The 143,028-nt window shown below is 45.6% G+C and overlaps 3 protein-coding genes and 2 long non-coding RNA genes across 16 annotated transcripts in view; 1 reads left to right on the forward strand and 4 right to left on the reverse strand.

Annotated features, from left to right (window-relative positions):
• Positions 1-295: 295 nt before the first annotated feature.
• On the reverse strand, positions 296-79,362 carry LOC122708866 (CAAX prenyl protease 2). 10 transcript variants are annotated; one of them, XM_043925593.1, is made up of 21 exons: positions 79,219-79,289; positions 68,859-68,912; positions 42,770-42,879; positions 33,902-33,985; positions 31,814-31,869; positions 30,831-30,902; positions 29,110-29,305; positions 26,252-26,402; positions 24,056-24,205; positions 19,441-19,562; positions 17,664-17,774; positions 15,816-15,914; positions 7,483-7,561; positions 3,742-3,923; positions 2,914-3,016; positions 2,736-2,815; positions 2,405-2,483; positions 1,754-1,921; positions 1,554-1,625; positions 1,237-1,299; positions 296-955 (listed from the first exon to the last, which is right to left on the reverse strand). In XM_043925593.1, exons 3-21 carry the CDS (start codon positions 42,875-42,877, stop codon positions 720-722), a joined length of 2,211 nt encoding a protein of 736 aa, XP_043781528.1. In that variant the 5' UTR covers positions 42,878-42,879; positions 68,859-68,912; positions 79,219-79,289; the 3' UTR covers positions 296-719. The 10 variants fall into 10 exon arrangements, with proteins under 10 accessions (XP_043781528.1, XP_043781557.1, XP_043781548.1 ...); XM_043925622.1 differs by lacking the exon at positions 42,770-42,879 and having other exon boundaries at positions 79,219-79,362; XM_043925613.1 differs by lacking the exon at positions 79,219-79,289 and having other exon boundaries at positions 7,483-7,558.
• Positions 37,073-38,261, reverse strand: LOC122708916 (non-histone chromosomal protein HMG-14). The gene has a single exon (XM_043925743.1). The coding sequence runs from the start codon at positions 38,146-38,148 to the stop codon at positions 37,843-37,845; it is 306 nt and encodes a 101-aa protein (XP_043781678.1). The 5' UTR covers positions 38,149-38,261; the 3' UTR covers positions 37,073-37,842.
• A 16,412-nt stretch (positions 79,363-95,774) lies between the features above and the next one.
• SPTBN2 (spectrin beta, non-erythrocytic 2) lies at positions 95,775-135,773 on the forward strand. Of its 3 annotated transcripts, none has more exons than XM_043925765.1 (37): positions 95,775-96,011; positions 103,198-103,376; positions 108,500-108,651; positions 109,087-109,260; positions 110,062-110,153; positions 110,297-110,377; positions 110,690-110,805; positions 112,601-112,713; positions 112,835-113,022; positions 114,415-114,532; positions 115,127-115,285; positions 115,587-115,889; positions 117,042-117,195; positions 117,416-118,286; positions 119,664-119,801; positions 120,369-121,125; positions 121,718-121,920; positions 122,477-122,567; positions 122,810-122,956; positions 125,224-125,487; positions 126,896-127,120; positions 127,419-127,508; positions 128,030-128,290; positions 128,370-128,500; positions 128,755-128,959; positions 129,516-129,890; positions 130,781-131,025; positions 131,121-131,259; positions 131,707-131,791; positions 132,004-132,200; positions 132,534-132,676; positions 132,766-132,841; positions 132,924-132,974; positions 133,185-133,405; positions 133,893-134,066; positions 134,558-134,600; positions 134,925-135,773. In XM_043925765.1, exons 2-37 carry the CDS (start codon positions 103,220-103,222, stop codon positions 135,156-135,158), a joined length of 7,173 nt encoding a protein of 2,390 aa, XP_043781700.1. In that variant the 5' UTR covers positions 95,775-96,011; positions 103,198-103,219; the 3' UTR covers positions 135,159-135,773. The 3 variants fall into 3 exon arrangements, with proteins under 3 accessions (XP_043781700.1, XP_043781708.1, XP_043781716.1); XM_043925773.1 differs by lacking the exon at positions 95,775-96,011 and adding an exon at positions 96,580-96,677; XM_043925781.1 differs by lacking the exons at positions 95,775-96,011; positions 103,198-103,376 and adding an exon at positions 105,597-106,191.
• Positions 129,942-133,283, reverse strand: LOC122708940. The gene is made up of 5 exons (XR_006345359.1): positions 133,153-133,283; positions 132,348-132,533; positions 131,567-132,160; positions 130,755-131,139; positions 129,942-130,378 (listed from the first exon to the last, which is right to left on the reverse strand). It is a non-coding gene; the product is annotated as an uncharacterized LOC122708940 (long non-coding RNA).
• A 126-nt stretch (positions 135,774-135,899) lies between the features above and the next one.
• The window catches only part of LOC122708943, a 7,577-nt gene continuing 448 nt past the window's right edge, over positions 135,900-143,028 (reverse strand). Inside the window, exons 2-3 of the long non-coding RNA XR_006345360.1 lie at positions 137,497-137,640; positions 135,900-137,028 (exon numbers count right to left, since the gene is read on the reverse strand). This is a non-coding gene — a long non-coding RNA (uncharacterized LOC122708943). The remainder of the gene's footprint in view (positions 137,029-137,496; positions 137,641-143,028) is intronic.

The following is a 143,028-nucleotide window of genomic DNA, read 5'->3' on the forward strand; positions in this document are numbered from 1 at the left end:
GCTCCATCGCTGGGGGCAGGGCACGGGCCCTACTCTGACCCGAGTAGAAGACAAGGGCCCAGGTGAGTGAGCCTGCACCTGACACCTAGTCCCACCTGGGTGAGGACCTGGGGCCCGGCTCAGGAAGGAACTGCAGACTCAGGGCAGCCAGAGGCCCCCATCCTGCCCAGTGCTTCAGGGACCTGCGCACGGGTGGACCTGCCTACAGGTTAGTGTTCAAGGCAGCCAGGACAGGTTGGGGGCAGGAGGCATATTCCCAAAACCCCAGACTAATCCCCAAAGGTCCAAGGCCATGTTACCCAAGTTAAATCTCTTTAATATCCCAATACAAAGTCCTGATGCAAAAAAGACAATGAGAAAACCCTGGGAAGTTGGGGGGTTTCTGTAAATTCCACCCCCCCGAGCAGCTTTTCAGAGGCAGGGGGGACAGAGCAGCTCAGGGAAGCAGCAGTCCCAGGTGAGGCAGGAGTGCTCGGCTCCGGGGCCCGGCCCCGCGTCCCCTCACTCCCGGCTGCTCCTCGACCCTTTCAGGAGCGGCCACATCCTGGGATGTCTGCTCCTTTCTCTTGGTCCCTGGGATTCAACTAGCTCTGGCTTCAATCCCCTACAAAAATTCCTGAGTTCTCGGGGCCTCCGCCAGCTCCTCCCCTGTAGTACCCCTTGACGGGGAGGGGCTGGGAAGCCCATGAGAGTTCATAGGAGTGTGTACGGAGCATGGGTCAGGAGCACAGGGGAGCCTCTGAGTCCCCAGCCCGCTCCAAAAGCACACAGAGGGGAAGGCTGCCGTAGAGCTTAGGGTCCGTGAGGGGCTGGAGCAGAAGCAGGAAGAGTCCCACACCTAGGGCATAGCCTGCCAGCAGGGGCCGCCTCTGCGGATGCTCCAGGGCTGCACACACGGCAGGAAAGCCCATGTAATTGCAGAAGGAGTGGCAGAGAACCGGCCCGATCAGGTGTCCTGGGGAGGGGAGACAGAGAAGCTCATGGAGCAGGCCTGCCAGGGCTAAGACCCTCATCCCCCGAAACAGGAGATCAATGGCCACCCATCCACCCTCACACACAGCCTCTGCTTCCTTCCACCTCTCAAACCGCACCAGGCAGAGGACCCTGGCTCAGCCTGTCTCAAGGACTGCGGGAGAAGAAACTTGTTGCTCCTAGAACAAACACAGATTCCCATTTCCCCACCCACTCCTGTGGGCCCCTGAGCCCCAGGGGACCCGTGAAAGACTGAGGACCAACCTGTGCGGATGAAGAGGAAAGCAGTGTAGGCACCGAAGACAGCTGTGTAGGAGAACTGGAACGCTGGAGACGGGGAGGCCTCGAGTGACCACACCTGCATGCCCTTCCTGCCCCAGCACTGCACACCCATCAGCCAGAGACACCCCCTTCCCCTGGCTGCCCCAGCACCTAGGCTATTCTTTACACCCCAAGCCCGTGGTCAGCAGCCCCTCCGATACTAGAGCCCTCACTTCCCAACTCTTCCTCCAGAGTGACTATCAAGGACACCCTCACGCACCCAACCCAGGACTGCCCCAGGCCAGCTCTTTAGGACTCACCTGCAGACAGAAAGATGCTCCCCACACTGCTCTGGCGGAAACGAAGCTGCTCAAAAATGTGGTGAAAATGGGCTGAGAGGAAGATGAGAACCAGGTCACAGTCCTCCCAGCCTGCGGGATAGGCCCTCCCCTGGCCCCCATTTCCCATTCTTGGTTCCCTGCTAGGAACATCTCAACAGGACCAGGCAGGACAAACTCACCAACTCCAAAGAAGAGTGGGCAGGTGAACACAGCAGGGCCCAGGCCCGTGCACGGTGCTAACATGGGCAGCATGCAGGCCCGGAACACCAGCTCCTCTGTCAGGGGGGCGATCACTTGGTTTCGCAGCCAACGCATGTCTGTGAGGCAGCGGGCCCAGGAGCGAGGGGCTAGGGAGGGGATTCAAGACAAGCCATGAGAGATTAGCTGTTGAACAAAGTGACCCAGAGGCCTCAAGGGCCCCTCTCCCACAACCTCCCCTGGCCATAAATACTTGGGAGAACAGGTTAAGAGTCAAGCTTTATCAGACCTTGTATAAAACAATATCTCAAGGGGACCAAAAGGGAAAATAGCTGAGGCAAAGTATCCTGACAGTAAATTCTGGAAACATCAAAATTTGCCCAGGACCAGCTCTCTTTTAGGAAACCGAGGTCAAGGGAAGCAACAGACAAGCTTTCTTATCCACCCCAAGTACTGCTAGGGGTACCTACAGACTTCACTGGACACTAAGAACTAACTCCTAGAGGCCACCCGATATGTGTTCCCATTTTGCTGCTGAAAAACAGAACATCTCAGGTCCCACCATAGCACACTGATCCCTTCTCCTCATTATCCTGGACGGCCTACTTTTTCCCTTGACCCTAAAGACTCACCTAAGACAACCTTCAGGCCATCTGCCAGGTCACAGGGGCAATCCATGGAAAGCTGCATCAGTGGGCCCAAGAAAAGGATCTGAGGACAGAAAAACAAGAGCGATCAAAGGAAAGGCTCATAATCCACTGCCCTTGCACAGCCCCAGGAGATTTCAAGCTTCCTGTTTTCTGCCAGGATTTCCCACCTATGCATACCCGAGGGCCTTGGGCCATCTCACAATTCTTGTCTCTCATCAGTCAACAGCTAGGCACAATCAGGATTAGGAAAAAAAAAGGAGGGTCTCACTAACAAGGAAGAGCAGAGAAGGCAAGATACAGCAGGGGCACTCACCATGGTCAGCAGCAGGGGCAGCAGTGCTGCTGGGAAAATGCCCTCCAGCCTGAATCCCATCAGTGTGAGCAGGGATGTGCCTGGCTGAGCCACAGGAAAGGGGGCATCAGTCTCGCTCCCTCACCTAGAGAGTCCTGAGATCACTCGCCCGCCGCCCTCTGCCCCGCCTCCTTCGCACCTGGATGCCCGTAAGTTCCCTCCAGAGTAGCACGCAGAGGGGCGAGAGACTTGACACCACCAGGACACTGGTGAAGCGCCGCTTTATCACTGCAGGATGGTCCCTAAGGAGGAGGCAGTAAGTTCAGGGGGCCCACGGCCACCCCTGAGGGCGCCCACGGCCACCTCTGAGGGCTCGGCCCCGCCCTCTGTTCGCCAAGTCCCGCCCACAGCCCCGCCCCGCGGAGGCGCGGGTTCCGGCCGCGCGCGCAGCCCCCGCACCTGGGCAGCTCGCTCTTCCAGACGTAGAGGCTGCCCACGTAGGAGCAGGCGAGGCTGAGACAAGAGAACACAGACACCCAGCAGCACAGCCCGGGGCCTGGGCCGCCCAGAGCCGCCGACTCGGGCTGCCGCTCTGGCCGCGACACCGACAGCAGGCGAAGCCCATCCCCGCCCAGCGCCGCCATCGCGCCTGGACCCGCGGCGCGCCCCAGTGACGCGATCCCGCTGCCGCCCGGCCCGCGCCTGCCGGAAGCGTGGCTGACGTCATCCGACGGCGCGGTCTCCGGCCCCGCCCTCGACTCCGCCCCGACACTGAAGCAGAAGCTGCGCGCGCGTAGCAGGTTTATTGAAAAACAGAGAACCCGCGACCCCGGTGGCGGCTGGGTGGGCGTGGAAGCGCGGGGAAGGGGGCCAGGTTCAGGGCCCAGGCCCAGAACTCAGCCACTCGGACAGATTGGAAATTTCCTGCAGCCATAGCGTGTCCTGCGGGAGGAAAGGGGACCCGGGATGAGGACCCCTCGGCCGTGGCCGGGTCCCTGCCCTCCTGACGCGGCCTTGGCTTGCTTACCTCCAGGCCGCTCCCGGGGCCCGTCCTGCTTCTGCTAGAGGTCAGCAGTGCGGCGGTGGGCTCCGCGCGGCGCGAGGCGGCCTCTGACGGGCTCAGGGCCCCAGCAGAGCGGAAGGCCCGCGTCTCCTCCACGCCTTGGCTGCCTCTCTTGAGCCTCTTGTTTTCTGTTTGCTCGCCGGTCCCTACGAGAAAACAGGTCCGCTCATCTTACTCCCCTGTCCTGTGCTGGAAAGACCCTTGGGGAAAACCTGGGAGAAAGGGAAGAGTTAAGAGTCAAGACTCTCTTAGCCCTCCCACCTCAGAGCTCTTTGAGCTGGTCCTGTCCGCATTAAAACCCGGCAGCACTGGGTCTACAGGATCAGGCTGAGGCTGCACATTGGCTTCGGGGTCTCCCTGTCCCCACAGAGCTGGGCCTGGGAAGACATCTGGGATTGAACCAAGCCCTTATTTGGGGCTCGCGTCAAGTCGGTCTCTTGACACTCCTCCTGGAGTCTGCACCATCCAGCTCCTCCCTACCTGCCGTAAAGCCTGGCCTCACCTCTCTCCCTCTTTGTTGCTCAGGCTTCAGTAGGCAGTGCAAACTTTAAGTTTGGATCTATAGCTTCTTCCTGAGCAGGTCCTGGGAATGCATATCAACAAGCTGTTCCCTAGGTGTAGCTCACAGGTACTAGGAAGGGTGCAGTAGTGTGTACAAAGTCCAGGGGGTAAAACAGAAAGAAGCTGTTAAGGATCTCTGTAAGTGAAGAATGGTTTTCTTGAGGAGATGTCTGAGCTGGGTTTTGAAGGATGAAGAGAAATACGCTGGACTGACAAGGTAGAGGAAGGGAGTTCCAGGCTGAAAGAGTTAGGCAGACACATAAAGGCATTAAGTGGTATCCTACATAAAATGCAAGATGGGGATTCAAGGAGATGAATCTGAATGGGTTAGTGGGAATCAGGGCAGGCTAAGAAATGGATTTTTACCTATAGGAAACCGGCAGGCAGTGAAGACTTTTAAACATGAGGTAGACTGTTAATTTTGTATTTCAGAATGATCATTCGTCAAACATGTGGCTTAGAGTCAAGTTAAAGGAGGGAAGACCTCAAGAGCCCAGAAGTGAAGGCAGTGAAGATGGAGGGGTCAGGAGTATTCATAAGGCCGAATCGACAGGCCTTGGTGGTAGACTGAATGTGAAACATTAGAATGAGGGACATCTCACATGAATCTCGGGATTCTGATGTGAAAAACTGGATATGTCGACTGTGGTGCTATTAATCCCGACACAGACTAAAGAAAGAAGAGCTGATCTTGGGTGTGTGTGCAGAGGGCAAGGTACCAGGAGAGAGGAAGTTGACCATATGGGCCCACCATATGGAGCAACCTAGTGAGCAGACAGGTCTCCATCTAAGGCTCCGGAGAGACCTGGACTCATCATACCAACTGAGGAGTCTCATTCTCAGAGGCAGGGGTCAGTGCCTGGGATGGAAGAGAGCAGCTAGGGAGGGGGTGTGGTGTGAGCACTGTTTGGGGGTGGCCAGAGGAAGCTAGTCGGAGAGAGAAGGTAAGAGATGAGGAGAACCTGGTGCATCACGGTCTCACAGTGCCAAGTGCTGCAAATAGTCCAGGTATGATACAGATAAATGCACAATCAATCTGATAATTAGGAGGCCTTCCCAAACAAGAGATGTGCAGTTCAGAGGCACAGGAAAAGCAGTGCCCTGGATTAGAGAGGGGATGAAAGAAAGAGATGGGAACAGAGTGCAGCTTGCTTCTTGGAGAATCCTGACTGAGGTGTGACGGAGATAAGGGGAAGAAGTCCAAGATCATGGGGGATTGTCCTTCTGAAGATGGACCTCCTGACGGAAAGAACTCAGAAAAGGAGTTGAAGGTGCAGAAGGAATAACTGATGGCACCGAGAAAACAGAAGGAGTAATGCCCCCTGGAGGGATGGGTCCCTTGCTGATAAGGGTCTGGCAGTGGGCAGAGTACAAGTTGGGTGAGTTTATGGGGAAAAAAAGAGATTAGTAAGTGAAATAGGAGGCTAAATCAGGAGGTTGGGTAGAGGGTGGGTAGATTTTTTAAAGAATGGAGTAGCCACTGAGGAGAAAGTCAGGAAGACTGGGGAGAACTGACAGACTGAAGGCTCTTCGGGGAATGGACCTGTAGCATCACACACTTGATTTTCTCCAGCACAGCTGCCAGTGTGGGACACGGGACTGACAGCAACCAGAGCGCGGCTTTGCAAGGCACAGCAGCTCAAACACTCTTCTGGGAGGTCCACCCGATCATAGACACTCAGTAGAGAAAGCATGGGCTTTAAGGGCAGCGGGCTGAAATTCAGATCTTCCTCTTGCTACGTACACCAGTGTTCCCCACCCCAAAGCGTCACTGTGAAAGACTGGTCACTAAAAGCTTAGCATCTCCCTGGGTTAACAGAAGGTGCTGAATTAAATGTTAATTTCTTTCTTCTAAAGAAAGTGAAAGGGTCACTCAGTCGTGTCCCAATCTGCAACCCCATGGACTGTAGCCGGCCAGCTTCCTCTGTCCATGGGATTCTCCAGGCAAGAGTACTGCAGTGAGTTGCCATTTCCTCCTCCAGGGGATCTTCCTGACCCAGGGATCGAACCCAGGTCTCCCAAATTGCAGGCAGATTCTTTACCATCTGAGCCACCAGGGAAGGCCTTTTTCTTCTAAGGAAAGTACTTACTCTTTTATCTTTTCACTGCACAAATACTGAATTGTGTGTGGTGAATACTGAATTGTGTTTGCTGAATACTGAATTGTGTTTGCTGATACACTTCCATTCTTTTAAATCTCCAAATCTAAATTTATACAAGCCTTCACTGCAGGGTTCTTTTCAGGAGGAACAGCCCCCACAACATTTAAAATATAATTCAATAGAATGACTCAGAAACACATCTTAGACCTTAGTATAGACACCATGCAGCACGTAGCTGTTAGCCCAGAAAGAGTTTCACCAACAAAGCATGATGCTGAAATCAGTCCCCCAGTTCCCTCAAGCCTAGGCACTGTATTGTCTGACAGTACATCCCCACTGGTCTGGCTCTGTTAGCCAGACCAGGCTGCCTGGGTTCGAGTTCTGGCTCTGTCATTTACGAGCTGTGCGAACTCAGGTAGGTTTACTGACATCTCTGGGCCTGTTTCCTCATCTGTAAAACAAGGATAATGATAGTACCATAGTATCGTTTTGAGAATTAAGAGCATTACTATATATAATACTTTCGGAATTCAGACTAGTGCCTGGCTCCTGCACCATACAGGTTCAGGCACCAGTGGCTATGATTCTTTTCACACACACCTGCTGCTGCTGGCCCTGAAGGCGGTTTAAGTGTTGGAGGGAGGGGGTAAAGACAGTAGAATCACTGCTACATCACACACACTCTCACCTCCCCCATAACGTTCATGGAGGTGGAGGGGGTGTCTGCACCCAGGAGCAGATTCCATAGCCCCACACAGAGTAGTGACCTAAGCCAGGGAGAGCCACAGTATCAACACGAATGACTGAGAAAAGATACAGAAGAACTGACTGAATTGAGGGCCTCACCCCATCGTGTGCAGCTATCTGTAACTATACAAACAGAAATTTCTAGCTGCTGCCCCAGAATACCCTACTTATGGTGGGAGCCAGCCAGATCCTGGAAGGACATCGCTGTGGTATAAGGCGCAGTCTGAAATTCTGAAGTCAGGTTTTTTACTTCCCAGCTTTGATCCAGGGCTCACCTGAAAAGCTGAAATCCTACCTGCAAGGAGCTCCAGGCTGCTGTTCTCATGTGCCTCCTCTGTGTTCTGCTCTGCTTCATTTTTCTCTGGAAGCAACTGCTTAAAAAATTAGAAGTCCTAAGTGAGTTCCGCAGAAGCATGAACAAGCCCCAGTGAGATCACGTGCCTGGTGGCTTTGTGGACCCCATGGGGCTTTCCTCCCTCACCTGGAACCCTCTCTTCCTCCTGGGTCATGTGAACCCCCTCCCCAGCTCCCACCATCAAGGCTTCCTTCTTCCTTTGGAGCCTTTGCAGCTGACTCCAGGCATTTCCTTCCTCTCTGAGGTCCAGTCACTCATCTACTATCTGCTCTACTCCTTGGGCTCTGAAATAGGCACTGCATGCCCCTTTTCATCACTTTATGTGTTTATGTCCATTTTCTACATCTTAAATTCCTTGAAAAGTAAGGAAGTGGCAATCCACTCCAGTATTCTTGCCTGGAGAATCCCATGGACGGACGAGCCTGGTAGGCTACAGTCCATGGGGTCTCAAAGAGTTGGACACGACTAAGCGACTTCACTTTCATCATGTCTGTAGCTCTTTTAAAGCTAGCATAGTAAAAAAAAAAAAAAAAAAAAGCTAGCATAGTGCCTTGCACAGGGTAAGTGCTAAAAGAATGACTGAGGTCAAACGTGGGAAGCCACAGGGCACATTTATAGTCTTGTATAGCCTTTCAGAGCCCTGCTATTTGGTTCAATTTGGACAGAGAAACAAAGGTCAGAACCCAATCCTCTGAGCTACTTGTTTTTCAATACAAGTATATAAAAACAGGTATCCTCTGCATCAAAATTAAAAACTTTTGTGCTTCAAGGGACACTTAAAGGGAAGTGAAAAGTCAAAGCACAAGAATGGGAGAAGATAATTTGAAGATCCTATCTGATAAGGGACTTGTATTCAGAATAAAGAACTGTAAAATAACAACCTAATTAAAAAATGGGTTTGACAAAGTTTGAATAGACATTTCTCCAAAGAGAGGTAAATGGCCAATAAGCACATGAAAAGATGCTCAACATTATTGTTCTTTAGGGATATGCAGATCAAAGCCACTATGAGGTACCACTTCATGCCCAGTGTGATGGTAGTAGTAGTAGTAGTAATAATAATTATTGATAAGGATGTGGAAAAATTGGAACCATTATACAGTGCTGGTGGGAAAGTAAAATAATGCAGCCAGTTTGGAAAACAGTTTTGAGTTATCATGAAAAAGTGAAAAAAGTGTTAGTTGCTCAGTCGTGTCTTGACTCTTTGCAACTGCATGAACTGTAGCCCTCCAGGCTCCTTGGTCCATGGAATTCTCCAGGCAAGAATACTGGAGTGGGTAGCCATTTCCTTCTCCAGGGGATCTTTCTGACCAGGTATCAAACCCACGTCTCCTGCACTGCAGGCAGATTCTTTATTGTCGAGCCACCAGGTTATATCATATGACCCAGCAATTCTCCTAGCTATCCGCTAAACAGTTATAAACATATGTCTACTACACACAAAAAATGTTTATGGCAGCATTATTCATAATAGCCAAAAAGTGGAAATAACATGTCCATCAACTGATGAGTGGATTTTAAAATGTGGTATGGACTATTACTAAAATGAGTAATGGACTATTACTCAACTGTAAAAAGGAATAAGTACTGTACCTGTTATAACATGGATGATGAGCCTTGAAAACATTACACTAAGTGAAAAAAGCCAGACACAAAAATCCACTCATTGTACCATTCCATTTATATGAAATACCCAGTATAGGCAAATCCATTGAGAGAAATGTAAATTAGTGGTTGCCAGGGGACAAGAGATAGGAGAACTGAGACTGACTACAAATTAGGTATAGTTTGTTTTTTTTTTTTTTTTGGTATGATGGAGATGTTCTGGAATTTAGTGGTGATGGTTGGAAAACACAGTGCATATACTTAAAACCACTGAACCACTGAATTTGTATAAATGGCAAATTTTATAGTATGTGAATTATAACTCAATAAAAATGCGTTCCATCATATATTGTTTTCTAAAGCAAGTTTTAGTTTTTAAGTAATATATACTCCAAGGAACATAGAAGAGTTGAAGATGGCCTTAAAGGTGTGAAAAAAGAAATAGTATTGGGAAAATTTCCAAACATTTTTTTCCTTCTTTGAAAGAAAGCTTATTCTACTTCACTCCAGCCTAGAAAATCTCATGTAATAGACAAATCTTTATCTTATCTTGAAACTAGTCACACCAAAGAAATATCTAAATTCAGATATAAATCTCAGAGTTCCAGGGGAATGTTGCACACATCCCCATTCATCATCAGTTCCCCAGGTGAGACAGCCCTTTCCACAGGATAGACCTCCTTGAATTTAACACTCTATCAGACATTATTCTAATCTACCACCAGGAAATACCTTTCCTTAGAAAGTTCTTCCTGCTACTGCTCCTACTTATTCTGGATTCAAGTTTTTAGTCCCCACACTCAAATGTGACAGTTAGCCCAAGATTACTGTTTTGTCTCATGGCCTACTGTCCTCTGTTCCAACACCAAGGCTTAAAATCTCCACTCCTGGAGTGACCTTTCCACAAATATCTTCTGTAAAACTCTAAATATTCTTTCATTTCTTCCATTTATCCATAAACTATACAATAGCCATAGATGGTTTTATTCTATATTACTCAAGAGGTCAGCTATTCTACTCCACCTGCTTAGAAGTGGAAACTGAGGGACTGGTTCTGAGGTAAGAGACTTGGACCTAGCATCGTTGTTCTTGTAGTTTTAGCTATAGCCACTAGGTGCCACTCGTGTGCCAGTGACAAGCTGTCACTAAAGGGCCATTATCAGAAGGAGCTGGTAATGATCTTGAGGAAAGAAGTATGGATTCTACTTGATGCCTTTGGTCACTGTTCATCTCCCAGGGCCTGTGATCCAGTTCTACATGGTAAAAATGTTACTAGGCTTCAGATCTAGGAGCCCTCATTATAAATCCTAGACTTGCCATTTACTGACTGTGTGATTCTGGGCAAATTAGAAAAGTTGTCTAACCAGTTTCTTCATCTATAAAATGGGAAAACTACATACAACCTACCTCATAGGATTTTTGTGGAGACTAAAGTCGAAATCTTGGCACAGATTAGGGATTCAATAAATGTTCCCTCCTTCCAAGACCGATGACTACTGTGTAAGACTAGCCATCTGCCAAGTTTATTGGGCTATGAAGGGCCCTGAGGCTATGAGCCATCACTATAGCAACACAAAGGGGCAAAGGAGGTCAGATCATCTCCTCTTCAGGTCTCACGGGGTTATCCGAGAGGCCTGAGCAAAAGGACTTCCCAGGCTGGAACACTTTCAGATCCTGCCCATTTCCCAGGTCCCCTGATAATGCCACACGCCTTACCCTAACCTGTGCCTAGAAACCTGAGGCTGTGGATGGATGTAGTGAATTGAGTAGTGGCTCCCCCAAAGATATGTTCAAGTCTTGACCACCAGTACTTGTGAATGTGACCTTATTTGGAAAAAGGGTCTTTGACATAATTAAGGATCTCAAGATAAGATCATTGTGGATTAACAGAGGGCCCCGAGTCCAATGACAGGTGTCCTTATCAGAGAAAGGCAGAGGGACATTTCAAAGACAAAGAGGAACAGCCGTATGGAGTTATGTGACCACAAGTCAAGGAACAGCTGGGGCCACCAGGGCTGGAAGGGGTAAGGAAGGATTCTCCCCTAGAGCCAATGGAGGAAGTATGGTCCTGCCAACACCTTGTTTCAGACTTCTGGACTCCAGAACTGAGAGATAATAAATTCCTTTTGTTTTTAAGTTACCAAATTTATGGTAATTTGTTACAGTATCCATGGGAAACTGATACAGTGGGTAATAGCCCTTATTTGCTCAAGTTGTGGGCAGCAGTTTCCCAAGTTGTAGGGAAATCAGAAAGAGTATTTGCAGTGAGCCGGCTGATGCTTTCCTAGGAAGGTGCTTCCTAGCTGGGATGTACAGCCAAGAAAACACAGTGTGGTGAAGGCAGCACTTATAGGGGCTTCCCTGTTACAAAGCAGAGGAAGACGGGCAAATCCATGAGATGCTGTGGTCTCTGGGTGCCCAGGTGTCTAAACCTCCCCATCCGATCAAGCAAACAGAAGTAGGAGAGGGAGAGAAGCAGAAGAGGTGTTACTCTCTCAGAAACAGTGTCTGTAATTTTTTTTACAGCAACTTCACTGAGATATAAGTTGCATACAAGTAATAAATCGCATCTTTATAAAATACAATTGGATAAGTTCTGGCATATGTATTAATACATGTGAAACATCACTATATCAAGATAATGAGCATATACATCACCCTGAAAAGTTTCTTCTGCCCTTCATAACTCCTCACTCCCTCCAACTCCTATACCTCCCATCTTTAAACAATCACTGGTCTGTAACTATACAGTAACTAGCATTTTATAGAATTGTATATAAATTCAGTCAAGCACTATGTACTCTTGTATTTTCAGGTTTTTTCATTCAGCATGGCTGTTTAGAGATTCATCCAACCTACTGTGTATCAAACGTTCATTCCTTTTATTGCTGAGTAGTATTCCTTTGAATGGATATGCCACAGTTTATTCGTTTACCTGTTAACACTGGGTTGTTCCCAGTTTGGGGCTATTACAGATATGGTAGATGTGCCATAAACACTGGTGCAGGCATCTCTGTGTGGACATATGCTTTCATTTCTCTGGGGTAAACACGTAGAAGTAGAATGGCTAGGTTGTGTGGTAAATGTATATATACCTTTTTAAGAAACTGCCAAACTGTTCTTCAAAGTGGCGGTATCATTTTTCATTCCTACAATGAGGGTGTAACAGTTCCAGTTCCTGCACATCCTTGCCAGCACCTGGTATGGTTAGTCGTCTTATTCTAAGTACATGTGAAATGTTACTTGACTGTGGTTTTGATTTGCACTTCCCTAATGACTAATAATGTTGAGCATATTTTTGTATGTTTATTTGCTATTGTATATCTTCTTTTGTAAAATGTGTGTTCAAATATTTTGCCAATTAAACAAACTGGGTTGTTTATTTTCTTACTATTGAGCTTTGAGAGTTTTAAAATAATCTCAATATGATGGTAAGATTTTTAACTAAAAATTCAACTTCTTTAATAGTATAAAGCCACTCAAGCTATTTCTTGAGTGAACTTTGGTAATTTATGTCTTTCAAGGAAATTTCCATTTAATCTAAATTGTCAAATTTAGTGCAGTATCCATAATATTCCCTGATAATTCTTCTAATACTTGATGCCACCTCTCTAATTTCTGATATTAGTGGCAATTTGTGTCTTCTCTCTTATTAATCATCTTTCTCAGTGAATCACCTTTATGTTTCATTGATTTTTTTGTCTATTGTTTTTCTATTTCACTGACTTCCACTCTAATCTTTATTATTTCATACTTCTCTTTATGTTTAATTTGCTCTTCTTATTCTAGTTGAAGTTGGAAGCTTCACTGTATGTCATTGTGTCCTTATTTCATACTTGTTTTTAAGGACACTTTTGTTGGGTAAAGAATCCTAGGTTGACAGGTTATTTTTTTCAGTATTATAACTCCATTTTCTTCTAGCTTATACAGTTTATGATAAGAAACTTGCTGTAGCCCTTATCTTTGTAACAAAAGAAGGGTTTTGGTGTTTTGTTCTTGTTGGGGTTTTTCTGGTGTCTGTTTTTAAGATTTTCTTTTTACCACTGGTTTTAACCAATTTAATTATGATGTACCTTGGTGTAGTTTTCCTTGTTTCTTGGGCTTGGTTTAAGATTCTTGGATCTGTATAATTTATACATTTCATTGAATTTGGAAACATTTCCACCATTATTTCTTCAAATATATTTTCTGCCTCTGCTGCTTCTTCAGATTCTCTAATTATACATGGTTAGGCTATGTAAAGTTATCCTGTAACTCACAGATGCTTAATGCTCAATTATTATTATCTTAACCTCTGTGTTCAGTTTCAGGTTCTACTGCTGTATGTGTTTCCTTAAGTAATGTGCCATTGATGCTAGTGGTGTGGTCAGTATAATTTTCACCTTGGAGACATCAGCTTTCACTTTAGAATTTGTTTGGGGCCTTTTTATACCATTCATATCTCTAACTAATATGTTCAACCTTTTCTCTAGCTTCTTGAACATATGGAATACAATTATAAGAATAACTGGTTTTTTTTTTACTAATGTTATCTTGCATGTCAGTTCTGGATCCATTTTGACTGACTGATCAATCAACTGAGTTTTCTCTTCATTGTGGGCTGTATTTTCCAGTTTCATAGCATGCTTTTTTTTAATTAGGTTGAAGGTGGTATGAATATTATCTTGGTGGGTGCTAGATGTTTTTGTATTCTTATATTCTTTCTTTAAAAATATATTTCTTTGGCTGCATGGGGTCTTAGTTGCAGCATGTGGGATCTTCCTGTGGTACATGGACTCTCTCAGTAGTTGTGACGCATGGGCTCCAGGGCACACGGGCCTCAGCAGTTGTGGCATTTGTGCTCTCTAGTTGTGGCACACAGGCTCTGGAGCACACATGGGCTTGGTAGCTGCAGCAGGGAGGGTTATTTGCTCCGTGGCATGAGGGTTCCGAGTTCCCTGACCAGGGATTGAACCCATGTCCCCTGCATTGCAAGGCAGATTCTTAACCACTGGACCATCAGGGAAGTCCCCCTTATAAATATTTTTTAACTTTTCTCTGAAATGCCATTGAATTAGTTAGAAACCACTTGATCCTTTTAGGTCGTGCTTCTGCTTTTGAGCTTTGTTAGGCAGAACCAAGGAGTGTTTACTGTAGATGTAACTTCTCTCCATTTCTGAGGCAAGACTATTCTCAGCGTTTTACCTCTGTGTGCTCTGTGCTAAGTCACTTCAGTCGTGTCCGAGTCTTTGCGACCCATGGACTGTGGCCCGCCAGGCTCCTCTGTCCATGGGATTTCCCAGGCAAGAACACTGGAGTGGGTTGCCACGCCCTTCTCCAGGGGACTTTCCCAATCCAGCAGTCTCCTGTGAGAGAACCCACATCTTCTGCATCTCCTGCACTGCAGGCAGTTTCTTTACCACTGAGCCACCAGGGAAGCCCAGGATCTTACCTGGTGCTCCATAAATTATAAGACTTTCCTCCCTGGTTGATGGGAATAGGCACTATTCCTAGCCCTGTGTAAGCTCTGCTTATTGTTCCCTCTAGTCCTGAGTGGTTCTTTACCTGGACAGTTTTTCACATGAGTGAACTGATCAGTACTCAACTGAATATTAAAGAGAGGAGCCTCAGTGAGCTCTCTCTTCTCTGCTACTCTGCCCTGAACACTTGAGCTGCCTTGGCATCCCTGGATTCCCAGCTTCATCTTCTCAACTCAGGGAGACCACTGGGCTCTGCCTGGATTCCTTCTCCCTGTTCCATGGCCTCTGTACTTTCTCTAGGTGGTGTGTGAGGGCAATCATAAAGTTCAATTCATTTGCTTTCCATCTCTCAAGAATGACTATCCCATCTATTTTCTGAGGTCCAGTGTCTTCAGAACCATTGTTTCACATGTTGTATTTTTTTGTTACTGTCCAGATTTTTGGTTGTTTCAGGCAAGGGGGTAGATCTGGTCCCTGTTGCTCTATCTTGGCCAAATGCCACAGCATAATAATTTCCTCCTTAATCTCTTTTATTTACTCATCTTATACTTCAATTCCAAAAAAGTCAATACTGCTGAGTATTGCCAAGAAAGTCAGAAAGGTAGGCTTCAGCTTGAACACTACTACTACTTACACCTAGAATCAAGAAACATATAAAATATCCCAGCTATGATTTCTCTTCAACTCATTAGAGAAGCCTGTAACTATTTGACCCCCATGAGGGCAGAGATGCCAACTAATATAATTCTATATCTCTGGTATCCAAAAAGGTGAACAGATAAAAGTATGCTTTTCATTTGGCAAAACTAAACATAAGAATTCCATCATATCATCATCATCATAAAAGTAGCTATGTGCTAGTAGCTCACATAATTCTCTTATTCAGACCTTACAACAATCATTTTGGGTATACATCATTTCTATTTTACTGCTACAGAAACTGAGAGTTGGAATAAACAGCTTCTATAATAATACCATGCAACTAGGTAGTGGCAGAAATGGAATTCAAATGACATTGCTAATCATGCTCTTAACCTCTATGTAATACTATGTTCTATAAAATTTTTCTAAACCACAGACTTCTTTGCTGAAAGGCTACCCTCAGATTGTGCAGTCTAAAGCAGTATATCTAACCCCTGTGTATTCAGGTTTCTCATATACCAATATGGGAGATTTTCATCAAAGTACTGATTATTACTTTACACTTACCTGCTTCACCTCATGTGAGCAGTGGTAAAGAAATCGGTGCTGGGTGACCTCATGAAATGATTTATGCAGTTTGGTCCCAAATTCCTGTGTGTCAGCTGCCTAAAAAGGGCCAGAGATAGAACATGTTGAGTTCCAGTACTGGCAACCAAAGGGTGAGTACCCACAGGAAGTTTATATGGGGAGAGGACAAGACAAAGAAAGGCAAACCAATGACACCCTTCATGTTGTGTTAGAAGTTTCCTTAGTTCCTATGCACACGGGGTAAGCAGAAAGAAGGTCTGGGATACTTGACATGAGATAGGCAGTTGTGGCTCCTATATTTCTTCCAATTTCTGTTACCTAAGTGAGAACGATCACACAAGGTCTTTGTTCTCCTATCTCTATAGGAGATTATATATCCCAGAGAGCTATCTGTTTGTGAAGAAGTTATATAAACTGCTTTCCTCTAAAACAAGTTCCAAGAGAGCAGAGGTATCTACTGAACAACTAAGGCTGATATAGGAAATTTTTCCCCAGATAAATCTTTCAGGGAGGAAAGGAACAGTAATATAGTTTGCATCTATAAGGAATGTGTAACAGCCTCAATTTTAGTATAGAATTGTAGGATATTAGAGTTAAAGGGGACCTGAGTAGTCACCTAATACAACACACTAATGCTACAGATGAAAAAACTGAAATTCAAACAGGAAAGGTGACCTACCTAAGATCTCACAGCCAGTTAGTATGAAAGTTAGGGTTAACTTTAGGATTGCTAGTATAGTGTTCTTCTCAATACCCTGTGCTACCCACATGACCCAGAAAGTTGAAGCTGTGAGAAGATGCACTAGATTATAAAGGTGTTATACACTTTGACCCATTAACCCCATTTATAGAAATTTTTTCTAGGAAATGATTCAAAAGAAGCAAGATATCACATATAGGTATTAACTGAACTATTTATTGGCAGAAAGAATGTAAACAAATATCTGTCAGTAGGGAAATGGTTTTTTAAATTATATTAAACCAACACAGTGGAATATTGGTTAACCAGTATTTTAAGACTGTTGAAACAAGGGAAAAGGTCAAATTATATATTAATATAGAATACTTTGGCTATAATTATGTAATATATATGAGATAAATATGCAAAAATTAAGTGATAGTTTATTAATTATTTAAAATTTTGTGTATATTACACTATTTTCTCAAGAAAAAAGGTACAAATGAAGCAACTGACATGGAATGAATGTGTTACCCCACTGATAATACCAGTTGGTCAACACATTGGAAGGGAAGAAAGAAACCAACATTTATTAAATAATCTACCATGTGTTACACACATTCACATTTAGCCCTCAACTTCATAATAGCCCTGTGACATACTACTATTTTTTCTAATTTGTAGATGAACCACAGAAAAGCTCAGTACAGGCCTAAGTCCACATAGCTAGTAAGTAAACAAGTCAAGATTTGAACTCAGGCCTCTGATTCCAAACCTTGTTACACTATTCCAAACTGCCAAACATATGTCACGTTTATGGTGGCTCAGTTATTTCCAATGTATTCTGTCACTATGATGTAATAGAACACTCTTCAGTAAGAAATTGGGACTCATGACCTAATCCTAGCTCTGCTTATAACTATCTGTATGACCTAAAAGAAACAGAAATCTTAAATAACTTGTTTTCTCATTTATAAAATAGTACATACATCACTCTCTATTCAATGAACACATCATAAAACACTTACGTAGAATCATAGTAGGATCAAATTAAATGATGTTTCTAAGAGTACTGCACGTATTCCTAAGAGAGGCAGCAGAATGTCATTAAAACCCCACACCTTTAAGCATTTCCAATCCTTACCAACCTGAAGCGTCTGGAGGCAGGTGTTCCGGAAGCTGCTGTTTGTGCTTCCAGTCATAATACTCATGATGGAACTCACAGCCACTGACAGTGAGGCCTGTAGTCTCTGACGAGCCTAGGGAACAAAACAAGGGAGGGGGAGACCACAGTTTATAATAATCCTGAACTGCTGGTTCAGAGTCCCTAAAGGGACCAAATATTTGAGTCAGAGCAGGATTTCAACAATGGCTCCCTTTCCACCAACAATACTTACTGAGATCGTGACACATAAAGGACACTTAAGGAATTTAAATACATTAAAAATGTTATCTCCTTTCACAGAGGTGACTTATTGACACAGATACATTCAGAAAAGACAAGCAGTAAGACACTGGGCAATAAAGCAGATATACTTACCATTAAAAAACAAAAAGCTTCAAGCTTTACTCTTAGTGTGGTTGTTTTTTGCTTGAAAAGGAGGCCATATTAAGTAATAAATGTGTTACCAAAAGTATACAAGATGGAGGAATTCAGAAAGCCAGATATGAAGGCAAAGTGATGCTATAAAGGATTAGCAAATGGAGGGAGAATTTAAGATTTACTGAAACAGTAGCTCTAGAAGCATGTGTGAGAAGCGGAAATCTATAAGAGAGAGGTGCACTGATGTAAGCTTTTATGTATAGAATAGATAAATAACGAGGTCCCACTGTATAACCCAGAGAACTCTATTCAATATCCTTTGATAAACCATAATGGAATAGAATTGTTCTTTAAAAAAGGATGTATATGTACATATAACTGAATCATTCTCCTGAACAGCAGTAATTAATACAACCTTATAAATTAACTATGCTTCAATTAAAACATTTCAGGCTAAGTGCATGCATGTGCTATCAATTTATCTAGAACTTATAGTTAGAATGATAAGGCACTTTGGTATGTGAAAGAGAGAAGACATTAATGGCACTCTAAATTAATATACAATGATAGTTCAATGTGTAGAACTACCTAGAATATTCTAGGGCTTCCCTGGTGGTTCAGACAGTAAAGAATCTGCCTTCAATGCAGGAGACTTGGGTTCAATCCCTGGGTTGGGAAGATCTCCTGGAGAAGGAAATGGCAACCCACTCCAGTATTCTTGCCTGGAGAATTCCATGGACAGAGGAGCCTGGCAGGCTACAGTCCTTGGGGTCACAGAGAGTTGGACACGACTGAGTGACTTTCACTTCACTGTGGTTAGAATAATAAAGCCCTTCAGTGTGTGAAAGAGAGAAGACATTAGTGGCACTGTAAGTTAATATACAAGGACAGTTCAATGTGTGAAGCTACCTAGAAAGGTACAGAGTCCTGGGTTCTGTGTGTACTGTTCTTTTATAAATGTTTTCCTGTCTCCGGTATATGGGAGTGGTGAAAACCAACTGACAGGCAGGCAGAACCAAGCCCATTCTGCTTGGGAAAAAATACAATGACCGTCAGTCACATGTTCCAAAAAGAAAATAAAATTTGCTCTCAAAAAAAAAAAAAAGGCTTATTATCAGTCATTCTCCCCGTCTATTATTTTGCCCCTCTTTACTCAAACTCACCTACAAGGAGGTAAGACTAAGCAAGTGGTTACAGTGACCCGTCTAGGCTAAAGCCTGAGTTCCGAGGCTAGAGGCAGTTTATAAGATCAGCCCAGGTGATGAAAGAGAAGAGGAAGAAAGATGCATTAAGGGAGGAAGGGATCTCAGCCCCCATCTGTCAGATACTCTATCTTTCCCTGAGAGACAGAAGGAGAAAGGGAGCTGTGAATTTCTTATTACCTTGACAGCCTGGTGATGCTGCTCCAAGGCCCGGTCCACAGCGGCCTGGATGCAATCTTGCACCACGCTGTGGCTCTCCCTGAGGATGGCACTGAGATGAGTTGAGAGAAAAGTGTGGACTCCTAAAGAGAGGGAGAATGTTGGTAACCTTGAGTGAGAATGACCACTTCAAGACTGCCGTTGATGTGCTCTGAATCAGGGCTGAGGATGGGAAAGAGGCCTCTTAACAGAAGAGGCCGCTTCCACCCATCCACAAATAATTGCTTTTTTAGACAAAAAAAAACCCCACAACTTACAAACCTACCCAATTTCCACTCACAAAGGACAGAAAGCTCACTAAAAGTGCAGAATATTATGTTTGAAGAATCAAATAAAGGATCCTCTTTAATTCACATCGGAAACAGAAATATACACCACATACTCTAAACAGTGATACCAGTGACTCCGAAAGGAAAGGAAAAGCCTCCTGGAGAGTATGTCTATTTAGTGTCACTGTTTGGTGAGCGCCACTGTTACTGTCAGGGTATCGATCCTTTTAGATGTGTTGTGGTATAGAAAAAGTTAAAACTCACAAAGATGACTCTGAGCACTTCCAGGATAGTCTTTTCACTGATTTGTATTTATCTGTTTTGAGCCCCACTGGGTCATCACTGATGCACTGGTTTTTCTCTAGCTGTGGTGAGTGGGGGCCACTCTTCACTGCGGTGCACCAGCTCTAGGCACAGGCCTCAGCAGTTGCAGCACATGGGCTCAGCAGCTGTGGCTCCCAGGCTCTAGGGCACAGGCTCGGTAGTCGTGGTACATGGGCTCAGCCGCTCCACAGCAAGTGGGATCTTCCCCAACCAGGGATCAAACCTGTGTCCCCTGCATTGGCAGGCAGATTTTTAACCACTGGACCACCAGGGAAGTTCTGGTATAGTCTTTTTAAATGGGGAATTATCTCTGATAAAGTAACCACAGGCACCACTGCTCAGCATCCTTCAGAAAAGCTAACACGTGAGACTGATGGGCAAAATACGTCATTAAACAATACGTTAGCATTGATGATCCGGATACAACCAATAGAGGAAGACAAATTTACTTTTCAGGGTACCTGGAGAAAATGCTTCTTAATCTTTCTTTTTCGGTGCTTTTCTACTCTCTGGATGGTCTGTTCAAAGGTAAGGCTGGCATGCTTTTCTCAGGGCTGTATTTAAAATGGAAGTCAGAAGGAACATTTTCTACCACAAGGCACCACTATGCTTTCCTGGAGGGAAAGTAATATGTGCTCTGCTCAAAAGGGGTCTGGAACTGGAGTCAAGAGAACATAGATTCCAGGGTCGATTCTACTACCAACTAATAGTGACCATGTCACTTCAAACGTTTCTCATTTTATTGCAGAAAGTGGCTTTTACCACTTGCTATCATGGGTATTTTGTGCAGATAAACTGGGATAATATATAGGAAGTGTTTTGCGATGTACATTGCAATACTCAGAAAATATCACTATTGCTATGATATCATTTGGATTACTATTTTCTATAGTTTGGTCCTAAGAATAGCCTTAAGAAATCAGTCAGACCTCCTTTGAAAGCAGTCATTTAATTGAAAGCTATAGTTTCATTCCTAAAACTGCTTATACCACCAGATGCCTGTAACACTGTGGCAAAATAATGAGTTAATCATAGAAAAGTTACCATGACAAGGTAGGCAGAAGGCCAATTCAGTGATTTTTTTAAGACACATGGAAACAGACTGTAGTTCTGCACAATCTGTTTCCTAAAAGGAGCTCTGGGGAAAGCTTTCAAGGATATGAGAAAGAAGAGGGGGAAAAGAAAATAAAATCACTACATAATCTATAAAATTACTACATGTGTCTATATCTACCTACCCTTACAGTGCATCTTCTTCAAAAGCTAGTCCTAAACTCTCAGATGTCTAAGGAAATTTTATTTATTTTTTAAAATTTATTTATTTTTTGCTGCACCTCATGGCATGCAGAACTTCCATGACCAGGGATTGAACCCCAACCCACTGTAGTGGAAGCACAGAATCTGAACCACTGGACCACCAGGGACGCCCCAGAAATCTTAAGATAATAACTGCTCTGTTTACTGATTCAGTGATGAATTTCAATTTAATCTAATACTTAGTACAGCTGCCTGAGATGCTGCAGGCCTTCAGAGTCAAGCTAAACAGAGGTGTGCAAACTAGTACAGTTCTAGAAGAATGATAGGTAACCCTGGTTTCTGAGGAAGTATGTTTAATAGGATTCAGAATGGGGAACCAGACTTTATGTCATCCTAGGGAAGACTGAACATAGCAGATCTAAAAAAAAAAAGCCTAAAAATAGTAGATCTTACATCTTAAGAGGGTCTTTAGACTTGGAAGGGCTTTGATAGCATCTTGTCCAACAATCTCATGTTAAATATATGAAAAGGAAGGATCAGATAATTCCTGTGACTTGCTTCCCAAAAGTCATTAAGGAATTTGATAGCAGAACTAAAAATTTACCCCAGATCTCTTGACTGTACCCTGAAGTCCTTTCCACCATACTAAGCTGCTTCTTTTAAGAGCCTCTGTCCAGGCGAGCAGAGGCAGGAAACAAACAGCCCTAGGCATTTTCACCTTTGACCTCCTAGTTGGAAGCCTCACAGATTGTCTCTCTTCTACGTTCCCATTCCAGCATCTTAATGAATGGAACAGTGGGGCACCAGGGGACACCAGCTCTTTAAAGAGCTGCAAGCCAGAATCCAGGAAAGCAGTGCTTCTCTCCTAAAGAACAGATACATGGTGGGGAAAAGTAGGAGAGGCATGGAAGGCTGGCAGCAGTAAGAATCCCACAGGTTCAACAAATAACTGGCACCAGTCAATGTCAGCTCTTTTGATCTGGGGTTATAAGCTCTCATTTCTCTTATGACTCAATGGGAACAGGGCCACACCAAACAGCACTGGAATGCCTAGAGAGTAAAGTCTCAAGAAAAAACTTTGGCCCACAAAGGAAGAATAACACAGAAACATGTCAGGAGCCCCAAAAGGGAGACTTATGAACATTTCCCCAGACATTTAGAAGCTCCACTTCTTGCTACTTCCTTCAGTTTCAGAGGGCACTGAGAAACACTTAAATTTATGTCTCAGACTTTATTGGATTAAACTGCATAAGCCACTCTTATTTGTTCAGTCACTAAGTCATGTCCGACTCTTTGCAATCCCATGGACTACAGCACGCCAGGTTTCTCTGTCCTTCACTATCTCCCAGAGTTTGCTCAAATTCATGTCCACTGAGTTAGTGATGCCATCCAATCACCTCACCCTCTGTCGTCCCCTTCGCCTCCTGCCCTCAATCTTTCCCAGCATCAGGGTCTTTTCCAATGAGCTGGCTCTTCACACCAGGTGGCCAAAGTACTGGAGCTTCAGCTTCAGCATCAGCCCTTCCAATGAGTATTCAGGGTTGATTTCCTTTAGGATTGACTGGTTTGATCTCCTTGCAGCCCAAGGGACTCTCAAGAGTCTTCTTCAGCACCATAATTCAAAAGCATCAACTCTTATATTCAGTGGTTTTCAAATTGTACCATGTTTAGGAATCACCTGAGAAGTTTGTTAAAAATGCATATTCCTGAGCCATACAGATATTTACATTAGCAAAACTGAGTAAATCCTTGCCCAGGAAGCTGCACATTTTCAAATACTCCAGGTGATTCTGATGCACATGTTTCATGGAGCACAAAACAGGTTGTAAGTCACAGCTTTAACAGAGGAAACTTCTGATAGCAGGTTATTACCTATCTGTTAGATAAATGCCAAAGGCATCTGTATGCCTGAACAAGGACTCTTTGTCCTGTTCCAGAAGCTGATGTGGCAATCCCACAAAGCCATTCATACCAATGCACTCCCACACCTCCTTGTGTTGAACTTGAGATGTTGCGTTAAGGCCAAGTAAGACTGATAGCTTTTCTTGATTGCACTTGGAAAAGCAGGAGGATGGTGAATAGTACTCCAACCTAAGAAGCTTTAAAAACATACTGATACCTGAGGCCCACTTCAGTCCAAGGAAATCCAAATCTCTAGGGGTGAGGTGTGGGCATTTTTTAGAAGCTCCTCAAGTCATATATTGTGCAGCTGAGGTTGAGAACTACCCATCTAAGGTAATATACCCTGTAGGGACCAACAGGAAGTGATTTCTGGTGTACCAAATCTGGGATTGTCATCATCTAAGTGATGCTTCAAGATATAGATCTTTCTCACATAGCATATAGTTTAACTTACTTAAGCAAGGGTTTTCACTGAAATGTGTTATTCTACAGGAGCACATCTATTCAGATTTATGCATCATGTAAAGTTTCCTTTCTTTTAAAAATATTTTTTTTTATTTATTTGACTGCACCAGGTCTTAGTTGCAGCACATGGAATCTCTGATCTTTGTTGTGGGATCTTTAGTCGTAGCATGTGAACTCTTAATTGCCACATGTGGGATCTAGTTCCCCAACCAGGGACTGAAACTCGGTGATTTCATTGGAGAGTTTAGGAGCATGGAGTCTTAGCCACTGGACCACCATGGAAGTCCCCAAGTCTCTTTTCTTTATTCTCTTAACATTTAAGCACATCCAAGCTGGCAGCCCCATTCTTCTATACCTACCCCAGAGTTCCATTTTCTGGACTGGAAATCCTCTGTGGAAATCCACAAAGAGAAAAAGCAGCAGAGTTTGTCCCTGAGGATCCATATTCTGAGACTGTTCTTCTCCCTCACCAGATTCCACCTGATAACTCACATCTGGAAGCACCGAACCTAGAGGATGAGATATTACAGAATAAGATAAGTAAAGCCCTCAAAAAGCTAAGTGAATAAACAACCTATGCTTCAAACAAAGAGGGACCTGAGATAGATCTAAATTTGAACACTCCCTTCTCCTCCTGAATCTTTCTCTACCCACATGATGGAAGCAAATAATAGTGACTCACAGGAAGAACATCAGAATAACAACTGGGTATGTAAAATGCAAACCAAACAGCATTCCTTAGAATTTACTGAGAAGCATTATACAATAAATTCATTCATTCCTCAAGTTACTTTCTAAGGTAGGTATCAGCAGTAAGAGACTAGTAAGATGTGGGTATCACTAGTAGAAGAGTAACGATCATGATAAGAGCTAACTTGTATTGAATGCTGACTACATGCCATGTACCACATGAAATTCTTTGCGTGGACTATCTCAACATTTAGATTTCACCACACTATGGTATGGGACCTAGTCTTAGGCTCTTTTACGGACAAGAAAAGAGGCACAGATAGGTTAAATACATTGCCCAACATGAGACAGTAGGTGATGGAACTGTTTTAGACTAACCCCAAAATCTGTGCTCTTAACCACAATGCTATCTGATATTTGTATTCCCATGTAATCTGATCCCTACAGTCACTTTCTAGCACCTTAATCTTTTAAAGTACAATCCATGTGGTCCAGTTCAGTTTAAACAAGAACATTAATAGACAATAATACATGTCATTCATTCATTGCCTCACTTTCAGAGGAACATGAATCACCATTCAAGTTACTAAGACCCCCTAACAAGGGTCAAAGCCAGGAAAATAAAATGGAATTTGGACTCAGGTACCAAGACAGCAGAGAAAACACTTCACCCCCACTGATGGCCTTACGTAAGTGCTGCCAGAGGTCTGAGTGGCTAGTCACAGAGGCCATCATTGACATTTCTTGGCCAGTTAAACATAATGTCTTCCTCAATGCCTGGGCACCTAACCTTCACCTCCACTGTTAGCTCAGTGTCTGTGGCCTTTCTTAATATAAAAAACAAGAGCCAGCCCACAGCTGTGGTCACAGCCTTATTAAGACCAAACATTCTTTCCTAACAAAACCACTTACCTATAGGAGTCCCAAGGATACCTCCTTTCATCTCACCCTCTGGAAAAACTACCAACTCAAGAAAAAAAAGGCTCACCATGAGGCCTTCTTCCTAGATGAAGATTCTTTCTCTCAGAGATACATCCCTATACCAGGAGGCTTCAATCTTCTCAAACCAGTTACAACTCTAGAATACCTCCTCCCTGGCTACCTCCTCCCTACTGGTGAACTTCCTCAGGATCCAGTTAAATAGACTACCTTTTAAATATCAAACGATTCTGGCTAACAACAGTCAAGTTCAAGACTATAAAGCTCCTAGACATCAGCTTATGGTTGCATATTCCTATTTCTCAGTTTCATTTGTTGGCCCAACTATTAAGCATCCAATTTTCAGCATGATTCACCCAAAGCCAATGTGGTTAGGCTCTATATGAATAGCACAGTCAGTTTACCAGGTTTATTACTATATGGTTGATACTTCTGCCTTGCTTTTATGTAGTATTATATTTTTTCTAAGTAATTTTATATGGATTTTCTCATTTCATTGGGAAATGTTTCTCTTCTACAATAGGTCAAAGATGTGACTGCAACTTTAACAACCTTTTTAAAATTCCAGAGTTGATAGATTAAGGTACAACAGAAACCTTCTGAACAAATCCTTAGAAAGTAAAGGTCCAATGACTACTTCCAGGAGACCAGGAATAGAGGAGGCAGTAGAAATGAGAAGGGAACCAGCATTAATACATAATACCAAAACAGTTAGGCTCTGGTGGGGCCTTGCCTGTTGACACCTGTATGACTCACTTCACGTGGACTCTCAGACTTAGCCAGACTCCTACCTGTACCCTCAACCTAAGCCATCAGATCACTAGGTCCTGTTCTTATATATATTTGCTATTTATATTTTCTTGCATTTCTCTAATATTTTACAGAGTTCTTTATTCCTATGTAAACAGAGAGAGACAGAGATTTACCTCTGTCTAAACTGAGATCCAAACTGGGCACCATACACAAGCGGCACTTCTTCCCGTCAATGAAATAAGAGGTGTCTTTGAAGACAGCAGTAGTTGGCTGCTCTGAATTTGGAAACATTAGAGGCAGACCTGAAGGTCCATACAGAAATATGTATAGTGGCTAAAGAAAACTCCAAAACGTTAGTTTTTGTGATTATGTATTCATTTGCATAAAACAAATACAACATTGACCTGGTTCACACTCTCAGAAATAAACTAGCATGCCAGGCAGTTACATATTAAGCCCTTTCCACATTAAGGACAGGTGTGAGTCACCAGAGATTGAACCGCTAGAATCTTCAGAAATCTACTCCACGTTTAACGAGTGTGAGCTACCAGGATAGTATTGGGACAATTTGTTCATTTACTGATCCTACTCATTAAATCATAGGTTTCAATGGTATTAATAACACAGGCTAAACACTATACTGCACTAAATTCTGTGGATACAAACATGAATATACAGATTTAATACCTACCTTCAAGTTAGATTTACAATATGGGAGATACACATAAAAACCAATAAACTGTAATACTATGTGATGCATGCTAAATTAAAAACATATACCAAAGAATATTTTCCAGTGAGTATGAGTATGTTCAGATTGAGAAGGAAATGCTTCACCTTCTCCAACCTACTCTTTAACCAGGACTAAGAAAGACAGGCCCCTAGAGTGGTTTCCTCCCCTTGACCTTCCAGTCCCACCCACACCCTCCCTATAAGCCAGGTTATATATAAGCCAGTGTTTCTCGACCTCGGCACACTGACACTCTGGGCCAGATACCTCTTTACGGTGGGGCTGTCCCGTGCACCACAGGATGCTAAAGCAGCACCCCTGGCTTCTACCCACTCCCACTAGATGCCAGTATCACCTCTGCCTCCAGTCGTAAGGATCAAAACGTCTCCAGACATTGCCAGATGTCCTCTGAGGGCAAAAGTACCCAGTTAAGAACCACTGCATAAGCTTTTTTTTGTCCCCCTGAACCAAAGCTAATAAGCCCAGAATAGATATTTTCCTTCATCTTTCTGTTTTCATCCTCTTTTTAATAAGGTAAACAGGAGGCAGTAAGTGTGACGATTAAAATCCAGTGGGCACAGGGACATTACTGAAAGTCACAACAGAGCAAAGGGAGGCAGTGTCTATAAGTGAAGTCTCCATCACAAACTCAAGAAGGCGTTAACGCATGAACTGAGGCCAACACATTTGCTGTTTAGAGCCAGGGAGCTTTGAGGTGCTGCAAACTCAGAATAAGAGTCGTGTATCTGAAGAGTCAGGACATGTGAATGTCTTTTAATTAATTGGGTTGTTTAAACTATTTACATTTAATATGAATTTTGTTATGGTTGCATTTAAATCTATCATCTCGTTACATATTTTCTGTTTGTTCCCTGTATTTTATTTCCTTTTTCTTCTTTCCTATTTTTGGATGCTATTTTGGATTGGGTATTTTTAATAATTCCATCTTATCCCCCTTTTTGACTTACTAGTTATAACTCTCGTGGTATTAACTTAGGGATTGCTTTAGGTTTTATAGTATACAAATATACCTTATCCAGTCTGCCTTCAAGGAAAAGGAAATAAAATACAAGGAACAAACAGAAAACAGATAAGGAGGAGATGGATTTAAACTCAACCATAACAGTATTCATATTCACTTAAAGTTCACACACATATTGTGTGAGAATCCTTCAAACAATATACTAGTTTACTCCTGTGTCATATTCTAGCCATAGCATATAGTATACCATACTCACTCACCTATGGAAAAAACACTGAGGCTCTAAAACCTATGTCTCTAAAAATCTGACCACTTCCAAATTCCAGTCCAAAATTTCTATATGGCTATTTTTAAAACATGTTCTGCGGGCAACATAAATGCAACATATGTAAAGCTAAACTAATCTTCTTTACTCCTCAGATCTGCTATTTATAATTTTCATCTTGTTGCCAGTATCATTATTCTGTCAGCCATCCATGGAAATCTTTTCCAACAGCTTTACTGAGATTTAATTTACGTATCATACAAATCACCCATTTAAAGTGTACAATTAAATTGGTTTCAGTATATTCAAAAAGTTGTGCAAGCATCACCACCATCAGTTTTAGGATATTTTTTATCACCCCCAAAAGAATCCTTCCCCACCTATTTTATGGCTCCATGTATGTATATGTCCATATATCTATATATCAACCCTGTATCTTCTGCATATAGGGCTGTTGACAACAACTTCCGGTACTTCTTGCCCCTAATCTCTCCCTCACCCAACAGTGAACTGGTTACCTGGTTTTGTTGATTCCTCCCAGTGATCTCTCTCCTTTCCACGCTCACCACACCTTTAATTCATGTACTTAGTGTCTCTCACCCAGCTCACTTACTTTTGTACTTAGTGATTACTGACTTTTCTCTCCCACCCACCCTGTACAAGGCTGCTGGCGATTCCTAAAACACTCAATGGTTTCCCATTATGCACACAATAAAATTCACATTACTTAGTGTGGCACTCAAGATCCAAAATATTCAACTCCAAACTACTTTTCCAGCCTCACTGCTCCTACTTGCATCAATCACTCCTGCTCCAGTCACACTGGACCATATGAAAACCAGGTGGCACATGGGTCATATTTTATAGTTTTCAGTTTCTTGAACAAATTTGCAAGCTTAGCTTTCATATTGGATTTTGTTTTTATAACAAATCATACCAGCTTCTACATACAGAGTTTATATGCTAGTGGCTTTCTTAGGATTGAAATATAAAAATCCATTTTCAAAGACAAGGAATTTGAAAATTTTGATGGACTCTGTCATCAAAAGGATATGGAAACGGAAGAGATCCTATTCAGCTGGTTGGAAAAGACCTTCAGGCAAGGACACAGGGCCACGGCTGGAGTCAGTGTCAGCTCTCCCAACAAGCCCATTCCCACCACATCGTCAGGGAGGGACAGCATTACTGGGTGTCCCAGCACAGGATGGATTCTGCTGCAGGGTAATTCAGTTGCGTCAAATTTTGGTGTACTGTCCAAAAAAAAGCAGGTAAGACAAATTTAGCCTTTTTCCCTCTTAAGAAATTATTTTAAAGGGAATTCAAGATTCTTTTTATAACCTCTAGCATATGCATAACCATATAATCCACCACATAAATTTTGCTGGAATAAGTAAGCTGTGTCCCACTCAGTGAATCAGAGGCAATGGAAAAAGTAGACAAATTGGCATTTCAGGAATTGTAGCACGGCTCCTGCTTTTGCTGCCACTAATGGCAGTTTTATATTCTCAAAAGTCTATTTCCTCTACTAAAACTACTCTGTGGTTCTGAGCAGAAGTTTCCAAGATCATTCAGAGATCAGCATGGTGGAGGTGGGGTAGGGGTCAGCAGTCCCTGAATCACAAATGGCCTAAAACTGGCCTTGTGATTCTTAGATGTCTGCTTTTACATATGCTGCACTTTCCCCTGAAGAAGTCTGAGGTTACTATTTGGTAGGAGTGATGAGAAAAAACTGGAACATCTTCCACTCCTAGAAAGAATCTTGTGAAAAAATCTGGTATTTGCTTACTTTCTGAGAGCTCTTTTGTAAACAGAAAAGAAATATTAATAAACCTTCCCCCCTTTCTCTAAACTAATCAGGTCACCCGGGGAAATATATCCACAAACACTGGCTTAGAGGCTTAAACTCTTTCAGTAAATCTATGATAGCAAGCTGTCTACCTGCAGGGATTGTATGATGCTAGAAGATTACTAAAGAAAGATATGGAATGAGGGTTTTATTTCCTGCAAATATTAAAGAATAAACATATTCTAGTTGGAGAGGTAATTTTGAGCAAGAGTAAGAAAACAGATTGAGAAACCACAGGCAGCCTCTTCAAGCCTTAAGATCCTATGGCTACCAGTATTGATTCAGGACATATAAGTAGAGGCAGAAACTACTGAAGAAAGAATAAATTAGTTGGACTTAAACCTAAGTCAGGCTTTGTCTTGCTATAATTCATGTTCACTTTGGATTCTGCAGTAATTGGATAGCACAGGAAGACAAAGCACAGGGCTCTATTCCATTTATTTTCCACCTCCTCCATGGATTTTTTTTTTTTTTTTTGTAGTCTGAAAAAGGTGGAGGTGGGAAGAAAGATGATTTCTAAGCCTATGTAAAATGCTAATACACAAACAATAATATACAAAGAATTTCTTTGTGTCATAGTATCTCTCTACCTAAGAGTGCAAGTAACCTTTTAAAGTCATTTCTCTCTTCTCATGCCTAAATGGAATTGGAATTAGCAGAGTTTGTTTTGATTCATTCACAGAAGAAACTAAGGCATGGAGAGAAGAAGGAACATGCATGCCCTCAGGTAAACACGAATACATTCAAGGAGCCAGGAATAATAATAGCTTTCAATACAGATAGGTTAAATTTTTTTACTCTCACTTTTCTTACAGAGAATCTGACACTTGGCACTAAGAATTGACAACTGAAACCATTTTCAATTTCTGCCCATATTCATACTCATAATAAGAGTAAAACATGGAATGGGACAAGGCTTTCCCCTTCACCTCAGGTAATGCTGACAGTTTACGAGAAGAGCAATTCCATTCGACAGGTTCAAAGTAGGTTCATTCTCTGCCCTGCAAAGTAAAGAAAAGCTAAGCCATATCTTAAAGACTCTAAGACCAATTTCTGCCTGATACAAATTTTGGCCCATTAGTACGAACTCCAGAGATGACTGGAATTTGGTAACCAATTAACCAAGGGGAAGGGGCTTCTGTGATAGCTCAGTTGGTAAAGAATCTGCCTGCAATGCAGGAGACCCCGGTTCGATTCCTGGGTCAGGAAGATCCCCTGGAGAAGGGATAGGCTACCCACTCCAGGATTCCTGGGCTTCCCTTATGGCTCAACTGGTAAAGAATCCACCCGCAATGCAAGAGACCTGGGTTCAATCCCTGGGTTGGGAAGATTCCCCTGGAGAAGGGAAAGGCTGCCCATCTCAGTATTCTGGCCTAGAGAATTCCATGGACTGCATAGTCCATGGGGTTGCAAAGAGCTGGACACTACTGAGCGACTTTCACTTCACTAACCAAGGGAATGGCGCAGTGGTAAAGAATCTGCCTGCCAAGGCAGGAGGCTCAAGAGATACAGGTTTGATCCCTGGGTCAGGAAGATCCCCTGGAATAGGAAATGGCAACCCACTCCAGTATTCTCGCCTGGGAAATTCCATGTACAAAGAAGTCTGGCTGGCTACAGTCCATGAGGTCACAAAGAGTTGGACACAACTGAGTGACTGAGCACACACAACCAAGAGAAAAATGGTTATTTTTAAGTTTACTCATTCCAGTGAAAGGGAAAGGCATGAAAGGTTTAATCTACTTACTCATTAAAAAGCTAATCTAGAATAAGAAAATGTGGGGGTCTTGGAAAATAAGTTTTAAAGTGACTTGGAGTCAAGAAATCAAACTGTGAACCCACTGGAAATAGGACAATAATGACAGAAAAAATGTACAACCATTGCATAAACTTAAGTCAGGGATTAAGGACTTACCCAAAGATCTCCATGGAGAGGATTCCATTCACCTTTACACTGAAATTAAATCTAATCTGCAAAATAAATGGGGTGTGATATTTAACATGTACCAGAACAAGGATTAAAAGCTCCCATACTCAATTCCTAAAGAAGATATTCTTCATATCACCTTTGTCCCCCACTGCAATTTCCCTAAACATAATTAATACCTGTCTGTGTTCAAATTCTGAATCTTAAATACACTGAGTTCTACCTTAGAGTTCTAATTAGTCACAGATTATGTACATCATGCAAAATGCTGGGCTGCATGAAGCACAAGCTGGAATCAAGATTGCTGGGAGAAGTATCAGTAACCTCAGATATGCAGATGACACCACCCTTATGGCAGAAAGCGAAGAAGAACTAAAGAGCCTCTTGATGAAAGTGAAAGAGGAGAGTGAAAAAGTTGGCTTAAAACTTAACATTCAGAAAACTAAGATCATGGCATCTGGCCCCATTACTTTATGGCAAAGAGATGGGGAAACAACGGGAACAGTGAGAAATTTTATTTTTGGGGGCTCCAAAATCACTGCAGATGGTGACTGTAGCCATGAAATTAAAAGACACTTGCTCCTTGGAAGAAAAGCTATGACCAACCTAGACAGCATATTAAAAAACAGAGACATTACTTTGCCAACAAAGGTCCGTCTAGTCAAAGCTATGGTTTTTCCAGTTGTCATGTATGGATGTGAGAGTTGGACTATAAAAAAAGCTGAGAGCCGAAGAATTGATGCTTTTGAACTGTGGTGTTGGAGAAGACTCTGGAGAGTCCCTTGGACTGCAAGGAGATCCAACCAGTCCATCCTAAAGGAAATCAGTTCTGAATATTCACTGGAGGGACTGATGCTGAAGCTGAAACTCCAAACTTTGGCCACCTGATGCAAAGAGCTGCCTCATTTGAAAAGACCCTGATGCTGGGAAAGACTGAAAGCGGGAGGAGAAGGGGACGATAGAGGATGAGATGGTTGGATGGCATCACTGACTCGATGGACATGAGTTTGAGTAAGCTCCAGGAGTTGGTGATGGACAGGGAAGCCTGGCATGCTGCAGTCCATGGGGTCGCAAAGAGTCGAACATTATTGAACAATAGAACTCAACTGATGAGGAAATATTACCCTTTGTCCTCTGCTGTTCTCCTAATGGATCTCTTCTCGCTTTCTTAAAGAACTATCCATTTCTCTCTCTACTGCTTCCACTGTTTTCATATATGGAAATTCCAAGCTTTTTTCTTTGTTTTTTCTTCTCCTATCCCCATTGGACTCTTATGTTCTCCCTCCAGTTTACTTCACTGTTGTAATTATTTTCTACTTTCAACCTATATTTTTTTCTTTCTACATAATATCATGGGTAATAAGGGACTCGAGAGCCCAGACTGTCTCCTTTCACATCGTGGCTCTGCAAGTTATTTAACTTCCGCACCACAGTTTCCTTGGCTGTAAAATGAGGATGATGATGACAAAATCTACTTCACAAGGGGTACTGGGAGAGCTGAATGAGCAAATATGTGGTGAACACTTGGAATAGAGATTGGCTAACAATAAATACTGAGTGCTTAAGACAGAAAAAGTAGGAAACCTGCAAGAAAAACAGGGGAAGTTATACAGCATACTTAATTGCTGTGACTTTATGAACATTTCTAACTACAGGTAATAATAAAAATTTTAGCTCTCCTGAGTTTAAAGTCAGAATTTCCTTATTTACTCTTATAGTCACTTTAGAAAAGAAGGAGATAATCAGCAGTTTATTATCCAGGTTTAAAAGAAAAAAGAAGCACAGAGGAGGGAAACGAGGTATTCAAAGTGATACAATAAAACAGTAAGGTAGTGAAAATATGAATCTAAAACAAAGTTCTCTCTATATCCACAGGCTCTCAACGATGTCACATGGCCAATACCAAGCCTGCCTTAGAAATACAGGAACCAAACCAATTCAATATTAAAACTTTTAATCACTGTCATAAAAAGAAAGAGAACCAATCAGATCCTCCCATGACCTACAGAGTAGAGGTCTTTTAAAAACACATGACTTAAACAAGAGAATCATTATTGTGCAAAATGAACAGCTTACCTTGGGGAGCACAGAGATGATTTTGCGTAAAAAATTCTTTATAACCAGACTATCTGTCATCAAAGTCCTGGGGTTTACATCAGCCTATAACAAAAACATCCACCACATAAGCACAAACTCAAGAGCACAAATGAATTAAATTATGGTATTTCTTCTTATAAAAATAACTACACCTCAGAAAGCTTTTCAGACATCCAGGGGGAAAAAAGTAATTTAGACTGGAGCTGAGAAGAGTAACCCTAGCTTAACTCTACTATCCTAGTGAGGGTTACTCTGCATTAAGAACTTCAGTGGGGCTTTCCTGGAGGCTCAGTGGTGAAGAATCTGCCTGCCAATGCAGAAGACACGGGTTCCATCCCTGATCCGGGAATATCCCACATGCCATGGAACAAATAAGCCTGTGCACAACTACTGAGCCTGTGCTCTAGAGCCCAGGCACCCCCACTACTGAAGCTCATGTGCTTTAGAGCCTGTGCTCCTCACCAACAGAAGTCACTGCAATTAGCCCACGCGCCACAACTAGAGAGCAGCCCCTGCTTGCCGCTACTAGAGAAAAGCCCATGTCAGCAATGAAGACTCAGCACAGCCAAAAATAAATAAATAAAATTTAAAAAGCCAAAGAATCTCAATGGAGTCAAAGGAGCAGACATTAAAAAGAACCTAATTTTAAACCTTAATCTGTTCATCCAAACATTTATTTTTAAGGAAAAGCTGTAAAGCAGAAACTCAAAAGTCAGAAGGTTTGTGCTCAGAAAGTGAATGAAAGTGGGATTGAACCCAGGTCTCCCATGCATAAAAGATGGATTCTTTACCAGCTGAGCCACAAGGGAAGCCCTCCATAATTTAAAAAAAAAAAAAAAAAAAAGTTCAAAGAGGTTAAACAACCTTGCCAAGGTCTTGCTCATCTGGCTCTAAAGCTTTAGCTTTAACCACTTTCCTATACTACACCCCAGTGATCGAATTCGGGTCTCCCACATTGCAGGTGGATTCTTTACCAGCTGAGCCACAAGGGAAGCCCAAGAATACTGGAGAGGGTAGCCTATCCCGTCTCCAGAAGATCTTCCTGACCCAGGAATTGAACTGGGGTCTCCTGTATTGCAGGCAGGTTCTTTACCAACTGAGCTATCAGGGAAGCTCTTTACATTTAATATAATGTACCTAAAAACCATAGTTAGAAGGTGTCTCCTAGAAACTAGAGAAGTTAATGAAGAGGAAATAGAGTCAGAAATCAGTAAGTTTTTATTAGTGGCTCAGAGAATACAGAGTCATGAACTAGGTACTTATTAAAGGAGAAAAAAGGTCCCAGATTTCAAAATCTCAACACAATAAAGAAAAAACATGTAAATATCTAATAGAGAAGAATAAACTATTGTAATACTTTTTTATAAGTTCACTGAAAAAAGATCAATAACTGTACAATGAGTGGGGATGATTAGAATAACTATCATAAAAATACTTGACAATATTAGAAAAATGTATCGGGATTATTAGAAAATCTGGAAACAAATCTAGGATTATTAACATGTATAAGTAGCAGTAATTAAACACTAACTGTAGCATACATACCACAGTCATATCCTTATTTTTAAAATGTTTATTATAAAGTGTTCAAATGCAGAAAAGCAATGGTCTCTTTAAAGCATTTTCCATACTTAACACTTCAAAAATAACTTCTTGGAACAGTTTCAAACTTCTGTAACCTTAGTGATTATAGGGTGTATCATATAAAGGGCTTAATTATATCCAGCAGTAAGGCAACCAAACAAGTGAAAGTTCCTTGAAAAGCTACCAGGAAGGTTCTACAATTAATAATGATGGGAACTATCATTTACGGAACACCTGCTACATGCCAAGCAGTTTACATACAAGCAGAAGATATTCCCATTTTATGGGTGAGGCTAATGAAACTAAAGAAGCTAATTAAGTTGTCCAAGGTCACACATAGCTAATTAACTGGCAGAATTGGGATTCAAACCTAGATCTGAGTAACTCCAAAGCCCACCTTTCACTATACAGGCTACCTCTCCAAGAAAGCTCATTTTTTGTACATATAGCTATCTGAATCAGATATTATGTAATCTATTATTATTTCTTATGGAACCTTATGGGCAATGCTTACATATGATTACTGAATATGTATATGTATTTATTCATTGATAAAACACTTAATGTTGTTTATTATGTGCCTAGGCTTACAGAGATAAGTAAAACCAGCTCTAAATTTGAAGAGGTTACACTTAACAAGAGAAAGAGGAAATAAATAACTTATAAGATAATGTGAAGAAGCTTTATGATTTAAACATGTTAGAGAAGCTAAAGAAATACACAGGAATGATTGGCACCTAATCCAGCCTGAGAATATAAAGTGAAATAACGTCAGGTCAGCAGAGGATAGTTAACACAAAACAAATAGCTCCTTTTAAAACCGACTCATAAATTATTGAGAGAAAGAGAGAGATGGGGGGAGGGAGGAAGAGACACTACACAGTCTTTTACAGCCAATACCCCAGGCCTAATGTACCTTCAGAAACAGTGAACTTATACGTTGCCAGGAAAAAAATATGCTGCCGTTCCTGGGCAGCAGAAATTACCACTGAATCATATGTTTCAGTCGTTACCTTTAGATATAAGTCTAATCACATGATAGATTATGGGAGGTATTTTATATTTTTAAATATAAACTTATGCAGTTATGGCCTCTATATGACTTTGTAAGAGAATGTCAGTGTCTCTTTCTTTGCTTAAATAGGTAAGTACCCCAGTGATCGATAATAAGAGAAACACAGAGATAGATGTTTTTATGGCTACATGTATATCTCCAGTCATTGTATCATTTACTGTTATAACAAAAATGAATACAAAAATGGATAAATCTGTCAAGATCTAGCAAAATCAAATTGTTTTTGGAAGGACATATTACCCAGCCTAATGGACTCCAAGGTGCAGGACTGAGCATAAACACAAAACCCAGCAACCTTTCCTTTTTTTGGCCACCTGGCGCCACATGTGGGATCTCAGTTTCCAAACCAGGGATTCAATGCATGCCCCCTGCAGTAGGAGCACTGGAAGTGCAGAGTTTTAACCACTGGACCACTAGGGAAGTCCCACCAGCATCTCTCTCTTTTTTTTTTTTTTTCTTTTATAACTGAGATTTTATTGGTTGTTTTGAGGATCACTACACAGACATTTCAATTTGTACACAATTCTTCACATACGTACCAGAAATCTAAAATATCATGTAGTTGTGATTCTTAACAGTTATTCCAGTGACTTTCCAGCTTAAAATTTGGAGCAACTTTCCTTAACAGGATATCAAGTACCAATATCTTCAAATATTGATATGTTGTTACATCATAAGTCCCACTGATTCACAATTTAATATCATATACACTACATACCCAAACTGTCAATCGTTCACAGCACATTAACCAAGTTACTAGGAAAACTGGACTACCACGACCAAAGATGTTATAGTATAGTGCACAAAATTCTGACCAGGAGAGCCAAGATCAAAAAGTGGTTTGCTGTAGGAAATAATTCTACCAAAACAAAATGGGAAGAGAAGTAATTTAAAGTGTTCAAGACATTAAATGCACAACTGACTCCAAACTGCCATTTAGTATGCTTTTGTATTATAGGATATAAAAGCTACCCCCCATCTATGGAATGTTAAGCTGACACCCAAGACAATCAAAGCCTCCCATATCCAATATCCCACTATTTTCTGGTTGTACCAAAAAATAAACAACCAGCAAATGATTTCACCTCTTAAAAAAAAGCATTTACACTTAAAAAATGGGATGAGGTGGGATTCCCTCCTTTTTAAAAATGTTTCTAGAGCTACTAAAAAACTTGCATTTACAAAATAGTTGATAAAAATATTCCTCTGGATTGTACAAGAAGGGAAACAGGGACCACTGACAGGACTGAGTGTGTGGTTATTAATCAGACTTGGCTTCTTTCTCTTCTGCTTCATCAGAGGCTGGGCTCTCCTCGTTTTTAGTCTCTCCATTTTCTGCAGGCAAGTCTTCTTTAGTCTCTTGGTTGGCCACTTCCGCCTGTTTTCCCTTTGCTCCTCTTTTCCCTTTTGTTTGCACTTTTTTGTCTGAAGATTTATCCTTTCCCGCCGCCTTTTTTGGCTTCGTTTCCACTTTTGCAGGAGCCGGTTTTGCTGACAACCTCGCCGATCTCCTCTTGGGCTCCTCCTTCGCCGCCCCCTCGGCGGAGCTGACCTTCCTCTTGGGCATCGTGGCGGCGGGGCGGGCGAGAGCCAGGTGCCTGAGGGCCGCGGCGCGCCGAGAGCCTTCGCGAAGCTGAGTAGCCTGACCGCTGCCGCTCCTCCCGCCGCCCGAGCTGCTGGGACCCGCCCAGCATCTCTCTTAAATGAAGTTTTCCCTCAGTCTTCCCTGGAATTAGCTTTCCCCACATGCCCAAAGCAGTGGATCACTTATTATCACCTTTTCACGGATGTCTCCATTCATCAGCCTTTGCTATAAACCTTGTTACCTGACCCTTCTCCCCACTTGAAGTATACATGTATGATGAAATCTTTTCACAACCTCCCCTTTTCCTCTTCTCATTCTCTTCATTCAAATATCTGTTTAAAGGCTGCACAGTATCAAAGACAATGAGATATAACAGAACAAATGCTTTCAGGAAGTCCTTGTTCCTCTGAGGTTATACTACTCTTACCTCTGCCCACCGATCACCAACTGATTAACTGGCACCAAGTTCAGTCGTCCTCTGTACTCTAAGTCCTGTCATCATCTTGGTTGACTTCCACATCCAAGCAGATGACCAGTCTAGGTGAGAACTTAGTCCCAAAATTCTCTGACCTCCCGAGCTCCAATGACCTTGACCTCTACTTATTTCCAATCACCAATTCCCACAGCCATAGACTGGAGGTGTACTGTTCTGGAAACCTTAAACTGAAACAGCCCACTCTTATGTGAGAAAATATGAACCCAGACATGCACCTTGATTAAGTCAAATTACCTGTGCTCTCAATGTACACTTTGACTTTCTTGAGAGAAACACTGCTTTTGCAATAGGGAAAAAAAGAGAAATTTTATCACTCTGATGATAATTTTTTATTATTTCATCTCTGAACTCCTTATACCCAGAGAAAAATGTCTATTACACTGTATTGTAATTATTTGTTTACTTATCTATCATTTCCTTGATATTCCTAGATTGCAAGTTCCTTGGGATCAAGTAATATCTTGGGACTCTTTCTAGGACAGTGAAGCTATCATCAACAAACACAGGTACCTAACGGAATGAATAAATATTGAAACAGCACTGATCAATATGAGTAAGACTCTGATTCAGATTCTGTCACTTAACTATGGAATGACCTTGGGAAAGTCAGTCAAATTCTCTGAAATTCTTGTCCTAGCCACTTCATAGAGTTGTCAGGAGGCTTAAATAATACATATGTTAGGTATAAGAGTTATCACTTTTTGTTCAGACTGAGTAAAATACATGATTTCCTTTTCTAGCACTGTTTTCCATGGTTCACTGGAATCAAGTGGCTTTTTGTTTGTTTGTTTTGTTTTTGCTACCTGACAAGAATAGTTTTATAACTATTCTTCTTCTTCTTCAGTTGCTAAGTCCTCTCCGACTCTTTGCAACCCCGTGGACTGCATCATGCCAGGCTCCTCTGTCCTCCACTATCTCCGAGAATTTGCTCAGATTCAAGAAATGCAATAAGGCAAAGTGGTTTTCTGAGGAGGCCTTACAAATAGCTGAGAAAAGAAGAGAATTGAAATGCAAAGGAGAAAGGGAAAGATATACTCATCTGAATGTAGAGTTGCAAAGAATGGCAAGGAGAGATAAAAAGCCTTCTTAAGTGAACAATGCAAAGAAATAGAGGAAAACAATAGAATGGGAAAGACTAGAGATCTCTTCAAGAAAATTACAGATACCAAGGGAACATTTCATGCAAATATGGGCACAAAAAAGGATAGAAACATCAAGGACCTAACAGAAGCAGAAGATATTAAGAAGAGGTGGCAAGAAAACACAGAAGAACGGTACAAAAAAGGTCTTAATGACCTGGATGACTACAATAGTGTGGCCATTCACCTGCAGTGTGAGGTCAAGTAGGCCTTAGGAAGCATTACTACAAACAAAGCTAGTGGAGGTGATGGAATTCCAGCTGAGCTATTTCAAATCCTAAAATATGACACTGTTAAAGTGCTGCACTCAATATGCTAGCAAGTTTGGAAAACTAAGCAGTGACCACTGGACTATAAAGGTCGGTTTTCATTCCACTCCCAAAGAAGGACAATGCCAAAGAATGTTCAAGTGAAAGTGAAAGTCCCTGACTCTTTGTGACCCCATGGACTATACAGTCCATGGAATTCTCCAGGCCAGAGTACTGAAGCGGTAGCCTTTACCTTCTCCAGGGAATTGTCCCAACCCAGGGATTGAACCCAGGTCGCCCGCATTGCAGGCGGATTCTTCACCAGCTGAGTCACAAGGGAAACCCAAGAATGTTTGAACTATGGTACAATTGTGCTCATTTCACATGCTAGCAAGGCAATGTTCAAAATCCTTCAAGCTAGGCTTCAACAGTACATGAACTGAGAACTTCTAGATGTACAAGCTGGATTTAGAAAAGGCAGAGGAATCAGAGATCAAATTGCCAACATCTGTTGGATCATGGAAAAAAGCAAGGGAATTTCAGAAAAACATCTACTTCTGCTCCACTGACTATGCTAAAGACGATGCTAAATCACAACAAACTGTGGGAAATTCTTAAAGAGATGAGAATACCAGACCACCTTACCTGTCTCCTGAGAAACCTGTTTTTGGGTCAAGAAGCAATAGTTCGAACCAGATATGGAACAATGGACTGGTTCAAATTGGGAAAGGAGTATGTCAAGACTGTATATTGTCACCCTGCTTATTTAACTTATATGCAGAGGATATCACATGAAATGTGGGGCTGGATGAATCACAAGCTGGAATCAAGATTGCCAGGAAAAATACCAACAATCTCAGGTATGCAGATAACACCACCCTAATGGCAGAAAGTGAAAAGGAACTAAAGAGCCTCTTGATGAACGTGAAAGAGGAGAGTGAAAAAGGTGGCTTAAAACTCAACATTCAGGAAATCAAGATCATGGCTTCTGGTCCCATCACTTCATGGCAAATAGATGGGGAAACAATGGAAACAGTGATAGACATTATTTTCTTGGGCTCCAAAATCACTGCAGATGGTGACTGCAGCCCTGAAATTAAAAGGAATTAAAAGCTCCTTGGAAGAAGAGCTATGACAAATCTATACAGTGTACTAAAAAGCAAAGACATCACTTTGCCAATAAAGGTCCATATAGGCAAAGCAATGGTTTTTCCAATAGTCATGTATGTATGTGAGAGTTGGACCATAAAAAAGGCTGAGCTGATGCTTTTGAACTGTGGTGCTGAAGAAGACTCTTGACAGTCCCTTGGACAGCAAGGAGATCAAGCCAGTCAATCCTAAAGGAAATCAAGCCTGAATATGCACTGGAAGGACTGATGCTGAAGGTCCAATACTTTGGCCACCTGATGGGAAGAACTGACTCACTGAAAAAGACCCTGATGCTGGGAAAGACTGAAAGCAGGAGAAGAAGGGGATGACAGAGGATGAGATGGTTGGATGGCATCACTGACTCAATGGACATGAGTTTGAGCAAACTCCAGGAGGTAGTGAAGGAAAGAGAAGCTTGGAATGCTGCAGTCCATGGGGTTGCAAAGAGTTGGACACAACTGAGGGACTGGACAACAACATGTCCACTGAGTCGGTGATGCTAGTCAATCATCTCATCCTCTGCTGCCCCCTTCTCCTTTTGCCTCTGTTTGGCTAACCATTAACTGCTCCAAATTATTTACCCTTCATTCCCCTAAACAAGATATGGCACAGCCAGGGATATCTATTGTCCTGATACCATGTTCATTTCCTTTTAGAAGAAGGATATAATTGTTCCAACATGGAGAACAGCCTCCCAAGTGCTTTTTGGGAGAGTGTTTAACATAGTCTATGTCTCCACCAGTTCAGAGAAAGGAAAGATCAGAGAATTGATAATGGGAATGGAGGACTCAATTGTCACTCTCACAAATCTGGGCTACAAATAAATCAATAAAAATCTTTAAACCAACCTAATAAAAATATTTAAATAGGATCTGCACTGGGCATCCATTTTTGCTTTCTTCTTCAGGAGATCCAAAATCAAATAATGGTTTATTTCAGTGGTTCTCAAATTCACTTGCACTTTAGGAATTATCTGGGATTCTAAAAATATTCCAAAGCCCAGGCCACACCTCTTACAGACTGGACTGTTCCCCAAAATTCATCTGTTGCAGCCTTAGCCACTGTTTTGACTTACTTGGAGACAGGGCCTTAGGGATGTCATAAGGTTAAATGAGGTCATAAGTGTGGCCCTCTAATCTGATAGGACTGTCCATGTAAGAAGAGGAAGAGACACCAGAAAGCTCTCTCTCCACATATGTACAGAGGAAAGATCATGTGAGCAAATGGTGACAAGATACCTTGAACTTGGACTTGTAACTTCATGAAGAAGCATGAGAAAATAAGTTTCTGTTGTTTAAGCCACCCAACATGTGGTATTTTTTTTTATGGCAGCCCAAGCAGACTAATCCAACACCCAAGACCAATTAAATCATAACCTCTTAGAGTAGAACACAAACATCACTATTTTCAAAGTTTCCAAGTGATTTAAAATCTGTTAGGGAAGTCTGGGAACCAATGCCTTATTTCAACTTTGTTCTATAAAGGACCTAAGCTTTTCTTTCCTGTTATTACATTTGTAGAAAAATAAGAATCAAAACACCATTAATTTATAGAACCATAGCAAAACTTGCCTCAAAAATCACCTGGAAGGGTCTTAGCCCTGATGTATCCTGAGAATGGCTGGCCTCCTCTGAAGTCCAATTCAGGTTTGCAAAGAATCCAGGCAGTATGGATTGCATATCTGTGTGAGAAGAAATGGCAACAACAGAGAACAAGCAGTTTGGATAAGCACCATAGTTTCTGCAGTTGTCCATTAAACTGATGAGTCAAGAAGGCTTTTCCCTGATGAAAAGATTATCTGCAGAATTTTAAATACAACTGGAAATGGCTATGAATCAGCAAACTGATTGAACATTTAGAATTACTTTATGGGGTTAAGATATTTAATCTCATGTTTTCAATTTTACACAAATTGAAAAATCACTAAATCAATTTGTATTTTCAATTCATTTCCACAAGGTCATATCCAATGCCAGAAATCTTCTGAGTTGCTAGTTCTAACTGATATTCTTATACTTTTTAATAAATCAATTCACTGTTTAATAATACAAATCCAGTAAGTGAGCTAACTTAGAACTTGAAGCAGAAAAATTCAAGAATGACCCTCTCAGGCATTGACCTAATACTGCATGGTCTGTCCTTTAAGAGATAGTCTTTAATAAAGAAAAGCAAACTTTTGCTAATTTAATTGTCAATTAACTACTTGGTATATTTATATACATCAATTTAGAACTCTTTACACAAAGTATCAGTGTGTCCTGGATCATATTCAACAAACAGAACTTCAAAGTATGCACTATCTTTCCTACTTTCTGTACTCTGGCAGTAATATTATAAAGGGAAAAAAAAACAAATTTCTAATTTTATAAAATGCATCTCTTAGTCCCCCTCTACAATAGTGTTAAATGGAAAATTAAATATGAATAAAGATACATCCATCTCTACAAGTTCTACCTTATAAATGAGGCTGACAATGTTGATACTACATAAGAATTCAACTTTAAAATTTTAATAATAAAAGATATCCTATAATAATGACAACTTTTTTCTAAAGCATTCATACTATGTACCTAATAAAGCTTTAACCATCTCAGAAAGTATAAACTTTACCAAGATCAAGTTCTAGCTACCAATCTTAACAGGTACTATTTTTCTTGCCATTAGTTTGTTTTTCAAGCACAATTCGATCACAAAGCCCAAGATAATATGGCAGCAAGGTTACGCTGCACTGAAGTTTAATGAAATTGGCACTAAACCAGGATGACTTGCATCAGTACTTGGTTTTACCACTGACTTTCTCACCTAGGACAACGCCCTTTTTTTCCCTGTGATTCAATTACCTTTCTGTGAAATAAGAAAAAATTGTTCCTGAATCCTATAAAGTAGTAATACAATATAGAATGGGGAAAACAAATGTAGATACACGAGAAAAAGTTTTGTCAATAATTCTCATTATTGTCAATTATTTGTCAATAATTCAAATTTGTCAATAATTTGGAATTCTCTAGAAATCTTAAGAATTTCCTTAAAGGATGAGAAGTTATTTGGGCAGAAATCAATTTTAATTAGTCAAACCAGTCAATCCTCAAGGATATCAGTCCTGAATTTTCATGGCTGCAGTCACCATCTGCAGTGATTTGGGAGCCCAAGAAAATAAAATCTGTCACTGTTTCCACTGTTTCCCCATCTATTTGCCATGAAGTGATGGGACTGGATGCCATGATCTTAGTTTTTAAAATGCTGAGTTTTAAGCCAGCCTTTCACTCTCCTCTTTCACCTTCATCAAGAGGCTCTTCAGTTCCTCTTCACTTTCTGCCATTAGGGTGGTGTCATCTGCATATCTGAGGTTATTGATATTTCTCCTGGCAATCTTGATTCCAGCTTGTGATTCATCCAGCCTGGCATTTCACATGATGTACTCTGCATATAAGTTAAATAAGCAGGGTAACAATATACAGCCTTGACATACTCTTTTCCCAATTTGAACCAGCCCGTTGTTCCATGCCCAGTTCTAACTGTTGCTTCTTGACCCAAATACAGGTTTCTCAGGAGACAGGAAAGGTGGTCTGGTATTCTCATCACTTTAAGAATTTTCTACAGTTTGTTGTGGTCCACACAGTCCAAGGCTTTAGCATAGTTAATAAAGCAGAAGTAGATGTTTTTTCTGGAATTCCCTTGCTTTTTCTATGATCCAATGGATGTTGGCAATTTGATCTCTGGTTCCTCTGCTTTTTCTAAATCCAGCTTGAACATCTGAAAGTTCTCAGTTCACGTACTGTTGAAGCCTGGTTTGGAGAATTTTGAGCATTACTTTGTTAGCATGTGAAATATGCACAATTGTACGGTAGTTTGAAAATTCTTTGGCATTGTCCTTCTTTGGAAGTGGAATGAAAACACCTTTTCCAGTCCCATGGCCACTGCTGAGTTTTCCAAACTTGCTGGTATATTGAGTGCAGCACTTTAAGAGCATCATCTTTTAGGATTTGAAATAGCTCAGCAGGAATTCCATCACTTGAACTAGCTTTGTTTGTAGTAATGCTTCCTAAGGCCCACTTGACTTCACGCTCCAAGATGTCTGGCTCTAGGTGAGTGATCACATCACTGTGGTTATCCAGGTCATTAACATCTTTTCTGTATAGTTCTTTGTATCCTATCCACCTCTTCTTAATCTCTTCTGTTTCTATTAGGTCCATACCATTTCTGTTCTTAATTGTGCCCATCTTTGCAAGAAATGTTCCCTTGGTATCTTTAATTTTCTTGAAGAGATCTCTAGTCTTTCCTCTATTTCTCTGCACTGTTCACTTAGGAAGGCTTTCTTCTCTCCTTGCTATTGTTTGGAATGCTGCATTCAGATGGGTATATCTTTCCTTTTCTCCTTTCCCTTTAGTTTCTCTTCTTTTCTCAGCTATTTGTAAGGCCTCCTCAGACAACCATTTTGCCTTGTTGCATTTCTTTTTCGTGGGGATGGTTTGATCATTGCCTCTTGTGTAAAGTTACAAACCTCCATACACAGTTCTTCAAGCACTCTGCCTATCAGATCTAATCCCTTGAATCTATTTGTCACTTCCACTATATAATCATAAGGGATTTGATTTAGGTCATACCTGAATGGCCTAGTGGTTTTCCATACTTTCTTCAATTTATGTCTGAATTTTGCAATAAGGAATTCATGATCTGAGCCACAGTCAGCTCCCGGTCTTGTTTTTGCTGACCATATAGAGCTTCTCCATCTTTGGCTACAACGAATAGAATCAATCTGGTTTTGATACTGACCATCTGGTGATGTCCATATGTAGAGCCGTCTCTTATGTTGTTGGAAGAGGGTGTTTGCTATGACCAGTGTATTCTCTTCGCAAAACTGTTAGCCTTTGCCCTGCTTCATTTTGTATTCCAAGGTATACATTTGTATTTCATTTTGTACTCCATTTTGTATTCTTCCCTGATCTTCAGAAATGAAAAAGAGAGAGTCCACAGTGGTAGTAAGGATAAGAGATGTCCCATGTTTGGGGCATGGACTGGAATAAAAACATGGGGCCAATATTGCAACACCAACAGGTTTAAAACCAAGAGCCACAGAGGCCACAGACAGAACAAAACATGAACAAAAGCCAAAGATTTGGTACCTGTCTACCTGAGGGTTGGTTACAAGTCAAGTGATGCTAGCAGCAGCATTAGTGATGCAGGATAAGGGCCTTAGAGCCATGGAATGTAATGCAGATGAGACTCGGAACAGTATATTCTATTAAGATACAAGAGTGTTTTTACCTTGCCACTTAAGCAAAGTTTTAGTTCAAGATATAGGCCCTGCCGACAAGGGCTCAGCAATCCAGAGAACCTCCTACTGGAATGCTGCAATGCAGGATGTGTTCAGGACAAAGGGATCATGGACAATCAGCTCTTAACTAAAAATTACCAACCAACAAAGACCAATAACATGAAAAATATGACACATATCAACCAACAGAGTGTATACCAGAGGAAACAGAATTAATAAAACAACCTGAAAGGAACTTTAAACTAAGTGCTGTAGGACTTGCCTGATGGTATAGTGGATAGGAGTTCGTCTGCCATTGCAGGGGACATAGGTTTGATCCCTTGTCCAAGAAGATTCCACTTGTTGCAGAGCAAGTAAGCCCATGAGCCACAACAACTGAGTCCCTGGAGTCCACGACTTTTTGTTAAAAGTAGCCCTCGCGTGGGATGATTTGAGAAAACAGCATTGAAACATGTATATTATCATATGTGAAATAGAGTGCCAGTCCAGGTTCAATGCATGAGACACGGTAGGGTGCTCAGGGCTGGTGCACTGGGATGACCCTAAGGGATGGGATGGGAAGGGAGGTGGGAGGGGGATTCAGGATGGGGAACACATGTAAACCCATGGCTGATTCATGTGAATGTACGGCAAAAGCCACCACAATATTGTAAAGTAATTAGCCTCCCATTAAAATTAAAAAAAAAGTAGCACTCACTCACTACAATTAGAGAAAGTCCATGCGCAGCAACAAAGACCCAGCATGCCAAAAATAAATATATTTTTTTAAATAGCTGCTCTATATTTTATATCCTCAAATATAAAAAGAAGTCATGAAATAAGAATACACTGCCATTGATTAAACAGAAAGCAATGGCAAAAAACTCTATTAGAAATCTTGGAAATTAAAGATAGTGTTTGAAATGAAAGCCCTATGGATAGCAGATACTCTAAAAGAGCATATTTAAAAGGTAGTAGGTGAAACTTCATAGAAGCATGACTCATAATAGGAAAAAGTGGAAACAACCCAAATGTCCAACAAATGATGAAGAGGTTAACAAAACATGGAATATTATTCAGCCATAGGAAGAAATGAAGTACTGTTACATACTACATACTAACATAAATGAATCTTGAAAACGTTATGCTTCATTAAGCCAGACACAAAAGGCCGCATATCATATTATTTTGTTTATATGAAATATCTAGAATAGGCAAATCCATAAAGACAGAAAGTAGATTAGTATTTGCCAAAGGACAGGGGGTAGGGATAAGAGGAATGACTGCTAATGGGTACAGGATTTCTTTTGGGGATGATGAAAGTCTATTGTTATGAATAGCAATGATAGTTGTACAACTTTGTGAATATACTTAAAACCTCTGAATTGTACACTTTAAAATGGTATATTTTATGACATGGGAATTATATATCAATTAAAAGAGGAAAAAGATAAAAGACAATAATAGATTTTTAAAAGACAAAAACACTAAAAAATTTAAAATTAAAAAAATTTCAGAATAAATAATGACTGAACCACACAGCTAAACATATCACAATGAAACCCAGAATAACAAGGATAAAGAGGAAATCCTAAAAGCTACAAAAGAGAATCAAATTAGCCAAAAGAAACATGAGTTAGACTTCTCATCAACAATGCCAGATGCCAGAGGATAACTGAGTACTATTTTCAAACATCTGAAGGAAATTGACTTTGAATCTGGACTTCTAGAGAGCCAAACTACCATTAAAGAATGAGAAACTTAAAATTTTTCTATTCCATAAGCCTTTGCTTAAAGAACTACTAAATAAACCAGCATGCCCTTTGAAAAAATGAGTTTACATTTGTACCACTTTGCTAAGATGGGGTGGACACAGGGGGGAAAGAATGACATAATCATTAGTATCAAACTACCTCTTGATATAGCTGTTCAATTATTAAAGAAAAAGTAGATATAATAATTTCAATCTTGTGGCACTGTGAACATATATCAAAATCATATATTGGGACTTCTTCCAATGATAAAGTAACAGTACCAAATAAGTCCTCCCACCAAAAACTACTATAAAACTGGAGGAAATATACTAGGCACTGGACAATAAATAGCACAGGACTGTGACCCTTGAGAGAAGGGAAACTCATGAGATGAACCTCTGGATGTCTGTCAAGGGAAATTTTCCTCCTCATGGAGGACAGACCTGGAGCCCAGGCAGAGTACAGTGGTTTCATGAAGCTGAGGAGACAGGGAATAGAGTTCAGGGTTGTGAGAGTACTTAAAATCTGCAAGGCAGGGCACTGGAGAGGAAGAAGCTACATAGAATTGGGTACCAAAAGTTGGTGTGGAAGTTCCCCGTGTTCTCCATGAGCCCTTGACCAAGGGCTGGGCTATGCATGTGCAAGTGACCACAATGGGGTGGTCAGTTAGCTTCAGTCAGACATCCTAGAGTGTGAAGTGGGCCTTAGGAAGCATTACTACAAACCAAGTTAGTGGAGGTGATGGAATTCCAGCTGGGCTGTTTCAAGTCCTAAAAGATGATGCTCTTAAAGTGCTGCACTCAATATGCCAGCAAATCTGGAAAACTCAGCAGTGACCACAGGACTGGAAAAGGTCAGTTTTCATTCCAATCCCAAAGAAGGGTGATGCCAAAGAATGTTCAAACTACCATACAATTGTGCTCATTTCACATGTCTGCAAGGTTATGCTCAAAATCCTTCAAGCTAGGCTTCAGCAATGTGAACTGAGAACCTGCAGATGTACAAGCTGGGTTTAGAAAAGGCAGAGGAACCAGAGATCAAATTGCCAACACTTGCTGGATCATAGAGAAAGCATGGGAAATCCAGAAAAACATCTGCTTCATTGACTATGCTAAAGCCTTTGACTGTGGATCACAACAAACTGTGGAAAATTCTTAAAGAGATGAGAATACCAGACCACCTTACCTGTCTCTGGAGAAACCTGTATTTGGGTCAAAAAGCAACAGTTAGAACCAGACACGCAACAACGGGGTGGTTCAAACTGGGGAAAGAGTATGTCAAGGCTGTATATTGTCACCCTGCTTATTTAACATATATGCAGAGTATATCATGTGAAATGCCAGGCTGGATGAATCACAAGCTGAAATCAAGACTGCCAGGGGAAATATCAACAATATCAATATGCAGATGACACCACCCTAATGGCAGAAAGTGAAAAGGAACTAGAGAGCCTCTTGATAAAAGTGAAAGAAGAGAGTGAAAAAGGTGGCTTAAAACTCAACACTCAATAAACTAAGATCATGGCATCAGGTCCCATCACTTCATGGCAAATAGACGGGGAAACAATGGAAATAGTTACAGACTTTATTTTCTTGGGCTTCAAAATCACTGCAGATGGTGACTGCAGCCATGAAATTAAAAGATGCTTGCTCCTTGGAAGAAAAGCTATGACAAACCCAGACAGGGTATTAAAAAGCAGAGACATCACTTTGCCAACAAAGGTCCATATAGCCAAAGCTATGGTTTTTCCAGTAGTCATGCATGGATGTGAGAGTTGGACCATAAAGAAGGCTGAGTGCCAAAGAATAGATGCTTTTGAACTGTGGTGTTAGAGAAGACTCTTGAGAGTCCCCTGCACAGCAAGGAGATCAACCAGTCAATCCTAAAGGAAATAAACCCTAAATATTCATTGGAAGGACTGATGCTGATGCTGAAGTGCCAATACTTTGGCCACCTGATGCAAAAAGCCGACTCATTGGAAAAGTTGGGAAAGATTAAGGACAGGAGGAGAAAGGGGCAACAGAGTATGAGATGGTTGGATGCATCACCAAATCAATGGACATGAGTTTGAGCAACTTCCAGGAGACAGTGACAGACAGGGAAACCTGGTGTGCTGCAGTCCGTGGGGTCACAAAGAATTAGACAGGACTAAGCAACTGAACAACAACAAAACCATTCTCCCTAAATTGACCTATGGAGTCAACACAATCATAATATTAGGAGACTTTTCGTAGATATTAGCAAACTGGTTAAAAAAATTTATATGAACTAATAAGCAGTTATAGCAAACTTGCAGGATACAAGGTTAATACACAGAAGTCAATTGGTTTCCTGTATGCAAGCAATGAACAAGAGGAATTTTAAATTAGAAACACATTACCATTTACATTAGCACTGTAAAAACCAAAATATTAATACTTAGATCTAAGGCAAAAAAAATCCAAAACAAAACAACCCAAAACCTATGTGTAAGAGCTATATGAGGAAAACTATAAAGCTCTGATGAAAGACAGCAGAACTGAATGGAGAGATGTTCCATGTCATGGATAGGAAGATTAAATAAATGTTGTCAAGATGTTAGTCCTTCCCAACTTGATCTTTAGATCCAGTACAATCCAAATAAAAATTCCAGCAAGTTATTTTGTGAATATCAACAAGCTGACTCTGAAGTTTATGTGGAGCGGCAGAAGAACCAAAGTAGCCAATTCCATATTACAGAAGAAGAACAAAGTCAGAAGACTGACACTACTTGACGTCAAGACTTATAAATCTACAGTAACCAGGACAGTGTGCTGTTGGTGAAAAAATAGAGAAATAGATCAATGGAACAGAATAACATGTTAGCTAGAACATCAAAGGCATGATCCATGAAAGAAATCATTGATAAACTGGGCCTCATTAAAATTAAAAAGTTCTGCTCTATGGAAGACAATCTCAAAGCAAGTCAGAGTGGAAATATTTGCAAAAGATGTATCTGATAAAGGACTTATCTAAAATATACAAAGAGCTCTTAAAATTTAACACCCTAATAAGAAAACACTCCAGTTTTTAAAAAAATGAGTAGAAGACTTGAACAGACACCTCACCAAAGAAGATATACAGAGGGCAAGTAAGTATATGAAAAAATGCTTCACGTTATTATGTCATTAGAGACACTCAAGTTAAAACAACAAGGTACCACTGCACATCTATCAGAATGGCCAAAACCCATTGATGACATTGACAACAAATGCTGACAAAAATGTGGAGCAATAGGAACTCTCATTCATTGCTGCAACCACTATGGAAAACAGTTTTGCATTTTTATATGAAAATATATGATCCAATAATCATGCTTCTTGGTACTTACCCAAATGAATTGAAAACTTAAGTCCAAAAATGGGAATATGGGCTTATGAGAATTCCTTGTACTTCCCCTCAATTTTCCCCTCAAATCACTTTAGAAAATAATGGTTATTTTTTAAAAAATAGGAAAATATATGGAAATGAGGAGTCAGAAATAGGTTTACATTTATATGGTCATTTGTAATAAATGTAATAACTTTGTATGGTAATACTGTAATACCTTTGTATGGTAACAGAATATTAGTAGACTTATTGTGATCAATTTGTAATGTATATAAATTCAAATCACTATGTTGTATGCCTAAAACTAATAACTGTATGTCAACTATCCTTCAATGAAATAATAATGAAAATAGCAAAGGCTGACAAGTATGTGGTGAAACTGGAACCTCTGAACATTGTTGATGGGAATGTAAAATAATGGAGAAAAGTTTGAGAGTTCCTCAAAAAGCTAAACATAGAACTGCCTTACAACAATTTCATTTCTACAGATATGCTAAAGGAGTTGAAAGCAGAGATTTAAAATAGATACTTGTACACCAATTTTCACTGCAGCATTATTCACAATAATACAACGGTAGAAGCAACCCAGTGTCCATCAACTTATGAATAAATAAACTGGGATATGTCTGTTCAGCTGCTTCAGTCACTTCCGACTCTGTGACACCATGGACTGACTGTAGCCCACCAGGCTCCTGTCCATGGGGTTTGCCCGGCAAGAATACTAGAGTGAGATGCCATGCCCTCCTCCAGGGCATATTCTGACCCAGGGATCAAACTTACATCTCCTGTATTGCAGGTGGACTCTTTATTGATGAGCCACCAGAGAAGCCCATGATATATATGTGAATATTATTCAGCTACGAAAAGGAATGAAGTTCTGACATGTGTTATAACGTGGATCAACCTTGAAAACATTATGCTAAGTGAAATATGCCATATAAAGGACAAATATTATATGATTCTACAAATATGAACTATCTAGACTAGGCAAGTTCATAGCAACAGAAAGTGGATTAGCGGTTACCAGAGAATGGCTGCAGAGTTTCCGTCTGGAATGATGAAGAGTTTTAGAAATAATGGTGTTGGTTGTACAACCTTGTGAGTATAATTAGTGACGCTGAATTGTATACTTTAAGATAGTTAAAGTGGCAATTTTTATGTCAGATGTGTATTTTACAACTTAAAAACTAATAATATGCCCCCAAACCACTGAATTGTGTATTTTAAATGAATAAATGTGTATGAAACGTGAATTGGATTTCCATAAAGCTATTTTTTTCTTAGTGGGCCAAAGACCTGAATAGATACTTCACAAAAGAAGATATCTGAGTGGCCATTAAGCACATGAAGAAGTGCTTAATATTATCAGTCACCAGAGAATGTAAATTAAATTCACAATCCACCAGAAGAGCTAGAATTAAAAAACACCAGATGTTAGCTAGCAAAGATACAGAACAATCAGAGCTCTGATATAATGCTGGTGGGAGTGTAAAATGGTACAACCACTTTGGAAAACTGACAGCTTCTTATGAAACTGTCGTAAGAAACCCACAACATAGGTCATACCTATGCCATGACCTACCAATTTCATTTCTAGGTATTTACCCAAGAGAAATGAAAGTATGTGTCCAAAACAAGATTAACAACAGCTGCTCGTAGCAGCTTTATTAAAAATAGGCAAAAACTGGAAAAATTCAAACGTCCAACAACAGAATGGATAAGATGAGTGTATACATGTAATAGAATGCTAGTCAGATATAAAAAGAAATGAATTACAGGCATACCTTGGATATTTTGCAAGTTTGGTTTCAGAAGACGCCAGTAAGAAAAATCTCAATAAGTGAGTCACACAAATTTTTTGCCTTCCCAGGGCATATAAAAATTCTATTTACACTAAGTGTTAGTCACTCAGTCACGTCTGACTCTTCACGACCCCATGGACTCTACAGCCTGCCAGGCTCCTGTGTCCATGGAATTCTCCAGGCAAGAATACTGGAGTAGATAGCCATTCCCTTATCCAGGGGATCTTCCTGATCCACGGATTGAACCTGGGTCTTTGACACTGCAGGTGGATTATTTACTATCTGAGCCACCAGTTGTTATTGTTGTTCAGTCGCTCAGTTGTGTCTGATTCTTTGTGACCTCATGGACTGCAGCACACCTGGCTTCCCTGCCCTTCACGATCTCCCGGAGTTTGCTCAAACTCATTTCCATTGAGTCGATGATGCCATCCAGCATCTCATACTCTGTCGCCCCCTTCTCCTCCTGCCTTCAATCTTTTCCAGCATCAGTTATTGTTTGGTCGTTCAGCCATGTCTAACTCTTTGTGACCCCGTGGACTGAAGACCAATAGGCTCCTCTGTCCATGGAATTCTCCAGGCAAGAATACTGAAGTGGGTTGCCATTTCCTTCTCCAGGGGATCTTCGGGACCCAGGGATTGAACCCGTGTCTCTTATGAGTCCTGCATTGGCAGGCAGATTATTTACCCACTGAGCCACCTGGGAAGCTCTGCATGAGGGTCTTTTCCAATGAGTTGGCTCTTCACATCAGGTGGCCAAAGTATTAGAGCTTCAGCTTCAACATCAGTCCTTCCAATGCACATTCAAGGTTGATTTCCTTTAGGAGTGACTAGTTGATCTCCTTGCTGTGCAAGGGACACTCAAGTGTCTTCTCCAGCACCACAGTTCAAAAGGATCAATTTTTCGGTGCTCAGCCTTCTTTATGGTCCAACTCTTACATCTGTGCATGCTGCTGCTGCTAAGTTGCTTCAGTTGTGTCCGACTCTGTGCGACCCCACAGACGGCAGCCCACCAGGCTCCTCTGTCCCCGGGATTCTCTAGGCAAGAACACTGGAGTGGGTTGCCATTTTCTTCTCCAATGCATGAAAGTGAAAAGTGAAAGTGAAGTCGCTCAGTTGTGTCCAACTCTTCGCAACCCCAGGGACTGTAGCCTACCAGGCTCCTCCATCCATGGGATTTTCTAGGCAAGAGTACTGGAGTGGGTTGCCATTTCCTTCTCCACATCTGTGCATGACTACTGGAAAACCCATAGCTTTGAACGGACATTTGTCAGCAAAGTGATGTCTCTGCTTTTTAATACCCTGTCTAGGTTTGTCATAATTTGTCTTCCAAGGAGCAAGCATCTTTTAATTTCATGGCTGCAGTTATACCGTCTGCACTGATTTTGGAGTCCAAGAAAATAAAATCTGTCACTGTTTCCATTTTTTCCCCAAGTCACTGTTTCCATTTTTTCCATTTTCCATGAAGTGATGGGACCAGATGCCATGATTTTCATTTTTTGAATGTTGAGTTTTAAGCCAGTTTTTTCATTCTCCTCTTTCACCTTTATCAAGGCTCTTTCATTTCTCATTGCTTTGCCATAAGGGTGGTGTCATCTGCGTATCTGAGGTTATCGATATTTCCCTTGGCAATCTTGATTCCCACTTGTGATTCATCCAGTCTGGCATTTTGCATGATGTACTCTGAGTATAAGTTAAATAAGCAGAGTGACAGTATACAGCCTTGACATATTCTTTCCAGTTTTGAACCAGTCCAGTGTTTCACATCCGGTTCTAACTGCTGCTTCTTGACCCGCATACAGGTTTCTCAGGAGGCAGGTAAGGTGGTCTGGTACTCCCATCTCTTTAAGAATTTTCTAGTTTGTTGAGATCTTTAGCATAGTCAATGAAGCAAATGTTTTTCTGGAATTCTCTTGCTTTTTCTATGATCCAACGGATGCTGACAATTTAATTTCTGGTTCCTCTGCCTTTTCTAAATCCAGTTTGTACATCTGGAAGTTCTCAGTTCATGTACTGTTGAAGCCTAGCTTGAAGGATTTTGAGCATTATCTTGCTAGCATGTGAAATGAGCACAACGGTATGGTAGTTTGAACATTCTCTGGCACTGCTCTTCTTTGGGATTGAAATGAAAACTGACCTTTTCCACTCCTGTGGCCACTGCTGAGTTTTCCACATTCACTAGCATATTGAGAGCAGTTTTAAAGCCAATCATCTTTTTGGATCTGAAATAGCTCAGCTGGAATTCCATCACCTTCATTAGCTTTGTTCGTAGTAAGGCCCACTTGACTTCACACTCCAGGATGTCTGGCTCTAGGTAAGTGACCACATCATCGTAGTTAATCAAGTCATTAAGACCTTTTTTGTACAGTTCTGTGTATTCTTGCCACCTCTTCTGAATCTCTTCTGCTTCTGTTAGGTCCTTAATGTTTCTGTCCTTTATTGTGCCTATCTTTGCATGAAATGTTCCCTTGGTATCTTTAATTTTCATGAAGAGATCTCTAGTCTTTCCCATTCTATTGTTTTCCTCTATTTCTTTTGCATTGTTCACTTAAGGCAGAAGGTTTTCTGTCTCCTTGCTATTCTTTGGAACTCTGCATTCAACTGGGTATATCTTTCCCTTTCTCCTTTGCCTGACATCTTAGCAATATTGAACTTTCCAATCTATAAACATGATATACCTCTCCAAATACTGTTTCTCTTGCAGTGTTTTACAGTTCTCAGCAAAGATCTTTTACTTTTTATGTTAAAACTACCCCTATGTGTTTCATGTATTTTGATGCTATTACAAACAGAACTATTTTAAATAGTGTGTAAAAGTTGAGATTTAAGAATAGGGCTGGCTGACTCTAAAGCTTTTGTTTTTAATCACTATATATATGCCTATTTAAGGGAATTAAATTCTATGAATATTATATGTAGAGAGAGACATTCAGTATATATGTATAGACAGTTTTCATTTGGAAAAGAACATCATCAAACAAATAGCTGTTATTTAAAGCAGGGGTCCCCAACCTCAAGGATCTAATGTCTGATGATCTGAGGTGGCACTGAAATAATAATAAGAGAAATAAAGTACATAATAAAGGTAATGCACTTGAATCATCCTGAAACCATCTCCCCGCCCCTGGTCCATGGAAAAATTGTCTTTCATGAAACCAGTCCCTGATGCCAAAAAGGCTGGGGACCACTGATTTAAAGGACATTTTCAGATAATATTCCAATTCTTCAAGAACATCCACAGTGATATTCATGTATCAGTAAAGTATTAGAAGAAAATGAGATTTAGGAAATCATTACATTAGCTCTATCATTCCATAGCCAACTGTGCAAAATGGCATTATAATAGTGAATCTGAATGATTTGTACAGTATGGTGTCAAGCCTAACAATACAACTTACACAGTATCTTATTCCATTTAGGCTGCTATAACGAAATACCACAGACTGAATGGCTTATAGACAACAGAAATTTATTTCTCACAGTTCTGGGGTCTAGAAGTCCAAGATCATAGTGCCAGCATGGCCAGGTTCTGGGCTCTCTTTTTTGGATTGCAGACTTCTCATTGTATTCCTATATGGCAGAAGAACCTAGGGAATTCTATCAAGTCTTTTTTCTAAGTGCACTAATCCCATTTGTGAGGGCTCCACTCTCATGACTTAAGCTACTCCCGGTAGGTCCCATCTCCTAATACCATCACACTGGCCATTAGGATTTCAACAAATGAATTTAAGGGGGACACAAACATTCAAACTGTAGCACACAGATAATGACTGAATTTATTTTAAACTAGAAGTTTTTCCCTAAAAATATGGGAGAAGTTCAGAAAAAAAGAAAGAATAAATAGTAAACACATAAAAAGTTTCCAAAAATATATAAATTAAAACTATAGGGATTTTTCTGATGGTCCAGTAGCTAAGACTCTGCGCTCTCAATGCAGGGGGCCTGTGTTCAATCCCTGGTCAGGGAACTATATCCCACATGCCCCAACTAAAAGATCCCGCATGCCTCAACTAAGATGTGGCACAGTCAAATAAATATTTTACAAAAACTATATACTTGTTCATTAACTAGTAAACTGGCTAAAATAGTTATAAGTCATTGAAATTTCTAATGCTAGCAAAGTACAGGAAGTTAATATCTCATATTGTTGTTGTTTAGTTGCTAAGTCGTGTTGGATTCTTTTGTGACCTATGAACTGTAGCTCACCAAGCTCCTCTGTCCATGGAATTTCCCAGGCAAGAATACTGGAGTGGGTTGCCAATTCCTCCTCTAGGAAATCTTCCCAACCCAGGGATCAAACCCATGTCTCCTGCATTACAGGCAGATTCTTTACTACTGAGATACTGGGGGAGCCAGTATTTACAAATGCTATTACACGATGCAACCCTTTTAAAAGCCATTTCAAGAGCCATAAAAATATAGACTTTGATCAAGTTAAATCTATTTCGGGAAATTAATCCTAAATTTTTCAATTAAGCAAAAAGCTGTATGCATTAAGATACTTATCCCAGGGACATTAACATTAATTATCACTTATTGAAAACTATGTACTCAGAATAATCACTATGCTACATGCATTATGTGTATTATCTTATGTAATCCTCAAAACAGCTTTATGAGGTAGGTACTTTCAAAGATCAAATAACTTGTTCAAGGTCATACAGAATCAGTTCTTAATCACTACAATATACAGATATTCATAGTAATGGTAAAAAAGAAAGAACAACCCTAAAACTTTAAGAGTATAAAATGGTTAATAAATTTTTGATTTATCTTCTTATGGACAACTTATCCATCAAAAATAATTACTAGGAGACTGTCATAACATGAAAAATGCTTACGTATTAAGTGGAAAAAAGTAGTAGGACAAAATTGTGTATGTATTGTGATGACAGCTATATTAAAAACGCATACGATGGAAGTTTATGAGAAGTTTTTACCTTTTCCCTATTTTCCCCTAATTTTCTAAAATAGGCTATATTGCTCTGTAACAAAAAGTTCCACTTAAAAATAATTTCTCTGATGATGGCAAAAGTTAAGATTTGGTTGTTTACCATAGTTATTTCCCAAGAGACTCAGCAGATGCGTAACTATTTGGTTTTCTTGCCTTTAACCCAGTGAACAGAGTAGCAATACCAAACATTTTAAAGAAATGAGGTGAATTAAGCCAAAAGATGAAAAGTTCTTTTGTTGGCTCTGTGGCTTGTTGTCTTTATTTAAATTGGCTAATTATTTCCACATTGGGAAACAATTCAAGACATGCTTTAGAGAAGGAAATAGAAAGCAGGGCATTTTAACAGAGAATCAGCAAACTTTCAGAAACAGTGTCAAATCTTCATTAACTCCCTCAAAAAGCAGAGATGAAGAGCTGTTGCTGCATATCCTGTTGGCTCACCAGCGGGAGCCAGTCAACAAGGATGTGATCACTCAAACCAGTCAACAAGGATGTGATCACTCAAGTCCCTAACAAAGGAATATGCACCTAAGCCTCACACTACTCCAAACAAAAAGATGCAGACTGAAAACGAGAGGAAAACATGATTATTCTTCCAAGCTTACGTGTGCCTCTTCACATAACCTCGAGAACTCAACCACCAAATACAACCCAAGCTATAGATTTCTTCAAGTGGTATGAAAATGAAGTGAGAAGTTGTCAAAGGAAAGAAGAAATTAATATCTAATCATTTGTTGAGCATAAATAAAGATTGATTACCTGAAAAGCTAATACAGTAGTCAAACTTCTAGCAAAACAATATACTGTAGAATAGACCAAAATACTATGGAACAGTGCCTAAGGCAAAGGCTCTGGACCCAGTCTGTCTAGGCTCATATATCCCACTCAATCACTTACTAGATTTGTGACTTTGAACAGGTCTTGAAATATTTGCTATTAGTGTTATATTACCACCATCAAGAGAAAGAGAAGGCAAAAAAAAAAAAAGATAAGAACCCCAAAGAGATGAGTACAAATATTTTTAAATTGAAAATTAAGATGAAATGCCTAACACATAGCAGGTGCTCAATAAATATGTACTGGATGAATGAGTGGATAATGAATGAAAAGAATAAAATATGTGTGTGCAAGAAGCATGCATTTTTTAAAAGAAATATATATACAGTTGATCCTTGAACAACATGCATTTGAACTGTGTGGGCCCACTTACACACCTATTTTTTTTCAATAACTACAGTATCTGCATTTTCATTTTACAGGTCTTTACTTAAGTGTGGGGAAAAGTCTGCATCTGATTAGCAACTGCAATATGTGGAATCAAAAGAACTAGGGTTTGAGTCCTAATTCTATATAAACTGCTTCAGCTTCCTGCCCTTGGATGAGTCATTTATCAATTCATCTGTTTCTGAAGCAGAGATAATAGTATGAAGATTTTCAACTGTGTGGGGGGTTGGCACCACAACCTCCACGTTGTTCAAGGATCAACTATACCTCCAAAATTGACTCTGGGAGAAACAGGAAACTTAACATGAAAACTTGAGGAGGCAATGGCAACCCACTCCAGTACTCTTGCCTGGAAAACCACATGGACAGAGGAGCCTGGTCCATGGGGTCGCTACAAGTCAGACACAACTGATCGACTTCACTTTCACTTTCAAGCATTGGAGAAGGAAATGGCAACCCACTCCAGTGTTCTTTTTTTTTTTTTTTTCTACTCCAGTGTTCTTATCTGGAGAATTCCAGGGACAGAGGAGCCTGTGGGCTGCTGTCTCTGGGGTGGCACAGAGTCGGACACGACTGAAGCGACTTAGCAGCAACATGAAAACAAGTTCGTTATCAAAAAGAATTCCTTTTTCGCCTCTTCCCACCCCCAAAATAGCAGGTTCAATTTTTTTTTTTTACAGGGTAGTTTTAACAAATTTTCACAAAACAGATATAAAAGGTTTGAGAAAAGAAATGGATAAATCTATCCAACTCACTTTCCAAAGCTAGTATAATCTTGATACCAAAATAGGACAAGGACAGTATAAACCAATCTCACCAGGAATACAAATACAAAAGCTAAATCCAGGATAGGTAATAATTAAATGATAAAACTGTTATACAACCCACAAGACTTTTTTATCAGAAAGTCTATCACCATAATTCATCATAATTAGTAGAATAAAGATTTAAAATACCATATCATAATCCCAAAAGATGTAGAAAAAGCACTTTAAAAATACAATGCTTATTTCTAACAAACACTGTTGACAAATTAAGAAGATAAATTCCTTAACCTGACAAGGAGCAAATACCAAGAAACTATATAAAATCATACCTAATAATAGAATTTTAAGTAATCTCATTAAGGAAAGGCAAGACACAGATGCCTAACATCACCTGTGCTCTTCTACCCAGTACTAATATTGTTGTATCTAATGCAACAAGATAAGAAAAAGAAATAAGTTATACAAGAAGTTAAAATGAAAAAGAAAACACAGTAAGAATTTAGAAATGCATTGATTGTCCTTGCAGAAAATCCAAGAGAACCTACAGATAAATTATCAATATTTGTAACAGTTGAAGTCAGCAATACTGAAAAAATGAATAGCACTTACAATAGCAACAAAAACTATAAGACATTAGGAATAAATACAACAAAAGATGCCTAGGACTTATGAAAAGAATTACAAAATGTTAACATAAAAGTGATGTGTTAGTCGCTCCTGTCCAACTCTTTGTGACTTCATGGACTGTAGCCTGCCAGCCTCCTCTGTCCTTGGAATTCTCCAGGCAAGAATACTGAAGTGGGTAGTCATTCCCTTCTCCAGGGGCTCTTCCCCACCCAGGGATTAACCCAAGTCTCCTGAACTGCAAGTGGATTCTTTACTGTCTGAGCCACCAGGGAAGTTAACATAAAAAAAGATCTAAATAGGAGTGACATCCGCAAGATGGCAGAAGAGCATGTCTCAGGCTCTCACTCCTGACTGAAGATACCAAACTTAACAATATCAAATCACCTTTTTGAGAACTCTAGATACTAATTAAGAGGTTGCAGCACACCAGGCAAAACAAAAAGGAGTCACCCTAAAGCAGGATCCAGGCTAAAGAAGCACCTTCCACTGTAGACATCCTAGCCTCACAGCGGAAGAAAAGGCTCTTAAACCTTCTCCCAGGAAGTGGTACACATTACTTTCACTCACATTTCACTGGCCCACGCAAGTTACATGGCCCAGCTTTATATCAATGGGGCAAGAAGTGTAATTCTTTCATTGGGAAAGCAGAAAAATATTTTAAGCAAATAACAACATCTAGCAAAATGGCCTCTGAAATTGGGTAGGCTTAGGCTTTACTAGCCAGGTGCTCCTGGGAAAGTCCCTTATTCTCCTATAGAACCTATATACTGGAGATGACAGCGCCTACCTCCCAGCTGTGACAAAGTTAAATAACGTATTTTTTTTAAAAAGAAGGTCTAAATAAGTGACAAGGTATACCAACTCAGATAGAAACACTTAGTACTATAAAAATGCTAACTGCTACCAAATTAACCTAAAAATTCAGAATATGTGTGTGTGTGCTAAGTCACTTCAGTCACATCTGACTCTGTGATCTATGGACTGTAGCTCACCAGGCTCCTGTTCGTGGGATTCTCCAGGAAAGAAAACTGCAATGGGCTGTCATGCCCTCCTCCATGGGATCTTCCTGACCCAGTCATTGAACCCGCATCTCTTATTCTCCTGCATTGGCAGGGGGTTCTTTACCATTAGCACCACCTGGGAAGCCCAAAAATTCAGAATAATAACAATCAAGATCACAATAAGACTTTTCATAAAACTTAATTTTAAAGTTCACAGGCAAGATAATGGTTTTAAAAAACAAAGACAATTCTGGAGAAGAACAAGGACAGTGCTCTGTGACAACCTAGAGGGACAAGATGGGGAGGGGGTGGGAGGGAAGTTCAAGAGGAAGGAGACATGTATACTTATGGCTGATTCACGTAGTGTGTGGCAGAAACCAACACAACACTGTAAAGCAACTCTCCTCCAATTAAAAATTTTAAAAAAGAATAGAAGTAAAAAAAGAACAAGGAGGGGGGATTTGCTCTACCATAGAACAAGATTAATTCTAAAGCTTTAGGAAATAAGGATTCTATGATACTGGCCTAGGGACAGACATAAACCCTAAAGCACCCAGAAACAAATCCAAGCATATATAGAACCCTGGTTTATGACAGAAAAATAACACAAATTATTGGGGAAAGGAAAATATTTAAATTAGATTCCTAACTTGTATCATAAATAAAAATAAACTCCAGATTAATCATCATCATAATAAATACAATTTTAAAACTTTGGAACTATTTAAAAGAGTATCATGACTTCAGTGTAAAAAACAATTGTCTCAAATCAATGATTACAGCTTCCACTTTAAAAAACTAGCAACAGAAAAGCAAAAGAAATCCAAAACAAGCAGAAGAAAGATAAGAATAAAAGATCAGAGTGAAAATCAATGAAACAGAGCACAACAGAAAGAATACAGTTCTAGCCAGACTGGCTAAGGAAAGAGAAAGCGAAGAAGAGAGAGAACAAACATAAAATACCAACACCAGGAGTAAGAGAGGTGATAGCCTACAAGTGTTAGAAGGATAGAAGGATAATAAGGGTATATCATGAACAATTTTATGCCAATAAATATAACAACTTAGATGAAATGAACAAATTCCTTAAAAGGAAAACACTACCCACACTGACTCAAAATGAATAAATAAATAACCTCCACAGACCTGGAATTATCTAAGAAATTGAATTTGTAGTTAAAAATGTTTCCCACAAGGGAAAAATCAAGCTCAGATAGCTTCATTTGATGAACTGCACCAAATATTTAAGGAAGAAATAATACCTTCCACACAAATTCTTCTAGAAAATTGAAGACCAGAGAATAAATCTCAACTGACTCCATGAAGTCATTATTACTCTGATACCAAAATAAGACAAAGTCATTACAAGAAGACTACAAGTATCTCTTATGAACACAGATGGAAAAATTATTTTAAAAATGTCAGCAAATCAAATCCAACAATACATAAAAAGGATACATAATGCATCATGGCCAAGTGGGATGTATCCCAGAAATGCAAAGTTGGTTTAACATTTGAAAATCAACGTAATTCATCATATTAACACTCTAGAAGAAAAATCATATGATCTTCTCAATAAATGCATAAAAATATTTGATAAAGGCCCACATCCATTCCTAATAAAAACTCAGCAAGCTAGGACTAAAAGACAACTTCCTCAAGCCAATTAAAAGGCATATTTAAATGTTAAAGAAACAAGAGAAATTCATTTATTTTAACTTCCTTTGATCTTCAATCTTCTCTTTATAAAATCTTGCCATGTGTTATGTAAACTTAGCATCAAGAGACTATTTAGAATGTATCAAAAACTTGCAGATTAAGTGTGAACTCACAGGATAAACAATGACTTAAGTCCACAAACCCTTCCCTGACTTCTGAACTTAGTATCAGAGACTGAGGTAAGTCGCAGTTTCCTCATCTCTGAAACAGAAATGGTGACAACTTATGTCTGACCTGTCTCTCGAGAATGAAGTCATGTCTACAGAACACATATGTGGGAGAAAAAGTGTTAGATAAGTAGTGAGATTTAGAGCTGTTGATCTTGTAAGATATAAAATTATAATAAACTTTAAATTTTTGAATATGAGAATCTTGGATTTTAAAAATATATATTGAGCCAGACATTTAAGAGTTCACCACTGAGTTTCTCACTCAACATTGAGCAAGCCTGAACACATCAGTCTCTCTAATGTATGAAAAGCACAACTCCTCACCTCCATTCCCAACAAATTAACAAAAGACGACAAAACTGAAGTCTTCTCCCTGATGCCCAAATGGTGGAACACAGGAAAGAGTCAAAAGCTGAACTATCGTAACCATATAACCATCTTCCCTGCTTTCAAGGGCTGGTATTCCCATCTAGTCTTTTGAAGGGAAAGGAAAAAAAAAACAGCTGTAAATTTTCTTATTTGGTAAAAATATATGAACTTTTTTAAAAAATAACTGGCCAAACTATATTTTAGCAAAGAGCTAAATTATGTCCATAAACATGAGAGTGATGAAATATTTAAAATAAGATTAAAAAACAAGTAAAAATAATATGCTTAGAAGAGAGTGAAATAAACACCTTTATATATGGCTTTTTTCATATTCCTCCACCTCATCTCTTTCTTCTTTTCCTTCTTTTTTTCACTAAGGACATGTTATGAAGTAGTTTCTAGATCTGGGCAAGAATGAGTTAAAACTATCATGTTTCACAAAATAGATACTTATGATAGAATTAGTTCTACATACATGCATAAGTATACTCATAAAGGAATATGTAAATGATTTCTACATAAATGGGTAACTATGAAGAAAAGTAAGTAGTACATATATTGATATGAAAGGATATGAATTTTTAAACACGTAAGAATTTATCTTAATGAGCATCATCCTTCAAAGTACAGAAGATTATTCTAATTGACAGAGAACCTCAAATAGAGTCCGAGGTGTTTTATTTTAATAAGCAATTGGGAGTCATTAAGCAAAGAACATGGGATTTCCCTGATGGCTCAGCAGTGAAGAATCTGTCTACAATGCAGAAGACACAGGAGATGTGGGTTCGATCCCTGGGTTGGGAAGATCCCCTGGAAGAGGAAATGGCTACCCACTCCAGTATTCTTTCCTGAAAAATCCCACGGACAGAGGAGCCTGGCAAGCTACAGTCCAAAGGATCGTAAAGACATGACTGAGCAACTGAGCACAGAGCAGCACAGGGAGGGACATAAAGCTATGTTTAAATTAATATATAATTTAATAAATAATGCTACACTGTAAAAGCAGAATTAACCAAAAATTCAATTATGTTAGATAATGGACAAAAGAAAAGGAGTAGCCTCCCCCTCCCCTCAAAAACAAAAAGCTGAAAATTTTAAGCCTGGAGAATCATGAAAATGTTAGTATCACTGGAGATACTAACGTCAGTGGAGATTACACAGCAAGTTAAAGAAAATGAACCCTGTTTTAGATACGCTGCATATGATATTTCAGAGGAACCCTCAAACAGAATAATTTAATTGACAATCAAAGCTGGAAACACATTAGAGACAGAAAAAATAAGCCTCGTCAACACAGAAATGACAGTTAAAGCCTTAAAAGTAGAAGATATCTGAAGTAAATGTAGAATAATGATGAAGAATAATAAAGGGAAGAAAGGCATATTGGTGACTAAACTTTAGGGAATATCCTCTGTTACCAAAGAAGCACTACATAGTACTTACCACACAGTATTTTATTTTCACACTGTATTTTATTATAATGTCCTTGTGGCAAGGCAGAGGTTCAATAAAGCTTTACTGGACAAAAGTACAGATAATTAGGGACAGAGAAGAAAGAAAATTTTTAAAGAACATAAACCATTAGAGATTATCCATTCCCTGGTAGGAAACCAGGGAGATTATCTTGGTCATTGTTTATTGCTGTTGCTGTTGTTCAGTTACTAAGTTGTGTCCGATTCTTTGCAACCCCATGGATTGCAGCACATTAGGCTCCTCTGTCTTCCATTATCTCCTGGAGCTTGCTCAAATTCATGTCCATTGAGTCAGTGATGCTATCTAATCATCTCATCTGTCATTAATCCAGCATAAAGAAAACACCCAGAAATATGAGCCTGTTTGTATAGGAATTGATCTGAAGTATTCAAGAACCAGAGAAAAAGTTCCCCTAGAAAGAGGAGAGACCTTATTTTGGACACTGAAAGAAATCATCTGAGCAATGAAAAGGATTTAACAGCTAACAAACTGAATTCAGAGGCATACTATTAATTTTGTACAGATATGTGATTCTTTATCACCAGGATATTTGGTGGTTAATCCATCAGCCACCAGAGACATACTGATGAAGTTAATTAATAGTGAAAAGCTTTGCAAAAGGACCAATTTAAAGCAGTTTGCTAATGTTATAGGAATGCTAAATAACAATAGTAATAAAGGCATAATTAATGGTACATAAACCAGAGAGCTAAGGGATTCAAATCTTAATCTTGGACAATTTTCTCTGTGAGCTTCACTGAGTTATTTTTGTTACTAATTAGCAAGAATAAATAGCATTATTGAGTGAAAGCTAATATGAGGCCTAATAGCTAGAGAGAAGACAGGCTAAAGTTGGCTACTAAATGTGACCGACGATGAGCAAATGACTCAACTTTTATTGTGTACTTCATATGCAGTACTTCCTCTTTATACAAATGTTAGCCACCTCAACTTTATCACAAGGATATGAAAATAGTTTAAACAAATATGCACAAAATTTGTTAAAATAACAAATTAAGTCAAAAAGACACAAATTGTCTAAAGTTTGTATTAGCATAATAAATAGATGGTTATTCCATAAACTATACTCAACACCTGACCTCCCTAGTGTTAACAATTACCATAAAACCATTTCCTTGTACTTAGTTGGCTTTTCACTTTTTTCAAAGCACTTTCACAAATATTAGTCAAAGATTAGTCAAAGATCATACATTATGTATGATCTAACCACTCATTGTGCCATACAGGTTTATGTTGCAGGAAACAGTCTTTCTCCTCCCTGGTGTTAATGACATATTCTCTTTTATTTTTATGAATTTTCATTTCTTTCAAAGCACTTTCACACACTTAAATGGAGCAGCAGCATTAAGAATGATCTTTCCAAAAAAAAAAAAAGAATGATCTTTCCACTCTGCATCATCTCAATGGCATAATCCAAAAAAGCAGAGAACTAAAAGATTGATAAATGGACTGGATGATTTTGAGGCAGTCAATTCATGATTCTTAAAGTTGAATTCAGATTTCCTGAAAGTCTTAGAATTGCAGCAAACTCTCCAGGACAGTAAGCCAATTCTTTCTTTCTTACAGGCATTGGCTTTGGGAGGCAGTATAATTAAATAATTAAGATATCTTAAATGTGGGATTAAGGGGAGAAACCAAATATATCATGTTTACCAGTGTAACCCCTCTGTGTCAAGCACAAAGCTAAGTAAACAGTAAATACTCAATAAATCATCATTTTGATTGTCACCACAGGGAGAAAATTCTACCCAAGCTCCCACAGAATTTATCTCCTACAGAGTGAAGAACAAAAATCTCAATTTATTTTTTGTTTTATTACACTTCCTTAATAATTACTGCTTTTAAATGTGTGCACACCAAGCAGAATATAAACAAATTAAAACCACAGAGCAAAAAGCTGAAGTCTATTAGGGATCCAGGGTACAGACAGCTGGAAGGTATCCATAGATTCAGAGGGCCAAGAAAATTTGAAAGGCAAATGGGAATACACCTGATGACCCTTAAATTAACAAGCAAGCACTTTTAAATCCCCATGGTTAAACTAAAAACTACTTCAAAAAAGAAGTTTCAAAAGGCAGAACTGCTTCCTATATGTTTATGTCTTTAGTCTTTCATATTGTGAGTTGCAAAAAATACATATGGTTTTTTTTTTTTCTTTGATATGACCAAGATAAAGGCAGGTACTTTGGTTTTAGGCAATTGAATTGCTGGAAATCTGGGTATAAATTAAAATTTTAAATTGATTGTATTTTAAAAAGCATTAAGAAACCATGCCATTTTAAAAAGTCCAATGGAAAAAAAATAAATAAAAAATCCAATGGCGATACATTTCACCATTTATTTTATAACATAATACCCTTCTAATGTAGCTTTTTGGTTGTTTCTATATTTAATACATGGCGTATTTTCTTAAAGAATGACAACATAAGTTCAAAAAACACTACAATCTACTTATATTTCAGATTTAATTGGGAAAAGTTTCTTTTAACAAATTATTTTGTAAAAGTTGTAAATTTAGCACTCATTAGGAAAAGACAGGCCCACTGGACAATAGTTACAAATCACACACCCATAAAAGATAAAAAGGAAAGCACAGTGGTTCTCAAATCCTTCGGTTTCCTTAAACAAATGTATGTCCTTTGGTTGTAGATTATTCTCAAATCAAAGGAAAAAAAAACTTCTAAAATCAAGGTCACTGAAAACGCCTAAACCATACCAACTTTGACATGTGTAAAACAGTGTTAAAACTAGCCAGAGTGATTTATAGTAAAAGTATTTTTCCATACACTATTTCTCTGAGATAGATGGGAACAAATATTTTACTAAAGATTGTATTTCACATCTGGGAAAACTTTGCTTGAGGTTGTACGGAACGTATTCAGAGAACAGTGACCTAGGTATCTTGCCTTAGGCCTAGACAATTTTTTTCCTGTATCTATACAATTTTATAGATCATCTTTCAGTAGGATTCTAGATAAACTAGAGGATAAACTATTGCATAAAACACATGTATACCCAAAAGGTATTCACTGTTTATCTGAAATTCCAATTTAAGTGGGAGGCATAGTTTTATTTGCTGTATCTGATAACCCTATCTTTCAGTATATATTGTTTCAGAAAATACCAAATTTATTGACTGGAAGAGACTTAATCTTGTGGAAGCTGGGTATAATTCTTTACCTTTAAGGAACTTCTTGAGGACCAAACCACCATAAATGCTTCCTGTAGCAGCAACTGTAAGAAACAGAACACAAAGAAGTATCACAAATGAAGCAATTAAATGGATTTTATCTAAAGAATCATATGGGAGCCTGAAATCACTGTTGATAGATACAGAATATTTAAAAGATGGTCACTAATAATGACCATCACAGAGATCATAGAGAAAGCAAGGGAATTTCATGAATCCCAGAGAAAGCAAGGGAATTCCCAAAAAACATCTACTTCTGCTTCACTGACTACACTACAGCCTTTGACTGTGTGAATCACAACTAAATGGAAAATTCTTAAAAGACACAGGACTATCAGACCATCTTATCTGTCTCCTGAGAAACTAATATTTGGGCCAAGAAGCAACAGTTAGAACAGGACATGGAACAACTGACTGGTTCAAAATTGAGAAAGGAGTACGTCAAGGCTGTATATTGTCACCCTGCTTATTTAACTTCTTTGCAGAGTACATCATGCAAAATGCTGGCCTGGATGACTCACAAGCTAGAATCAAGATTGCCGGGAGAAATATCAACAACCTCAGATATGCAGATGATACCACTCTAATGACAGGAAGTGAAGAGAAACTAAAGAGCCTCTTGATGAGGGTGAAACAGGAGTGAAAAAGCTGGTTAAAACTGAATATTCAAAAAACTAAGATCCCAGCATCAGGTCCTGTCTTGCTGTATCTCACTGTTCGCTGAGGCATGAGCCGGGAAGCTGCAAGAAAACACAAGGAGCCACAGGAACGGCAGACATGTTTATTCTCTCCTGACTGGCATGGCAGCCACAGCAGCAGCAGGCATGTCTCTCATGGATGACCCAGCGGACACACCATAACCCGGCCACAACACAGCCATAATGAGGACGCAATGGCGTTTCAGGTGGAGCTTATATATGTTTACAGAACAAAAGTGGCCTGTGGCCAAGCCGATACACTGTGGCGTGCATGCGCAGAGCTCTTGCAAGTGATCTCAGCTGTTACATAACCATGTATTCACAGAACGTGGGGCGAGAGCATGAGAGGCCATGGGGCGAGAGAGCTTGACCATCACTATCTTGGCTAATTTGCTCTTTCCCTACAGGTCCCACCATTTCATGGCAAATAGAAGGGGAAAAGTGGAAACGGTGACAGATTTTATTTTCTTGGGCTCCAAAGTCATTGCAGACGATGACTGTAGCCGTGAAATTAAAAGACGCTTGCTCCTTGCAAGAAAAGCTGTAACAAACCTAGACAGTGTATTAAAAAGCAAAAATATCACTTCATTGACAAAGGTCCATATAGTCAAAGCTATAGTTTTTCCAGTAGTCAAGTACGGATGTGAGAATTGGACCAAAAGAAGACTTGAATGCCAAAGAACTGATGCTTTCAAATTGTGGTGCTGGAGAAGACTCTTGAGGGTCCCTAGGACTGCAAGGAAATCAAACTAGTCAATCCGAAAGGAAATCAATCCTGAATATTCATTGGAAGGGCTGAAGCTGAAGCTCCAATACTCTGGTCACCTGAGGCCAAGAGCTGACTCATTGGAAAAGACCCTGATACTGGGAAAAATTGAAGGCAAAAGGAGAAGAGGGCAGCAGAGGATGAGATGGTTGGATGGCATCACCGACTCAACAGACAAGAATCTGAGCAAACTTTGGGAGATGGTGAAGGACAGGGAAGCCTGGCATGCTGCAGTCCATGGGGTCACAAAGAGTTGGACACAACTTAGTGACTGAACAACTAACAAAAAGCACCAAAGAAGTTACTGGAGGCTACAACTGTTCAGGGGCAGAATAACTTCTTAGAGATGAGAACCAAATAGCAACTCCTTTACCCATATTAAATACCAGGGCTGCCTCTTGGATATTACTATTCCTGATAGAAAAAAAATCACAGGAAGACTGCAAAGTATGGCTAATAACCAGAGTATCTCATGCCAATAAGTCATATTCCAGTATAAGATTCAATTAACATTTTTGGTCTTTAACCAATTCAGTCTTTAGTAAATTTACTCTTTACCAGACTATCAGGTAAGAATTTTCTTACCCAGAGTTCTAAATCAGAACATTAGAACACCTAGAACAATTTCAGGGAAAGAGGGTAAGTGAGGGAACAGGCCCCTAAGAGGGTGGGGAAGATCAGAACCACCTGGAGGCTTTTTTCCCCAAATAGAACATGCCTTCCCCCAGAGAGATTTGACCCCATAGTTAAGAATCTAAGAATCACTGCCGTAAGAACCAATGGAAATGTGTCTATACCTCAAGAAATATGTATTCTTCTGGCAGGGAAAAAAGGTTGAGAATCACTGATCTATAGTAAGAGGCAGTATCATTCTCCAAATGTGTGCTGTCCAATACAGCAGCTGTGCGTGCATGCATGCTAAGTCACTCAGTCATGTTCAACTCTTTGCAACCCTATGGACTGAAGCCCGCCAGGTTCCTCTGTCCATGAGATTCTCCAGGCAAGAATACTGGAGTGGGTTTCTTTGCCCTCCTCCAAAGGATCTTCTCAACCCAAGGATCAAACCCAGTGGCTTAAGTCTCCTGCTAGTTTTTTACCACTAGCGCCACCTGGGAAGCCCAATACAGTAGCTACTAGCTATTAATACATGAGGCTATTTCAATTTAGCTAAATTAAATGAAAAATTCCTTTAACAAAAATTTAACAATTTTTTTAATTTAACAAAAAGCATTTTTAAACTTAGTGTTCTTCACAGGCATACTCTAGTTCTGACCTAAAGGAGTGGGTGACTGCCACTGTGACAGGGATTGGGAAGCTGCTGGCAGGCTGACACTAGTGATCAGTGAGGAGCTAGAACGTTAACAAAAAACAATCCACACCTGTATGTCTCACAGTGTGTCCACGATGCTTCTCAACTGCATATCTCACAGTTTCCTCTAACATCCTTCCTTAGTTTTAACAAGTATCCTATCAACAAATTGTTAGAAATAGATCACCTGGGGTGAACACGTGCAGGGAGAACAATCATCCTGCCCGCTCCACAGATTTTCAGCTATGCTTCCAATCTTTCTGTACTAAAGCAATAAAACGCTATCCTTCAAATGCAAAGATGACAGAACAGGTATTTTTAAGCAACAACATTGTCCCAAATTCTCTTTATAAAACAGAAGATGACTTAAGGGCTTCCCTGGTGGTTCAGTGGTAAAGAATCCACCTACCAATGCAGAAAACACAGGTTCAATCCCTGATCTGGGAAGATCCCACCTGGCTCGGAGCAACTAAGCCTATGCACCACACCTATTAAGCCTATGCTCTAGAGCCCGGCAGCTGCAACTGCTGAGCTCACTGCTGAAGCCTGCACACCCTAGAGCCCATGCTCCACAACAAAAGAAGCCACTGCAATGAGAAGCCCGTGTACTGCAACTGGAGAGTAGCCGCTGCTTTCTGCAACTAGAGAAAAGCCCATGCAGCAATGAAGACCCAGAACATCGAAAAATTAAATAAAGAAAACTTTTTAAAAGTCAGGTTATAAAAACAAACAAAAAAAAGATGATTAAAAAAAAACTACAAGGTTACATATGTTTGGGAAATGCTACATACTAGAGCCCATTTTTAAAGATTCACAGTCCATGCTGGCATATTAAAGGTTCTGAGATCTAAAATAACAAAATTCATTTGTAACCAGCACTCCCCAAGTTTAGATGACTGCATAACTCCTTTCTCAAAATTCATATAAACATCTTGTAACACACATTTTGGGAAACACTGGAATTGTTAAAGTCTTGAACAATGATAGGAAAAAACTATATATAGTCATTTCTCAGCTTCTCATAGATGGATCATTCCAGCAATAAAATTTTCTGATTTGTTGTGAATTGCATTATGTGCCTCTGAAAGAGATTTTGAAGACTAAAGCCCAACACTTGTGAATACGACCTTATTTGGAAATAGGGTCTTCATAGACGTTATCAAGTTAAGATGAAGTCATACTGGATTAGGGTGGCTCTAAATCCAACTGGTGTGTCCTTATAAGAAGGCCATGTGAAGAGAGAGAACGTTACATGAAGACAGAGACTGGAGCAATACGTCTGCAAGTCAAGGAACACCAAGGGCTTGCTGGCAACTACCAGAAGGTAGGAGACAGCTAAGGAATCGATTTCTCCCTCAGAGCCTCCAGAAGGAACCAACCCTACTGACATCTTGATTGTGGACTTCTGGCCTTCATAACTGTAAGAGAATAAATTTACTTTGTTTTAAGCCACCCAGTTTGTGGTACTTTGTTACAGCAACACTAGGTAATGAATATGTCATTCTTCATCATCAGAGATTGCAGGCCAATGACATCACTCACTTTCAGATAAAGATGGCAGATTGAACATACATATCTACTTTCACTCTCTCCTGAAATCTCAATACAATAGAAAAGGAATATTTTTAGAAGCAATAAACCCACAAAGATACAGAATAAGAGAGATGACTTTAATAAAATTGTATTAGGTTGGTGCAAAAGCAATGGCAGGTTTGCATTGTTGCCATTTGCCATGTAATATTGGAAAGGAAAAAAAAGTGAAAATGTTAGTTACTCAGTCATGTCCAACAACCCTTTGCGACTCCACGGATAGCCCACCAGGCTCCCCTGTCCATGGAATTTTCCAGGCAAGAATACTGGTTTGGTAGCTATTCCCTTCTCCAGAGAATCTTCTGGACCCAGGAATCAAACCTGGGTCTTCTGCATTGCAGGCAGATTCTTTACCGTCTGATATTGGGATACATTTTTAAATAAATGAAGTTATGTTATACATTGTTTTAATGCTCATTCTTGGTTTGGTTTTTCCCTAATGACATTACTTGCTGTTTATTTTATATTTATTTGAGACTATGGAAATAATGTTAGACAAAAAGCAAATTCAAGCGATTTTCTTGAGTTCAAATGGATCATAAAGCAATGAAGACAACGCACGACATCAACAATGCATGTGGCCCAGGAACTGCAAACGAATGGACAGTGCAGTGGTGGTTCAAGAAGTTTTGCAAAGGAGACAAGAGCCTTGAAGAAAAGGAGTATAGTGGTTGGCCATCAGAAGTTGACAACAACCAATTGAGAGTCATCATCAAAGCTGTTCCTCTTACAACTAGAGAAGTTGCCAAAGAACTCAATGTCATCCATTCTATGACTGCTTGGCATTTGAAGCAAATTGGAAAAATGAAAAAGCTTGATAAGTGGGTGCTTCATGAGCTGACCAAAAATCAAAAAAATTGTCATTTTGAAGGGTCATCTTCTCTTATTCTATGCAACAATGAATCATTTCTCAATCAGATTGTGATGTGCAACGAAAAATGGATTTTATATGACAATCAACTCAGTGTCTGAACTAAGAAGCTCCAAAGCACTTCCCAAAGCTAAACATGCAACAAAAAAAGGTCGCGGTCATTGGTGGTCTGCTGCTGGTCTGATCCACTGCAGCTATCTTGGGGCCTCCCAGGTGGTGCTAGTGATAAAGAATCTGCCTGCCAATGAAGGAGACGTTAAGAGACATTGGTTTGATCCCTGGGTTGGGACAATCCCTTCTGAACCCCAGCAAAACCATTACATCTGAGAAGTATGCTCAGCAAGTCGATGAGATGCACTGAAAACTGCAACACCTGCAGCCCGCATTGGTCAACAGAAAGGGCCCGATTCTTCTCCATGACAATGCCCAACTACACGTCACACAACAAATGCTTCAAAAGGTGAATGAACTGGACCACCACATTTTGCCTCATCCGCCATATTCACTTGACCTCTGGCCAATCAACTACCACTTCTTCAAGCATCTTGAACAACTTTTTGCAGGGAAAATGCTTCCACAACCGGCAGAAGGAAGAAAATGCTTTCCAAGAGTTCATTGAATCCCGAAGCACAGATTTTTACACTATAGGAATAAACAAACTTATTTCTCATTTGGCAAAAATCTGTTGATTATAATGGTTCTGATATCTATTAAAAAAAGATGTGTTTGAGCCTAGTTGTAAGGATTTAAAATTCATGGTCCAAAACTTCAATTACATTTGCACCAACCTAATAGAAACAGAAAGGAGAAGGAAATGGCTGGATAGTAGGTTAGGTGCTACAAGACATTTCACACTTGAACTGAATGACCTGTCTTCTCTTTGTGTACCTAGCAGTAAACTTCAAGACGGGTATGATAGTTTGGGTTGCTGTTAACTCTGCGTGAACTCCATTCTGGCTGAACAGAGTTCCCACCATTCCTGAGAGAGGTAGTGAGCTACACGGCAAGAGTGATGTTTTTCTGCATATGGTTGTATTAGCTTGTGCACTGATCATGATCCAATAAACTGTGGTCCGAGTGGAACACTGGAGTGAGTAGCCTTTCCCTTTTCCAGGGATCTTCCCAACCCGGGGATCAAACCCAGGTCTCCCGTACTGTGGGCGGATTCTTTACCAACTGAGCCACAAGGGAAGCCCAAGAATACTGGAGTGGGTAGCCTATCCCTTCTCCAGTGGATCTTCCCAACCCAGGAATCGAACTGGAGTCTCCTGCATTGCAGGTGGATTCTTTACCAACTGAGCTATGAGGGAAGCCCCCGTCCACAGTATATGTTTCTACAATGTTTCATGACAAGCACATATCACCTTTCCTCCTGCCAAGAATAAAAATATAAAGATCAGAGACAATAAACAGAAAAGAAATGCTCCTTATACTAGATGGACTGAAGTGGTCCATTAGGCTCAAAATGTCTATGTAATTCAGTTTCTTGCCAAAAGCTGTTGTGACTCAAGTCCTTTGCTTGGAGTGAAATCACCCTGCCACTCTGACCACAGTTTATTAGATCATGATCAGTGGACAAGCTAATACAACCATATGCAGAAAAACATCACTCTTGCCGTGTAGCTCACTACCTCTCTCAGGAATGGTGGGAACTCTGTTCAGCCAGAATGGAGTTCATGCAGAGTTAACAGCAACCCAAACTATCATACCCCTCTTGAAGTTTACTGCTAGGTACACAAAGAGAAGACAGGTCATTCAGTTCAAGCGTGAAATGTCTTGTAGCACCTAACCTACTATCCAGCCTCAACTGGGACTCAGGGTGACTCCTCTCAGGCTGACAGGACAACTTCATTCCAAAATATCCTTCAATAAACCTATACACACACATCAAAAAAGCAAGACAAAAAAGTTTTCACTTCACAAATTCAAGAAAATTAGCTATCAGGGCCACTCAATGCATCAGCTTTCCAAGAATACAGGCAAAAAATGATGAAATAATAAGAGCCAAATGGAAGAAACATATATTTTCAAATTAACTGCAAATTAGGATTATCAAAGTATGCACCATTCATCATTTCATTTCTTTTCATTTTTCGGCTCTTTTCCAACCAGCAAAGGCTGGGTATGAAAGAGATAAAATTCAATGTGATGTAATTTAGTTGTGAAAAAGGAAGTTAAAACCAAGAGCAAGAGTTAGATGGTTTTTGAGTAATCTGAATTTAAACCAGTAAAATAAATAATCTTCTGCTAAGTCATTCTACTCACCTTTCCTGTATGACAGATTTGTAAATCTATCACCAGATACCTATTTCATAATCATTTAAGTTTAATTATGGAACAATTTAAGTTTAATCATGGAACAATTCTGGAGCTGATAAAAGATAAAACACTAATTGAAATTTTTAAATAAAATATAACATAAAACATGATAAAACAGATTGAAATTAATATCTTTTCTTCCTCCACTTACTAGTTGTTACACAGTGAAGAGTATTTGCTTGGTGCTTAGAATTTAATGCTTCTATGGAAATCACTAGCTGTCCTTCTAGCAATGCTCCCTTTGATACTCCTGCTGTTTCACACCTCTGGTGAATTATTAAATATTTCAAAATCTGGAAAGGGCACAATTCAAAGAAACCACAATCTTCTTTAAAAATCATGGTAACAATAAACTTGTATGATAGTTAATAATTCTCATTTCCAAAAAATAATATTCTTGCTTGCAAAATGTCAGATTTACACTTGTTAAGGAACAAAGCATTGTGTCTAAACAGAGGAAATAGCTAGGTGAGTGACATAAAAGGGAGACAGTGAAATTCAACACAATGTCCAAAACAGGAAATGAAGACAACAAACTGTTTTATTCAAAGGATAAATTCATCTGGAAATAATAAGTTGGAAAAATTAAGTGGGAGTTTGTTTTTCCTGTTTCTTTTTTTCTTTCCAAACAGAAGTCAACATGAAGATTATGAATAATAATGGCATCTGCTTGTGAATCTTTACTTTTCATTATATCAACATTTCCCAAGGTCAAAATACTAGTTAAGAGCACTGACTTTGGAAGCAGATTACCAGGGTTTGAAACCCTGATGAGTCAAATACTAGCATGTGACCTTGTGCAAGTTACTTCTCTGTAACACTGCTTCCTCACTTGTAAAAATGAGGACAAATCTACTACATATAGTGGCTGCCAAACGTAAGCAAAACAATATGTTCAAAATGTTTAACACAGTGCCTGGCAGATAGTAAATGCTTAATAAATATTAGCTATTATTTCTAATAAAGTCATCTGCACACAATATTCTAACTTGAACAGGTCTCGAAGGTATCTTGGTAAAACATTCAATCTTGATAATTTTAAAATAAAATATATTGTATTAAATTTCCATGATTATTTATGAAAGTAGACTCTCTCTTCCACACTGAGGTACCTGTAGCAAAAATTATTACCCTGCCCCCCTTTTTTTTAAAGGCAGAAAGATCTCAGCATGAGAACATGGGAACTAAGATCCTAATTTGTACCAGTTTGTAAGGATGGTTTTCAGGCTTTTCTACAGTCTAACACTTTCCCTCACACATCCTCTGACTTACTGTGCTCCCTCTGTTCAGATTTTCCCGCAGTTTATCCATAATGAGAGAGCAGTTGGGAAAAGAACACTAGCCTGTGAGTCAGAAGCTCTGGGTTCTATCCTAGGTTCTGTTATCTGCAAAACCTCCAACTTTCTTTGACAACAAAGGCGGCAGGAAGATTGGGAAAGCTCGAGGTGCCTTCAGGTCAACCTCTTGTAGACTATGGTTCTATTTAATCTGTCTCTGTGGTAAAGAATCTGCCTGCCAATGCAGGAGACCTGGTTCCACCCCTGGGTCAGGAAGATCCCCTGAAGGAAGACATGGCAACCCACTTCAGTATTCTTGCCTGGGAAATTCCATGGACAGAGGAGCCTGGCCGGCTACAGTCCATAGACGGGTCGCAAGAGAGTCCGACATGACTCAGTGATTAAACAACAAACAATTAAGTACTAGCTAGTTCTAGAGGTCTTCCCAATCTTCCTGCCTTCTTTGTTGTCAAAGAAAGTTGGAGGTTTAGATTTTACAGATGACAGAACCTAGGATAGAACCCAGAGCTTATGGGTTCTGCTTCGACGAAAAACTGACCCATTGGAAAAGACCCTGATGCTGGGAAAGAGCGAAGGCAGGAGAAGGGGACAACAGAGGATGAGATGGTTGGATGGCATCACCGACTAAATGAACCTAAGTTTCAGCAAGCTCCGGGAGTTGGTGATGGACGGGGAGGCCTGGCGTGCTGCAGTCCATAGGTCGCAGAGTCGGACACGACTGAGCGACTGAACTGAATGACTAGTAATTAATCCGTCTACGGTTTACAGTTAACTACGAGGTCAGTAAAGAATTCAATCAGGTAAGGCTGTGAAAACTCTGTCACGAATGAATGAAAGCGGCCACTCTGTGCTCGGTGTTCAGTCCCACCCTCCAGAGCATCTCAGGTCCATGGTGGTCTGAGCTGGGTGACTGAGGCGTCCGAACCTCAGGTTCTCATCACCCCGCTGTCCGGGCCCTGACCCAGGAATCCCCTCCAAAACTCTGGTGATCCGCGGACCTGACCCGGCCTTCCCTCGCCCCCACTTCAGCACAAGTTGGCCTCGACTCCCCCCGACGCCGTCCCCCCTCATCCCTGCTGTCCGCGCGCTCTCCCGGCACGGGCTGCCATCCGAGCTCGAGCCCTAGCGTCCGCTGAGGTGTGGCAAAACCCTTGAGCTTCCTGAGTAGCTTTCTTAGGCGTCAGGTGGCGGCGGGGGGGGGGGGGGGGGGAACACCCGCGCTCAGCGGACGACCATGCCCCTCCCCACACACACTGACTAAATACTTCTGAGCGCCCCCCGCGCCGGGTTTGACTGCCCAGGCGCTCCTACGCCTTGCGTCTCATCTGCTCCTCACAACCCCGCGAGGGACAGGCTGACTTGAACCGAATCCTACCATTCCCGAACCTTCCTTCTCCCTCAGGCAACGCCAGACCCCTCTGCCCAAACTTCTCGGCCTCCTCACAAGACCCGTCTCCTCAGAGTGTCCTCCTTTGCTTTCTCTCCCTTCCCGGCATCACCTCGCAAACTGCCACCGCCGGCCCCTCCATTCCGCGCCGGGAGCAGCAACCGCACCCAGTGGCGGGGCGCCCGCGGGGGCTACGACCTCCGCCCGCGCCAGTGCCCACGCCCACGCCCTCGTCTGGCCGCCCGACGCCGTCCCTTCCCCTTCCCCCGCCCCCGCGCGCTCCACCCACCGGCCCGCCGCGCCTGCGCATTCGGCGCCCCTCCCCCTCCCAGACGCGGAGTGCCGCCGGGACCTGCCTGGCGTGGCCAGGAGGGCCCGGTAGTGGCGGCGGCGGCGGGTGGGCGGATGGCTGGGCGCGCGGCGGCGATGGGGAGAGCCTGCGGGTGGCAGCCGAGGCTGTGGGCGAGCAGGAATGAGGCCAGGCCACGACTCCTCCTTCCTCCCGAAAGAACTTTCCCACGGTCCCGCCGTGAGGTGCAGCCCTCAGCCCTTGGCCTCTCGCCTGGAGAGGGGCTGAAGTGCCGGATGCGGGATTCCCAAGCCGGTGCCTGACCTCCGAACAGTCTCACCTCCTGGAGGGGCTGCTCCAGGTGCCCCACGCCAGCCTCTGGTTCCCAGACTTTAGCAAATAAAAAAGAGTTACATGTTAATTTCAGGTTTTAAAAATATTTTAATCGTACCTGTATCCTATGCAACATTTGGGACATATATGTACTAAAAAAAAAAAAAAAATTGGTTCATCTGAAATTCAAAACTGGACTTTTGAAATTCAAGACTTGTATTTTATCTGGCAACCTGTCCCGAGCAGGTCCCCAGCTTAATCCTCGGGTGCCCAGCCAGCGATAGTTAGGATCTGGAAAGGAACAAACTCCCCACGTTTGTGCATTAAATATGCCAATGACAGGACCAGGGTTTCTTAGTCTCTGGCTCACAGGAGAAGCTCCGGGAGAGCATTCCCAGCTGATGGGAAAGAAGGTAGTCCTCCAGACTCTGGCTGGTGAGCTCAGGGCTGGTCAGGGAGGGGCAGGTAAGAGGGGCTTGAGCCCAAACTGATAATTTGGCAGCTGGTTCCTCAGGCATCCAAAAGAAAACTAGTGAGAGAGAGTCCTGCCTGGCAGAGTTGCCCAAGGAGGAGGGTGGGGCAGGGTGTTGGCTGCTTTCCTTCAGGGAAAATTCTTCCACCCCAGCTCCAAGAAGCCAGGACTGGGCAAAACAGGCAGGGGAGCTGGCAGAGTGCCTGTCCCGAACACAGCTTTGGTGCTGCTCCATAGTATATGTGTACTGAGACCTGGATCATAGCCTTCTTCATCTTTGTTCAGTGCTGTGGACCACCCTCCCCACCTCTGTTGCTCACAGGTAGACCTACTGGAGAAAAATGGCTTTTATTATATTTATGGAAAGTTCATCATAATACCATCTGGGACTTGCTAAGATAGCTAACATTTGGGAAATCATTGGCACCTTCCTCTCCCTCACTCTCTTCTCTCTCAGGTGTCTGCTTTAGGAAGGTGATTGCAAAGGGAAGGGAGCTAAGATTGACTGACAGCCTGTTGTCAGGTAGCACTGGCTCTTTACATACATTTTTTTTTTTTTAACTCTCACAAGTACCTTGTGCGATCGTTGATGAGTGAGAAACCAAGATGCTGAAGATGGCTATTTAAAATACTTCCTATGGCAAGTGTTGGCTCAGCAGAAAATGCCCCACCTTGAGAATGACACTGGGATTCTCAGGAAGGGTGGAGAAACAGTGCCAGTGTAGAAGTACTTCAGATGAGTTGGTCTTCAAGCCCTTGTCCTTGGAGTGAACTTCAGGGATGAACAGGCACTGGGACATCCAACATCATCCTAGAGTTAACGAATGCCTAACAGAGATAGCCAGGGACCAGACATAGGCAGAAGTGATAAAGGGAGCCTGTGATCTGAGGGCCTGCCATCAGGATCGCTGCCATATAAACCATTGTAGTCAGCAAAGTTTGATGGGGACTTGCTGTTCTAAGTGGCCTTCACCTTTCGTTTATCTTAAGTAGTCCTCCCAACCTTCTAAGGGAGGTATTGTTATCGTTGTTTTACAAATGATGAAACTGAGGTTCCAAGAGAAGGTTGTATGACACTGAGTTTGTAAATGGCAGAGCCAGAATCTGAAATAATAACCTCTTTATTTATTCGCTGCATTGGGTCTTAGTTGCATCATCCATGGCATGTGGAATCTTAGCTCCCCAACCAGGGATTGCACCTGCATCCCCTGCATTGCAGAGCAGATTCTTAACCACTGGACCACCAGGGAAGCCCCTGAAATAAAAATCTCTTAACCACTCTTTCCACTTTCCTACAGCTATGCAGTGCATCTCCCACATGGATGTGACCTGCCTGTTTGTCTCAGGGTTCCGCAGTATAGGGACATCAACGTGACCAGGAGAAGCCAGCCCCTCCGTGCAAAAGCTAAGACAATGACCTCAGATACATTCACCTCCCTACAAACTAAGGCTTGAATGAGCCACAGCTTCACCCTTATTTCACCTGTGAGTGTGTGCCCCCATTCTGTTTGGGGTCTAGAACCTTACATACTACTGGAGTGACTCCACATTATTAAAACTGTATTTACTCAGAGACCATCCTCAAAGTAGTGGAATGTTAGAGCCAGAAAGGATTATAGAGGTTATCAGTGATACCCAGTAGATGAAAAAATTGAGGCCCAAAGAAATGAAATGATCTGTGTGAGGTTAAGTTCATTTTAGTCAACCAGGTCAACGAAAGAGCTTTCGGATGCTGCTCTGAACATGTTCAGAGTCTTAACGAGCAATGTCTTCAGGGGGTCGGTTCTCCCCAGTCCTTAGTTGTTGTTGTCTTTAAGTTGCTAAGTCGTGTCCAACTATTTGCAAGCCCATGGCCTGCAGCACACCAGGCTCCTCTGTCCTTCACCATCTCCTGGGGTTTGCTCAAATTCATGTCCATTGAGTAGGTGATGCCATCCAACCATCTCATCTTCTGCCCACCCGTCTTCTTTTGGCTTCAGTCTTCCCCAGCATCAGGGTCTTTTCCAATGAGTCAGCTCTTTGCATCAGATGACCAAAGTATTGGTCCTTTTAATGAATATTCAGGATTGATTTCCTTTAGGATTGACTGATTTGATCTCCTTGCAGTTCAAGGGACTCTCAAGAGTCTTCGTCAGCACAATTTGAAAGCATCGATTCTTCAGCACTCAGCCTTCTTTATGGTCCAACAACAACCAGTGCTTAGACTTAGTGGCATATTGACTGCCTGCATTCATCTACTTACCTCAGGATTTGGATCACTGGTGCATGCCCACTTTACACATGCTGTTTATTCTGAGAAGAAAGCCCCAGTCTGGCCAAAGAGACCCCATCTGAAGAGCCCCGGATTGATTCTGACCCAAACCCAAGGGTTTGAGTAGAACCAGAACATCTGAGGAAATGCTACCAGGTCAACAGTGGTATTTCAGGAACCGTGGAGCTGCCTTTCTGTTTGAGTGTGCCCTCTCTGGGTATATCATTACTGGATACTTAGGAACTAACTTGTTCCCACCCTCTTGGATAGCATCACCAACTCAATGGACATGAGTCTGAGCAAACTCCAGGAGATAGCAAAGGACAGGGAAGGCTCGCGTGCTGAAGTCCACAGGGTCGCAAAGAATCAGATGTGACTTATGGACTGAACAGCAACCACCTTGTTCCCAGGCTCCCCTAGAGTGTTCAAAGGCCCTGAAGGAATGACGCTGGGCGCTTAAGTGCAAAATATCCCTGAGGTCCTCTTTCTCAGGCTGTTGCAAAACTAAACCCCCTTGAGCAGTTTCTTTCCCCCAGGGAAATGGTTAAGAGAGCCTGTTTCTCATGCAGGCAATAGAGAAGGGTTAACTGCTTCTCTCGGGTCCTGAGTCAAGTCTGTGCCCCACCAGTTCCCATAACCGGGTTTCCTGAAATGGAGCAGGTCCCAGGTGCCTCTCCACTAATCACTTCCTTGGAAATGGGGCCAGGAAGCTCAGATTAGCTCATCCCTTCACCTTCTTGAGGCCTTCTCCACCCGGAGCACAGAATCTGGGGCAGCTTCACGACTCACCTCCCTCTGCTTCCCTCTCAGGGGTCACACAGGGATGTTCTTGCAGAGGCAGGTTAGGTTATGGAGGGCACTGGAGGCCATAGGCGTGCTGACTTCTGTGCCAATTCTTGGACTACAGCAAAGGAAAGATTCTCCCCCCAAGACAGTATCAGTGTTTGTAAAACTAGAGTATTTCTTCACCCCCACCCCTATGTTTTCTTCCTCTCCTTCTTAGAATGACTGACTGTGATATTAGGTAGCTTCCTGCTTTTCCTGGCTGACAATCACCCTTTGCACTGATTTCTCATTTACTAGTAGCAGCTTTTGTAGCCAGCCCAGGAGGTAGCATTCCTTTCCTGTTAGTGTCCAGTTTCTCCACTTCCTAGGTAACCAATGAAATCTATGTCACAAAGTAGTTCTCCTCTCCTGACTGGCTTTTTACCTTCTCTCTAGGCAGGGCTGCCTTTGTCCTGCCAGCTGGTGTCCACCACAAGGGATGTAGTCTTTGTATAACAGAAGACTTGGGAATGGAAACAGCTGTGTGATCTGGTCATGTATGGCCAAAGTAAACTTGTTGGTTCAAAGGCCAGATGATCAGCTTTATTTGAAAGACATGTAGGTTGACTGGGTCAAAGATTCTTCTTCTAGTTGCTTCATTAAAGGAGGACACTGATTCCATATGTTCAGTCTTGGTTTAGCTGTATGATCACAGTTGTTGTTCAGTTGCTCAGTCGTGTTCGACTCTTTGCAACCCCATGGACTGCACATCTGTACATGACTACTGCAAAAACTATGGCTTTGACTATATGGCCCTTTGTCAGCAAAGTGACATCTCTGCTTTTTAATGTGCTGTCTAGGTTGGTCATAGCTTTTCTTCCAAGGAGCAAGTGTCTTTTAATTTCATGGCTGCAGTCCCCATCTGCAGTGAGTTTGGAGCCCAAGAAAATAAAGTCTGTCGCTGTTTCCATTTTTGCCCCGTATGTTGCCACGAAGTGATGGGACCAGATGCCACGATCTTAATTTTTTGAATGTTGAGTTTTCAGCCAGCTTTTTCACTGTCCTCATTCACCTTCATCAAGAGGCTCTTTAGTTCCTCTTCAATGTCTGCCATAACGGTGGTATCATCTGCCTACCCAAGGTTATTGCTATTTCCCCTGGCAATCTTGATTCCAGCTTGTGCTTCATCCAGCCCAGCATTTCACATGATGTTCTCTGTATATAAGTTAAATAAACAGGGTGATAACGTACAGCCTTGATATACTCCTTTCCTGATTTTGAACCAGTCCATTGTTTTATGTCTGGTTCTACCTGTTGCTTCTTGACCTGCATACAGATTTCTTAAGAGCCAGGTAAGATGGTCTGGTAGTCCCATCTTTTTAAGAATTTTTCACTGTTTGTTGTGATCCACACAGTCAAAGGCTTTAGCGTAGTAAATGAAATAGAAGTAGATACTTTTCTGGAATTCTCTTGCTTTTTCTATGATCCAACAGATGTTGGCAATTTGATCTCTGGTTCCTCTGCCTTTTCCAAACTCAGCTTGTACATCTAGACACACTCAGTTCACACACTGCTGCTGAAGCCCAGCTTGAAGGATTTTGAGCATAACCTTGCGGACATGTGAAATGAGCACAATTGTATAGTAGTTTGAACATTCTTTGGCATCGCCCTTCTTTGGGATTGGAATGAAAACTGATCTTTTCCAGTCCTGTGACCACTGCTGAGTTTTGCAAATTTATTGACCTATTGAATGCAGTACTTTAACAGCATGATCTTTTAGGATTTGAAATAGCTCAGCTGGAATTACATCACCTCTACTAGTTTTGTTCCTAGGTGGCTCAGTTGGTAAAGCAGTCGCCTGCCAGTGCAAGAGACACGGGTTCAATCCCTGGGGCAGGAAGATCCCCTGGAGAAGGAAATGGCAACCCACTCTGGTAATCTTGCCTGGGAAATCCCATGGACAGAGGAGCCTGGTGGGCTACAGTCCTATGGGGATCACAACGAGTCGGACACGACTTGGCGACTGAACAACAGCAATGCTTAAGGCCCTCTGGACTTCACACTCCAGGATGTCTGGCTCTAGGTGAGTGACTATACCAACATGTTTTTCCAGGTCATTAAGACTTTTTTGTACAGTTCTTCTGTGTATTCTTGCCACCTCTTCTTAATCTCCTCTGCTTCTGTGAGGTGCTTGCCATTTCTGTTCTTTGTTGTGCATATTTTTGCATCAGATGTTCTCTTGGTATCTCCAGTTTTCTTGAGGAACTCTCTGGTCTTTACCATTCTATTGTTTTCCTCTGTTTCTTTGCATTGTTCACTTAAGAAGGTTGATTACAGTACTCTGAAGTATTTTTCCAGGAATGGTGCTATACAAAGTCTTTAAAGCTAGTAATATGGAAACTTGATTAAGCTTATTTTTCACTGAGCTCCAAAGTTGACTTGATTTTCACCCTTTCTAGCTTTAAGACCACTTCTATCTTCTGTTTCCCCAACTCTCATTCTCACAGCTGAGAAGAGGCTGTGGGATCAAAAATAAAAAAGATCAGGATGTCTCCATTCTTTTCCCATTTTACCACTTACTTTAGGTGTTATGTTCTAGTTTTCCACAACTAAAATAGGAAAATTCTCCCAGGAATATGATTGAAATAGCATCTGTGAAACAATCTGGGGGCTTCCCAGGTGGCGCCAGTGGTAAAAATCCACCTGCTAGTGCAGGAAACACAAGAGTCTCGGGTTCGATCCCTGGGTCAGGAAGATCCCCTGGAGGAGGAAATGGCAACCTACTCCAGTATTCTTGACTGGAAAATTCCATGGACAGAGAAGCCTGGCGGGCTACAGTCCACAGGGCCACAGAGAATCAGACATGACTGAGCCATGAACAGTAAGCATCAGTGAAACAATTTGAGAGTTTCAAAATCTTTAAATTAGAAGAAATCTCAGAAGTCCTTTAATCTCGTACTTCCAAACCAGAGGAGCAATATTTTCTTCCAGCTCATTTCCTTTATCTCCACCCCTCCTCCCAAACAGCCTCTCTCTACCTCCTTCCTCAACCTATTCCTGGTATTCAAGGCAGAGAGTCGATCTATTAATAGTTGCATATTTTAAGAGTTTAGGATTAGGAAACACCTCCCTAATATCATGCAATAGTCATTCCAACTGTCCTGACAAGTTAATATCTAGTTTTTACTTGAAATGTTGAATTTACTTGAACAGAAGAATTTACATGAATTGTTGGAAATATGCCACCTCAGAGACAATCCATTCGGTTTTGGACAGCAGTGGTTTGGTAGAGTTTTCCTATATACTGAAATGAAATCTGCCTTGCTGTGTCTTCCATCCATTGTTCCCAGCTTTGCCCTTTGAAATCACTGAGAATTCATCTAATCCTTTTATAAAGGGTAGAGAGAAATACCCACGACTGTTATTGTTAACTTGTCATAGTGGTTCAGACCTGCCCTGAGTGATTGTATATTACAGATGTCCTTTGCCTTATACACTGTGTTCCTCAAATGTATAAAGCCTGTTTTGTGTGAATCAAATCATTTTAAACATACTGGGACGGGATGGGGGGGGGAGGAACTGAGAGGGTCGCACTGACATATATACACTACCGTGTGTAAAATGGATCGTTAGTGGGTACCTGCTCTATAGCACAGGGGATTCAGCTCAGAGCCCTGCGATGACCTAGTGAATGGGATGAGGAGTGGTGGGAGGGAGGCTCAAGAGGGAAGAGATATATGTGTACGTGTGGCTGATTCACTTTGTTATACCGCAGAAACTAACACAACATTGTAAAGCAATTAGACTCCAATAAAAATAAATAAAAATATTTTTTAAATGTTAAAAAGATAAACATACTGGGAAATGGACTGCCTGAAAGAAATCCTGTTATCAGTTCCTTCATTAACTGAAGAATCCTTTTGCAATGCAAACAACCCCATTTCACCTTTTTTGCAAATCTAAATTTTCATACATTATGTTTTACTTAAGGCAAGATTTGCCTACATACAAAGCAAGTAAAATAATAATCTCAGCAATAGCTAACATTTATTAAGTCCTTATCCGGGCACCAGCTATCACGAACCTGACATGCATTGTTTAATTTCTCACCACAACTTCACTTACAGGTATCCCCTATTTTCAGGGGAATCTAGGCTTAGAGAAATTAAATAACTTGTCCAAGGTCACACAATTAGAAAGTGATGGCCTAGAATTTCAACAAGGTCACAAGACTCCAGGACCTTGTGTCCTAATCACCAGAAAGTTTCAGATGGCAATAATAGTTGAACTGACTAGTTCCTAGCTATCTGCCACAGCACAGGTAAATCAGGCTACAATATAGAAAACTAACCTGAGATCTATAACTTCAAAGATGGATGCAGAATCTCCCCTTTTTGAGTCTGGCACTGTCAGTTTCCCAGCACAACTCACATTTTCCAGTGCAATTTGCTCAAGGAACCCCAAAGATATCCCTTCAGTTATTAGCACTAAGCAAATGCTGCAAATTTTATTTCAGGTATACAGGTATCATCAGACTTTTTTTTCACCATGTATTACCAGGGGTTTGTGGCATAAGCTTTTTAGAAGAAAAAGGTAGTTCGTTATTGACAAGTAAGTGTTTCCCAGGTGGCTCAGTGATAAAGAATCTACCTGGCAGTGCAGAAAACATAGGAGACTCAAGTTTGATACCTGGGTTGGGAAGATTCCCTGGAGGAGGAAGATTCCCTGGAAGAAATCCCTGCCCCAGTATTCTTGCCTGGAAGATCCCATGGACAGAGGAGCCCAGAAGACTACAGTCCATGGGGTTGCAAAGAGTCAAACATGACTGGGCACTCACGCACCATATATACTGAGAGGTAAGATAAAAAATATTGAGAATCATGGTTGATCCCAGCCTGTTCCTACGTGAGCTGGAATCATTCAAATGTGTTTTTAGGCCCAGTTTTTAATGGTGCTTACGTTTGCAAGTTAAAAATAGTTTGGGACGGATGGTCCATAAATAAGTACTGTTTTGAATCCAAACTGGACAAAGATAAATGGATGTAATACTTCTGTGTCCTCAAATCAGGTCCAGTTTCTCCAGTTTAGTCAGCAACAGCGTGCCCTTAGGGCATTGCTCAGCTCAGAGCACATCCTGTGATGCTCCTGGAACCCCAGACTTTTCCACACTGTAGAAGGGAGCTCCAGGTAGGGCTCCACACCCCTCCTCTACCCACAACCATCAGATGCCCTATTTGACTTTATCTTGGCTCATCGGCAGACTTTTGCTTTCAACTACATGATCTTTGCAAATGATGTCTGAATTGGTATTACAACTCTGAGTTGGCCTCCTCGTAGTCTCGAGAAATCAGGTCATTCCTTGGAAGGTGCTGGAGCTCCCCTCACAGGCCCACCATTCTGACATTTCCTGGTATAGCAGGCTTGTTTACAACCTCAGGTCACAGACTTAGGTGAGGAAATACATAATTTTCTTGATTTCTCAACCTGGCTCTTCAGCCTCCATTTCTACTAAAGGCAGATAAATAATAAACCATGCCAATTCAAGACAGCTCAATCATAGTTTGAAACTAAATCAAGTTTTAAACTCAGTCTCTTAGGATTCTCCTCCCAGTCTTCTTCTCACGGTGTTCTGTGTTGAGGTTTCTGTATTATTCTGATACCAGGGAAGGGGCTTCAAGGTCAAGTGTCATCTTCTGTCTCTCTTGCCTAACTGCCAACTTGGTTTTAGCCATTGGGCACTGTGGCTACTGCAGAGTTACTGTTCTCTGGCAGGTGGAAGCTGTGGTCTTGGTGTAAACGGAAAGCAGTGATTGCTTCGTAGGAAGTTCAGTGGCTCCCACTTCAGCTCTTCCTGGTACATCTGAGCCCCCAGTGGGTCCCTGAGTTGGGTCACATACGCCTCAGCCTCTACCACTGTGGGGTTCTCACCACCCCCCCCAAAGCAGTCCCCGAAGGCACCCAGTTCTCAGCTGGCTCCCACACGCCTCTCAGGGGCTGGGCACCAAGGAACTTTCCTGAGTCCCTGCAAAGTCAAGGAGCCAAGAAGACTTGGGCTTAGGGAATGAGAAGGCTGGGGGTGGTGAGGAGATGAAGTTGATATCAGGCCTACTTTGCCTACACAGGTGACGGTGCCACTTCTACTCTGACAATTGTTCTTGTTAGCACAGGGGCTTAGATTTTATTTATTCTTGGCCATGCTAGGTCTTGGCTGCTGTGAAGGGCTTTTCTCTAGTTGCGCTGAGTGGGGGCCACTCTCTAGTTGCGATGCTCGGGCTTCTCATCGCAGTGGCTTCCCTTGTTGCAGAGCATGGGCTCTCGGGTGCGAGGACGTCAGTAGTTGCAGCACATGGGCTCAATGAGTTGCGGTTTCCCGGCTCTAGAGCACAGGCTCAATAGTTGCGGCAATCGGTCTTAGTTGCCTCAAGGCATGTGGGATCTTCCCCAATCAGGGATCAAGCCCGTGTCTTGCATTGGCAGGCAGATTCTTGACCACTGAGCCACCAGGGAAGCCCCAGCACCGGGTGCTTTGAAAGGCTGTGTCTTCTCAGAGTTCCAGTAATGAAGTGGATTATGAGCCTCTTCCATCCCCTGTTGTTTGATGGTGGGAACAGAAAACAAAGTCCCACAGTTGCATCTGAACTCTCTTGCTCTCTTTCCCAATCTGTTTCAGTTTTGCTCCAAGCTCAAAAAGGATTGTATCTTCTGTGTGGAAGGAAAATTCACATGTGCTTTCCAATTAGACAGTTGATGGCATAAACTCCAAACTTTAGGTTCACTGGGTTCTGTCTCCTGAGATTTAAGAGGAAGAAAAAAAACCCGAAAACGAAAAAAGAAATCCCTGTCAAGAATCTGGTTCTCACAATGTTTTTAAAAGACTGCAGCTTTCAAAAACATCTTCTCTGCAACAGATTTGAAAAGATCTAATTAAGAGTCAAAAACCAAGACTTTCATCTTCTGTATCATTTTTCTGCAGAGGACAGTATCCAGGAAGCACTTGCTGTTACTTAAGTGATGGGAGATAGATCAGGGGTAAAATAAATTAAACACACATTGTTTGGTATGAAAACATCTTAGTTGCTTCTGTTTATAACAAGGAATCACCTTCTCCCTCAAGGTCTTTTCTGTTATTCACTAATTTATTGCACAGATATCTACATGTCTGCTCTGCTGGGGATACAACTATGAACTGGACTTCCAGTGGCTAAGACTCCATGCTTCCACTACAGAAGGTGTGGGTTCAATCCCTGGTCAGGGAACTAAGATCCCGTATGCCACCACAAGCTATGGGCAGTGAGAGGCCAGTGATGCTAGAAGGGCCCTGTCCCAGATTTGGAGCCCAGGAAAGGCCTTGTGTAGGAAGAACAGCAGGAACTTTAGGCTTTATCCCAAAGATGTTGGGGAGCCATAGAAGGGCTTTCAGCAAAGTGATCTGTCAGATTGTTGTGTTTAAAAAAAAAAAAAAAGCCACTCTAGGGATTTCCCTGGTGCCTCAGTGGTGAAGAATCTGCCTGCCAATGCAGGAGACATGAGTTCTATCCCTGGTCCAGGAAGATCCCACTTGCCACAGAGCAACTAAACCACCGCACCATAACTATGTAGCCTGTACCCTAGAGCCCAGGAGCTGCAACTACTGAAGCCCTTGGGCCCCAGAGCCCATGCTCAGCAGCAAGAGAAGCCACTGCAATAAGAAGCTTGCACATCACAACTAGAGAGTAGCCCCTGTTCTCTGCAACTAGAGAAAAGCACGCAGGCAGCCAAGAAGACCCAGCAGAGCCAAAAATAAATAAATAAGGGGAAAAAATTAAAAGACCATGCTGGCTGCAGCGTGGTAGATGAAATGGCCCAGGAAGAATGAGGAAAGGGCCCAGAACAAAACACCATCACCAACAATAACAACAAAATTATCTGACAAACAGAAAGGAACTCACAAAAGAAACAAAGGAGGGACCGCAAGGGTTGAAGGAAAAGCAGGAAAGGGTGGCAACCCTAAACCGAAGGAAGAATGCTTCAAGAAGCAGGTACAATTAGACTCCAGTGCCGCCAAGAGAAATAGTAAGATAGCAATTGGAAGCTGACACTGTATTTAACAGTAGGATTATTGACAACCCGGTTGAAAGCAGCTTTAGAGGAGCAGAAGTTGTGTCTATATTAGATTAAATCAGTTGCACCAATGCTTATCTGTCCCCTGCACTTATTGCCTGTCCCTACACTAATTTCTTCCAAACGCACGTCTTCAGTCTAGACCTCCTCTTTGAGCTCCACACCCAGATACAGTTGATGACTCAATATCTCCAAGACCAGCACTCTCTTCGCCCAAACCTCAGCTCAGCAAATGGTACCTCCCTCCCTTCCTCCAGTTGCACAGTCCATCCATAGCAAACCTTTCTTCCTCGCCACCGCCCCTGTGTCTAACCCATCACCCCATCTTCTCAGTCCTTTATACCTATGTGTTCCTCTATCTCCATTGCCAAGTTCAGGCTACCATCTTCTCTCTCAACTGAACCACGGTGGTAGGCTTCTAACCGGTTCTCACATCAAATTGAATACCCCCTCCAATGTGTTCCCCACACAGCAGCTGGGATAATCTTTAAAAAAAAAATAATTTAAAGCTGCCGTGTCTTAGTTGGAGCACCTGGGATCTTCGATCTTTGATGGGGCATGTGGGATCTAGTTCCCTGACCAGGGATTGAACCTGGGCCCCCCCGCATTGGGAATGCAGAGTCTTGGCCACTGGATCACCAGGAAAGTCCCCTGGAGTAATCTTTTAAAAATACAAAGTTGATCACTTCACTTCCTTGTTTCAAATCCTTCAGTAACTGCCAGGATTCTAAAGGTAGAAACCAAATTCTTTCAATGACCTCATAAGCCCTGTGTGGTCTAACAGTTGCCTCTCCTCCCAGTCACAATTCACCACATGTTTCCTCTGTTTTCCCTCTGGACTTCTCTCTGCTTCTCACATGCACCATGCAGCCTGCAGCATCAGGCCAGCTGTCCACACACTCTGTGTCACTGTAGCCAAGACCTTGGGCAAGGCACTGCATCTCTCAATGCTTCCATTTCCACTTCTGTAAACTGGGGTTAATACGTACCTCCAGATTTGTTACAGAATTAAATGAAATGTTATGCATAAAGAATACAAACAGGGAACTCCCTGGCGGTCCAGTGGTTAGGACTCTACCCTTTCACTGTCAGAGCCCCAGGTTTGATACCTGGTCAGGGAACTAAGATCCCACAAGCAAACCACCTTGGCATTGCCAAATAAATGAATATAGAAATATAGTCCCCAATTAACATTGGTAACTGCTAATATTATTCCCTATTCTCTGCCTGGTTAACGTTTCTCATATTTCAGATTTCAGCTCAAATTATTTGAGGGACATCTCCCTTGACTCCCCACCCCCCCAACTCCCTAACCATGCTATGATTCTTAAATTCTCACAGAGCATCCTGAACTTTTCATTCATTCTACAGTTCTTTGTTTTTATATATCTGAGGGTTATTTTATTAATGTCTGTCAACCCCACCAGCCTGTAAGCTCTAAGAGGACAGAGACAGTGTTCATTCTACTCGTTATTAGATCCCCAGATCCTAGCACGGCACCTGGCATATAAACCAGGTTGGTTTTGAATGAAAGTTTGATTGAAAAGGAGGCAAAGAAGTGGAGCCAATGAGTTTGGATGACTCAAGAAGACCGTCCTTGTAAAGATTAAGGGCAAGACATGGAGGAGGATCCAGGTTTCTCACTTGTTTTTTTAAGCTGGCAGATACTTGAGCATGTTTAAATATTGATGGGAAGGAGCCAGAAGAGAGGGAACTCACCAGAAGGAATGAGAGTCATGGGGCTGCGTGCGGGAGGGAATGGGACTTAGGGCAGGTGCCAGGAGACTCAGTCTCAGACAGAGGAGGGACGTTTTCCATGGCACAGGAACAAAAGCTGAGACTTCAGTCATGTCTGTAGGTTTGGTGGCAGGAAGTCATACCAAGACCTTTCAGGAATCTTGGTAACATGAAGTCGCAGATCTGGGTTCTCCAAGAAGCTCAGCATATGTGGTAGGCATCATTCCATTCACTTGCACCACTCATGTAAAAAGGAAGCAGGCATTTTCTTCATCATTGACTGTACTGACGCACTGCAGAGCAAAATAGCAAGTTTCCAAAGCAACTCAGTAACAGAGCTGAGACCAGCGATCTCGGTGTTCTCTTTATTGAACATGCTTCCTCCCCAAATTGGGAAACAGTATGGTAAAAATGACAATACAGTAAAATAATAGCTGGCACTGGTTGAGTGCTTACTATGCACGGAGCACTGTTCTAGTACTTCATCTCCAATAACTCATTTGATCCCCACATTATGATATATTTTAAGATAGGAAACTGAATTCCAGGGAGGTTAAGTAGTTTGCCCAAGGTAGAGGTGGCTAAACTAGATTTTAAGCCCAGAAGTCTGACTCCAAAACTGATGCTTTTTAAATATATATATATTTTTATTGACGTATAGTTGATTTTCAATGTTGTGTTAAGTTCTGAAGTACAGGAAAGTGATTCAGTTATACATATATATTCTTTCTCATTTTCCTTTCCATTACGGTTTATTACAGGATGTTAAATATAGTTCTCCGTGTTATACAGAAGGACCTTGTTGTTTATCCATTCTACATATAATATTTTGTATCTGTTAATCCCAAACTTAAAAAAAAAAAAGTCTTTATTGAACTTGTTACAGCGCTGCTTCTGTTTTGGTTTGGTTTCTTGGCCCCAAGCCTGTGAGATCTTAGCTGCCCGACCAGGGATCAAACCTGTACCCTCTGGGTTGGAAAGTGAAATCTTAACCACTGGACCACCAGGGAAGTCCCCTCAAACTGATGCTTTTAAACCACTCTTCTGTATTCCTGCTCTAGCAGAGGAGAAAGAACATACACGGAATCAGAAGACTTGCTGTCTCTATCATGAACTGACTCTATGTGCTTGGCATTCGCTTAGGTGTCTAAACATCAGTTTGCTCATCATTAAAATGAGAATGAGAATGTTTACTTATGAGGCTTTTAAAAGAATGATGAAATGTTGAAAAGGGGAAATCACTATACATGTGGGTGCTAAGTTGCTTCACTCATCTCTGACTCTCTGTGACCGTATGGTCTGTAACCCTCCATGCTTCTCTGTCCATGGAATTCTCCAGGCAAGAATACTGGAGTTATTGGTTGCCATTTCCTTCTCCAGGAGATCTTCCCGACCCAGGGATCAAGCCTGCATCTCATTCTGTTGCCTACATTAGCAGGCAAGTTCTTTACCACTAGCACCACCTGGGAAACCCAAATCACTATATACAAGATATTATTGTCTTGCTTATTGGTTCAGTTCCTGGGTGGGGAAGATCGACTGGAGAAGGGATAGGCTACCCACTCCAGTATTCTTGGGCTTCCCCTCCTGGCTCAGCTGGTAAAGAATCCGCCTGCAATGCGGGAGACCTGGGTTCGATACCTGGGTTGAGAAGATCCTCTGGAGAAGGGAAAGGCTACCCACTCCAGTCTTCTGGCCTGGAGAATTCCATGAACTGTACAGTCTGTGGGGTTGCAAAGAGTCGAACACAACTTAGCCACAGCTAAGACCGACACAGTCAAATTAAAAAAAAAAAAAAAAGCCTGAAATTACAGCTAATGGTGAAGTATACCCCAGAAGGCCAAGTTACAGTTTGGTGGTAGAATAATGATTCCAGTTTACTAATGGAATCTGACTATCAGAGCTGGGAGAGAACTTCAAGATCTTCTTTTAGTGCAACTCACACACTAAGCCCTCTCCCAACCCATTTGATAGTCTAGGAAGACTGAGGCCAAGTAGGTGAGATGACACAACTAGTTTGGATTAGTAGCAGGGCTTTTTTTTTTAAACCTTGAAATTGTTTTCAAGCGGGTTTAACACAAACGATTTCACTTTATCAAAACCTTATCTGGAAAGTACCTCAATTACTTACACATTTGTTTCACTATGTATACCTTTACCTAAAGGAGCAAAATCCTAAAATGCCATTACCCATAAATAAACAAAGCCTTAAACCAATAATTCATGCAAAGCTCATTCTTCACATTGCCCTTATTTGGCCATTTTAGGCATATCCCAGGTAGAGACAGGCCCACATGTGCAGGGGCAATAAAATTGAATGGTTATATCCAGACTGCTCCGTGCAAAGTTCAACTGTTACCAGTTTATCTCTGAGCTTAGATTTCAAGTCAGAAATCTTAGAAATCTAAGAAATCTACCTACCTCTTAGAGCTGGGGAGGGGGTGGCGGTTGGGGAGGGAATCACCCGATAAAATGCACTTTTAGCACCTACCTGGCACTCTTTAACTTTACTATTTGGGTATAATTCTTTTCTCTCTTAAGGAGATAGCAGTTCACCTTGGTTAATGACCTCAGACCGTTAGACCACTCCGATGCTACCAAACCAAGGAGAAACCCAGCTGTGCCAGGCCTAGAAATGTCCGTCCCCACCCCCATTCCCTTTTAAGACAGTGAGTAGGCCGGAATTCTGGTTGATAAATGAGAGGAGCTTAGAAGGAGCTGAGAGGAGCTGCAGTGATGACTGTTCTGAGAATCTGATCGGCGAGGAGACGAATCTCCACCACATGGTACCATGGAGATGCTTTGGGAAAGAGAGCCGGCCTCCCTGACCGAAGGAGGACCAGAGAGGGAAGGGATGGATGAAAGAAATGCTTAAAGGGAGATGGACTGACCGGAGGTGCCCAAAGAGGAAAAAATCGGGACGGAAAAGAGGCTGAATACCGGGAAACCTTCTGGGCGGTGAGTGTCATTAAAGGAAAGATCGCATGTTCCGGGGATGTAGATTTTGTGCGAAAAGCGGAGCAGGGACAAAGGTGGGGTACTCAAACTGCGGAGACAGTCCCGCAAGCGGTGGGGGGTACCCAGACGGCCCGAGGGTGACCAGGGCCGGCGAGGAACGGAAGGCGGGGCTCTGGGGGCACTCACGGGGTAGGCGGTGGGGGGTCGGGAGCCGGCGGAGGAGCCGACGCCGCGTTCGCCCCGGGGAAGGTCAGCGACCCCGGGCCGGGGAGCTGAGCAGAGACCCGAGAGGGGCCGTGGTTGCCATGGCGCCGGGCGGGGAGGGGGTGACTCGGGCCCCGCCCCGAGCCCCGCGGGGCCGCCGGCTCCAGATGGTCCCCGGCCTCCCGCGGGAGCCGGCGGCCTGCGGCAGGGGGAGGCTATTGTCCTCCTTCCGCGGCGCCGCAGTCCCGCCGCTCGCGCCCGCGCACCTCCACGCGCCCCGCCACCGCCGGCCCCGCGCGCCCCCCGCGCGGCTCGCGCCCCGTGACAGCGCCCGCCCGCTGCCTGCCGTGCGCCCGGCCGCCGCCCGCAACCGCCCCACGCGGCCGGGCTGCGGGCGCCGCGACTCCCGGTGCGCCCCCGCCGGCCGCGCTCCCGCCTGTCCGGCCAGCGCTCCGCACCGAGGTAGGTGCCGGCGCCCGGGCGCGCTTTGTCCTGGCCGGCAGGGCGGTGCGCTTTGTGCAGACGTGCGCGGGCGGCGGGGTCGGGGTCGGGGTCGGGACGGGTCGGGGGAGCAGGGGCGGGAGAATGCGGCCCCGGGTGCCCGCTCCCTCTGGGTCCCGGGGACAGGATGGAGAGTCAAGCGCCAGCCACCCAGGTACCCGTGTGCGGCCGGTGGGGATCGAGGCGTGCGGGACGCGGGCCTTTCCCGAGCCCAGAGAAGAGTCTGGAAGAGTTGGGGCTGACAAACGCGTTAGGGGAGCGGGTCGCCGGGCTCTGCGCGTGTGTGACAGCGCCAGCTGTTCGCGTCGCGGAGGCGGGCCGGCCGGCGCCGGTCCAGGCGCTGCGGGCGCGCTCGGCGGTCCCTGCCCCGAGGCTGCGAGCGCCCGACTCCCTCTCGCGAGCCGGCTGGGGGCTCCCTCTGGAGCCGGGTGGGCTTCTCCTCGCCTCTTTGGTAGCTAGCTCCACGCTCTCCTTTATGCTCCCCCATAGTGTGTGAGAGAAGGGGACACGGTTGGTCGTGGTGAGCGGAACGCTGGCAGAGGAAGAAGGGAGAATGAAACCCCTGCGGGTGGCGGGGAAGAGACCGCGAAAGGTGTCCCTGTGGCCGAGATGTGTGCGGCCGGCTTGGAGTCCGCGGGCGCAGAGCTAGCGGGCAAGGCCTCCTTCTGGGGTGTTCCAACGCCAGCGCCACGATCGGGCCTTTGCCATCCCCTCTGGCTCGGAACGACTTCAGCCCATTAACCCCGTGGCATTGCATGCTTGTCTGAGCCGCAGGCTTGCTCCGGTCCTAACCTGCTACATGCTGTCTCCGTGGGTTGTTTCTCAGCGGCCCTCCTTCCCTCCGAGGGCAGCTACAATTCCAGCGCTGGTCGGTTCAGGCACCGGCAGGGTATCTACAAACCAGTTTTCCTTGAGGGTGAAGGGGGCAGAGTGAGTCCCAAATCTGTGTCTCAGCTTGAGGTGCGGGGCAACCTCTTGGCATATTCAGAAGAGCAAAGGAGTAAGGAGGAAAAAGCTAATAGGGATCTTAGATTTGTTCCTTAGAGAAACTGATGTAACCCATGGGTTACAGACTTGGGGGAGGGGCGTAGCAAGGGAGTGAAAAGTCGTCTGAATAATTCTGCCCTGAGTGGAGGATTCTAAAGGACAAGATGAAGCAAAAATCCAGTCCCACTCTCCAGCGCAGTTCCTAAGTTCCTTGGAGGAGAATTCCCGGTGCTTTATCAAGAACACAGCCTTGAGGGAATAGGCTGGGGTTTTGTCTCTTTGATTGTCTTGTCTCCCTGCGTGCATCTTCCTTCTGCTATCCTAGCAGCCCTGAGTTTGTGATTTCTTTCTCCTTTTATCTCTTTGCTCGTCCATTCATACTTTGAGTCCAAAAAGATTTTTACTTTGCCAAAGTCCCCACTCCTTCTCATCTGTTATCCATCCTGCTGTCATTGGTTCAACTCCGCCTCCCAGCCACGTCTCCAGCCATATCGCCCTCCTTCCGGGGCGTCTGATTCGCCTGTGTCCAGCCATCAGCTCTGTTTGTCTCATTAGATCTGGAACCCACTCCATCTTCATTTTCCTCTCTCCTTGCCTGAGGCTTCTGGCTCTTTGTGGGTCTTGGGGTTTCTCGGGGGAAGTTGTATTTGAGTTTAGCATGGGATAGAGCCTAAACAGATCCAGAAGCTAACCTCAGGTCACACTCACCCCTGAAACTTTGTGTCTTCCTCTGCTCTTGTAGCTTTTCTAATTCTAACTGCTCCTCATCTTTGGACAGCAGTGGCCCTCAAACTGTGGTCCCCGGACCAGTAGATTTAGTGTCACCTGGGAACAGTTTAGAAATGCAAATTCCCAGGCCCCAGCCCTGGAAGCTCTGGGGAACAGAGCCCACTGGTCTGTGTTTTAACAGCCCTCCAAGTAATTGTTATTCATGCAAATTTGAGAATAATCCTGAACTTTAGAGATGAGGAGCAGAGACTCTTCTCTGATGCCATTTTCATGCTTTCCTTGCGTTTTTTCTCTAGACCTAAAAAAAGATATGCATTTGATGAGAGTGGGGAGGAATGCTAGCCCATTCGTTCAATATCCCTTTATTGAATAGCTATCGTACTAGGAAAATACAAACATGAGTAAGACCCAACCCTTGTCCTCAATGGGTTAAAAGGGGAGCAGGCAGAGAGACACATAAACAACGAACTGTAATACAATGTGATAAGCGTAATAATAGCAGCATCCTGAAGTGCTGTGGGAGCACAGAGGAGGGAATGATCAACTGTCTCTGAGGGCGGTAGAGAATTAATCAGGAGGAGGATGTGGCGAGAGAAGGAATTAGGGTACAAGACAGACTCTAGCCAGAGGGATTGGATTTCTAGCTTTACATGCCAGCAAAACGGAGGAAAGGAGGAGGGGGGCAGCTACCCTGGAGGATCGGCACTAGGCTGAGCAGAGCCTGGAGGATCGGCACTAGGCTGAGCAGAGTCCACATCCAGCAGTGCCTGGACGTAGAACCTAGCAGGACCCCAAGCTTGCAGCTGGCGGGAGTTGGCTTTCTCGTAGCATGAACAATGTAAGCTACTCAGGCCTGGCCTCCAGGTCAGCGGCTAAGAATAAGGTGTTGGTGAAACTGTAATCTGGATTAGCTGCTGTTGCCAGAGTCCAGGAATCCATGGAGAACAATCAGGTAGACGATTCTTCAGCAAAGAGAGAGACGTAGGTGAGCATGAGGCTAGGGGTACAGGCTGACTAAGGAAATAAGTACGGAGACCCAGATAAAGCAAGGAATGATAAATCAGAGAAAAGAAACCAGGGTGGGATCTATCTAAAGAAACAGAAAACTATAGGACTCCGAAGATGGTAGCAGGGAACACAGCATATTGTCCAAAAGGCCAGGGGGCTCCAGAGCCCAAATGCTTGGAAACCAAAACTCAGGGGCCCTCAGAACTGCTGTGCTTAAGGACACCAGAAAGCATGACTTACTATGGGAATTAACTCCTCGGAGTCCCAACATGGTGGCCCTGTGGGGACCTGTGATCTAAGGACACCAGGGCCATGTTGGTTGCTTATCTATACAATGGCAGGCATCCCTGGAAACTCAGGATGAAGAGCATGTATGTCTTGAATTGGATTTGGCCCAAGGGCCGTTTTATCTGGGAGAAGGGGAGGCTCCAGCTTCATATTTTCTCCCCCAAGTTACAGGAGCGGCTCTAACAACTGGACCTCACTGAGAGGTCTGGATCCACGCCTCAGTCCCGTCAGGGGGACCAAGTTGGATTACCAAACAGAAGCCAAAACAATACATGTTTGGTTTTGTGCAGCTTCCAGGGGTCCTGGGGACACACAGTCTGGAAATGGGGTCAGACATTTCTTTACGTGTCTGCTTTCTGTGGAGTACAAAGACATAAAGCAGGGTTTGAAAACCTCAGAGGCCTTCAGGGACCAAGTAGGTAATAAAAATGTGTGACAAGGCTGGGAAGGACCCAACAGGGAGTGGTGGGGTCTGAAGAGAAATGGCAAGCATAGGCCCACCTGAAGAATCCCAAATTAGTGGGTTTTTTTTTTTTTTTTTTTGGTCGCACCACACAACTTGCAGGAACTTACCCCCACCAGGGATTGAACCTGGGTCATGGCAGCGAAAGCCCAGAATCCTAACCACTAGGCCACCAGGGAGCTCCCCCAAATTAGTTCTTTTACAACAGCTCATTGGCCATACCCCTGGAGACTGGTTTTAGGAGGTTTGTGATTTCTGATATAAGGGAAAAGGGTCACAGAATAAAAGAGGGGCATTGTATATAGCAAGGGTCCCCAACTTTCAGGATCTAATGCCTGATGATCTGAGGTGGAACTGGTGTAATAATAATAGAAATAAAATGTACAATAAATGCTTGAATCATCCCCAAACCATCCCCTCCACCCCCAATCCATGGAAAAATTGTCTTCCACAAAACTGGTTCCTGGTGCCCAAAAGGTTGGGGACTTCTGGTATATAGGGATTTTTGCCAGCAGGTCTATGCAGGGAGGGGCTTCCCAGGAGGCGCTGGTGGTAAAAAACCCACCTGCCAATGCAGGAGCCATTAGAGACTTGGGTTCAATCCCTGGGAGGGGAAGATCCCCTAGAGGAGAGCATGGCAACCCACTCCAGTATTCTTGCCTAGAAAATCCCATGGACAGAGGAGCCTGGTGGGCTGCAATCCAAGGGGTTGCAAAGAGCTGTAGACGACGGAAGCAACTTAGCATGGTCGCATGCCCTATGCAGAGAGAGCGGGAGTGCGGGGAGTGTCCATCCCAGAGATAAGTGTGTGCATGACTGCTGGTGGGGAAGCCCTAACCTGAGGGGCCCAGAGAAACGGAATTCGAACTGGTCCTGGGGTTTGGACTGCTCCGCTGTCTGGTGGTTGAGAGTGTTGGGGGACTCTAGCTCAGGTCACACCTTGCCTACAGCATTCTCTGCTCAGGATGCCCTGACTCTGCCCTAGAATTTATTTTTATATAAATATTTACAGAGCAAATTGAAAGATTCTGCTGGGGATTAGGGGAAACGATGGATTTTAAATGAGAAAGGAGTCTTGAGCCTAGTGGAAATGAAGCTCTCTTTCCTATCGGTGGTGGTTTAGTCGCTAAGTCATGTCCCACTCTTGTGACCCCATGGACTGTAGCCCGCCAGGGTCCTCTGTCCATGGGATTCTCCAGGCAAGAATACTGGAGTGGGTTGCTAGTGCCTTCTTCAGGGGATCTTCCCAATGCAGGAATCGAATGGGGGTCTCCTGCATTTACTGACTGAGCTATGAGGGAAGCCCCTCTTTCCTATTACAGGGAATGAAAAGCCCAAATCTAGGAAACTGAGGCCTGAGCTCCTAGAGAAATCCTTGCATGTTTTCTCTTTGGGAGAAAGGGGAGGGGTAGGCAGTCCTGGCCTCACGTGCCTCAGGTTCCGCTTCGTGGAACCACTTAATGACAGAAGCCAAGTTCCGCCCTGTGCTCCCATGGGAACACCTCTCGCTCACCACCCACATCTCACCACCCATTCTTTCTTCCGTCCCCCCAAACCACACAAGAGGTACGGTACTTCCTTTCCAGAAGCAGAGACTGCCAAGGTCATAGCCTCAACCCTTGGAAGTGGCGCTAAGGATGAAAATATCTTTGTATTTGAGAGGCACTAGGAAAATGAGACATGCAGAATTTGGGGTTCAGTTACAGAGCCAGCCCCCTCCGTGCTCTTGAATGAGTGCCGAATTACTCAAGAACTTTGAACTGTAGAGTTTTGTTTTTTAAAAAAAATCCCTAGAAACTAATCTGAAGCTCATTTGTTAATTTTGAGACGGACAGGGTTGTTTGTGTAACACAGAGCCGTGAGTTGTGCTGGCGAGCATCCACGGTCCCAGTTTCCCCAGCCTGGGCCCTGGAAGGGAGCAATGGCTGTTGCTCTCTCTCAGGGAGCTCTGACGGGCTCCAGGAAGTTGGAGGAACATGTAAATATTGTGATTAACAGCTTGTCCTCCAGGGACATCCTTGGTGGTCCAGTGGTTAAGGCTCTGCACTTCCAATGCAGGGGTGTGCAGGTTCTATCCCTGGTTGGGGAAGTAGCATCCCACATGCTGCCCAGGGAGGCGAAGAAAAAAAAAGCTTGTCCTCCAGAATCTTGCTTCAAAATCTAGCTCTACTCCTTCCAGTGACCTTGAACCCTGGTTTAACTTTTATGGAGCAACCTCCTCATCAATGAAATAGGGATGATAGTGGTCCCTCACCCCAGAGGGTTGCAGTGAGGTGATGCATGTAAGTGGCGAGGACACATATCACAACGGATATTCATCGAGCCCCTATTAAGGATTCTCTGTCCCAAACGAAAGAAAGAAACCGGGGGACAGAACAATACTGTGTCCTCCGTCAAAACCCTGGCCTCTGTATCCATACTTGTTAGCAGTACGTCAGGCTTCCTGGTGTGTCATAGACGCCTCTCGGCCTGAGAGCAGGATCTGGGTCTTTCCATCTTAAATCTGTTCCAGAGTACAGGAAGCCACCTTGTGGGAGGCAGTAGCGGAGGTGCGGGGCTCTGAACAGTTTGTGGAACCAGGAATGAAAGAACTCTGGTTAGTACTCACTATTGCCCATGGGGTCCCAGGCCTGTTTCTCGCATTGCCCTGGCGTTCCCACACCGCTGTCCAGAGCCACCCCAATGGCCATCGCCACCTTCAGCTGCCTGCCTCCTGCCCCTCTCTGGCCTGAGGCTCTGGAGCCCTTGTCTCCACTATGTTGCTCTGAGACACCGCTGCCTTCCGACCTCACTCCATGTGGGTCTGTTGTGTTCCTGTCTCTCAGCTTCTCCACCATGGTTTCTCCTCTCCCACCGGGGGATGACTTCCACTGGCAAAGAAAGCAACCACAGTCGCTGGTCATCAGTAGAGCAGAGCAGATCTAGGGCAGGAGGAGAGGAGGACATGGTGAGTGGTGGGCTCCATGGCTTCAAGATGCCCCTCACCAGCCCCGTTTCCCCTTGCAGGAGCAGGAGGCCACCCACCACCATGAGCAGCACCCTGTCGCCCACAGACTTTGACAGCTTGGAGATCCAGGGCCAGTACAGTGACATCAACAACCGCTGGGACCTGCCTGACTCGGACTGGGACAATGACAGCAGCTCGGCCCGCCTCTTTGAGAGGTCCCGAATTAAGGCCCTGGCAGGTGAGGTCAGGGGAGGGCTGGGGGAGATGTTGAGGATGCTGGGGAGCGAAGCTTGTCTTGAAGAGTCCTTCAACTTCATGGGAAGACCGACGCTCTTTCTAAGCTGCCGCACTAGAGTGGGAAATCCAGATCACCCTACCAAGCCCTAGTCCCCAATGCCAGCCTCAAGAACAAACCACGTGCAATCCACAAAGTGCCCCAGCTTCCTTCCCCCCAACAGGGAGAAGCCGTGCTGACGCTGAGACTCAGCCATGTTCCGCTGTGCGCTCAGCTGACTGCCTGGCCTCTGTCCCTGAGTCATGTTCCTTAATTCTTTTGCATTCTTAGTCTTGCTGTTCTACTTCCACCCACCTCTCCCTTCCTTTCATCCTCTGCTGTCTTCCTTGATTCTCACTGTCATCTCTCACACCTGCTCTCCCTCTCAGTTCAGTAGCCGCTCCTCTCCCTTCCCACCTGTTCCTTCCACCTGCCTGCCGCCTGTTCCTCCCATTAGTTCATCTACCTGTTCCCTGAAGCAGGTTCCCTCCACCCACCGCTGGTTTCCACCGCCCATCCTCCTGGGTTGCTCTCCACTCGCATCAGCCCCTGCCTTCCCCTATGGCCTGGGTTCTCCCCTTCAAGCTCCTCTGAGCACCAGCAAACCCGTTCGACGGGCCTCCCTGCGTTCTGGGGAGGAGTTGCCGTGGCAACAAGAGTGCAGCTGCCACCTGACACCACCGCGGCTGGCGTGGGGCTGAGTCACCCACACACCCCAAGGCCACCCACCCTGTTTGATTCCCTCCTCCACGCCACCCTCATCTTTTCCACTGACCTGCTGGCCTCCCAGCCCAGTGCCGTGGAAGAGGTCATAGCTACTCCCCGAGAGGCAGTGCTCCCAGCGTGGGTGGGGTGGCCTCCTGGATGAAGGGAGACATTGGGGGGGGCGGTTTCCCAACCTCGGCCGCACCTTTGACAGGATCACTCAGGGCTATTTCACAAATACAGGTTCTCAAACCCCTTTCTGGACACAATGAATCAGAGTCTTTGGACCTATGGTCCAGAAATCGGGGTTTCAAGCTCTTTGGGTAATTCTTTTCAGCCAGCCCAGCATCAGTCTGAGGAACCCCCACGTCATGGCCATTACTTCCGGGAATCCCTCGTCAGTTTCTCCTGTGCCCCCCTGTCCTTCTGGCTAGGTCTACACGCAGGCTTGTGAAACACTCACAGCACTGTTTCTATCGCTGAGCAAAGGCAGAAGACATGGGTCATAGAGAATGCTACGTCTTTGGGGAAAGGTTTCTCTGGTACCCTGATTTTGGGTAAGAGTAGCCTCTAGAAGGTCATGACAGCTGTGTGCACGTGACATGTGATACCCAGGACTGTTTCGATGTGTGCTCAACACATGCCAACCCAGGCTGTCAGTAGGTGTTTATCTGCACCACTAAACTGGGCTCTTCCGAGGAGGCCTCGCTGTACGGGCTTCACCCAGCCCTGTGCCTTGCACCAACAGGTGCCAGAAAATACTGAATGAAGGAGGATGAAAGGGGACAGGAGTGGGCTGTAAGTGACAAGGGCTGAAGCCCATAGAAAGGTGGGACGGGAAGGCGTCCCTGGTGGTCCAGTGGCTAAGACTCTGCTCTCCCAACGGGTAGAACCAGGGAGAACCAGGAAGAACCTGGCTCTCCCAAGGGAGAGTCAGGGGGCCTGGGTTCAATCTCTCATCAGGGAACAAGATCCCCATGTCACAACTCAAGATCCCACTGCAGAAACTAAGACCCAGAGCAGCCAAATATATATATAGTTCAATATATATATAAATATATATATAGTTCTATATATATATATAGATAGATAGATAGATTTAAGTGGGAAGGGAGTCAGGTAGATGTGCCCAGCTGTGGGTGTACTGGGGGCCTGGGATGGCCTGGCCCCAGGACGGCCTGATGGGCCCCAGGGCAGGGAAGGATCTGGAACTGGAGGTGAGAATGACAAACCAGGGAGGAAGATAACACCATCCATTACAATTAAAGGAATGTAAGCAAACAGTATAGCCCCCGTGCCTGGCTAGTACTGAGCTGGCTTGGCCCTTTCCAGGATTTCTCTTTCTCAGGGCTCTCGGAGCTGGGGATCAAAGCCCATGTCCTGAACGGGACCTCCCAGACTCACAGCCAGGGGGCATCCTCTACACACCTGCAAACCTTCGGAAGCAGGACTTGACCTGGGGCCGGGGGCGGGGGTAGGGGGTGGCGCGAGGGATGCGGGGGGGACCGGTCCTCTCGGGTCTGGTGCACTCCGAGGCAACTCCGGGCCAGACCGGCAGTCTCGAGGGCGCTGGCGGGTCCCTCCTCCGGCCCGGGGGCCCGGCCCTGCCCCCGCCGGCCGGCTCCGCCCCGCCCCTCCCCCGTCACTGTCCGACCTGTTTGTCTGGAGCTGCCTCGGTCTCCAGGTGTGCTCTGCCGACGGGTGCCGGAGCGCTCGGGGGCTCAGACCTCCCGCTGCTCCTTTTTCACCCAACTCCTCGAATCTTCCACCGCCCTCGGGCCACACGGCCTGCCAGCCGGGACCCCCGGCTCGCGGGGGAGCGGACTCTCGGCGCCCCGCCCCGGCGCGGGCAGAGCATGGACTCTGGGCCGCGGGCGATCCAGGGGCAGCGGCACCATGAATGGGCACGGGGTGGGCAGGGCGCCCGGGTACGGCCTGAACGGGGCCGGTGAGTTTTACTGTGAGGCTATGGAGGGGGCTCAGAACCCCGGGGGGTTCCTGCTCTCGCCCGCTGCCTTCATCAACCCGGCTCAGTACGCCAGCGTGCTGGAGGGACGCTTCAAGCAGCTTCAAGGTGGGCTCCGGGGGTGGGGTGGTGGTGGTGGTGGGCTCCGAGAGGAGGGCTCGGGGGGCGAGGGGGACGGCTGGAGCCGCGCGGAGGTGGGGGCCCCGCGGAGAGAGCGGCTGGGGGCGTGGGAGAGGAGCCGGAGCCAGGCCCCCGGGGTGGGGGAAGCATCTTCTGTGACTCAGACGGTTTGTGTTGGGAGACAAAGTGTCGGGGGAATAATTACAAGTGGCCGGGAAATCCGCGGATGCTGACAGAGCCGGGAGAGGCTTGGACCCGCTGGAGGGGTGGCGGGGCCCCGCTGGGCGTGTGTCCCAGGGGGCGCGGAGCTCGGAGGCCCGGCCGGGTCTCCCTGAGACTCTCGGGGGTTTGGGGAGGACGGTCCTGCCGGGGTGGTCAGGGAAGGAGGCAGGGGACTGAACCAGCAGGCGAGGGGCCCAGGGCGTTTGTGCTGCCCTGGATTTCTGAATGGGTGTCTAAGTGTGTGGAAACCGGGGAGTGTGTCAAAGGGATCTGGCGCAGACGGGCTCGGGTATGGGTCTGAGGCGGCTGTGTTAACTCTAGCACACAGGCCAGTGTGTTTCTTTTGGGAGCCACGGCATTCTGCGTGCCTGTGGATGTTGTGGACACCTGGTTAAGTTACACTCTGTCTCTGGTGGTCGGCTCTGCACATTTTTTTTCCCTAGCTGCCCCCTGATTCCTCATCTTCCCCCTTTTATGCTACCTATGAGCCAAAATGGCCTCACCCTCCTGTGTCTGGCATGAGGGCAGACTCCCTGGATCCAGTCATGGCTGGTGATCCAGGTGGTCCCCGGCTCCCGCAGGGCCTATGGATCCTGAGAGGAGGCCCACAGAGCATCAGGCCGTCTGAGCACTTGTTAGGACCCTGAGTTGTCCCAGGTCCGGGGTTGGAGGTAAGAAAGACAGGAACAGACATGGGTGTGTCGCTGTGTTTTATGGGTGAGGTGCATAGGAATGTGAGATTAAGGGGTGAGTCTTTTTGGTTTCTGAGATCCTGGTGCTAAGGAAAGACAAGTGACTCTTCAGCCCTGGCCACTTGGGTTGGGTCCTTGCACTGGGCCTCTCTGGGGGGAACACGAAGAAATCCCAGTGGCCAGAGCAACTTCCAGTGGGCTGAACCTCTTCCCTCACTTTGTCATTTGTATTTTTTCTTTTTTTAACTGGAAGAAATTAATTTATCGATCGTGGATATTGCCATAAATAATGAGGCAAGAGTAGAATGTCCTCATATACTGAAACCCAGGCTATAAAAATGTCAGGCCCAAGGCTTAATGCTCTTGTCTAATTCAACAAATCTTTGTAAATGTCTCCAATGTGTCAGGGTCAGTGGTGTTCTCTATGTCACTTATAATAATTTCAATTTTTCTTTCTCTGGGAAATGTAACAGCATCCCGTCTCTCAGCAGCAGCTCCCCCTGTGGACAGGCAGTGGGCATCTCGTCACTTTTTGTGAAATTGGCACTGAACTCTGCCTGGCTTTCCCCTGCCCCACCCTGTGTTTCCCGGGTTCACTTTTTACCTGTTTCCAACTTCCACGATGATATATTCCCTCTTGACTTTGGAATGTTCGTGTCCTGGGACAGAATCCCCTTGCAACCAGTTGAATGAACCAGCCCAGAAATAGAGGAGCCTGTCTTTTCTTTAAATTATCCCAGGAGGGCAAGCTGACTCAGGAGGCCTGCAGGCTCTATAATGTCACATCCATCTAATGACCACTTGGAAGAGCCGCTGCTGTAATTTAAGTCCATACCCTCTCCTTTGCCCACTACCAAACGGGAACAGCCATAGCTCCTGCTGGACCGACCTGAGCAACTCCTACTCCTTCCTCGGGTTAGATCATGTCTGAATAACAGTAACTCATCCAGGAGCCATTTCGTGCGATCTTACACGCGGTGACTCAGTCAACACTGTGACTTGTTGAAAGAGAAAGTAATGTACCCATTTTACAGATGAGGAAAGTGAGGCCTTGATGGATGGAACAACAGCGTTTCACCACTGTTACACAGCAGAGTGCTGATCCCAGGCCTTCCCTGCATGTCCCTTGCTGTAATTTCTTTCATCCTTCCTTCTCAAAGCCTGTTTTCTGTCTCTCTGTCTCTCATTTTTGTTCTTGACCCTGCTCATGAACTCATTCCAATTTCTTTATTTCCCGATTTTTCAAGTTATGGGTTTTCTCCTCGGCCATCTTCCTTCCCTTCCTCCTCCCCAGACCTCACTTCCCCACCCCCACCAACTGGTGTTTAGAAGCAGGCGCCCGGTTCTTGAAGGGCAGAAATGACCCCATGTTGCCGCCATAGATGAGCGAGAAGCTGTGCAGAAGAAAACCTTCACCAAGTGGGTCAACTCGCACCTGGCCAGGGTGACATGCCGGGTGGGAGACCTGTACAGCGACCTCCGGGACGGACGGAACCTCCTGAGGCTCCTCGAGGTGCTCTCAGGGGAGACACTGGTGAGCTGGGGTCACCGGGGAGGAGGTGGCCTGAGAGACAGTGGCCAGGGGGACAGGCCCTGGCGGTGGCCCTGAGCAAGAAGAGCGACACCACGGAACAGAAAGCAGTGGCTGCCTTCTGCTCAGAGGATGGTTTCAGTTTGAGAGGCTTTGCTGCGTGGATTAAACCAGGAACATTGCTTCATGGAGACAGGAACAGTGGCCCCATTGAAAACATTTTTTTTCCCCACTCACTCTGGGTGCAGTTAATTCCCTTGGGAATCTTAATCTGCCCCAAGCCTCATCTGCAACTCAGCTTTAACTTCCCCGGGCAGTGCCTGTGTTCCTGAGGGAGGTCATGGGGAAGCCGTAGGAAGCAGGGCCCCGGGAAAGCTAGGAGGGAAGGAGGAGGAGGAGGCCCACAGGCCCACGGCTTTGTGTCCCCTCCCTCCACAGCCAAAGCCCACGAAGGGCCGCATGCGGATCCACTGCCTGGAGAACGTGGACAAGGCGCTGCAGTTCCTGAAGGAGCAGAAAGTGCACTTGGAAAACATGGGCTCGCATGACATCGTGGACGGGAACCACCGCCTGACCCTCGGGCTGGTGTGGACCATCATCCTTCGATTTCAGGTACCGGCACGGTGGCACCCGGCGTGTGCCCCACGCATCGGTGCAGCAGCCCCCACGGTCACAGCACACATGGGCGGCCCAGAACCTCACACCCTGGGGCAGGGGACTCCTGTCATTAAACAGGACAGAGGCCAGCGTGGGTGTTGTCAAACTCCTGTGGCAAATTCCCTGTGGCCTGGTCTGCTAGAGGACCACATTTGGGGGCACAAAGGACTGGAAATTTTACAGATGGGTACTTCACCACAGAGAGTGTTAGAACTGCATTTGGGGTCTGGTCACCGGTCCACTCCTCTACCCCAAACTCTGCTTGCCTCCCTCAAAAGAACAGCCACCCAGCTCCTCCTTATGTTCTGAGCATCGCCAGTCCAGAGTCCTAATGCCATCACAGCTCTCCTGATTGCCCTGCTTACACCCCGGGTGTAACTCCCCTGCTCCTTCCAGCCCTAAGCAGAGCTCCGTCAGCTTCACCTTTGAAGCCCAGCTCTCAGGAAAAGGTCACTTTTCCACCTGTAGTTTCCCCCCACAGCAGGAACCAGCATCTTTGCCTTCAAGGCACTTCCTCTTCTGAACTCCCACCCCTTTCTGCTGTCTCAAATCCTTTTGACCTGGAGTTCTGTGGTCATTAGTCCAAGAAGAAATGACCCAGGCTCTATCCCTAGGCCCCTAATTGAGGAGTCTAAGGAGCAGCTTCCGAGCATCTCTGATAACTCCAGGACATCTCTGATAACCCTGAGCATCTCTGATAACTCCAGGAGCCCCTGTTCAGGAAGTGAGGGCTTTCTTTCCTTCCTCCCTTCTTAGATCCAAGACATAAGTGTGGAAACAGAAGACAACAAGGAGAAGAAGTCAGCCAAGGATGCCTTGCTGCTCTGGTGCCAGATGAAGACCGCCGGGTGAGGCTGCCAGAGAGCATGGCCTTGGAGGGCTGGATGCATCAAGGCTGTGCAGTAGGAAGGAAGGATGGGGGCCCAGGAACCATGAGCTGGGGATCCATCCTTGAGGCCTACTCACTGTCTATCCTGGCCTCTGTTTATAGGTACCCCAATGTCAACGTGCACAACTTCACCACCAGCTGGAGAGATGGGCTGGCCTTCAACGCCATCGTGCATAAACACCGGTGAGAAGACGGGGGTTGGCCAGCCTGTCTGAGCTGCTGGATGGGTTGATGACCCAGGGGCCCGCACACACAGGTAGACAAAGCAGTGAGACAAGCTGAGCCCCACGGCAGTCAGGAGGCGTGAATGTTCAGAGAAGAGCCCAGAATGTGGGGGCGCTTCCTGCACAGAGGGCTTGCGATGGGAAGTCGAGGCGGGGAGGTGCAGTGGGGGCTGGGGGCTTGGGAACTTAGGGATCAAGATGGGGTGGCTTTCCTTTTCCTCTTTAGGCTCTCGCATGCCCTTGATTCCTTCTCTATTTCCTCCCTACCCAGGCCAGACCTGCTGGATTTTGAGTCCCTGAAGAAGTGTAATGCACACTACAATCTGCAGAATGCCTTCAATCTGGCTGAGAAGGAGCTGGGACTTACGAAGCTGCTGGATCCTGAAGGTGGGGCAGAGCTATTTGAAAGAGTGGCTGTGGGCTAGAGACAGAAGGTGGATGACGGCTGCCAGGAGCTGAGGGCGGGGAGGACGGAAGTCACTGCCAGTGGTTTACCTGGTTTCCTTGGGGGGTGATGGAAGTGTTCTGGAATTAGATCATGGTGACGGTTGCACAACCCTGTGAATATACAAAAACCCACGGAACAGTATACTTTAAAAGGGTGAATTTTATGTCATGAAAATTCTATTTCAGTGTAGGAAGAAAGGCAGCCCCGTGTGGAGGATGGTTCTATCCCAGCCCTCCACGAAACAGCTCCGTGACATGGGGCTGGTTGCTTGGCCTCTCTGTGGGTCAGTTTCCTCAACTCTAAAATGAGAAGATTTTTTTTTAAAAAAAAAGAAGAAGGACTTCCCTGGCAGTCCAGCAGTTAAGACTCCACACTCCCAATGCAAGGGGCATGAAGAATTAAGATCCTGCAGTGCCGCATGGGATGGCCAAAACATTAAAACAATAAAAAGTAAAATGAGATTAGTCTACAAGGTTTCTAAGGGCCCCCAAATTATAGGGTTCTAAATTGAGCTCTGTGACCTTGAGATCTCACCAAACACTGGCCTTACCAGTGAGATCTCACCAAACACCGCACCGTGGAGAAGCCACCCAAGTAGGTGTCCCTGGGCCTCACCAAGCCTCGGCTGGCCTGCCCTGAGCTGTGCCCACACACAGGAAGCCTAAATTAGGGAGGCCTTTTGGGAGGGAAATATGGCAGCACAGAAATTCAGTGATGCTCATTCCCCCAGCTCAGAGTGCCAGGAGCAGCACCAAAGCAATTAAAAAAATAATAATAATGATTATCCATTACATGAAATCAGTTGACCCTGCTGGTTGGTCCCTATGATTCTGATCTAATGCCCATGAGACCAGGAATAACCGCTGGGCTTTGTTTTGTACCTGGCATTGCTTTTGCATGCTAAGCTGCTTCAGGCGTGTCCGACTCTTTGCGACCCTATGGACTGTAGCCCACCAGGCTCTTCTGTCCATGGGGATTCTCCAGGCAAGAATACTGGAGTGGGTTGCCATTTCCTCCTCCAGGGGATCTTCCTGACCCAGGAATTGAACCCAGGAATCTTGCACCTCCCACATCGGCAGGCGTGTTCTTTACCGCTAGTGCCACCTACTTGACATGGTCTAACTGACTTAATTCTCACAATACCCCACTTTGAAATCAGTTTCATCATTACGCTCCATTTATGGAAGAGAAGACAGGGTTCTGTAAAGGTCACACTGTTAGAGGAGCTGAGATTTGAATTCAGGCAGCCTGGCCCTAGAGCCTGTTTCCTCAGCTGCCTCCTTGGGAGAGCAGAGAGCAGTCTTGGTGCAGAAAAGAGCAGGACAGAAGGTGCAGAAGAAGCAGCCAAGCAACTTCCTTGCTGGAAATGCGCCTTCTGAAGTTCCCTGGGCAGATTTGGGACTTGGTTGTTTTCTCCGTGTTTTCCATCCCACCAGTAGCCCCTTTTCCCATGCCTTCTTACCAAGCAACTCCTTTTGGTCTCCATTGGGAAAACTGGGTAAGAGCCTTTTGGGGCATCTGGGTTTTATTCTCTGCTTGTTTCTTGGAGAAAAAAGTTAGCTTTTCATGCCCTTTTAGTCCAGATGGTTAAGGGAGCTGGAGAGAGAACCTCGTGGACCTAGGAGGGGAATAAGTGATTGGGATTGGGACTGGAGTAAGTGATACAGATTGTGGGCCTACTTCTGGGAAGCAGGTTTCTAATCTCGGCCTGACCTGAGTGGTCCTTTTTCTCAGATGTGAATGTGGACCAACCAGATGAGAAATCAATTATTACCTATGTGGCTACTTACTACCACTACTTCTCCAAGATGAAAGCCCTGGCCGTGGAAGGCAAAAGAATTGGCAAGGTACACTCCAGCACGGGGTTGGTGGGCGTACAGGCCAGAGGAGGCCTGGCCTGGGGTCCTGCTCCCCAGAAGCAGGAGCAGGGGAGGACTGGGCCAGGGACCCCACATCATGGTCTCACAGGTGCTGGACCATGCCATGGAGGCAGAGCGCCTGGTGGAGAAGTATGAATCCCTGGCCTCCGAGCTGCTCCAGTGGATCGAGCAGACCATCGTGACCCTCAATGACCGGCAGCTGGCCAACTCCCTGAGCGGAGTCCAGAACCAGCTCCAGTCCTTCAATTCCTACCGCACCGTGGAGAAGCCACCCAAGTAGGTGTCCCTGGGCCTCACCAAGCCTCGGCTGGCCTGCCCTGAGCTGTGCCCACACACAGGAAGCCTAAATTAGGGAGGCCTTTTGGGAGGGAAATTTGGCAGCACAGAAATTCAGTGATGCTCATTCCCCCAGCTCAGAGTGCCAGGAGCAGCACCAAAGCAATTAAAAAAATAATAATAATGATTATCCATTACATGAAATCATGCTATGGAAATGATTGCTGTGGTACATAGAGCCGGTACAGTCCACTCAGATAAGATTGTTCTGGGTGTTGCAACAACCCAATCCTAGCTTAAGGATGGGGCGTTGGACCTGACAGGTGGTCACTGCTGGCAACACAGATATGTGGCTGGTCACTTGCACGCTGCACAGGTTCTTACCACTTGTATTCTAGCAGTTGACTGTTGAAGTGTGGCTTGACTGTTGGGCGATTCTACACAGAACATGCTAAAATTTCTATTTTTTTATTTGTGACCTCTTTTGGAGTTAACATGTTTTGGCTCCAAAATTAGTGTTATTCCAGAAACACCCCTTTCTGTGCTTTCCAGGGAATGACTTGAGGTGTGCCCTTTGACCCAGAAAGTCCTGTTCTGGGCACAAAGGTGACCTTTGTAAAAGAAAAATAAGTCATGGGACAGCCACTGAAAACAATATTGAAGAACTGCGTTTATTGACCTGAAAAGACGTTCATGAAACATAAGTGTTAGGAGACAGCAGAGAGTAGTGTTAAGTGACCAAGGTTCAGAGTACCTGAGTTCAAATCTTAGCTCTGCCATCTAGCCCTGGTGAGCATTGGGCATCTTATTTAGCCCGTCTGTGCCTCAGTTTTCTCATTGGGAAAATGAGGGTATGAGAGCGTGTAGTGAGAACTAAACGAGTTAATGTGTGCAAAGCCCTGAAAGCAGGGCCTGGCGGTCAGTGAGTGAGTCCTCAACAAATGTTAGTCACGGTTCTGATACGATTCCATCTGCAGACTTGCGTGCCTAAGGGTGACGGTGCTTGTGTCTGTGTAGTTTTCAGTTGTTTTAAAATTAGGTTCTTGGGATTTCCCTTTTGGTCCTAGGACTTCGCAGTCCCAATGCTGGGGGCCTAGTTCTATCCCTGGTCAGGGAACTGGATCCCAGATGCCACAACTAAGAGTTTGAATACCGCAGCTAAAGAACTGGAGTCCAGCACAGTCCAATAAATTAACTAGTTAAAGTAAATACTTAAAAAATAATAAATAAAATTAGGTTCTTTTTAAACGAGGATTTTGCCAGGATTTTCTGGCTTTCCCACAAAGCTTTTAGGAGATGAAAAGCAACATGAGACACTTCATTTTGAAACATAAAGAGACCCCGGGCCCCTCAAGGGCTTTGCTTCTGACCCGACGTGGCCTCCTGCCTCAGGTTCACCGAGAAAGGGAACTTGGAAGTGCTGCTCTTCACCATCCAGAGCAAGCTGCGGGCCAACAACCAGAAGGTGTACACGCCCCGCGAGGGCCGGCTCATCTCTGACATCAACAAGGTCCACAGCCTCCCTTCCGTGTCCCGGGCGACCCACCCTCAGCCCCAGCCCCTCCTGTCCCTGCCTGAACCCCTCAGCCCGCTGCATCCCTGCCCTCCAACCATCCCAGGGCAGGTGGAACTCCCATGACCTCTCCCGGGGCCCGCACATCTTCCCCTGCACCTCCGTCTATCTCTCCATGACAATTACATCCCAGTGCCTTATCCTGCTCAGCACATCGCCAGCTCTCTGGCCCTACTTTTATTTCATGGTTTTTTTTTTTTTTTCCCACAAACAACATAAGATTAACAGAAGTAATAAGGTTCACCCCCCAGTCCCACCACTGCAGACAAGTCCAGCGATTTCCACTTGTTCCCACCCGCCTTCTGTCTCAGTCCACAGCAGACGTGTTTCTCACGTGGCTCCGTGGCACCGCCGCCGCCCGCCCGGCTCCTCACACTTCCCTGCACAGGCATCTGATCGCATTCCACAGACCCACTGGACCGAGCTGCCCTGGGACCCACCCTGTGCACCGCCCCCCAGCCTCGTGAGCCCTCCCCACGCTCACTTCCTGAGCCCCGGCCCCTCGGCGCTAACCCGGTCCCCACCTTGCAGGCCTGGGAGCGGCTGGAGAAAGCCGAGCACGAGCGTGAGCTGGCCCTGCGCACAGAGCTCATCCGCCAGGAGAAGCTGGAGCAGCTGGCCGCCCGCTTCGACCGCAAGGCCGCCATGCGGGAGACCTGGCTCAGTGAGAACCAGCGCCTGGTGTCCCAGGTAGGACGCAGGGGGCTCCTGGCCCGCCCAGGCAGGTCTGGAGACTCGAGGAGTGAGAGAGACAGAGGTGGATAAGGAGCCCTGCCGCGTGGGGAGCTAATGAAATAAGAACTCCATGGCTCAGATGAGCAGACCAAGAACCTGGGGACTGAAGGCTTGAACGGGAGAAGGGCTGATGAGCCAGGATGGGGTGGGACAGACGGGACGCCTAGAACCACCCCCCTGGAGCTGGCATCTTGCAGCAGAAGTGCTCTGGGGGGTGGGGGGCAGGGGGTGAGCAGAATGGTGGTCCCCGCCCCAGGACAACTTCGGCCTGGAGCTGGCCGCCGTGGAGGCAGCGGTGCGGAAGCACGAAGCCATCGAGACGGACATCGTGGCCTACAGTGGCCGGGTGCAGGCGGTGGACGCCGTGGCCGCAGAGCTGGCCGCCGAGCGCTACCACGACATCAAGCGCATCGCCGCACGGCAACACAACGTGGCACGGCTCTGGGACTTCCTGCGGCAGATGGTGGCCGCCCGGCGGGAGCGGCTCCTCCTCAACCTGGAGCTGCAGAAGGTGTTCCAGGACCTGCTCTACCTCATGGACTGGATGGAAGAGATGAAGGTACCCACGGATGCTGCGGTCGGGCCGAGGTGGTCGGGACCGTGTGGGGGGTGGGCAGCGATGAGCAGGTTCCCTCAGCTGCTCAGCCAGGTCTTTGCAGGGCGTGCACCAGTCCGGGGCCCTGTCCTTGGTTCAGATGGACAGAGCAGACGGCTCCCTGTCCTCCTGGGGCTCACGTTCCAGGGGGAGGAGACTGATGATAAAACCCTTGGCCCGTCTCCATAAACAACATAGCAGCTGGGCGTGAAACCTATGAGAAAAACGGCAACAGGCCGTGTGATGGAGTGGTCCAGGAAGGCCTGCCTGAAAAATGCCATTTAAACTGAGAGCAGAGTGTCCCAAGGAGCCAGCACAGGGAGCTCTGAGGAAAGAATGTCCCAGGCCAAAGGAACACAAAGGCCCTGGGCCTGCTCATGTGTGGCACGTTCCAATAAGAAAGGAGGCCCACGGGGACTGTAAGAACAGGGGCGGGGGGACAGGGGATGAGGCCAGAGAGGAAGTAGCCAGCTCACTTAGGGCGCACAGGCCTGGTCAAGGAGTTTGCTCAGTGTAACATGGAGCACTGAAGGTGCTTAGAAGGTTTTGAAAATGGGGAGAGACGTGATTCTGCATTTTCACATTTTTTAAAATGTCACTTTGACTGCTATTTGAAGAAGGGCTGTGGGCAGCCAGAGTGGGAGCCGAGAGACCAGTCCGAGGCTGTTGCGTTGATCCAGGCGAGAGATGGGGATGCGGATAGGCCTGGAGAGACAATGACGATCGCTGGGGGGGCCAGGGATGGAGCCAGATTGTAGGAGGGCGGGGATAATTCTGGGGCCGAGAAAATGAGTCAGCGCAGAGATTCCTGGGGCAGGATTTAGTAAGAAAGTCGTTCCGCAGGAGGGGAGTTGAGTGCAGAGGCCAGGGTGCCAGGACAGCGCTCAGGGATCACTGTGTGAGTGAGGGCTGACGGACGGAAGCAGGCGTGCTCACGTGGGTGCGATCAAGTTGAGCCACTCAAAGAGTCAGGTTGTGGTTGATCCTTGGAAGACAGGGCGAGGTGAGCGTACTTGTGTGTGTGTGTGTGCGCGTGCGTGGCTGGGCAAGAGCCTCGGCTAGGAGGGAACCGGGCGGCTCTCAAACGGGCATCGACATGCCCGGCGTGCCCCGCAGGGCCGGCTGCAGTCCCAGGACCTAGGCAAACACCTGACGGGAGTGGAGGACCTGCTGCAGCTGCATGAGCTGGTGGAAGCTGACATTGCCGTGCAGGCCGAGAGGGTGCGGGCGGTCAGCGCCTCCGCGCTGCGCTTCTGCGACCCCGGGAAAGGTGACAACGGGGGAGGGGCTGGGAAAGGGAGGGGCTGGGAAGGAGGACAGTAAGAGCTGAAGCAGCAAGACGGGAAAAACCTGGGGACAGGAAAGGTGATGGGTGGTTGGTGGGTGACAGAGTGAGAAGTGTGGGGCGGGAGGGGTTTGGAACTGGGGGTACACACGGGGCGGCAGAGGGCTGGGTCACAGCTCTTGGGCCTCTGGTGTGACCTTTGCAGAGTACAAACCCTGCGACCCCCAGCTGGTGTCGGAGCGGGTGGCCACCTTGGAGAAGAGCTATGAGTCGCTGTGCAAACTGGCAGCAGCTCGCAGGGCCCGGCTGGAGGAGTCTCGGCGGCTCTGGCGCTTCCTCTGGGAGGTGGGCGAGGCCGAGGCCTGGGTGCGGGAACAGCAGCACCTCCTGGCCTCGGCGGAAACCGGCCGGGACCTGACCGGCGTCCTCCGCCTGCTCAACAAGCACACCGCCCTGCGGGGCGAGATGAGCGGCCGCCTGGGGCCCCTGAAGCTCACCCTGGAGCAGGGCCAGCAGTTAGTGGCCGAGGGCCACCCTGGGGCCAGCCAGGCGTCCGCCCGCGCCGCTGAGCTCCAAGCCCAGTGGGAGCGGCTGGAAACCCTGGCGGAGGAGCGGGCCCAGCGGCTCGCCCAGGCCGCCAGCCTCTACCAGTTCCAGGCGGACGCCAACGACATGGAGGCCTGGCTGGTGGACGCGCTGCGCCTGGTGTCCAGCCCTGAGCTGGGGCACGACGAGTTCTCCACGCAGGCCCTGGCCCGGCAGCACCGGGCCCTGGAGGAAGAGATCCGGGGCCACCGGCCCACCCTGGACGCGCTGAGGGAGCAGGCGGCGGCCCTGCCTCCCGCGCTGAGCCGCGCGCCCGAGGTGCAGGGCCGCGTGCCCACCCTGCAGCGGCATTATGAGGAGCTGCGGGCCCGGGCGGGCGAGCGTGCCCGCGCCCTGGAGGCCGCCCTGGCGCTCTACACCATGCTCAGCGAGGCCGGGGCCTGCGGGCTCTGGGTGGAGGAAAAGGAGCAGTGGCTCAATGGGCTGACCCTGCCCGAGCGCCTGGAGGACCTGGAGGTCGTGCAGCAGAGGTAGGCCCCTGCCCGCCCGCCCCCCCCCCACCCCTGCCTCCAGACTGGCCTTGTGAGTTGGGGGCCAGCGTGTAGGGTGATGTCCCGCCATAACCTGCCTGCTCCTGCTACCCCACTTTGAGTCTTAGCAGGTGTCTGTTTTTGGTTTTAATGAAAAATGTTAAACATACTCAGAAATAGAAACCTTATTCAACAGACTCAGCCAGATTCAATAATCATCAGCATCATGCTCTGTAAGACTGATTCTCCTTTTCAAAAGCAAATCCCCAATGGGAACGTTTCACCTCTGTACTTTCCAGGAGCGTAGAAGTTTGCGATATGAGTAAATTGTTTTATCCCTGTATGTACAGACTTAAAATAGCTAAGGCTTTGAAGTTATAAGCCTTTTAGACAGAGACACGGATTAATCTCTCATAAAGTAGCTTTATTCACAGAATAAGAAATCTTAAAATTTAGAAAGCATGTTTTTGTCATAGAACCACCCACAATACCGTTATCAGATAAAACAAAATTAGGAATTCCTTGATGTCATTTACTACTCAAACTATAGTCAGATTTTCTGGTGGTTTTTAAAATATAATGAAAGATTTTTTTTCTTGTTGTTTTCAAGATATCCCATTATAGGAATCAGGAAAGTTACCACCCCTGTGTCAAATCGAGCCTCTGCCTGTTTTTGTAAATAAAACTTTATCTGAACATGGTCATACCCATTCATTTACATATTTCCCTGTGTCTGCCTTAGCATTAAAACAGCCTGGCTGAATACATGTGAGAAAGATCAAATGGTTCACCAAACCTAACATATTTACTTCCTGACCCAGGGATCAAAGCTGGGTCTCCCACACTGCAGGCAGATTCTTTACCATCTGAGCCACCAGGAAAGCCCCAAAATATTTACTATCTGGCCCATTTGCAGAATCTGCTCTAGGGAAATATGAAATGTTTCTGGGGAAAGATAATGCTTCACATATTTATCACTTAAATTTTTTTTAGTCGTCAGTTCATCTTTTAACACATATTGGTAAGGTGGGACCCAGGTAGGCAGCTAAGGGGTAAGTCCCAGGAGGAATAAGGGATCTTGTGCTGAAGGGTGAGGTCTGCTGCTAGGGATTAGTTTGACTTGTCCAGCTGTTCCTGACCTTTAATTTTCACCACGTTTTTGAGCAGCTCTAGAGGTGACAGTTTTTCTAGTTGATTAGCGGGAGTGGGGGGCTCCCCCTTGATCCACAGATGCTGTGAACCATGTAGGGAAGAGATGCAGAGGCCCCTATAAATAAGCCTCATGTTGACAGAGAGGAGTTCTCTTGGGCACCTAAGGGAGGCGGCCCAGTGCACCATTGCCTCCTGCCGCTTACCTCCAGCTCTTCCACCCATCAGGTTTGAGACCCTGGAGCCCGAAATGAACGCACTTGCTGCGCGAATTACTGCCGTGAATGACATCGCAGAACAGTTGCTGAAGGCCAACCCGCCAGGGAAGGACAGCATTGTCAATACCCAGAAGCAGCTCAACCACAGGTGGGGTGAGAAAGGATGTGACAGAGAGGATGGCAGCCAGAAGGGAGTTCTGTAGGGATGAGATGGAGGCTAAAGATGAGGAGAGAAAGCCATCTGGAATATGTCCAGGGGAAGGGGGCTGGTGATGAAAGACATGGAAATGGGTTAAAAGTTGCCTGGGGCTTCCCTGGCGGCTCAGTGGTAAAAAATCCACCTGCCAATACAGGAGATAGGGGTTTGATCCCTGGGTCAGGAAGACCCCTGGAGAAGGAAATGTCAACCCACTCCGGTATCCTTGCCCGGGAAGTCCCATGGGCTGGGGGAGCCTGGCAGGCTACAGTCCATGGCGTCACAAAGAGCCAGACATGACTTAGCGATTAAACAGCAACAACAAGAAAAGGTCATCTGAAGAGGCTTGGGCCTGGACTGGGGGCAGACAAGGAGTTGAAGGCAGGTGAGTGGGGAGCAGCCTCTGCAAACAGCAGGTGGTAGCATAAATCATGGAAGAGAGAAGCAGGAAGAGGCTGCAGAATATACCTGGACAGGGCAGGGAAGCCAAGCAACCCCAGACTCCCCCTCGGCACTCAGGTGGCAGCAGTTTCGGTCCCTGGCGGACGGCAAGAAGGCAGCCCTGACGTCAGCCCTGAGCATCCAGAACTACCACTTAGAGTGCACGGAGACACAAGCTTGGATGAGAGAAAAGACCAAGGTCATCGAGTCCACCCAGGGCCTGGGCAACGACCTGGCCGGCGTGCTGGCGCTGCAGCGCAAGCTGGCTGGCACCGAGAGGGACCTGGAGGCCATCGCCGCCCGGGTGGGCGAACTGACCCGAGAGGCAAATGCCCTGGCTGCTGGCCACCCCGCCCAAGCCCCTGCCATCAACGCCCGACTTGGAGAGGTGCAGGCCGGCTGGGAGGACCTCAGGGCCACCATGCGGCGGCGAGAGGAGTCGCTGGGCGAGGCGCGGCGGCTGCAGGACTTCCTGCGCAGCTTGGATGACTTCCAGGCCTGGCTCGGCCGCACGCAGACCTCCGTGGCCTCTGAAGAAGGGCCGGCCACCCTGCCTGAAGCCGAGGCCCTCCTGGCCCAACACGCAGCCCTGCGGGGAGAGGTGGAGCGGGCCCGGAGCGAGTACAGCCGGCTGCGGGCCGTGGGTGAGGAAGTGACCCGGGACCAGGCCGATCCCCAGTGCCTCTTCCTGCGGCAGCGACTGGAAGCTCTGGGAACCGGCTGGGAGGAGCTGGGCCGCATGTGGGAGAGCCGGCAAGGCCGCCTGGCCCAGGCCCACGGCTTCCAGGGCTTCCTGCGGGATGCTCGCCAGGCTGAAGGCGTGCTCAGCAGCCAGGTAAGAGTCCGGGGGGGCAATGTCCCAACCAGGAAGAAGAAGTGGGAAATAGGGGTCAGGGGAATGTGAAGGAGTGATGGATGGGGACAGAAATGGCAGCAGGTGGGATAGCTGAGCAAACAGGATGGGCAGGGGGAACACGGCCAAAAGGGTGAGGGACTTCCCTGGCAATTCAGTGGTTGAGACTCTGCATTTTTGCTGCAAGGGGCACAGGTTTGATCGTTGGTCAGAAAAGTTCCACATGCCATGAGGTGTGGGCCCCCCAAAAAAAAATCGAGTGGAAAAAAAAAGAGATGTAAATGTAACTTAACCAAACTGATATAAGAAGAAGTAGAAAACCTAGCTTGTCATAACTATTAAGGAAATGCAAACAGCAGCTATAAATAAGATGGGGCAGGATTTGGAGTATTAAAGGCACTCCAGTCCAGCTCCCTTTGAACCTTCTGAGACTTCCACATAATCAGCACCATCCCTCTGTCTCTGAGCCAGAGTCTCCTGCCCGCCCCGGGCGGCGTCCGTGTCTTGGATGGCCGCCCTTCGGAGGTTCCTTCTGAGCAGCTGGGCAGTGAGTTCAGTGTCTCCCTTCCCACAGGAATATGTCTTGTCTCACACGGAGATGCCAGGGACCCTCCAGGCAGCCGACGCCACCATTAAAAAACTGGAAGACTTCATAAGCACTATGGATGCCAACGGTGAGCGGATCCGTGGTCTTCTGGAAGCCGGACGCCAGCTGGTGTCGGAAGGCAATGTCCATGCCGAGAAGATCCAGGAGAAGGCAGACTCGGTGGAGAGGAGGTAGGGTGAGGATGATGGGCAGGTGGGGGGCCCTAAAGGGAACCAAGTGAAAACGGGATGAACACGGCACTCAGATCCACAGATGGGGGTCAGGAGCTGACCAAACCTAGAGAAGGCAGAACCAAGTGGTTGGAGAGCCTGGGCAGAGAAGTTCTGCCTCCCTGACACTGGGGTGAAATGAAGCCCCCTAGGGTAGCTAGACACTGGACCTCAGGATTCCTGGGTTGTCACGTGAATCTCCTGGAAGGTATTGTCCCCATAGGAGGAGGACCGAGAGCCTCTAGGTTAGATAGAGCAGGGGTTCCTAACCTCCAGGATCTCATGCCTCATCATCTGAGGTGCAGCAGGGTAATTATAATAGAAATAAAGTGCACAATAAATGTAATATGTTTAAATCATCCCAAAACCATCCCTTGCCCCCACCCTGGTCCGTGGGAAAAAATCGTCTTTCACAAAACCAATCTCTGGTGCCAAAAAAGGTTGGGGACTGCTGAATTAGAGGGTCATAACCCTTTCTGAGCAAGTTCAAGGGCTCCACAAAGGCCTGTCATTGCAGACACAAGAAGAATCAAGAAGCAGTGCAGCAGCTTTTGGGCCGGCTTCGGGACAACCGAGAGCAGCAGCACTTCTTACAAGACTGTCACGAGGTGAGGCGCCCAGCCCGCCACGTCCCCTCTGACACTCCCTGGCCACCCCTTTCCCACAGCATCCTCGCTCTCTGAGCCTAGAATGAGGCCCCTGCGGCCTCAGCTGAGCAAGTGAACCCCTGCCCGGCTTCTCCCCGCGTCCCCCAGTTCCCCCGACGCACCCTGACCCCTCCCGGCCTCACGCTTCCCTCCCTCTGAAATGCTCTCCGCCCTCCTCCATCCCCGCTCGCCGCCCTGTCCAGCTGAAACTCTGGATCGACGAGAAGATGCTGACGGCGCAGGACGTGTCCTACGACGAGGCCCGCAACCTTCACACCAAGTGGCAGAAGCACCAGGCGTTCATGGCCGAGCTGGCCGCCAACAAAGACTGGCTGGACAAGGTGGACAAGGTGAGCGAGGGGACAGCGGCGGCAGGAAGGGAGCATCCGGGGCCTCCTCCCATCAGCATCCCAGCCGCCGTGCAGGGGAGGGTCCCGGCTTCGGGATTGGGCTTAGAGATCATGGAGCCCTAGGAGCCAAACCTCCCGGGTCTGGAGGACAAATGTCTTAGGGCTGTGGGCCAGTGACCCCAACACTTTGAAAAAGGACAAATCAGCAGGGAGCCAGCCTGCAGCTTGGGCTTCCCAGGTGGTACTAGTCGTAAAGAACCCACCTGCCAATGCAAGAGACATAAGAGACACGGGATCCATCCCTGGGTCAGCAAGATCCCCTGGAGGAGGGCACAGCAACCCACTCCAGTAGTCTTGCCTGGAGAATCCCATGGACAGTGGAGCCTGGTGGCCTGTGGTCCATAGGATCACAAAGCGTCGAACACTAACTACTAAGCAACTTAGCACACACGCGGCCTGCAGCTTTGGGTCAGCGTGATATCTATTCTTGGTCCAGAACAGGATGATACTCTTCAGCAGGGTCCGCAAACTTCTGTAAAAGGAGCAGGCGGTACATATTTTAGGTTGTGTGGGCCACACAGTTTCTGCTGCAACTACTTGACTCTGCCAGTGTCACAAAGCAGCCAAAGAGAATACATAGATGAATGAGTGCAGCTGAGTTCCAATAAAACTTTATTTATAAAAAAAAAAAAAGAAAACTTTATTTATAAAAACAGGTGGTGGGCCAGATTTGGCCCTTGGGCCACAGTTTGTCAACTGTGCTTTAGAGTCTTGCTTTCCTGGCACTTGGTCTCCACACGCAGCTCTTCCTCAAGAGCTGAGCACAGGTAAAACTTAACTCCTACTCAGCAAGTATTCCTGGACAACATCTTGTGTGCTCAGCGCTCTGCTAGGTATTGCAAGGTACATAAAAAGATGCTTTCCTTCCCTCAAGGGCGTGACGGTTGGGAAGAGGAAGAGACCAGTGTGGATCTAGTTTCTTCATTTGTTCAGCAAATATTTACTTGGTGCTAGGCCTGGTGTTAGCCACTGAATGGGGAACAAAGGTGATTCCACTGCATGCTCCACCCTCAAGGAATGATGCTAGAGCCAGGATCTGAGACATGTACATAAACTGCTAAATTCAACCCAAAGCAGAACATAGTGAATGTAATCAGAGAGAGCCCAGTAAGCTAAGGAGAGAGGAGATGTGGGAATCCTAGAAGCAGGAGCCTGCAGGGAAGTTCATGAAGGATGGGTAGAATTTGTACAGGCAGAGATGTTGGGGGAAAGATGTTTCTTGGTAGAGAAACCGGAAACCAGGGGTGTGGACGTGGGGTGCCTGTGAAGGGGCAAGAGTGCAAGTCCTTCTGTCAGTAGCACAGGATGTGTGAGGGGCTATGGAGGCAGAAGTGGGCTGGGACATGAAAAACCCCATCACCACATAAGGACTGCGCACAAGAGCGTTGTGCCGAGGGTTTGTGAAGTTACCCAGCAGAGCTTGGCTCTGGCGCTCTTCATCCTGGCAGCATATGGCAAACGGCCTGAAGACAGTGTCTAGGTTCTGTTTACCTAGTAGCAAGGCTTCCAGCGCAAGCCGCTTCTGTGGGAGGTGATCCAGGGGGTGGGGAGACGAGGTGGAGAAGGGAAGGTGGTCAGCGAAGGGTCCACTACCACGCCAGTGACCCCAGGGGGGCACCTGGCGCTCAGTCCTCATGGGACACCTGGGAGACCATGTGAAACAGACATCAGTTATCCCAGCCAAAGCAAGCACGCCCGGTATTCATCCACCAATTTCCTGTCACTGGTTGAGGGCCACTGTGGGGGGCAGTAACTCCCTGGCACATCCAGGCCACCTGGCATGCAGATCACGCCCTCACCTTCCCAGAAACCAAAGCCCTCAAGCAGAAAAGCTGGGAGTGGGGAAACCAAGCGAGACTCACTTGGCAAAGGGTGATGAGCTGAGAAACATGAAATGATGGCCAATGACACATGACCGTGTGCAATATGCTGCTGGGAACCACAAGCACCATGAGACACTGGAACTCACAATAAGGAGAGAGTGCAGTAGTCTCTGACCAAGACCAGGTCTGACCTTGAAGAAGGCAGGAGGGTTTACTCAGCAGCGAGGGTAGGGAAGTTTAGGAAGCTGGGAGAACACCCGAGAACTTGGTGTGGTTGCCCTCACTTCAGGTCTCTGCTGTCCTTTGGATCTCCTTCTGCTATTGGCCTGTGAAGTTCAGTGGCGTCTAATTCTGACACTGACCCCTCCCTTGTCGCACACCCAGGAAGGGCGGGAGCTGACTCTGGAAAAGCCAGAGCTGAAAGCTCTGGTGTGGGAGAAGCTGGAGGACCTGCACCGGCGCTGGGACGAGCTGGAGACCACCACCCAGGCCAAAGCCCGCAGCCTCTTTGATGCCAACCGAGCTGAGCTATTTGCCCAGAGCTGCTCTGCCCTGGAGAGCTGGCTGGAGAGCCTGCAGGCCCAGCTGCACTCGGACGACTACGGCAAGGACCTCACCAGCGTCAACATCCTGCTCAAGAAGCAGCAGGTACGCCGCAGGCCTTTGGTGGGGCTGGTGAACGGCAAAAGAGGAGATGGGAGTCAGTAGCTCTTGGGATTCACAAGGCCGTTCCCGGGCCTCACAGACAACATCTTTACTGGCATTTCTCAAAGCGATTTCCATGGGTCACCAGTGTTGGAATCTCTAGGAATGTGTGTCAGTCCGAGTAAAGTTGGGAGACAGATGGCACACTCTAACTTGAACAAGGCAACTTTAGGGGAAAGAACTCTTAATTAATAAAAGGTGGTTATCTGCCAATGGGGTAAAGAGAATGCCGAAGCAAGTGTCAGAAAAAACTTTTTGTAAATAGCCAAATGATATTGGGTTGGCTAAAAAGTTCACTCCACTTTCTCTAAGATGTGGAGAAATCCAAACAAATCCAGTATTTTGAGTTTGAGGGTCATACAGTCTCTGTTGGATAAAATGGTTAGATAGCATCACCAACTCAATGGACATGAACTTGAGCAAACCCCGGAGATGGTGAAGGACAGGGAAGCCTGGCGTGCTGCAGTCCATGGGGTCACAAAGAGTCAGACACGACTTAGTGATTGAACAACAGCACCAACAGTCTCTGTCATAACTGTTCAACTCTGTCCTTGTAGGGTAAAAGCAGCCACAGATGATGTGTAAAAGAATAGTGTGGTGTGTGCCAATAAAACTTTATTTACAAAAACAGGCAGGGAACAGGGTTTGCTAACCTCATGAATATAGGAATAGCAAATGTAGGGAAGAGCTATGTCCTTCGGACTCGGGAGGGGATCCCCAGGAAGGACTGAGATGCCCTCCCCCTACCCCAAGGCTGAGTTTCAGACCTCGTTGGAGAAGGCAGAGGCCTGCTGGATACTGTAGAAATTTGCTGGGGTATCACAAACCAGAGGGGTCTGAAGCTGGCAGGCCAAGGCTGGACAGCATGCCACTGGGATGCCAGCAAAACTTGCTGTAGGCTGAGAGCCACCAGGTCCCTTATACTTCACGCTGAAGGAGCTAGAAGAGAAACAGGCTGGAACCATAAATAGAAGCCCATGCCTGCCTTTGCATAGTGGTGTCCCTCCAGCGCCCTCTATGGACAAGTCCTAGTATTGCACCAGCTGACCAAGGAAAAATCTTTACAGCGTCAGGTTCCAGGACTCAAAATGGGCAAAGGTGTACTTGAAACTGAGATGGCTGGGAGAAGAGTGAGAGACCATAAATTGATTACTGGCAGAGATATCACACCACCTGGATTCTTAGAGATATTGAAGTTTGAGATCCATTGATGTAGGCCAGGAAGAGATACTCTCCCTAGGTTGAGCTGTACAGATAAGAATTCATGATCAGCTCGATATAGACTAGTGTCTCCGCTGACTTTGGAGGTGGAAGCACGGTGCTAACATCTGCTTCCTCTTCCGGTCGGCAGATGCTGGAAAGGGAGATGGCTGTGCGAGAGAAGGAGGTGGAGGCAATCCAGGCGCAGGCAAAAGCGCTGGCCCAGGAAGACCAGGGTGCGGGGGAGGTGGAGAGGACCTCGAGGGCAGTGGAAGAGAAGTTCAGGGCCCTGTGCCAGCCCATGGAGGAGCGCTGCCGGCGCCTGCAGGCCTCCCGCGAGCAGCACCAGTTCCACCGGGACGTGGAGGATGAGATCGTGAGTCTCCAGGACCTGGGACAGGGTTAGAGTCTCCATCGGGGTAAACGGCCCCTGCCTTTGGCTCTCTGTCTCCTTCCTGGGTGCTGGGGGTGGATGCCAGCAGGGCTTTGTTGTCTCTTCCCTTGGGCATTAGAAGTCAACCCTCTAGCGACACCCAAGGATACCCTCTAGGCCCCTTGCCCCCAGAATCAGAGCCCTGGAAAACCTTCCACCGGGAACCCCTTCCCAGCCAACCCCTGGCTCTTACTTTGCCCTCCGGACCTCAACGGACAACCCCCACCCCTTTCTCATCCAGTTGTGGGTGACGGAGCGGCTACCCATGGCTAGCTCCATGGAACATGGCAAGGATCTGCCCAGTGTCCAGCTCCTCATGAAGAAGAACCAGGTGAGGCAGAGCCTAAAGGGAAAAGAAGGGGTCCCAAGAGCCTCCCCAGACTTGAAAGTTGTTTTTTTTTTTTTTTTTTTGCTTCCCTGGGTCTTAATTGCGGCACGAGGGATCTTTTAACTTTTAGTTGCAGTATGTGGGATCTAGTTCCCTGACCAGGGACTGAACCCAGGTGCCCTGCATTAGGAGCACTGAGGCTGAGTCACTGGACCACCAGGGAAGTCCCGAAAGTTTGTTGTCTTGAGACCTGGGGTTTCTCTGGCTGTCCCTGATGCTGGGCATAATCTGAGACTTCAGTGGTTCCCTTTCCTCACCTCAGGAGGGTGGGTTCCCCTAGTAGCAGATCCTGTGGATTACAAGGGCACCTTTGTCACATTCTGGGGCCAGAAAAGAGGGGACGTGAAGGACTCGGGATGGACGAGAAGCAGAAGTGTGAAGAGGGGCTTGGGTGGAGTAAGTGTTGGGCGAGGGGGTTCCCTCAGCAAGCCTTTCATCATCTCCTCCTCTGTTGCTGTGGACAGACACTGCAGAAGGAGATCCAGGGCCACGAGCCCCGGATCGCAGACCTGACGGAGCGGCAGCGCACCCTGGGCGCGGCGGCAGCAGGCCCCGAGCTGGCGGAGCTCCAGGAAATGTGGAAGCGCCTGGGCCACGAGCTGGAGCTGCGAGGGAAGCGACTGGAGGAGGCCCTGCGGGCCCAGCAGTTCTACCGTGACGCCGCAGAGGCCGAGGCCTGGATGGGCGAGCAGGAGTTACACATGATGGGCCAGGAGAAGGCCAAGGTGAGAGCCGGGGCGGAGCTCAGGCTGCATCTCTCCTCCCCTGACCCTTACCCCCTGCTGCCCCTGTCCCCTTCCCCAGGACGAGCTGAGCGCCCAGGCGGAGGTGAAGAAGCATCAAGTGTTGGAACAAGCCCTGGCCGACTATGCCCAGACCATCCACCAGCTGGCAGCCAGCAGCCAAGACATGATTGACCACGAGCATCCAGAGAGGCAAGTACACAGGCAGCAAGGGGGCCAGCCCCGGGGGGCTGTGGGTGGGGAGGGGTGGGGAGTAGCGGGGGGAGGGAGGGGGCAGCCAGATCGAGGAAGGCCTGGAGACTGCAGAGCCTTCTGACCTGTGTGTGTACAGAACCATCTAGGAATCTGGGGAAGTGGGGATGTACCAAGATGTTGGGGGGCCAAGAGGGCCAGGACTCCGCAGGCTCGGCCCGGGGTCAGAGCAGCAGCCTCTCCATGTCCCACAGCACCCGGCTGTCGATCCGCCAAGCCCAGGTGGACAAGCTGTACGCCGGCCTGAAGGAGCTGGCGGGTGAGCGGCGGGAGCGTCTGCAGGAGCACCTCCGGCTGTGCCAACTGCGCCGGGAGCTGGACGACCTGGAGCAGTGGATCCAGGAGCGCGAGGTGGTGGCCGCCTCGCACGAGCTGGGCCAGGACTATGAGCACGTGACTGTGAGTGTGGGGAGGACGGTGGCCACACGTGGGCTTCCAGGGCGAGGACCAGCACCTCATCCTGGGTGGAGCACCAAGGGGCAGGGGCGCAAGACCAGTGCAAACACTATTCGTTGAGTTTAGAGGTATTTTGTTGAAAGAATTGTGCAGAAAGGAGGAGCCGGGACTGCACATAGACGTGGGCAAAAGGAGAGTGACCAGTCACTCTTTTCCCACAGAACTCAGCAGTATGGGGGCGTGAGGTTCCTCTCCGTGGTTTTGAGGGGGCAGTTTGGACCCTCACTGGTGCAGAAACATAGACTGTACTTAGGGTTTCCTTGTTGGAAGACTAAAGGTTCCAAGCACCCCTTTACTGGGAGCTGGAGGTTGGGGGTGTCCGTCAAATGCAGGGTCAGTGGGTACCAGTTGCTTTTGCTCACCAACTTGGCCCTGCTGAAGTGGCCCAGGAAGAGAAGTGGGTTCTCCGTGTGAAAGGACTTGCCCCCCGCCACCCCCGAGGTAGGTACCACACGCTTCAGCCTCACAGCGTTGTCTGGGCTACGGCTTCCTCCACCAGATGCTCCGGGACAAATTCCGTGAGTTCTCGCGGGACACGAGCACCATCGGCCAGGAGCGCGTGGATGGTGCCAATGCGCTGGCCAACGGGCTCATCGCCGGGGGCCACGCCGCCCGGGCCACGGTGGCCGAGTGGAAGGACAGCCTCAACGAGGCCTGGGCTGACCTGCTGGAGCTGCTGGACACGCGGGGCCAGGTGCTGGCGGCCGCACACGAGCTGCAGCGCTTCCTGCACGGGGCGCGCCAAGCCCTGGCGCGCGTGCAGCACAAGCAGCAGCAGCTTCCCGACGGGACCGGCCGGGACCTCAATGCCGCCGAGGCCCTGCAGCGCCGACACTGTGCCTTCGAGCACGACATCCAGGCCCTCAGCGCTCAGGTCTGACCCAAGCGTGGGTGGGGGCAACGGTGTCTTAGAGGACACTGGGTGGGGAATGCGGGGGAGGGACTGGAGGGTGGGCATGCCCTGCAGGGCCATGTAGGGATGCACTTAGAATGATTCGGGGGAACCATCTCTGGCCAGGGGACATCTAGCCACCGTTTCCATACCCGGAATGACAAGGCTCTTTGAGGGCCCGTGACATTTTCTTTTTTTTTTACATTTCTTTTTATTTTTGGTTGCACTGGGTCTTTGTTGCTGCGTGCGGGCTTTCTCTAGTTGTACCGAATAGGGGCTGCTCTTCATTGCAGCGCACGGCATATGGGATATTCCCGGACCAGGGGTGGAACCCAGGTCCCCTGCATTGGCAGGTGGATTCTTAACCACCAGGGAAGTCCGGCCCCATGACATTTTCAAATGGTTCCGGGAGCTAGAAGATTCTTCCCTTTGTACTCAAATCCATCTGTTGCCCCACTCAGGTGTTAGCCCTACAAAAAATAAGCATAGATCCTTTCTCCAGACATTTAAACCCAGGAGGCTCCTCCCACCCAAGTCCCTTCTTCAGGCTAAAAATCTTGTAGCAATCTCTGAGGTCCCCCACGTGCTGTACAGGCTTCTGAAAGCTCAACCAGCTAGTGGCCCTTTTAAAGCGTTGACCCCCCGGCTAAGCCCGGGCCCCCCAGTAGGGCTCCACAGGGCAGCGTGTGACAGGGCTGACTCTAAGCACCAGTCCTCATCTTTCCCAGTGGCCCCCTCACCCCACCCCACTCCTCCTGCTTCCCTGCAGGAAGAAGGAGGGCAGGAGGTGGAGAGCAGAGGCCAGGACTGAGGTGGGGTGCAGCCCCTCGGAGTCTCCCGGCTCACCTTAACTTTGACCCGGGCCCCTGCAGGTCCAGCAGGTGCAGGACGATGGCCACCGGCTCCAGAAGGCCTACGCCGGCGACAAGGCCGAGGAGATCGGCCGCCACATGCAGGCCGTGGCCGAGGCCTGGGCGCAGCTTCAGGGGAGCTCTGCTGCTCGCCGCCAGCTGCTGCTGGACACCACAGACAAGTTCCGCTTCTTCAAGGCTGTCCGGGAGCTGATGCTGTGGATGGACGGGGTGAACCTGCAGATGGATGCCCAGGAGCGGCCCCGGTGAGACCCACAGTGCCTGGTGGCCTCCAGGGGCTACATGTTCGTGGCTGGAAGAGGGTGGTGGGCAGTGGGTGATGCGGTCTCTGTGCCCCCAGGGACGTGTCTTCCGCAGACCTGGTCATCAAGAACCACCAAGGCATCAAGGCCGAGATTGAGGCCAGGGCCGACCGCTTCTCCTCCTGTGTCGACATGGGGCAGGGGCTGCTGGCCAGGAGCCACTACGCAGCAGAGGAGGTGGGCGAGGCCTGGGCAAAGCCGGTCACCCTCACCGGGGAGGCCTGAATGCTGGCTTCTCCTCGGAGTCTGCCTGCTCATTCTCATTCTTTCTGTGCTGAAACCTTTCACCATCCCCTCAGGGTTGTTCAGGGATTTCCCCATTTTATTTTTCTGTCTGCCTCTTGAAATTAAAAAAATGGCTAGTGAGGACTTACTATACAGCACATGTAATTCTGGTCAATGTTGTGTGGTGGCCTGGATGGGAGGAGGATTGGAGGGAGAATGGATACATGTGTATGTATGGCTGAGTCCCTTCCCTATTCACCTGAAACTGTCACAACACTGTTCATCAGCTATACCCTGATACAAAATAAACAGTTTAAAAAAAAAAAGATATCATTAGTAGACCCCCAGGGGCCCTGCAAAGGCCTCACTGAGTGCTAATTTGCATCTCTGCCTCCCCAGATCTCAGAGAAGCTGTCTCAGCTTCAGGCACGGCGCCAAGAGACAGCTGACAAGTGGCAGGAGAAGATGGACTGGCTGCAGCTTGGTGAGCTGCTGTAGAAAACCAGCTGAGGGCTCCAGGCCCTGGGCGGGGGGGTGCGCCTGGGGGTGGCCCGGGCACTGCCTGGCTCTGCCCTGAGCTCCTGCTCTGGGGCAGTGTCCTTCTCGGTGTTCCCGTTCCCAAAGCTGCTGTGGCCACAGTGCCCTGCCGTTGCCCACTCTGACTTGCCACCTCTCTGCAACCCGCCCCCCCTGCAGTTTTGGAGGTGCTGGTGTTCGGGAGAGACGCAGGTGTGGCGGAGGCCTGGCTATGTAGTCAGGAACCGCTGGTGCGAAGTGCCGAGCTGGGCTGCACGGTCGATGAAGTTGAGAGCCTCATCAAGCGGCACGAGGCCTTCCAGAAGTCCGCGGTGGCCTGGGAGGAGCGGTTCAGCGCGCTGGAGAAGCTCACGGCGGTGAGGGCAACAGGACCCCAGGAACACTGGCCCCCTCCCTCTGCCCCAGGCCCCGCACACTCTCCTGCTTGAAGAGGACATTTCTCCTCTTCCCATTGCCCCAGGCTCTCCCAGATGTGAGCCAAAGTTACCCTGTGGTCACCTCACCTCTGGGAGCCATCATTTTCCCTGTGTGGCACTAAAAGACAGCATCTTCCCCATGGCTCCTCATCCCCACCTTCTTCTGGAATTCTCGTCTCCATCCTTCCTGTTCTGTCAGACCAGAACTGAGACACTTCAGTTTTCCCCAACGCCCCGGACCTTCTATGCTCTGACCTCAGAATTTCTTGGCAGCTGGAGGAACAGGAGAAGGAGCGGAAAAGAAAGAGGGAGGAAGAGGAACGGAGAAAGCTGCCCCCTCCTCCAGAACCCCCAGCCAGCCTGCCCGAAGGGCACCTGGTGGACAGCCACACGGCCCCTGCCGCTGCCCGGGACGGGTGAGAGCTGGGACACCTGGGGGAGGAAAAGAGGGCTGAGCCAGAGCAACCCCACCACTTAGCGTTCTCTGTCGCCCCTGCTGTTCCAGAGCGCACCCCCGCCTGCCGGCATCCTCGCAGCCGGCCAGTGTGAACGGCGTCTGCACAGATGCAGAGGGCCCCCAGGTGAGTCCTCCCGCCCGAGCACTCTGTCAGAATCTTAGCCCCTCCCCTTGCACATCTGCTTAACAGCGTCTTATCCTTGCAGCCCCTGATGGAACAGCAGAGACTTGAGCAGGGCAGCCTCCCAGAAGGGCCTGTGAGTTACTCCTGGGCATGTGGGTGTTGATAACTAGGAGATAAGGGACGCAAAGGGGTGTGAGCCGGGAGGTGGGAACACTGGGGTCAGGAGAGGGCAGAGACTCAGGTGGGAGTGGGAAGACCCGCTCCTGTACTTCAAGCTTCACACCCTTCAAGTCAGATGTCTCCCGCCTCACCTTTTGTGACACACGCACCACTGTCTTCACAGGGGTCCGGTGCTGGGGACGAGGCCAACGGGCCACGGGGAGAGAAACAGGCCCGGACACGAGGCCCAACCCCACCAATAATGCCCCAGAGCAGGTCGTCTGAGTCCGCCCGGGTCGCCACCTTGCCCACTCGAGGCCCGGAGCTCTCCGCCCAGGAACAGATGGAGGGCCTGCTGTGCCGCAAACAGGAGATGGAGGCCTTTGGCAAGAAGGCCGCCAACAGGTACTGGGTCTGGCAACACGGCACGGAGACCCCTCCGGCTCCTGGTTCTGGACAGGCTTACCCAGAACCTCTTCCTACACTGGGGGAAGGGGTAGGACTCAGGAGCAGGGTGGGGCCTCGGTGGGGGCCCAAGGGCCGGGAAACTATAAACAAGATGGGCCTAAGGTGGCACTAGTGTTAAAGAACCTGCCTGCCAATGCAGGAGACATAAGAGAGGTGGATTCAATCCCTGGGTCAGGAAGATCCCCTGGAGGAGGGCATGGCAACCCACTCCAGTATTCTTGCCTGGAGGATCCCCTTGGATAGAGGAGCCTGGTGGGCTACAGTCCATAGGGTTGCAAAGAGTCAGACACGACTGAAGCGACTTAGCAATGACAGGAGTGGCCCTGGGAGTCCTGGAACCATCAGGCTGTTCCCAGGGTGGCTGGCCCCTCAAAGGCCGGTCAGGCACTGGCGTCTCCTCCTCACCACGTTACCCCTCCCCCAGGTCGTGGCAGAACGTGTACTGTGTCCTGCGGCGCGGGAGCCTTGGCTTTTACAAGGATGCGAAGGCAGCCAGTGCAGGAGTGCCGTACCACGGAGAAGTGCCTGTCAGCCTGGCCAGGGCCCAGGGCAGCGTGGCCTTTGATTATCGAAAGCGCAAGCATGTCTTCAAGCTGGGGTAGGAATGGACCGGAGGGAGGCGTGATACAGACGCGAGGGCACGGGGCCAGGCATTTGGGGACAGAAACATCGACGAGGGAGAGGCGGGGGCTCTGGCTATGCTCACACGCAGGGTAGCGGGAGCACCGCGGCGCAGACCTGTCAAGCTGAGCAGTTATCCTGCAGGGGAGAGTTGTCGGCAGGTTAAGGGCATTCCCCTGTCTCCAGGGCCCGCCGCTGCCTGTCAGGCGGCCGCCAGAGCAGGAGGCGGGGCCTGGGGCGGAAGTGAGCGTGCCCTCGTCCTCGGCAGCCAATCAGAAAGGAGCTGCTTTGGCCCCACCCCCGGTCCTGAGAATCGGAAGAAGGTTCAGAGAGGGTCTGGAGAGCCGGCTATGAGCACCCGGGGTCCGTTCTCCCGTCTGGTCTCTGGGCGATAAGGCGCTCTCGCCAGCCCTGAGCTGGCCGGTCAGAGTCTCAGCTCTGCCCTGAGTTTTCTCTCTTTCCCAACAGCTTGCAAGATGGGAAGGAATATCTGTTCCAGGCCAAGGATGAGGTGAGCTGTCCCTTTACCCCCGTGTCCCCTTCCTTCCGTGCTGCCTGAGAGCCCTCCAGATATACTCTTTACTTCCTCACCTCTCTCTCGTTTTGCTTGTCTGAAGTGTCTCCTTCTTGGATATCGGACAACCCACGTTGTGCCAACTAGATGTTTGTGAAGGCCACACCAAACATGTTCCCTCCCTTAAAAGGGTCTTTTTAAGGGAGGGAACATGGGGCAGGCATCTCTGCCTCCTTTCTTACCCTTCCCCGCTGAGCGCGAGCCACAGCCGCCAGTAGCACAGCCTCCAAGTGACCAGGTGTCTTTCCGCGCCCCTTGCAGGCAGAGATGAGCTCGTGGCTGAGGGTGGTGAATGCAGCCATTGCCACCGCGTCCTCCGCCTCCGGAGAGCCTGAAGAGCCAGCGGTTCCCAGTGCCACGCGGGGCATGACCCGGGCTATGACCATGCCTCCGGTGTCACCGGCCGGGGCTGAGGCACCTGTCGTGCTTCGCAGCAAGGATGGCAGAGAACGAGAGCGAGAAAAGCGCTTCAGCTTCTTCAAGAAGAACAAGTAGTTGGGGGCGAGACTCCCAGGCCAGCTCCCTCCCTCTGTCCAGGAAACTGCCAGGGACCGTCGACAGAGGTCACCCTCTTGTCAGGACAACTGCCTGCTGCTAGGGTCTGTTGCCAAGGTCAACCCATCACCAGGAACTGTCTCTGGGGACAAGTCAGTGTTCCCAAAGGCAACCCTTCTCTTCTGCTATTTAATTCTAGACTGGTGGTGGGGCCCAGGCAACCCCCAATTCCACTCCTCCCCTCTCCCCTCTTTCCCCAGCCTTATGCCTCTGTCCCCACCACGGGCGCAGGCAGCGCCACACCCTCTACGAGGCCATGTGGGGAATGGCTCCCCTGCCCAGGGTCCTTCTCCCACCACAGCTAGGGCACGCCATCCAGTCCTCGCCCCTGGGGACCAGCCAGGAACCTCTCAGAGCGGAAGCAGGACCTGGGGGCTAGATTGCCAGATGACGGGTCAGAAACACCGAAGCTGCCCCTTCCCATCCTCCCTCGTCCTCTGACTCAAGCAGCCCCTCCATCTCCGGCAACTCTCGACAGCTTCCAAGTGTGAGTTGTTTGGGGCCAACCACAGCCTTGAGTCTGGCCAAGGAGGTGATTAAACAGCTCAGCTTCTCTTACTGCCTCTGGGTGTCTTTGATTTCCTGACCACAAACCTCTCTAGCTGTGCCCTAGTTCTTCCCTCTGGCCCTGATCTCCTGTGTGTGAGGTGTCCACCAGCATCCGAGCCCATCAAGAACCACATTCTGTGAGCCTCCCTCCCATGGTCTCATTTCCCCATGATAATAACCTCCACTTTGCTGGGTTCACCTATGTCAAGCCTCTTTTTAGCCCAGAGAAGTTCCCCATGACGTTAACAAGCAGTATTCATGTTAGAAGGCAGTGAAGGACTGTGGTGCACAACTTCCTTCACTCATGATTCTCCCAAGTGTGTTAAAAAACCGAAGGCGGGGGACTGACCTAGTGGTTCAGTGGTGAAGATGACACGTCCCCCATGCATGGGGCCTGGGTTCAATCCCTGATCAGGGAACTACATCCCACATGCTGCAACAGAGACTGAATATCCCACGTGTCACAACTAAGAGGAGCCAAATAAGTAAATACTAAAAAAATAGAAGGCAGTAGAACCCTGCCACAACCTAGTGTCAGCCACAGCTCAGCCTGACAGTGGGAAGTGGAGCATACAGGCAGTGATTACTGACCCCACCTTCTGTCTCAATGGAGAGGACCCCAACAAGGGATCAGGGGAATTCAGGTTCTCAATCCACCGACCAGTAGAACGACAGCACCCTGGGAAGCCATGAGGCACATCTAAGTGCATAAACAAACACACAGGAGAATGTATTCTAGATCTACTGAGTTATTAAAACAGGTGACTTTCCCCCTTGTCTCTGGCTCGGCCACTGAAAGTTTTAGGGCAATAGTATTTGCCTCGGGACCCTCCTATAGGAAAAGTTTTGCTCTTTCATTGTTTCCCATCCATACACAAACAACCATTTTGGGGGCTCAGAGATCTTTCCAGGAAAGCAGCCCCATCGTTAGCACAGTAGGCCAAGGGCCCTAGCTGAGCAGACCCTCCCATCAGCCATAATAAAGACGGGGTCAGGTGTGTGCAGGCCCAGAAAGTTCCCAAACATGAGCTGTAGTAGATCAGACAGCTCACAGAATAATTACCACTTTCTTTCAAGAGAAGCAGACTCAGTACTTCAAAGCAGACATGTGATAACATAACTGGAACGATCTGTCAGGAGACGTCAGTACCGCACAGACACCTTTTGTTCTCCAGGTCTAACAGATCTCCACTGTAGGAAGAGAGAGCCACACACTGGGGTGCCCAGGGAGTCTGGGGAGATGCACTCCTTGGTGGCAAGCCTGGGCATTGGGAGAGAAAGCAGTAATTGGAGATTTTAGAAGGAAAAAAATGTGTATTAGGGTGAGAAAACAATGGAGAAATTAGCGTTTTAACTCGTAAACAGGGCAGCCAAGTGAAGCAGTCCGACATTGTGCAGAATGCAGTCAGACATTGTGAATGGAGGTGGAATAAAAATATGGTTTGAGCATTTACATGGTAGCTAAAGCTGCCCGAGTCCACAAATCCTTAAGGACAGGACGTGGAAGAGGATAAGCATAAAGCCAGGAAGTTAAGTCTTGTAAGGGAGACACCTTCGGAAACGAGTGGACGAAAGTTCAAGGAAGGATGAGAGACTGGGATGGAGCAGTGATGGATATGAGGCAGATTAGAGCACAAAAATACAATAATGCAGGCTCCACGAATCAATGGGGAAACAGGGACAGACAAAAATGGATTAATTATTTAGAGGAAAATGTTTGCATTCTTACCTAACCCCACTTTCAAGGGCGAACTCGAGATCTGTGCTGACCGGTGTGGCAGCCACGAGTCATGTGCAGCCACTGAGCATGTGAAATCTGGCTAGTCCGACTGGGGTGTGCTGTAAGTGTAAAATGCTTTCTGGATTTTGAAGACTGAAAAGGAAAAAAAGAATTTAAAATATCTCAATAATTTGTATTTGATAATACATTACAATATTTTAGCTATATTGGATCTCAACAATATTAAAGTCAATTTTAACGGTTTCTTTTTATTTCTTAAATGTGTTTACTAGAAAATTTTGTATATGTTTCTCACATTATGCTTCTATTTGGATAGCACTGCTCTAAATGGACTACAGACCTGAATGTGAAAGGTAAAAACATTAATGTTAATAGGAAAAAAATGTAGGAGAATATACTTATGACCCAAGGGGACAGAAAAGGCCATTCTGTACAAAACTTCAAAAGCACACACTTTAAGGCAAAAATTGATTGTCAGTCACATTAACAAATTAAGGGTTTCTCTTCAATGAAGAACTCCATGGACAAAATAATTTGGTGGGATGAGAGAAGATACTTGAAACTGACCTCTGAAGAAAAAAAAAAAAGAAACTGACCTCTGGTGACCTCAGCCTGCAGCAGCTTGGAGTGGGGCTTGGGTTCCCAGCCAGAGACTGAGGCTGGGTCGCAGCAGTGAGAGCACCAAATCCTAGCCACTAGACCAATGGTCAGTAGAAAAGAATTCCCACAAAGACTGAAAGTAATGAAAAAGGTAAAGTGTTTCTATTAGAAGGAAAAGGAGTACAATACATGGCAGAAAGCGAAGAAGAACCAAAGAGCCTCTTGATGAAAGTGAAAGAGGAGAGTGAAAAAGTTGGCTTAAAACTCAATATTCAAAAAACGAAGATCATGGCATCCGGTTCCATCACTTCATGGCAAAGAGATGGGGAAACAATGGAAACAGTGATAGACTTTATTTTCTTGGGCTCCAAAATCACTGCAGATGATGACTGCAGCCATAAAATTAAAAGACGCTTGCTGCTTGGAAGAAAAGCTATGACCAACCTAGACAGCATATTAAAAAGCAGAGACATTACTTTGCCAACAAAGGTCTGTCTAGTCAAAGCTATGGTTTTTCCAGTAGTCATGTGTGGATGTGAGAGTTGGACTATAAAGAAAGCTGAGTGCCAAAGAATTGATCCTTTTGAACTGTGGTGTTGGAGAAGACTCTTGAGAGTCCCTTGGACTGCAAGGAGATCTAACCAGTCCATCCTAAAGGAAATCAGTTCTGAATACTCATTGGAAGGACTGATGCTGAAGCTGAAGCTCCAATACTTTGGCCACCTGATGCGAAGAACTGACTCATTTGAAAAGACCCTGATGCTGGGAAAGATTGAAGGCGGGAGGAGAAGAGGATGACAGAGGGTGAGATGGTTGGATGGCATCACCGACTCGATGGGCATGAGTTGAGTAAGTTCCATAACTCAAGTAACCCTAACTGAGTAAGTTGGTGACAGACAGGGAAGCCTGGTGTGCTACAGTCCATGGAGTCACAAAGAATCAGACACAACTGAGCAACTGAACTGACTGACATGTCCACACAAGTGGACTCAGAGAGCATGTTGCTGAGTTGCATCCTTGTGGCAGTTTGAATTACTTTTATGGGGCATTTCTTTCAGATTTCCTTTGGCCAATCATTCTGATTTGCCTGGTTCACAGTTCATATTTTGTACATCTCAGGATCCTCCTAAGGATGCTACCGCAAAGGCCTGTGGGTAGAGTGTCCCTTGACATCACTCCCCTTTGACCTCCAAGGAGCCTTTCTGTGCGTGTGTGGTCATAGAGGTCTCCTGACTTCGAGAATGAGAAACATGTGGTCTGGGCAGGGCCCAGCCTTCTCCCTTAATTGTCCTGCTGTTCTCGTCTTGAAGTTTCAGTCCACAGGGAATGAATCCCCTATCCCTTTACTATGGAGAGATCCATCTACCTCCTGCCTCAAAACCAACAAGAGATTAATGAATAGACAAGAAAATCCTGCAAATCAGCAACAAAAAAAGAGACTGTAACCTGACAAGAATCATGGGGGAAAGATATAAACAGGAAAGTTACAGAAGAGTAAACCTCCCAAACTTAAGAGAAACAAGAGATGTTTAGAATCATTAGTAATGAGAGAAATGCAAATTAAAGCAACAATGATATACCATTTTATACCTGGAAAAAATTAGAAAACTGGATAATGTCAAACACTGGCAGAGACACTGAGATGCAGGCTCCCTGGAGTGGGAGGTAGACTGGTTTCCAGAGGACAGCCTGACACTACTTGGTCAAGTTGGTTCTGAGACAGTCCTGGGATCTGGGACCTTTTGCTGCAGTGCTACAATGCTTGTGCCTGGACACAACTCTCCTCAGATGACACTAAAAATAACTGTGTGCATGTACAATTTGGGCAAATTCTGGACCAAAAAGATACAAAGAGACCAAAAAACCCAACTGCCACTTTTGCGGTGCCTGAAGCAAAAAGCAAAAGCAGGATACTGCGCATGCTCCCTACACTCACCACCACCTAAGGAGGGGGAGCAGAACACCTAAGCCATCCCTCCAACCCAACCGCTGGACACACCCCTACCCTCACCTCATATAAAGAACAAGCTTGCGCCCCCTTGCTGCAACAGGGGCCCTAGTAAAGTCTTGCCTGAATTTTTTGTCTGGTCTCTAATCAATTAATATTGACTGGAGAAAGCCAAGAACCCTGGTTGGTAACAGTTTAATGTATACCCTATGACTCAGCAACCCAGAAATTCCATCCCAGTCCTAACTCCCCTCAAATTTTCACACCAGTCTATTAGGGTACACATAATTAACATACGATGTCAACTGCAAGCTTATTTGTAACAAGAATAAGGAGTTAGAGGCAACCTGAGTGTCCTATGCTGGGAGAGAGACAGATAAAATATGCTGGCTGCACACTGTGGAGTATTGCTCAGTAGTTAGATACCCACAATAACACAGGGCTTCCCTGATGGCTCAGTGGTAGAGAATCTGCCTGCCAATGAAGGAGATGTGGGTTTGATCCCTCAGGTGGGAAGATCCCCTTGGAGAAGGAAGTGGTAACCTGCTCCAGTATTCTTGCCTGGAAAATCCCACGTACAGAGGAGCTTGGCGGGCTACAGTCCATGGGGTTGCAAAAGAGTCAGACACATGACTTACTGAGTAAACAAGAACAACATAGTGCTTAGTGAAAAAAGCAAGAAACAATGAGCTATACAACACAATTTACATAAACATTTGCATAAATTAATTTACCCAAGTAAAATCTCCCCAAATGAAGAATGGGTGGACTTTGTTTAGATCCATATTAGGAGAAACCAAATGTAAAAACAGATCCTTGGGACAATCCAGTGGAAATGTAAATATAAATATCAGATGATATTAGCATAGCATAGAGCTGATTTTTTAGAGGCAGTTAGTGAAAACCTTATAGATGAAACGACATTATGACTGGAATTTGCCTTAAAAAAAAACTCCAGCCCACCTGCCCCCAACACACACACACACGAAGCAAAGGGGCTACATGAAATAAGATGAGCAAATGTTGATAATTGTCAAAGCTGAGTAAGGGGCCCAGAAGATTTCATAACATTCTCTATTTGTGCCTTTTTGAAAATGTCCACAATGAAACATTTTTTGTAATGGAAAAAGCAAATGTGCATTAAAAAGACATGTCTTACAGAAAACAAACTTATGGTTACCAAAGAGGAAGGTAGGGGAGGGAAAATTAGGAGTTTGGGAATAGCAGATGCAAACTACTATATATAAAATAGACAACAAGGTTCTAAGGTATAGCACAGGTGACTATATTCAATATCTTGTAGGGACTTTCCTGGAGAAGGCAATGGCACCCCACTCCAGTGTTCTTGCCTGGAGAATCCCAGGGACGGGGGAGCCTGGTGGGCTGCCGTCTATGGGGTCACACAGAGTCAGACACGACTGAGGTGACTTAGCAGCAGCAGCAGCAGGGACTTTGCTGGATGGTCCAGTGATAAAGATTCTGAGCTTCCAATGAGAGGGCCTGGGTTCCATTCCTGGTCAGGGAACTAGATTCAACATGCTGCAACTAAACGTTTCCATGCCCCAACTAAAAAGATCCTTCATGCCAAAACTAAGACAAATAAATAGTTTGTAACCCATGATGGAAAAGAATATGAAAATGAGTATATATATATATACACATACATGTACAACTTTGTACACTTTGCTGTACACCAGAAACTAACATGACATGGTAAATATACTTCATTTTTTAAGAAAATATATCTTGCAAGAACACAAAATAATACATTCTAAATTCACTTAACGGTTGCCTATGAGGGTTTCCCTTGTGGCTCAGCTGTAAAGAATCTGCCTGCGATGCGGAAGACCTGGATTCGATCCCTGGGTTGGGAAGATCCCCTGAAGAAGGGAACGGCTACCCACTTCAGTATTCTGGCCTGGAGAATTCCATGGACTGTATAGTCCATGGGGCTGCAAAGAGTCGGACACAACTGAGCGACTTTCACTTTCAAAAAATGAGGGAAAGGGAAGGGGAGGTAAAAGGGAATAGATAAGAATAGGGAAATAGATGGGGGAGAAGATGGAATGATATGGTCAGAGCTATGAGGAGAAACAGTATAAAAACACAGGAGAAAAGGATGGTGAATGAATGAAAAATTTTAGAGGGGTGCAAGCTGTTAAAAGGATATTAGTTTTGGTAACCTCAGAAAACTTGGGGAATTGGAGAGGAAGACAGAACCCAAAACACAGGCATGAAGGTGGGCAACAGCAGGTTAACAGTTTGCAAAAATCCATCCTGAAACACTGGGAAGAAACCCAAGTTAGAAAACATTAATAGCAAAGATGAGTAAAAACTATTTCAGAAATGGGCAAAGGGGTCCCTCGCTGGTGTTTCAAAAGTCTGACTATAGAGAGAAACTGGAAATGACCAAGAGAAAAAGGGAAGGGGAGGGTTAAATAGAAATGGGTGGGAGGTAAGCATGAGTATTATCAGAATTGGAAGGACAGTGCCTCTGCTGACATTGGTGGAAAACAAAGAATTCAGTAAAAGAAATGTAACCGAGTAGCTTGAGAGAGAGGACACCGTGCAGAGTTTGTGCCTGATAGTATCAGAAAAGATACCAAGGAGGAATGACGACGGACAAACATCCTGGCATCCTCTACTTGGAGATAAGCTAAATCCATCTATCTCCAGAAACGTCTCTTCTTTGTCCAAAGGTGACCGTGAGTAATCCCCCTTAGTGACTTCCTTTTGGCCAGCAGGAGGTGCCCTTGGACCACAGTTGAATTCTGAAAGCTGGACCATGCCCCGGTCAGTTGCCTTGTCCAGCAGCTTGGTCTGGAGGTGGAGACCCTGGCCTATCCCCCAAACAAGAAACCTCTCTGGTCCTCTATACCAAGCATTCGTTGGTGTGCTCACCACGAATCAGGAACTGTTGAGGACACATAATTAGAGCTTAATTCTCTAGCTAGGAAGAGAAAACCAGCCTT

Source organism: Cervus elaphus, chromosome 2 (assembly GCF_910594005.1).
Source record: "Cervus elaphus chromosome 2, mCerEla1.1, whole genome shotgun sequence".
In the NCBI taxonomy this organism is placed as follows: domain Eukaryota; kingdom Metazoa; phylum Chordata; class Mammalia; order Artiodactyla; family Cervidae; genus Cervus; species Cervus elaphus.

Bases quoted from the DNA above. Each gene is read 5' to 3' on its own strand.
- LOC122708916 (XM_043925743.1), bottom strand. From the start codon at position 38,148: ATGCCCAAGAGGAAGGTCAGCTCCGCCGAGGGGGCGGCGAAGGAGGAG.
- LOC122708866 (XM_043925593.1), bottom strand. From the start codon at position 42,877: ATGCAATCCATACTGCCTGGATTCTTTGCAAACCTGAATTGGACTTCA. The intron at 30,903-31,813 runs GTAAGTCCTTAA...TTTACTTTGCAG, and splicing joins CTCTCCATGGAGATCTTTGG to GGCAGAGAATGAACCTACTT. The intron at 3,017-3,741 runs GTAAGCAAGCCA...CCTCCTCCTTAG, and splicing joins GCCCCGGGAGCGGCCTGGAG to GGACCATCCTGCAGTGATAA.
- SPTBN2 (XM_043925781.1), top strand. From the start codon at position 106,014: ATGAATGGGCACGGGGTGGGCAGGGCGCCCGGGTACGGCCTGAACGGG. The intron at 109,261-110,061 runs GTACCGGCACGG...CTCCCTTCTTAG, and splicing joins CCATCATCCTTCGATTTCAG to ATCCAAGACATAAGTGTGGA. The intron at 134,601-134,924 runs GTGAGCTGTCCC...CGCCCCTTGCAG, and splicing joins TGTTCCAGGCCAAGGATGAG to GCAGAGATGAGCTCGTGGCT.